The sequence below is a fragment of the Miscanthus floridulus genome, chromosome 8 (assembly GCF_019320115.1).
Source record: "Miscanthus floridulus cultivar M001 chromosome 8, ASM1932011v1, whole genome shotgun sequence".
Lineage (NCBI taxonomy): Eukaryota > Viridiplantae > Streptophyta > Magnoliopsida > Poales > Poaceae > Miscanthus > Miscanthus floridulus.
This window is the reverse complement of record NC_089587.1, coordinates 3,409,819-3,553,997: the sequence shown is the minus strand read 5'-3', so window position 1 is coordinate 3,553,997 and position 144,179 is coordinate 3,409,819. Positions and strand designations below refer to the sequence as shown.

Sequence of the window (144,179 nt, the reverse complement as noted above, 5' to 3'; positions counted from 1 at the left end):
TACTTCTTGTTTAACTCATCTTGCAATTCTTTTGGACCCATTTCAAGGTTATCTCGCAGTAAGTACACATTGTTGCTCACATATAGCACGGCGAGCACAATTATGTACCATGCTTAAGTTACTACAATATATAGTTACTTTTAGTATCCAAATAAATTAACTCAAGTGCCGACATATATGTACCATGCTTAAGTTAGCAAGTCTAAATTTTTTTATATATTTGCAACCAAGATGAGTGGTTTGAATAAATTTGCGTTCATCTGAACCATTATTAAAACTAGTTGTTTTTTAAAGAAATGAATGAACTTTTGGTTGATATTTGAAGAAAAATACATTAAGTTAATACAATCATCTTGAAAATACTCTCCACCCTAGATATATCATGCACACAAGCACGGTAAATGGATAATAACCTGTAAATAAAGGAGATGAAATTTTTTCTTTTCGATACTAAATCATTCCTGCAAAGCAACAAGCAACAAGCAAGTAGTAGCTGCCGCTCCCAATAGGACTAGCAGTTTCAGACTCTACTAATTGCAAGCATGATAGCGAGATGAGCACGAACACAAGCACGGTGAGGAGATCGAGGACGACGAGCGTGGAGGATGACGAGCGCATGGAGCTAGCCAGGATGAGGCATGCGTGCGCATAGAGCCAGTCGTCGGGGACGAAGGACGAGCTCGAGGCGCGGTGCTAGCCGAAGGTGATCTCTCGATGACGAGGATGAGCGCGCGGCGACGGGGACGACGACGAGCGCTCTAACAAAGGGGACGACGATGAGCGCTCCGGTGCTCCGGTGAAGGAGACAACGAGGATGAGCACGCGGCGATGACGAGGACGAGGATGAGGATCGATGACTGTGATGAGGGCATGGCAGATCCAAATCAGATCTGGGTGAGGGCGAGGACGATGGCAATGGATCCGGGTTTAGAAGCCGTGCATGAATAGGAGAGGCGCAAGTCGGGCCGCCAGTGGAGACAGCGAGAGATGGGAGAGGCGCGTGGAGGCAGTTGGAGCCGATGAGGAGCGACGGCGGCGTGGTGGCTCTCGGACGATGGATAAAGATGATGGAGGCAGAGAAGAAGACGAGGCAATATATATTTAGGGGATCTTTAGTCCCGGGTGAAGCCATGGCCAGGGACTAAAGGACCTTTAGTCCCGGGTGCATCCATGATTCAGGACTAAAGTTATTTTTTTGGCGGGCCACGAAAACGTAGCCCACCTTTAGTCCTGGGTGGTTGATCCATCCAGGAGTAAGGTGGGATGCAGTTGGCTTTCTGAAAGTTTCCAAAAGTTTTTCCTTTTTTTATATATTTCTTTTATATAAATATGTAGAGAGTTATGAATTGCCTAATAAATAAAATATTATCCAAAAAATTATAAAAAATTCCTAGACTTGGTTTTGCATTATTATACACAACAAAAATTTATAACCTAAACTCTTTTGTTTTACTATATAAATATTTAACATAGTGTAAATAATAATTACAATTTGCACCATGCAAAAATATACTACTTGATTAAAATCATTAAAACTATTGCTTTTCGATAGGAAATTAGTTTTCACATCTTATTAATGTTGATCATTTGGTTTTTCATCACACATTCTCCATGGGAAATCCACCATCAAGCAGAAAATTCATTTAAACCGTAGAAAATATGAAAACACGATAAAAATATGAAGTCATAATTATTACATAATAGGTCTAATACATCACCATATCAAGCCGGGACTAAAACAATTTTTTCACTATTTTTTTCACATCAGATGCATTGCTTTTGTTTTTTTGTTTTGTGCGACATGGAAATCCCACCATCAAACACAAATTTAATCTGAACATAGAAAAAAGGAAACACCTAATAAACATCTCTGAATTAACAATTATTACATAATACCTCTAATACACACTATTAAACATCACTATATATATCAAGCGGGCACAGTAGTGAACTTCTTCTTAACGTATATCCCTTGGTTATGATCACGCCGTAACCATAGAGTGTCCTCATCATTTAGCTAGATACTTGGATCTTTGTTCACTGTGAGGGTGGAATTTGATCATCATTTTCATAATCTTATGATATGTCTGACTTGTCTTCAATTCCGACGTTATTTCTTCTCCCTGAAAGAACTATGTGGCGCTTTGGCTTATTGATTGGGTCATTGTTGTTTTTCCCTCTTTTCGGTTTTGTAGACATGTCCTTGACATAGAACACCTGATTCACATCCTTGGCAAGGATGAACAGTTTGTCTTTGTATCCAATATTGTTGAGGTGCACGGTTGTCATTCTATACTGGTTGTCGACTGCTACCCCGCCTCCAGTCGCCTTTACCCATTGGCACTTGAACAAAGGTACCTTAAAAGTAGGTGCATAGTTTAGTTCACATATCTCCTCTATGTGGCCATAATATGTTTGCTTATTTCCATTAGGGTCGGTGGCATCGATGCGGACACCATTGTTTTGGTTGGTGCTCCTTTTATCTTGGGCTACTGTGTAAAATGTATTCCTATTTATCTCGTACCCTTTGTATGTGAGGATATGCCACGATGGCTGTCTAGCCAACAAATACAATTGCTCATCAATACTCTCATTACCCTGACATTCTTTTCACAACCAGTCGCTAAAAGTTTCCATGTGCTGACGCGTAATCCAAGCTTCAGACTTCCCTTGAAACTCAGATCGGAGCAACTCTTTATGTGTCTCGATATACGGATCCACCAAAGAGAAGTTTTACAGAACTATGTAGTATGCTTTATTAAAATAATTGTCCTGCATACCAATATATGGTTTCTTCCCTAGTGTCCACTTTTCACTTAGTCTCCCCTCGTGTCGTGATTCAGGAACACCAATCGGGTCAAGATCGGGAATAAAGTCAACACAAAACTCAATGACCTCCTCTGTTCCATAGCCCTTAACGATGCTTCCTTCTGGTCGAGCATGGTTGTGAACATATTTCTTTAGGGCTCCCATAAACCTCTCAAAGGGGAACATGTTATGCAGGAACACAGGACCGAGAATGCTAATCTCCTTGACCAAGTGAACTAGGAGGCGTGTCATGATATTAAAGAAGGAAGGAGGGAACACTAACTCAAAGCTGACAAGATATTAAACCACATCATTCTATAGTTTAGCTAGATCCATTAGATCGATTGCTTTCTGAGAAATTGTATTTAGGAATGCACATAGCTTCACAGTGGCTAGACGTACATTTGGAGGTAGAATTCCTCTTAATGCAACGGGAAGCAATTGTGTAATGAGCACGTGGCAGTCATGGGATTTTAAGTTTAGGAATTTCTTCTCTGGCATATTTATTATACCCTTTATATTCAAGGAGAATCTAGATAGTACCTTGATGCTTGCTAGGCATTCAAACATGCTTTCCTTCTCTTCTTTGCTAAGAGTGTAGCTGGAAGGATTTAAGTAATGACGTCCATCATCTGACTTCTCTGGATGCAGGTTGTCTCATTCTTTCAAATACCGTAGGTCCTATCGTGCTTCAAGTATGTCCTTAGGCTTCCCATACACACCCATAAAGCCTAGCAGGTTCACACAAAGATTCTTCGTTAGGTGCATCACGTCGATCGCGCTATGGACCTCTAGGACTTACCAATAGGGTAGCTCCCAAAATATGGACTTCTTCTTCCACATGGGTGCATGACCGTCGACATCGTTCAGAATAGGTTCACTACCATGTGCCTTTCCAAATACTACTTTCACATCCTTGACTATATTGAGTACATCCTCACCAGTTCGGTTGCCCGGGTTGGTCTGGTGGTCTGCCTTACCTTTAAAATGCTCGCCTTTCTTTCTTAGGGGGTGATTCGTAGAAAAAAATCGACGATGGCCAAGGTACACGACCTTTCATCATTTTTTCAAGAATATACCTTTAATGCCATCGAAACAATGCGTGCATGCATTATATCCCTTGTTTGATTGTCCTGAAAGATTACTTAGAGCAGGCCAATCATTAATTGTTACGAACAACAATGCTCGCAGGTCAAAGTGCTTCTGTTTGTGCTCATCCCACACACGTACACCTGGTCTGTTCCACAAAAGTAGAAGTTCTTCAACTAGTGGCCTCAGGTACACATTGATATCGTTGCCAGGTTGCCTTGGGCCTTGGATGAGCACTAGCATCATAATAAACTTACGCTTCATGTATAACCAGGGAGGAAGGTTGTAGATACATAGAGTAATAGGCCAAGTGCTATGACTACTGCTTTGCTCCCTAAAAGGATTCATACCATCTATACTTAAAGCAAACCTTAAGTTTCTTGCGTTATTTACAAACTCCAGGAATTCTCTATCGATTGCTCTCTACTAGGACCCATCAGCAGGGTGTCTCAACATATTATCTACCTTACTGTCTTCTTTGTGCCATCGCAACAACTTTGCATGGTCTTTATTTCTGAACATACATTTTAAGCATGGTATTATAGGAGCATACCATATAATCTTGGTAGAGATTTTCTTCGTGGGACGTTCGCGCTCAACATCACCAGGGTCATCTCGTCTGATCTTATACCACGATGCATGACATACCGGGCATGCATCTAACTTCTCGTACTCCTCACCATGGTAGAGGATGCAGTCATTAGGACATGCATGTATCTTCTAGATTTCTAATCCCAAAGGGCAGATTACCTGTTTTGCTTCGTACGTAGTGGCGGGCAATTCATTATCCTTCGGAAGCATCTTCTTTTGGATTTTCAGTAACTCCCCAAATCCCTTGTAAGATACACCATTCTTTACCTTCATTACAGCAATTCTAGTGTGGTACCCAACTTTTTCTGCCCCGCATCATAAGTTGGGTATAGCAATTTCTTATGATCCTCTAGCATGCGCTCGAACTTGATCTTCTCCTTTTCACTTTCGTATTCTCTTCATGTGTCACAAATGGCCTGACCAAGATCATCAACAGGCTCATCTTTTGCCTATACCTCTTCTTCAGCTTCTCCCATTGCAGTATCATTGAAGGCACCATATTCAGCAATAATGTCATCATCGTCCCATTGTTCTTCTTCACCTTCTTCCATTATAACCCTGGTTTCTCCGTGCTTCGTCCAACAAATATAGTTTGGCATGAAACCCGACTTCAACAAGTGTGAATGAAGACTCCTTGAGCTAGCATATTCTTTCAAATTCTTACATATGGCACATGGGCGGCATATGAAACCATCGCGTTTGTTTGCCTCGACCACACGTAAGAAAGAATGCACGCCCTCAATGAACTCTTAGGAGCGGCGATCAGCATTGTACATCTAATGCCAGCTCATCTGCATTACATGACATACATACCATATTAAAACCTAGAACATAATTAGTTAATTATATGACATGCATACCACCACACAAGGTATTAATTTATGAAAGTCTCGCTATAATGTAGATAATCCCAACTACCACTAAAAAACTAAAGCTAAAATGCACTTCAGCAGCATAAGGATTTCGCGACCAATCCCAACTAAAACAGAAAGATCATGCATTTGTTCAACATCTATGGGCTTCTTCCGCAGGATCACTGCCTCATCAGCCGCCGTAGCCGCCTGTGCAAGAGAGTTTTGCACGTGTTCAACATACTCTTCCTCCCAGTACCAGCCTGAACATCCAGTGCCATCCCACTGAAATTAAAATAAAAAATTAGAACTTTAATCACAATCATCATGAAAATAAGTATAAATTAACCATAATCATCAAATGCGACAAAATAACTCACATTGCGATCCGAACACTTGTAGAAGATACGGCCCTTGTTGAGACACTCCTTCCTCACCCGGTACTCTATCACAATCTTCTCCTCACACTTGCCGTATGCAATGAGAGGGAGGTCCGATGTCAATCGCTTTGGAACCCGATGAGAGGCCGAGGACCCGGAAGCAGTTGCCATCTACTCTCTATACTCATTTTTAATATAATATAAATTTATCATTTTATAAACAAATAAAATTAAAAAAACTCTAAAATTCTCTATATCTCTAAACCATGAAGTGTACTATGCATGCAAGAAATGAAAGCTGAATACTAGTTTTGAATAACTACTTTAACCTTCCTTCATCTAAATATGTAAACTTTAAAGTGATTTTGAGCTTAAATGGCTTACAAATAAAAAAAAACCACCATAAAAAACCACATATATCTAGTCCACAAAATGAGATATGCTACCGATGAAACATGAGAGTATAAAGTTGGTAACCTTTAGAACTGAAGAATCGATGAAGGAATCGAAGAAATCTTGTGATTACCGGTGATGATGAAGAAGAGAGGCCGGCGATATGAAGCAAGAACACTAAGCTCGAAGTGGCTCGGACTCGGGAAGGAAGAAGGGGTATATAGGAGGGGACCTTTAGTTCCGGTTGGAGACAGAAATCGGGACTAAAGGTCCCTTTCTAGTCTCGGACAGAGCCTCCAGCCGGGAGTAGACTTTTACTCCCGGTTGGAGAGACCAACCTGGAGTAAAAGTTAACCTTTAGTCCCGGTTGGTAGCTCCAACCGGAACTAAAGGTTCCCTGCAGCAAAAGTTTACCGCAGTAGCCGTTGGGCAGGGACCTTTAGTCCCGGTTAGAGCTACCAACCGTGACTAAATGTTTCTCTAATCCCGGACGTGAAAAATACCGGGACTAAAATCAAATTTCGAAGTGGATCAAAAGTCGTTTCTCTACTAGTGATATATATATATATATATATATATATATATATATATATAATTCAAAGATGCATATGATCTGATGAACGGCCAACCAATTTGATGAATTTTGTTGATACGTTCATCCTAATATATATCTTCGCATGCAAAGGAAAAGAAAAACCATTCAGCCTAGATACTGTATAAATTAATTAAAGCATCCTGTTGATTTGGGTTCGAAAGTAAATAAATTCCCTGTAGGGGCTGCGGCCCCTCCAGTTTCGTCAATAAAAAAAAGTAAATAAATTCCTGACTGTAATCTGTTTGGTTCCTAGTTATTAATTAACGCCCGGCCGGATCAGAGATTGGGAGTGATCACTAGCTACTACGTGTATAAATAAATAAATAAATCGTAAGACCAGAAGGTTCGTTCTAACTACTGATAATATAATTACTAACAACCAAGTTGCAAGCGCTTAGTCAAGTATGCAAAACCAATTAATACTTGTGTCGAGTCTGTAATGTCTAATATGACTGATGACAGCCCTGCTCTCTTTCTCTGCCTGCTGACTACTCAATGAGTCGATCAATGGCACGTTTGGCAGCACGCCAGCCTGCCGGCCGCCGGCAACCACTGCACGGTGCACTCCATGCAAAACCGTACGCCAAGTCAAATTGATGCCCAGAGGCAACAAGCTAACAGTGGCCTACAGTACTACTGGAGACAAGGATTTCCCTGTGATTTCCCTGTCGGTTGTTTCTAAATTCCTCGGTTGGCTTCGTGGCCCGACGGAAAAATCCACAATTTTGCTGTCGGTTTATCTTAAACCGACGAGACGATTCGAGTTTCTTGCCGGTGGGCGGGGCGGTGGTACATAATTAACGAACTAGCTAGAACCTTACCACCTCGACTTGATGATAAGCTAAGAGAGTTGACCCTCCTCGCCCAGCAAGGGCGCCGTGATTTGATCTGATGATAAGTATGTGGAGCTAGAGCACAGGCAAGAGTTGACATTTAACGCGGGGATTTGAAGTTGTGATTGATGGTTGTGCATGGTCCCCGCACGATCAATAAGGTCCTTTCCTTTCTGACTTTTGCCGCCTCCTTCGTCATCTTGCATGCATGCAAAGACGCACTAATACAGAGATGGGCTTTACTCCCGGTGAGGAACCCACTCTAGTCCCGGTTCCCCACCCGGGAGTAAGCATCCGGGACTGAAGGGTCTACCTTTAATCCCGGGTCAGAAACCGGGACTAAAGGGGACCTTTAGTCCCGGTGCGTAACATCAACCGGGACTAAAGGTCCTCTCAGCTTTAAAAAAATAATGCTTCCCACTATTGCGTCCCGTGAGATTCGAACCCAAGACCTCATGCATTGCCTCGCGCGTAGCTGACCACCCCACCTACACAACACATTTAACAATGGATGGGATGCTTCCCTTTTGAACTAACCCATCAGGGGACCTTTAGTCCCGGTGCGTAACACCAACCAGGACTAAAAGTCCTTTAGTCCGGGTTGGTGTTACCAACCGGGACTAAAGGGTCTACCTTTAGTCCCGGTTGGTGTTACCAACCGGGACTAAAGGTTTGAGGACTTTTAGCCGTTGGGCAGGGACCTTTAGTCCCGGTTGGAGACACCAACCGGGACTAAAGGTCTCTCTACTCCCGGACGCAAAAAATGCCGGGACTAGAGCCCATTTTTGCCTCGGATAAAAGGTCTGTTTTCTACTAGTGACGACGTTTCACGTGGGGCTAAACCGCTAAAATGCAGACAAAACGAGGCCGTCGCTTCCGTTGCATATGCATGTTTGGACTTTGCATGCGTGTGCTCTCTTATCATTTGAATATAAGATGGGCAGACGCATATTGTTTGTTTTATTTATTGATGTAACCTTAGTTTCTTGAAAGATAGAAACCATGTGTATTCAAAGGATAAACTTCATGTGTGTAAACTATATATATATATATATATATATATATATATATATATATATATATATATATATATATATATATATATGATTTGTTCTGTACAAGCTTTATGTTTTTCACATTTTCCAGGAGTACGTACTTCCTGATTTAATTCCTCGATGGAATGGAAGAAGATAAGTTATCTTGGGGGCTCACCCTATCATGATTCATGCACGATAAGCTATCGTCAAGATAGAAAAGCACATGGGGTGACTTGTACGTATAGAATACCCTCAGCTTTTCTTGATTCGATGCTTCAGTTTCAAAATATTCAAAAGCCCGAATATTCGTTGGCACCAAATAATAAGCCCTTGTTTAGTTCGCGAAATTTGGATTTTGGGGCTACTGTAGCACGTTCGTTTTTATTTGACAAATAGTGTTCAAACATTGAATAATTAGGCTCAAAACGTTCGTCTCGCAATTTCCCACCAAACTGTGCAATTAGTTTTTATTTTTGTCTATATTTAATGCTCCATGCATGACCGCAAACATTCGATGTGACAGGTACTGTAGTAATTTTTTGGAAGTTAAGGTGAAACTAAACAGGGCGTAAGCTATTGTTGGTTGTATTTGTAAATGTTGAGCCTCTTTGACTTGAGCAGACCAATAAATGCGTCTGATAAAAGTCGCCTTCCGGCAGTCAGCTGGCGAAGCCGTACGGCAGCCGTACAAGGGCCATCATTAAAAAAAGAACTTCTTGTATGCTCTTCTCTTTGGCCAGACAATTGTTGTTTAGGACAGTGATAGCATCATGAAGCAAGCAGACAGCGCTGTTTTCAAACCTTCAATTTGAAACACCGATGATCCCAAAAGCTAATTAGTTTTGGAGACAATTTTAGTCATGTATTACTTTCAAAAGTTCATTCGAAATTTTAGAAAAAAAATTCATGAAAGCATAATACTCCGTATAACTCTAACCAAATAACCAATCAACACAGGATCGGAATATTTAAAAAAAAGTGAAACATACTAGGAAATATATATTGCAACAGTTGACGCATTGACGGCATGAATCAGGAGCTCTATCGGCATCTCGCCAACTAGTGCTGATGGGCGTGTAAACGTTTTATTTAAACTTCTCTTATGGCCCGTTCGGTTAGGTAGATTCCTGGCCATGATTCGTTTCACTTATTCACGGTTATATAAATTTGATTGTCATTCCCGGTAGGAACGGTTCCGTGGCACTGTTTCTCCGTAACCGAACCCTGCCTTAATGAATTGGCACGTTCCTGAAAAAAATCAGGGGCTCTATACTGCAAACAGTTATCTATCGAAATTTTTGAAAATATATTGCACAAATTTAAACGCTGATGATTAGAGGGATGTGGGCCGAATGCAGAACAGGGGCCGGGAGCAACACAAAACAAAATGTGTGGTTGGGACGTTGGCTGTCATGCATGTGGCGGCCGGGGACCAGTATGTGCTCTTATTAGAAGCCGGCCCTGGCCCAGCAGACCCAAAACGAAATTTCGACGACGCACGTGAAACACCAACGCGGCGATGGAACGCGTTCTTGTCTCTCCGCCGGACCCTGGCCGGGGTACCAACAAAGAGCGAGGCCGTGTCCACTATCTTTCACTTCGTCCCTCCTTGTTCAGGGGTCGCTAGATGTACATGTATCCCTTTTAATGTATACGTGTTAAAGTGAATTGAGGTAGAATTTAAACTAAATTTCACTTCAGTTTACTCCCGCACATATGGATTGATATATATATGTTTAAATTTCACTTCAACTCACTTCAACGTGTTAGATTGATCTCTCAGTTAAAAAGCCCAACGGCCTATTGGGCCTTGGTCACGCGCCCTGATCGGGGGCGCCCAACCCTACATGGTTGGTGGGCCCCCGTCGCACTGCGCTATATAAAGTGGTGAGGGCCGGCGACTCGAGGTACGAGGTTCACCGTGAGCCGCAAACCCCACCGACAAACCCTAGACCGATCTGAGAGGGCGCGCAGCCAGCGACGGGAAGCTCCACTGACTTCGCCGTCGTCACTGCCACACCGTCCGTCTGCACTGCATCGACGTCTGTGCCACCTCTACTCCACCCGTCGCTGCCCGTGCGCAGACCTTCATCACCAAACCTGAGATGGCCGGCTCCAGTTCATCCGCGACTCCCTCCGAGGGCTCAGGTTCAACACCAACACCTCTCGCCTATCTCCCCCTCTGTTCATCCCGTATTCAAAAGAAAAAACCCCTAAGATCTACTGCTGGACGATCTAGAGAGTCTCACATTGGTATCAGAGCCAAACTCTAGATCGGGTTTGGGAAAAGAAAAGAAAAGATACATCCAAACCCTAGATCGGGTTTTGGGTCAATAACATGTTTTCAACTGAAAACCAAACTTCAAACCCGTCAAGAAATCAATTCGGGAAAAGACAACAGTGGCCATCCCAAAATCGAAACCCTAACCCTCGCATGAACAGAGAAAGGATGGAGGGGAAGGGATCCTACCCGGGTCCTCTCCCCGCCGTCGTCGCCGCCATGGTGCGGGAAGGGGACCGCGCCGCCTCTACGCTGGCACGCGGGAAGAAGACGAACCGCTGCTCAGCGCACGGTCGCCGACGGACGCGCTCAGGGCACCAACGCGAGGCCGCTCGACGGCGGCGCGCTCACCCAAAGGGGAGCGCGCGCACCGACGAGGGGGCCCGCGGTGGCGCCGTACTCTCATTTCTCCATCCGCCATGGACGGCTGACGCTGGTGCTCAGTCACTCGGATGCGGCGTGGAGAGAGAAAGGCAGGGAGTCAAATGAGGCTAGGGTTTTGAGAGGATGAACGCGTCGCGGTTTTGATGCGCGCGACATCGTTGGCCAGCCATCCGATGAAGATCAACGGCTGGCAGTGGCCAGGCCAAAAGCGGCCCAGGCGGGCAGCTGTTTTCCCGGCCTAGGCCCACGTTGCGACCTGGGCGCGGGAGCGCTGGCGCGCGCGCGTGAAGCGGGTCGTGGGCCGCCGCTGTATAGAGATGCAATTTTTTTTCTAGAAGCAAATTTTGATGCATATTTGAATGATTTGAATTGATTTTTGATGATAATTTTTGTACAAAATTTATCCAACGATATTTTTGTTCAGTAAATAGTAAAGTTGCTTCTGGAAAATATTATCATTCAAAGTTTCCGTTGCGTACTTAAAGATGTTAATTTCATTATTAAATTCGAACTAACGGGAGAATTTAATTTTGAAAATGGATATGTTTTAAATTGATTATAATGTTGTTATTATTCTGACCAACATGTAGTACGTTCGGTCTTGGCATATACGTGACCGGTGACCTGCTTAGCTTCTGCTAGCTACGACTGTGGAGTTATCAAAGTCATCGCCATTTTCACAGAATCACAGCGGGACGGGTGAGAATTTGCGGCCGGCCAACCCATTTTGACAAGATGAAGTCAATTATGTATAAATGAAGACATATACATCACCACAGTTGTCCGATATAAGTCTGGCCAAATTCAAAAACATTTAATTTAGCCCAAATTTAGAATGATATTTTTTCGGACAGAGACGGTGGATTTTGCACCACAGTAATATACTCCACATGTCCCTAAATAATTGCACGTCTTATTTATCGAGAAGTCAAATGTTGTGAAATTTAACTACATATATAGAAAATTGTATCAATAATATATGTATCTTTAAATAAGTTTGTTGTAAAAGTATATGATGCAATCAATCTCATCGTACTTACTACGCATCGTAATATTAGTATTATTTTATATATTTGATTCCTCTAGAAATATGTGTTACTAATTACGACAAAAGGAATCACATATCCATCTATTCACGAAGACAATTATTATTATTTTGGTCAGAGTACATGCATATGGTGCCTCTAAGCAACTCCTAGATAGGAGGCATCGGCAGGGGTTGCGGTGTCGGAGGGGTTTTGAGGCATCGGAGGCGGTTGGGGCGTCGGGGGTACCGTTTTGATGTTATGCATGCTCAGACATGCACTGATTAGGCGACCGTCCCTCCAACGGACATCGAATGAAGCTAGAGGGCTGTGGGGGCTCAAGCCCTCCCCCCTTCCCGCTAGAGCTACATATAGTTAATAGAGAGGGAGGAGATCGAGAGGTAAGCTCCACGTGTTGCCACTACTCCTACACTTGCTGCAGAAAGCAGTCTACCAGTAGTGGCGGTAGGTCCTCCATCTCTACCAGCGGTGGGTCCTCCACCAACAGCAACGAAAGCAATGCACCCGATGGGATGTTAAGGCCCCTCCCCTGCATGCGAGCAGAGCATTCTGACTGATTAGATCTTTGTGGAGGCACTGATGTTTGCGTAACGCCACCAAGGTTCAAGTGTCTGTGGCCTATGTCGGTATATCACCTTCGTGGGCACCGACGAGGCATCCAATAACGTCTTTATCATCAAGAACGACGTCAACATCATCGTCCACCGCGGCCTCGCCGGCTAAGGCATTAACAATCTACCTCCTATAAAACAGAAAAATAGTTGGCTATAGAGACAGGTAAGCTACGGTTCAATTGTACATTAGAACAAATAGCTAGATCATTCTCAAACAGTTATTGCCGGAGATAGTGGCAGCTATAACGGAAGATTTAGAATCTTTAGAATTATCATGAAGAAATGAGATTGAATCACATGGAATTGATAGGTAATTCTATTTTGTTGGCTTCTCAACCACGATGTTTAAATTTTAGAGCATATCCAGGAGTTTAGTATAATTTACTTGTTAAACTAATAGACGTAGCAAGTTGACACCGGAAAATAGCAACATTACTGGCGACGACGTACGTCCGACGAGGAAGGGAACGGAAGTGGAGCGCAGGAATCGAGAGATCACAGTGCGTTTTCCGTCCGTCGGCGGCGGCGCCCAGCCTGAATTTGTTTTGGAAGGAGGCGACCGCGCGGCGGCGGTATGTTGGACACGGAGCAGAGTAGTCCGAGCAGTGCGTGCACCAACGGCCCAAGTAAGTTAACGACCCGTTTTTGACGGCCCAAGATCTGGATGCAATTTCGGCGGCTCTTGGCCCAGGCAATTCATGGGATTTATATAAAATAAAAAAACTTTTATTGTAAGAGTTTTATCTACCATTTCATTTTATTTTTTATTATTATCTATTTTTGTACACCAAAATCTGCTCTCTCCTTATGCCACATCGCCAGTTCCTTTGGACCACGCGATCCTATCCCCTGCCATCCAACACTTCTCTTCCCGCCGCTATCCGCTTGCCTGCTGCCATGCGACCAACGCCCCGAGAAAAAAGTTTTATACTAGGAACTTTTTTTAGCATAGTTTTATATTAGGAGCTGAGAGCTAAATAAGGGCTTGTTTGGCAGGGCTTCTCTCCAGCTCCGGCTCTGGCTCCTCCGGAGGAGCTCTGCTAAACGTTTTCCTGAAGAAGTCGTTTTCACTAAAAAGCAAAGGAGACGGAGCCGTTTTGGAGGAGCCACAAATTGTGGCTCTTCCAAAACAGCTCCTGCTCCTCCGGAGAAGCCCCTCAGGAAGAGCCGTGCCAAACACCCCCTAAACCCGCTTATCCTATTCCCTATTATATTTAAGTGGGGATCAGCAGAGAATCAATTCTCATCAGCTCCCGACTCCGCTCCCTCGAAAGAATCTAATGAAATCACTCTGTCAGAGAATCAAGGAGCAGAGCTGAAGAAGAGCTCTCGTAAACGGGCCCTCATAAATGCATGTGTTGTTGGGCTTTAGTTATATGTGATATTGGACTGTTGAGGTGGACAGCTTGCATATCAAGATAGATTTGCCAATGGAGCCTAGAATTATAAGAGATGTAGATATAGATTAGTCCCTAGTTGCAGAGAGGTTTTATGCTCCACGAAAAAGAAATTTGTGAATACAAACATAATGGCAGTGTTGGTGTGGGGGGCCACAGAGGGAGGGACAGCTAATGTGTTTGGTGCCACCCAACCAGCCCACGTGGATTGTGGCTTAGGCTTTCAGAACTCTAGTCAATAAACCACCTTGCGTATGGAAGCATACTTATTTATCAGTTTAAATATATTACTCATTTCAAAATATTTTAAATCTTACCACGTGACAAAAATTTCAAACAAACCCATATATTTTATGTATTATTTATAATATCATCACAGTAGTATATAAAAAAACATGACCACATACTCTATGCATACTTACACATACAACATAGTACTACTTCCGGTGATCTAATATGATCATATACTCAATATACATACATTTTATTGGGTCATATACACTCTAGATCTTGAGATACACATGTATGAGAATAGCTACTTGTTGCTTCTCCTGTAGTCAAGGCCAGGTGCCCGGACCTGGAGCATTCCATCTCCTTTGTCCTCGATGAGGAAGGGCATGTACGTCCCAAAAATCCTGTCCCACACCACGAAGAAGAGCTGAGAGTAGTTGTACTTACCACCACGCAGTTGGTGGTGCACGTCGTGGTACGCCGCGCTGTTCCAGAAGCTCAGGCTATCCCGGTTGGGCAGCAGAGACAGGCCGCAGTGGTTGTCAATGACCTTGACGGTGCAGAGCGAGAAGAAGAAGATGGAAGCCCTCGGCGACATGCCGGACACCACGAAGGCGGCCGTGCCACCGATGGTGTCAGCGACAAAGCCCTCGACTGGGTGTCCGTACAAGGCTCCGAAGGAGTAGGGCACCACGAGGCGGTGGTGCCACGAGTGGAGGTTCCGATAGAGGAACCTGCTGGTGTGCATGATCCGGTGGCATGCATACTGCCACACGTCGAACCAGACCATGGCCACCGCGATTTGGCAGGCTAACTTCAGATAGGAGGTCTTCGTACTGATGGCGCTCTCTTCTTTGACCTGTTGTATCACAATTAAATTCAACAAAAATAGCTTGCTCGTTATCATTGTCACAAGCACCGCATACGTCCCGTTGCAACATATTATATGTAGCAAGGAACCATGCCAAAAAGAGCCATATAATCAAGCATGCTGGCCCGCGCAATGCAATAATAAATTAATAATGATCTTAAGCATGCATATATACTACGCACGCACCTTGAACATCATCACCATGGCCACCATGGCAACCTGCACGAGCTGCTGCTTGAGGACGTTGCTGATAACCTGTCGCTTGGACACACGGTTCTTGCTATCTTCATGGCTGCTTGGGTGCAGCCTGTATTTGTCCATGTACATGGACTGGCCAAGCGTTGCATGCAGGCCACAATACGCCCAATACACCACGATGGGCACAAGGACGGCCAAAACTTCGTCAGAGAGTAGTAGCTCCATTTGTGAATTTATTTGCTTGCCGTGTTCGATCGATCGACGTACGTACATGTGCTATGCAGGTACTGATGATGTGTGTCGATCTTGCTACCGGAACGTCTCTATATATACTCTTGCTCTCTTGACTTCTATACGCATGCCAGCGAGGACTGACGACAAGTATTTAACGACGACTGGGTCCGTATATCTCACTACTTTTTTTTTGTATACATGCATGCGTTCCAAACTAGGTAGGTAAGGTGTGTCGTGATGTGGTGAGACAGGGACTTGGCTCACTTACTTTTATGCGTACCAGGTTGGACTAACAATTTGGAGCCATGCAAAAGCTTGGTCCGTATATACATGCGTGTACACTTATTAGGCCCCCGGTTAATTTAGCAACTAAACACGTTTCTGATTCTTGCGAGATTAGAATCCCAGCCAAACAGGTCAGGTAAGAAACGTTTCCCCTCGAGAATCACTAGAAACATTTCTCGTTTTTATGCCTAGTAAGGAGAAACAGTACTAGATACCCGATGGTTTCGCGTAATTCTAATTCTTGCCCTCCTTCTAATATTAGCTACCATAATTTTTTAGTTAATTATTTTCAAGCGAAATAAGTTAAAAATAGGTTGTATTTAAGTTGTTCTTTGGCCACAAAAAGTTCTAAAATTTTTCAAAGAATATTTTTATTTTATTATGATCTTTTTATGGTTCCGATTCGCTACCAGCCAATCAGTTTCACGAAATGATTCCGATTCGTTACCGGAAACATTTCTTGAGAGACTCTGGATCCGAAAGATTTTTATGAGAGTCTGGATCTCTATCAAACACTTGTTTAAGAAGATCCGTGTAGACTAACATACCTGGCTGGACTTGACAATGCACCCGTTTGGATACACATGACGTTACTAGTTGGGTTAAGGTTGGCTAGCTAGCTGGTTGAAAACTTGGTTAAAAAGTTGCTCATTTATTAGTCCTCCTGTTTAGATGCACTAGAGCTAATTTGAACTAAAATTAGCTAGCTAATAATTAGCTCATGGTATCCAAACATGCTCTTTTTCGATCACAACTAAAGGTGACAGCAGGTCGGCTAATGTACTGGTTGAGTAAATACTGTTCACAAAATGTTTTTAATAGGTCAAATTTCATACTGTTCTGTATCGACGGGTAAAATTTTACATCTGTATTCACGGGTAACATTACGCTTGTATCCTTATCTATCGGGTATGATACCTGTAGGTTATCTACATTTAGATTGTCACTAGAATAAATAAAATCTTTTGTGTTTTTTTTATCGGCCGGTATTATTGTATACATACTATATCTATGGGTAAAATCTTTTGTGACCTGCTGGGAGCTTAGCTTATTCTGCTAGCTACGACTGTGAAGTTATCAAGTCATGGCCATTTTCACAGCGGGACAGGTGAAACATTTTCGGCCGGGCCAACCCATTTTGACGAGACGAAGTCAATTATGTACGATCACATTTCCGGATGTGATAGTAGTTTATTTACCTACCATCTCCTGTCCTACTCCTAGAAGAAGACGAAATATAGAAAGCCTGCCAAAGGGAATCTTAATGAATGGCTGCTAAGGCAACCTGCTTTAATGATCGAATGGCTGCTAAGGCAACAGGTGCACAGTTAGCGCCCTACGTCTTCCTAACTCATTGCCCAGCGGCGGCGACTGGGGTTGACGGGGACTTGCCGGGGGAGTCCACCTTCCCCACGTCAGAGGGAGACCTTCCTCTTTCCTATTAGGCCCCTAGATAGCGGGGTCTTCTTCGGCCGTCTGTTTGATGATTTTTGTTGTGGTTTTCTCGCTCTGTTTGTTTGAACTTATCAGCCATGGTATAATATTTTTCTCTCACAACAAATCAGCTTCAGCCGGTTTATCAGCCCCAAAACCATCAGGCGGACAGCTTCTGATCATTGCAGACTCATCTAGGGTTTTGAGGTCAAGGGGGGTGATCAGGGCATCCCTAGCGATCTTTCCCACCTAAAGTTGTTTGTGCCGTCGATCTCACAATCCCGTCTGTGGCGATGGAGATTGCAGAGGGTTCGTCTCTCAACTTGACGGGTCCTCACGGCGAGGCCCGTCAGGAGCTATAATCTTTTAAGGTATAACTACCGAGGGCTGGGACTCTCGGGACTCTCTCGAACAGTTCAAGAGTAGGAGCAAAAAGTCTCCGCTTGGTCTTCTTATCTGAAACAAGAATGTCAGGCGATCGTGCTATGAATTTGAGGTGGAGATTGGGGCTCAAACATGCTGTTGCCGTTGATAGTACTAATACAGGTGGTGGTTTTGGCTTTATTTTGGCATGAGTCGGTTGATGTTCACTTGATTGAAAAACATAGACGTTTCATTGATGTGCATGTTCGTGAATCGGAACTTTGCCTCTTTCGAATCACCTTTGTTTATGGTGAACCTAGGACTGAAGATAGACACCTTATGTGGGAATTGATGAGAATGTTGCGTGGGGCGCCATTTGAGCCGTGACTGCTGATTGGTGATTTTAATGAAGCTATGTGGAGCTATGAACATTCTTCAGCTTATCAGCATATCCAGAAAGACAGATGGCTGCGTTCCGGGATGTGCTCGTTGATTGTGGACCGACAGACCTTGGCTTTGTGGGCTTGCCTTTCACGTATGATAATGGCAGGGACGGCAACGCCAATGTAAAGGTTCGATTGGATAGGGCGGTGGACGATTCAAATTAGCGAGACATGTTCAGTGTGGCTACTCTGCACCATCTAGTTTCATGATAAGTTCCATTGTAAGCAACATTTCAGTGGACTTTGGCATTTTTTAAAGAAATGTTCAACTAAAGAACCCTAAGCCTATACTATCGGCTACACATGCATGCTAAATTTCTAACATACATTTCACAAATAAAATACCAAACCAACCATGCACCCCTAGTTTAGGGTTCTAACCCTATCACACCAATATAATCAAATCTGACCGAATGAAATGCAAGAGAAGAGGCAGGATTACCACGGTGGAGTGATACCACATGAGATCAGGGCTCCTTAGGGCCAGATTTGGAAGCTATAGTTCATGGGGAGTGAATGGGAGAGAAAGAAGAGGTGGCGCACCGCAAGAGAGGAGGAGGAAGAAGAAGGAGCCGACACGTTTTAGGTGCCTAGACTTCGATGTGAGCTAACTAAACACCGAGGCACGAGGGTCAGCGCTAAATGACCTCATCAAGGCTTGGTGAGGCCATGCCATGTTGGCGCTAATGTGGCAGGCTTCAGTGCAACTTGACATAACACCGATGCGAATACCTCGACATTGTGTTATTTAACGCTAGGCTTTGAAAAGTTTCTAGAAGGATATAGTTGTTAATATAGTTTTTAGAAAGGGCTAAAATGCAAAATTGAACATCGTGTGACAACAACCGTTGCTGTTGGGGCCCCAATCCACCGGGTGGTCGAAAGCCTATGTAAGAAGGTTAGGGCAAATACTCCCGCTCGGCCCATTTACGGACCAAAAGCCCAGTGACCAGTGCCGCGTGCGTCGGCCGCTATAAAGTGCTAGGGTTTTATGCCTCTCCGCCCCCACACCGCCAATTCTCCCAACCCGACCACGCCGCGCCTCCGCCTCCACCTCCGCCTCGAACCCTAGCCAAGCGGAGCAAGGAAGGAAATGGTACGTGCATGCCGCTGCTGCCGCCACAGCCTCCCCCTACGCCTCCATCCATCCGTCCGCTAACGTGGTGTTGTTGCTATGGCTCGCAGGGGAAGGGTACGGGCAGCTTTGGCAAACGTCGAAACAAGACGCACACGCTCTACATCCGTTGCGGCCGCCACAGCTTCCACCTCTAGAAGAGCACCTGCTCCTCCTGCGGCTACCCCGCTGCCCGCATCCGCAAGTGTAAGATCCGCCTCCTCGCTTCCTGTCTTCTTCCGTTTCCCCAGCTTCTAGATCTAGCCAATTTTGTCCTATGATGTTGCTCCGTGTTGCCATGTATCTAGATGGTCAAACAGTGTTATTTGGTAGGTTTTATTATGATCTTAAAAACTGCATGAGCTTTTGAACATTGTCACGTATGTAGTAGGGTTTGTGCTAGTAACTTTCTGTTCATTATTATGCTACCGGCTTATGTGCTTTCTACTTAATGTGATGCTAAATTCGTTTCTGCGGGAAATGATGAATAAAACATTGGTCTGTGTTTCTGATTATACTTGATTGACAACAATGTTTTTCCAAACTGATCCCATTGTGCCAATTTCTGATTTTGTGGTACTTTATAACAATTGATTCGTATGAACCATATTGTATCGTGCTGCTGTTCACTCCTTGTATGTTTGAGCATTACCCTCATTTACAAACCTCACTGTACAACAACAACAACAACAAAGCCTTTAAGTCCCAAACAAGTTGGGGTAGGCTAGAGTTGAAACCCAACAGAAACAATCAAGGTTCAGGCATGTGAATAGTGTTTTCCAAGCACTCCTATCTAAGGCTAAGTCTTTGGGTATATTCTATCCCTTCAAGTCTCCTTTTATTGCCTCTGCCCAAGTCAACTTTGGTCTTCCTCTACCTCTCTTCACGTTACTATCCTGGCTTAGGATTCCACTATGCACCGGTGCCTCTGGAGGTCTCCGTTGAACATGTCCAAACCATCTCAACCGGTGTTGCACAAGCTTTTCTTCAATTGGTGCTACCCCTAATCTATCATGTATATCATTGTTCCAAACTCGATCCCTTCTTGTATGACCGCAAATCCAACGCAACATACGTGTTTCCGTGACACTTATCTATTGAACATGTTGTCTTTTTGTAGGCCAACATTCTACACCATACAACATAGCAGGTCTAATTGCCCTTCTATAAAACTTGCCTTTTAGCTTTTATGGCACCCTTTTGTCACATAGGACACCAGATGCTTGGCGCCACTTCATCCACCCTACTTTGATTCTATGGCTAATATCTTTATCAATATCCCTCTCTCTGTAGCATTGATCCTAAATATCAAAAGGTATCCTTCCTAGGCACTACTTGACCTTCCAAAGTAATTTCTTCCTCCTCCAGAGTAGTAGTACTGAAGTCATATCTCATATACTCAGTTTTAGTTTTACTGAGTCTAAAACCTTTGGACTCTAAAGTCTCCCGCCATAACTTTAGTTTCTGATTCACTCATGTCGGGCTTTCATCAACTAGCACTACATCGTCCGTGAAAAGCATACACCAAGGGATGTCCCCTTGTATGTCCCTTAAGACCTCATCCATTACTAAGGCAAACAGATAAGGGCTCAAAGCTGACCCTTGATGTAGTCCTATCTTAATCAGGAAGTCATCCATGTCTCCATCACTTGTTCGAACACTAGTCACAACATTGTTGCACATGTCCTTAATGAGCCCGACATACTTCGTTGGGACTTTGTATTTATCCAAAGCCCACCACAGAACATTCCTTGGTATTTTATCATAAGGCTTCTCCAAATCAATAAAAACTATGTGTAGGTCCTTCTTCTCCCTATACCGCTTCATAACTTATCTTATTAAGAAAATGGCTTCCATGGTTGACCTTCCGGGCATGAAACCAAATTGGTTCATAGAGGCCCGTGTTATTGCTCTCAAGAGGTGCTTGATAACTCTCTCCCATAGCTTCATAGTATGGCTCATCAACTTAATTCTCCAGTAATTAGTACAACTTTGAATATCCCCTTTATTATTGTAGATTGGTACCAATATACTTCTCCTCCACTTGTCAGGCATCTTGTTCGATCGAAAAATATGGTTGAACAGCTTGGTTAGCCATACTATAGCTATGTCCCTAAGGCATCTCTACATCTCGATTGGGACACCATCCGGTCCCATCGCCTTACCTCATTTCATTCTTTTTAACACCTCTCTGACCTTAGATTCTTAGATTCTCTGTACAAAGCACCTATTAGTGTCATCAAAAGAGTCATCCAACTGAAAGGTTGTGTTCGCATTCTCACCATTAAATAATTGGTCAAAATACTCTTGCCATCGATGTCGGATCTCATCCTCCTTCACCAAGAGATGCTCCCTTTTATCTTTAATGCACTTAACTTGGTTGAAATTCCTTGTCTTTCTCTCACGAACCCTAGCCATCCTATAAATGTCCTTCTCTCCTTCCTTCATACTCAAATGTTGGTAAAGATCCTCGTACGCTCTACCCTTTGCCACATTTATAGCTCGCTTTGCAGTCTTCTTTGCCACCTTGTACTTCTCTATATTGTCCACACTCCTATCATGGTACAAGCGTCTATAGCATTCTTTCTTCTCCTTAATAGCCCTTTGGACTTCCTCATTCCACCACCAAGTATCTTTAGCCTCGCCTCCACTTCCTTTGGTTACTCCACTCACCTCTGAGGCCACCTTCCGAATGTTGGTTGCCATCTTCTCCCACATGTTGTTTATGTCCTCTTCTTCCTTCTAAGAGCCCTCTTTGATAACCCTTTCCCTGAATACCTCTGACTTCTCCCCTTTTAGTTTCCACCACTTTGTTCTTTTAATCTTAGCTTGTTTATCCCTACGGGCATGCACCTAAAAATGAAAGTTTGCCACTAAAAGCTTATGTTGAGAAACAACACACTCCCCTGGTATCACCTTGCAACCCAGCATGCTCATTTGTTCAGCTGAGAAACACCTTGCAACCCAACAGTAATGGTCATGTTTTGAATGGGGAGTATAAGTACTTCTCCTACTCGTCCAACTTAGCTCTCTTGCCCATTTGTTCAGCTGAGAAACACCTTCGGAGTGCTAGGGAGTGCAAGAGCCTAGTGGGGTGATTGAGATTTAAGAATCCAAGATTAATGACCTTATTAGTTCATAGGGAGTAGCAAGTGTGCATCCACCTTTCTCATTAGGCTTGTCTTGGTCAAGTGAGAGTTTGTGCTTGTTACTCTTGGTGATCGCCATCACCTAGATGTCTTAGTGGTGATTGGAAGCTTGGTTATAATCTAGCGGAGCTTGTGGATGACCCAAGTCATCTTGTGAGCGGTTGTGGGTGATTCATCATGACGGAGTATCAAAGAATCAGCCCATAGAGAGCACTTGATCCTTGCGCGGATCAAGGGAGAGCTACACCCTTGCGCAGGTGCTCCAACAAGGACTAGTGGGAAGTGACGACTCTCCAATACCTTAGAAAAACATCACCGCATTCCTCTCCCTCTCTTTACTTTGAGCATTTATATTTGAGCAATTCAATTCATGTCTTTACATTCTTAGAATTGCCATGCTAGAGTAGGATTGGAACCTAGGGTGCAAAACTTTTGTGTGGTACAATAATAGAAATACTTCTAGGTGCAAGGGGGTGAAATGGGCTAAGTGTAGGGCTTAATTATTGCAAGAAATTTAGAATTAGCCCAATTCACCCCCCTCTTGGGTATCTTGATCATTTCAATTGGTATCAGAGCCTCGTGCTCTTTAAATTAGGCTTAACCACCTAGAGCAAGATGTCCCATGAGGATAGACCCCCTCTCATGTTTGAGGAAGATGATTTTTCTTATTGGAAAATCTGCATGGAGGCATACCTAGATGCTTTAGATGTTGGAGTGCTTAGAGCCGCCTCACAAGGCTTTTCAAAACCTAAGGATCCCATCAACCTTCAAGGTGATGAGGTTCACTATGAGAAGTGGAATACAAATGCTAGAAACACTCTTTTTAGAGGCCTTTGCAAGTATGTCTTTAACCGTATGCGGAACCACAAATACGCCCATTCACTATGGTTGGACATTTGTGTGCTCCATGAGGGAACCAAGAGTGAGCATGAGGAACATTATCATCTTGTGATGAAGAAGTTTAATTCATTTGAAATGCTTCCTAGTGAAAGTGCTAATGAAATGTATTCTCACTTGAATATTCTTGTAGAGGAGGTCAATAGGCTTGGACTCACTCAAATGCAACCATTCAATGTTGTCAGAAAGATCTTGAGTGTTCTCCCCATTGATAAGTATGTGCATATTGTGATGGTGCTTCATTAAGGTGATCTTTCCACCACTATGCCAACTCAAACATTGGGGAAGATCAATACATATGAGATGTATATGCACATCACTCTACAAGATGGCTCTTCTTCCATCAAGAAGAAAGATTTGGCATTCAAAGCTAGCCAAGAAAAGAGGGGCAAAGCTAAAGTTGATCATGATAGCTCAAGTGATGATGAGATCGATGATGCAAGCCTTGCTCTCATGGTGAGAAGAACCACCAAGATGCTCAAAAAGCTCAACAAGAATGGTGTCAAGTTTGATGGAAAGAAGAAATTCTTCACTAGGAAGCCCATCTCCAAAATGGATTGCTACAATTGTGGACAACTTGGTCATCTAGCTTATCAATGCTATAAGTCCAAGAAAGATAAGTACAAGAAGAAGTACAAAGGCAAGAAAGATAACTCAAGTGATGATGATGATAAGAAGAAAAATAAGCCATACAAGAAGAAGGATGGCAAGAAGAAAGAATATCACAACAATAAGAATGGCAAGGCTTACATCATTGGTGATTGGCTCACAGACATTGAATCATCAAGTTGCTCATCTGGTGATGAAAGTGATAATGAGAAGGAGAAGGTGGCCGCTCTTGTGATTAGGTCTTCACTACCACCACCACCATCTTCGGTGTCATCCTCTACACACCTATGCCTCATGGCCAAGGGTGAACAAAAGGTACAAAGTGATGATAATAGTAGTGGTGATGACAATGCTAGTGATGATGAGAATGGTAGTGATAGTGATGAAGAATTTGAATCACCTTCTTATGATGATATTGTCAAATTACTAAACCAATACACTAAAATCATAAGAAAGACAAGATCTAAAAATAAAAAGCTAAAACTTGAGAATGAGTCTCTTTTAGCAAAATATGACAAAGCCAAAAAAAGCTAGTGATGAGCTTAGAGAAGAAAATGAAATTGTGTCATCCAAGCTCAATGGGCTCAAAACTTCTAAAAGGGAGCTTAGAGAAAAATATGATAAACTTGAGGGGATACACAATGAGCTCACCACTAGATACAACTTGCAAAAAGAAGAATACACCACTCTCAAAGTTAATCATGATAATCTTGTGCTTTCTCATGAGTATTTATCCAATGAACCACATGATGCTACTAACCAAGTTGTTAAGATTGATATAGCCACATTATGTGATGACTTGAATGTTGAGAGCATTGAGCAAGGTTCTAGTAGCAAAGGCAAGATAGTGGTTGAGTTCAACAACTATGATAATTATATCAAGGTCAAGAATGAGAAGCTTAAGAAAGATCTTGAGAAGCTAGCAACCACCAACACAATTGTCTTGGAGACACTTGACAATGATCATCACATGGCTCTTGAGAATGAGATGCTTAGAGAAGAGAACAAGAGGCTCAAGATGGTGAAGAATCTTGAGAGGCTATCAACTCATGATGAACTTAGAGAAGAAAATAAGAAACTCAAGTTAGAGAAAGAGCATCTCAAGACCAGTTTGAACAAGTTCACTAGAGGCCAATATCTTCAAAGTGAGCTACTTATGAACACCGTGATCAAGATGGATAGAAGTGGTATTGGGTTCTTGGCAAATCAAGAGAATAAAGCTAAAGCTCAACATCAATAATACAAGTCAAAGCCTAAGCCAAAGAGATGCTTTGAGTGTGGACAAGAAGGTCACTTTGCTCATGAGTGTGAAACTCTACCACCACAACCCTTGCCCAAGCATGCTAGACCCTTTGCTTTCAATGTTCACTACATGATTAGAGAGGATTCTAGTGGAAAGATGAAAGTCATATTCTTAGGTCCACCAAACAAGAATAGGCCTAAGCAAGTTTGGGTTGCTAAGTCACTAGTTGAGAAAGTCAAGGGCCCTCATCAAGTTTGGGTCCCTAAACATCAAGCTTGATCTCTTGTCTGTGTAGGTGAACTACAAGACTGGTGAAAGTCATTGGGTTATTGATAGTGGTTGCACTCAACATATGATCGGTGATCCTCATATGTTCACCTCACTAGATGAAGATATGGATGATCAAGAAAGAATTACTTTTGGTGACAATTCAAAGGGCAAAGTATAAGGGTTGGGCAAAGTTGCAATATCAAATGATCACTCAATATCAAATGTGCTATATGTTGCTTCATTGAGCTTCAACTTGCTATCCGTTGGTCAATTATGTGATCTTGGCTTTCAATGCTTATTCACCGAAAAGGAAGTAGTTGTGTCAAAGAGATATGATGATCAAGTTATATTCAAGGGCTTTAGATACAACAACCTATATCTAGTGGATTTCACCTCCGAAGATGCTAACTTGAAGACATGCTTATTCACCAAAACTTCACTTGGGTGGCTTTGGCATAGAAGACTTGCACATGTTGGGATGAGTTCACTCAAGAAGCTAATGAAGAATGAGTTGGTGAGAGGTTTGAAGGATGTGAAGTTTTAGAAGGACAAGCTTTGTAGTGCATGTCAAGTAGGCAAGCAAGTTGCTAACACCCATCCAACCAAAGCTTACATGTCAACAACATGAGTGCTAGAGCTTCTCCACATGGATCTATTTGGACCAACAACTTATAAGAGTTTGGGAGACAACCTCTATTGTCTTGTGATAGTTGATGACTACTCTAGATACACTTAGGTGTTCTTCCTTGATGACAAAACCAAAGTTGCGGCATGTTTCAAGAAGTTTGCCAAGAGAGCACAAAATAAATTTGAAGTAAAGTTCAAGAAGATAAGAAGTGACAATGGAAAAAAATTTGACAACACAAACATTGAAGCATATTGTGATGAAGTTGGGATCAAGCATAAGGTCTCCACAACCTACACTCCTCAATAAAATGGTGTAGTAGAGAGAAAGAACCAGACACTAATCACCTTTGCAAGAACAATGCTTGATGAGTACAACACACCACAATATTTATGGGCAGAAGCTATCAACACTACATGCTATGCATCCAACCGCCTATTTCTTCAAAAGTTTCTTTGCAAGACCCCTTATGAGTTACTCGATGGGAAGAAGCCAGACGTCTCATTCTTCTAGGTGTTTGGTTGTAAATGCTACATCTATAAGAAGCGGCAACACCTAGGGAAGTTCCAAAGACGTTGTGATATTGGTTTTCTTGTTGGTTACTCATCAAAGTTCAAAGCATATTGAGTATTTAATCATGCCACCGGCTTGGTTGAAGAAACATATGATGTGGAATTTGATGAATCTAATGGCTCCCAAGGAGCACATAAGAATCTTGATGATGTAGGTGATGAACCATTATGAAAGGTCATAAAGAACTTTCTGGTTGGAGACATCAAGCCCAAAGATGATGAAGATGATGTACAAGTGATTGATCCACCCTCTTCATTAAATGTGCCACAAGATGATGATAAAGATGGGAGAGTAGAAAATAAAGACACTCATGTCTTCCATGACCAAATGGTGGCATAAGCTCAAGATGTTGATGCTCCACAACCTCCTCCTCAAGTGGTTGATAGAAGAAATTTGCCTCTACTTCAAGTACATTCACAAGATCTCATCATAGGGAGTCCTTCAAAGGGTGTAATGACTCGCTCTTAAAAACTTGCTTCATTTATTAAACATCACTCATTTGTTTCTTGCATTGGGCCTAAGAATGTAGAAGAAGCTCTTCAAGATCCGGATTGGATAAATACCATACATGAAGAATTGAACAACTTCACTCGCAATGAAGTTTGAACACTTGAAGAGCGACCACAAGATGCAAGAGTCATTGGAACCAAGTGGGTGTTTCGTAACAAGCAAGATGATCAAGGTATTATTGTGAGGAACAAGGCAAGGCTAGTTATAAAGAGGTTCTCTCAAGTTGAAGGTTTAGATTTTGGATAGACCTTTGCACCGGTTGCAAGACTTGAAGCCATTCGTATCCTCCTTGCATATGCATCTCATCATGAAATGAAACTATATCAAATGAATGTTAAAAGTGCATTTTTAAATGGCTTCATAAATGAACTAGTCTATGTTGATCAACCTCCTGGGTTTAAGACCCTAGATATCCTAATCATGTTTATATGTTGTCCAAGGCACTATATGGGCTAAAGAAAGCCCCAAGAGCTTGGTATGAGCGTCTTTGGGATTTCTTCATTGAGAAGGGCTTTACCATTGGGAAGGTCAACACCACACTATTTATCAAGAAGCTTGATGGAGAGATCTTTATTTGTCAAGTATATGTTGATGATATCATATTTGGCTAAATAAATGAAGACTATTGCAAAGAGTTTGGTAAATTGATGTCGAAGGAGTTTGAGATGCATATGATTGGAGAGCTTACATTCTTTTTTGGTTTTCAAGTCAAGTAAATGAGAGAATGGATTTTCATCGCTCAAGAAAAATATACCAAGGATCTTCTCAAGAGGTTTAAAATGGATGAATGTAAGCCAATCAAGACACCAATGCCATCTAATGGACATCTCGATCTAGATGAGGGAGGTAAATCGGTTGATCAAACTCTCTACCGTTCTATGATTAGTAGCTTATTATACTTGACCGCTTATAGGCCTGACATCATGTTTAGTGTGTGTATGTGTGCTAGATTTCAAGCTAGTCCTAAGGAAGCTCACTTAGTTGCCGTTAAGAGAATCCTTAGGTACCTTAAGCACACATCAAGTATTGGCCTTTGGTATCTCAAATGAGCTAGATTCCAACTAGTTGGCTATTCCGATTTGGATTATGCCAGTTACAAAATTGATAGAAAAAGCACATCCGGAGGATACCATTTGCTTGGTAGATCACTAGTGTCTTGGACCTCCAAGAAGCAAAATAGTGTGGCCTTGTCCACCACCGAGGCGGAGTACATTGCCGTGGGTGCTTATTGTGCACAAACCCTTTACATGATGCAAACCCTTCTAGACTATGGTGTGGTTCTAGAAAAGATACCTCTTTTGTGTGACAACGAGAGCATGGTAAAACTTACTGATAACCCGGTTCAACACTCTCGCATCAAGCACATTGATATCCGTCATCACTTTCTTAGAGATCATGTTGCTAAAAATTATATATCACTAGAAGGTGTAAGGACCGAGGATCAATTAGCGGATATCTTTACTAAACCACTAGATGAGGCTACCTTTTGTAGATTGAGGAATGAGCCCAATGTGCTTGACCTAAGTAACTTCACTAAAAAATGAGCTTGTGTTGTCCTTTGCATTACATTGTAATATAAAACATGTTTAATTTTTAGTAATGCACTTAGGGCTTGTCTAACATGGTTAACATAACTGCCGAAAAGCATGTGAAAAAGCTTAACCTTGGATCAAACTTGACAAGCAACTAGATTTACCTTTCTTGTATTGCATTGCATATGCATGTGTGTTGCTTTGTCGTTTCTTTTCGGTTATCTTTTGAGCATCCGCTGTGTTCGTCCACAAATAGGGAGAGCATTTGAAGCTCCTATTGGTTATAAACCCTATTGCATGGCCACAAGGTGCTCCTCGCCCCATTTGTTGCCTATTTTCCTAAAAAGAATTATAGCCAAAGGCAAATTATTTTGAAAATCTCGATGGTTTGAGAGAGGTCTCTCATATCTGTCCCAATTGGTGTTTATTTGGGTCTTATTGAAGTTGGGACTTGATTGGGAGAAAGCGTCATGAAGAAAGGAGGAGAAATAACAACTAAAAAGGGACTGGACACATGGACCGGACTCACCTATTGCCACGTCCGGTCAGTAATAATGGGGAGCTGATGATGAACAATGTTCCATCTGTATCAGGTGTAAATCTCAACGGGTCCGGTCATCACAAGGAGGAGCACAGGAATGGACCTAACTCTGATCTGCGTCCATTCATAGGGTCTCGGACATGTCCGGTCATGATTTGAGGTTTTCGGGACCTCTCTGTTATCGATCAGACTCCAAGGGCACAGCGTCAAGTCATTTTCATCGGTGCGTCCGATCGTTGCAGTCATGCCGGAATAAGATTCAAAATCAAATCTGACACATGGGGCCCGCACCTCTCCTTCTTGTTATGGCAACCGTCCTTGTGCTCACTCCCTTCTATTAGCTGGGGCCCGTATCTTTCTTCCTTTCCCTGTTCAGCAACCGCCCGCGCCCATGCCTCTCTCCATATGCCGGCGCCACGCAAACCCAAACTGCCGTGACTCCGCTTCTCAGAACGTCATGCCACTGCACAACCACTCATGCCCTCACCACCATGGTAGCCCATGACTAGTAGCACTCCTACTTGCCATGGGTAACCACCACCGCTGATGGGATTCTTCACCGTGCCAACTCATCGACGTCTCCTGTCACTCTGGCGACCCCACGCGCATTCTCTTGGCGGTCTAAGCCACTGCTCCGATGTTCCCTTGGCTAGCTTAACCTTCACCCTGGGTGAGTTCCCTGGATGCCCACCAGGTGCTCATCATATTGTCTCAACCAAATCCAGTGCACTGTCTTGATCCTCTTCTTCATTGATTCTATTGCAGTGCCCTAGTTTGACATCCAGCAGCCGTGCTTTGGCATTTCCCTAACTGCAGCAGCTATTCTTAGGGTGAGCCTCCATCTTGCTCGCTATGTGTCTGATCTTTTGCCTATACCAGCACTACATCTCTGTTTAATCCCTTGTGTCGGTGTTTCTATGCGCAGTGGCTTTGTCTTGACATTGTGGTGCCCCATCGTGGTCAGCGACTTATCTCTTCATAGGGTTCGTCTCATTCTAAGGTAGCAAGCCTTTCCACCACTTCTTACCCAATTTCTTGCTTTTGCCTAGGTCAATCTTATCTCTAGAATATAATGTTACTTATGTATACTTTCTATTCCATATATGCAGCGAGTTTGGGCAGTGAGGCAGTAGTAGTTGGGCAGTGACAGATAAACTCAGGGCCAAGCCCGTGAGTATGGATTGAGGCCAAGCCTCACAAGTGTCAATGGACAGTGATGGCTTAGTCAAGGCGAGTTTCTAATTGTCAGTAGATCACTCTTGTCGGTGGCAGTATGTCAGGGGGAGTTCTTGCTTGAGTGTCTGATTTGATAGTTAATCTTGTTCAGTGGCAGTTGTTCTCTCAGTTGTCAGTCATGGCTAGGTGCAAGAACATTGGGGGTGGCCCCGATGATGATGAGAGGCGTCTGCCTCATCTAACAGTAAAGGAAAAGGACAAAGGTCCCATAAGTTGACAACCAAGAAGAAGCACAAGTGTGTTGACATAGAGGCAGAGAAGGCGGCAGCAGTACCAGCAATAGCAAAGCGTGTCGAGAGAGGTGGCAGAGGCAGTGATGTCTGAAACAACCTTGAATTCCATGAAGGAAAATCCACAGAGTCGATGTGTAATAAGACCGTTGTAGATCATATTACCCAAATTCTAGTCGATTATCACATCCATACAATGATAAATTCAGAGTTCAAATAGTACGGAAGTACATAAATTATTACATCGCCGCATTGGCGGAATCAAAAGTAGCATTCATTTAGAACAGCTTGAAGATAAGATCGCCAACTCGAGCGTAGGCACGAACCCCTCAACCATCAAACTCCTTGGAGCTATACTCCTTGGTAGAACCTGTGTACCAAAATTTATCAGTACGATTTGTACTGGCCACTCTCATCCTATGAGCATTGCTTTGTGGAAATTGAATGCAAGTTGGATATAATCAAAAGGAACCTATAGGGCCAGGGTTTCCTATGCATTAGCATATCAAGTATATAATAATAGTTGGTCAAGTTTTAACACCATTCCCACACCCATTCCACCCCATTCTTTTTTTCCAGAGCCAGGTTTCGATCCTGGGATCGATATACCACCATCTCCACTCCATCACCAAACCATCGCTCAGTCGATAGGCCAACTCCCTCTCGGCACTGTCTAAAGGCCCGTAGCCCCTGGCTACGACCGACACTCTCTCATAGGGGAAGAAGAGAATGACTCATCTCTCTATCTAGTTTAAGCGAAACCCAGGAAAGGTCCATAGCCGACAAGTCGGCATATGTATCAATCGATCAACCATACACTCTGCAAAGGTTTTACATAACCACAAGATCTGCCTTCTTCACTGACCGTTGTCAACTGGGCTGATTCCGGCCGCTTGCTAGCCTAGGATAATGCCACTCTACCATTCAGCCTTGGTACACCCCAAGTCTAGTCTGGGGTGGCTGAAACTGTGAGTCATGAGCTGGATCCACAAGGTCTCCATGAAGTCTCAGAAGGGTGTGAGGGAAATCCTCTGCGCCCCGTACCTCCTTACATTGTCCGCTATCAACCTAGCAGTAGTGGCAATATCTTACCAAGTAGTCCGGCCGTCCCACACCATATAGGGCGAGTGGTACATAAGACTTTCCGGTGAATCTAAGTACTAGTAAGTCTTTAGGGTTGACCAAGCCAGAATGTCTCCATTAGGGTATCCATTTACTGTGCCACCACAGCACCTCCATCCCGGACTCCTCCCATCATAGGTTCACACCCAGGACCACCTCATATACCATTTTACCCATCATAGGTATCCATTCTAGGGGTGCCCAGGTAGCACCCCATGGCAAGACTTGCCCCAGGCTCGTCGTATACTCCAACTTGGTCGACACAACCCTCACCCTCCACACACCCAAATCACACACGCATCACTCTCCCCATAGTCTAGATAACACCAGTTTCCACCATGCCTGTGGTATAAGTATAGTAGAAGTATAAGTAATGAAATACATAGCAGTAAGCGTGTGTCTATCCTAATAGCAGGGTGTGCAGGGGTAAGGTTGCGTCAAGGTAAAGGCCATCAAGTAAGCATACTACCATGCAAGTCCTATCATTGTATGATTATAACAGTTAAGTAAAGCAATAGCAGTTCTATATTAGCTGTGCATAGTAGGTGCTACGAGATTGGGTGGGATGTGGCACCTTCAGTGTAGTCGTCTCTGTACTCCTCACGGTACTCATGATCCTCGTCTGTCTGGTCCTTCTCTGAGTCTGCAACGATCGTATTATAGTCTCGTTAGCGACGTCTATAGAATAGCACAAAGAAGCAATGAAAATTCAAAAGAGCCAAATGCACTCAAACATGGGTTCATTGCGTAGAGCTTGATTTTAGATGAATTTTGGTCCTGGTTTCGTATTTTTCTGAGGTCGTATGAATTAGTTATGAATTTCCGAAGTTTAAATCATTTTAAAAATGGAAAAGGCCAAATTAATCCTGAGCTGACATGTGTCACGCTATGACTGGTCCACGGGGCATGCTGACGTCAGCATGACGTCATCATCTCGGTTCTGAGCTGACAGGTGGGGTCCAGCTGACGTCAGCATGACGTCAGCAACGCCATCAGTTCCGACAGGTGGGTCCAGGGACTCTTGTGCCACTGACATGTGGGGCCAGGTCAATGTTGACCGGTCAATGGTCAACTCGAACTGGGTCTCAAACGGGCTCTGGTGGGCTTAGGTTGGGCCGGTCTGGGCTGGATTTGGGCCGGGCCGGCCCGAACACGTGGCATGCTGTGGCGCTGCCACGTCACGTCCTTGGGCCTATACTGGGCTTTGTTTCCAGGCGGTGGGCGTGAACATGGCTCACGGTGGACCGAGAGGCGCTGGTCTATAGACCTAAGGTAGGGTGCATGGTGGACCAAGTCCACCTCTCTTTCCTCGGGCATGGTCTACGAGCACCGGTTTCATGCGTGGGTGGCCGGCGAGGGAGAATCCTCTGTTTCCTCCCCGGCGTGCTCCCGCTGGTGACGTGCTCTACGATGAGCTCCCGCAACAGCTCAGGCATCCAATTGAGGTGGGGAAAAGCCTTCCCGTGCCATGGCGACTGCAACAGTGGGGTCGAGGCGACGGATAGGGCTTCCTAGGTCATTGGCCATGGCGAACGGTGGCTCGAGCACAACCGGCATGCGGGGGTGGCGTGGGTGCAGCGGCTTAGGCTGGGTCTATGGTGCGCGTGAGCGTCACGATGCTCCAGCGGGCATGTCGGGCAGGTCAAAGGGCCTTCTAGAGCCCCCAGTGGCTTTGGCCATGATGGCGGCTTGACCCAGCCATGGCAGAGGTCTGGTGGTGGTCTGGTGCTCGTGGCCAAGGCATTGCGGCCGACTATCGATGACTCGGTCTATGCGGCTATTCTCCCGATGTCACGGCGAAGCTACGACTATGTCTTAGTCCGGTGAGGCGGCTGGGTGCGCGAGTGGTGGTGCACGGCATGGCAGCGACATCGTGAGCATGGCGTGCACGCGCTCGATTACAGCGTCCAAGGGCTCGGAGGTGGTCACGGGTGTGTGCGTGAGTGGGCTGTGCTTGTGTACCTAGAGGCCAGAGATGGCCTTGGCCTACGCGCTCACGGTATGGAGCGCCATGGCCGGAGTAGCAAAGTCTGGCGGCAAGCAGGGGAGAGTTAGGTGCTCACCATAGGTGTCGTGGAAGATTGGATGGTGACACAGTGGCGAGTTGTGGCCGTGTAGCTCCGGAAGCCGTGCAGTGCCGACCTACGTCCGTGATGATGACGACGGCATCGCCCTCGGCTCCGGTGACTTCGGCAGCATGCGGGCGGCTCCAATCCTCCTTTCCCAAACTCCATCTTGGCCCTCTACTCTCAGTGTGGTGCGGCTGCTGGGCCACCAAGCGGCGGCGATGGCTGAGGTTGAGGCTAAGGCACCGGGCGTGGCTTTATAGCTGAGCACCATGCCTCCAATGGCGTCCGGTATCGTGTGGTGGAGAGGCGTGGGGCGCATCCGACGGTGGCGCGAGGTTGTGTGACCGCGGCGCATGGGGGAGCAAGGCCATGCCCCGGGTGTGACCCCCTGGCCCACCCCTGCCAACGTTGTCAGCCCCCGATCGCGTGGGTGGTTACGGCGTGGGCGTAGAGAAGACGACACTATGGACGGGGTGGCTGACGTGCGGGGCCCATGTGGCAGCGGCTGCAGGCGAGGTGAGAGTGGCGTGTGGGCGTGGGCAGTGTGCAGGCTGGCTGCGTGGGTCACGAGCGCTAGCAGGCCAGCGAGGCCGGGAGGGTGAGCTAGGCCAGCCGTTGGGAGCGCGCGGGGTCTGAGGGTGAGCTAGGCCAACTTGGTTGCTCAGGCTGGCTGGGCCACGAAGACGAGTAGGCCTAGCTGCTGTGAAGCTTCTTCTTCTTTTCTTTTTCCTTTTTCTATTTTCTTTTTCTTCTTCCTTGATTTGAATTCAAATTTGGTTTGAAATTTGAATTCCAAATTGGTGTACCTTTTAGATATGATGCCCATATCATTTATATATATATATATATAAGGAATTTATTTAGCTATTTTGTATAACAAAAATAGGTGTAGTTTTGTTATACACAAATGGAAATGGTTTTCTTTTTAACATTTATTCTTTGGTTCGAGTAATACTTACTTTTATGGTGTGTTTCTTTAAAGAAGTTGTTGAGCATAACATAAAGCAAATGAAAATCAAAATCACCATGGGAGTTGACAATATATGCTAGGTTTCATTTGTTAGTATTTAATTATACATGATTAACAATGGCATGCCATGCTTGTGTGATAACCTAGGTTGGGGTTAGACTTAATGCATCTCTTAGGTTGGGTTTCTATACATGACACTCATCATCACATGGGAGTTTTTAAGAAAAATTTTGTAGTTGGTATTTTTAGTGTATGGATTTTTGGGTTGTTATAGTCCTACCCCCTTAACAGAATCTTGTCCCCGAGATCAAAGCGTAACGTACTCTTCGAAAAGATAAGGATATCGTAGCCGGAGGTCAGACTCTTTCTCCCATGTTGCCTCTCTCTCCGTGTGATTGCTCCATTGGATCTTGCACATAGGAATGGTCTTGCTGCGGGTCTCTTTGGTATCTCTGCCTAGAATTCTGATAGGATGTTCTTTATACTCAAGTGTATCTTGAATGTCAAGCATATCAGTTGGAACTACTTCATCGGGCACTCTCAAACACTGGCGTAGCTATGAGACATGGAATACGGGATGTACACCCATCAATTCCTCAGGTAGCTCAAGTTTGTAGGCGAGCTTTTCAATCCTCTTGCAAATCTTGTATGGGCCAACAAATCTAGGGGCAAGCTTCCCTTTCATGTGGAATCTGACAGTTCCATGTAGCAGGGATACCTTGAGATAGACGAAGTCTCCTACATCAAACTCAAGTTCTCTTCTTCTTTTATCAGCGTAGCTCTTGTATCAACTTTGAGCAATTCTCAAATTCTCCTTCACTTGAGCAACTCCTTCTTCGGCATCTTGAATCTTAGCGGAGTCAAAGAACGCTCTTTCTCCCAGTTGGGACCACATCAAAGGTGTCTTACAAGGTCTGCCATACAAAGCTTCAAATGGCGACATCTTGATACTGGCTTGCTAGCTGTTGTTGTAAGAGAACTCTGCATAGGGTAAGCATTTCTCCCAATCAGAGCCATAATTTAGTACACTAGCACGAAGCATGTCTTCTAAAATCTGATTTACTCGTTATGTCTGTCCATCTGTCTGTGGGTGGTAAGCGGTACTAAAATCAAGTTTGGTTCCAATAGACTTGTGCAGAGCTTCCTATAACCAGGTTACAAACTGAGGACCACAATCAGATACGATACTAGAGAGAGCTCCATGCAGTTTGAGAATATGCTCAACATATAGATCTGCTAATTTTTCGACATTGGTCTTGGTCTTAACTGGTACAAAGTGAGCAATCTTGGTCAAACGATCAACAATCACCCAGATGGAATCATTGCCTTTCTATGAACGGGGCAATCCAACTATGAAATCCATGGATATGCTCTCCCATTTCCACTCAGGAACATCAAGAGGCTTTAGCAATCCTACAGGACTTTGATATTCAGCCTTGACTCTATTATAGGTGTCACACTGTGCCACATGTCCTATAATGTCTGTCTTCATGCCTTTCCACCAAAAGTGTTTCTTCAAGTCTTGATACATCTTTGAATTTCCAAGGTGAATACAGTACTTAGAATCATGGGCTTCTGACATAATTTCCTCCTATAGTACTAGGTCAGATAGAACATAGATTCTGTTCTTGAACCATATGGTTCCTTGTTCATCTTCTTGATGGTTGGTCTTGTAGCCTAGTTTTATCAGACCACAGAGATATTCGATCTCCTCACAACTTTTCTGAGCTTGACGGATACGATCTGTAAGATCATACTATATGCGGAGCTCATTTAACAAGCCATGCGGTAGTATCTCAAGTTGGAAATCATCAATCTCTTCCTTGAGCTCTGGTGGTACAGATTCAGTGATCAAAGTGTGGCAGTAACTCTTGCGACTGAGAGCAACTGTGACTACATTAGCTTTTCCCAGATGATAGTGAATTTCTAGGTCCTAGTCCTTGATTAACTCAAGCCATCAGCGTTGCCTCATATTCAAATCTTCTTGAGTGAAAAAGTACTTCAAGCTCTTGTGATCGATGTAGATATCACACTTGTTGCCTATCAAGTAGTGTCTCTAGATCTTCAAGGCATTCACAACTGCTGCTAACTCAAGATCATGAGTAGGGTAATGGTTCTTGTGTTCTTTCAACTGTCGAGACGCATATGCTATTACTCTTCCATCTTGCATCAGTACACAACCAAGTCCTTGACGGGATGCATCACAATAGACTATGAAATCTTTGCTGATATCAGGCAACGCTAGCACAGGAGTTGTGGTAAGCTTCTGTTTCAATTCTTAGAAGCTTTGTTCGCACTCGGGCGTCCATTCAAACTCCTTAGTCTTCTTCAGAAGGTTGGTTATTGGATGGGCTACCTTGGAGAAGTTTTCAATGAATCGGCGATAATAACCAGCCAATCCTAAGAAACTTCTAACTTCTGTCACATTACGGGGTTGATCCCATCCTTTCACAGCTTCAATCTTAGCTGGGTCAACTATGACACCTTCAGCTAATAGTACATGGCCTAAGAAAGCAACTTCCTATAGCCAAAATTCGCATTTACTGAACTTTGCGTAGAGCTAATGTTGGGCTAGTTTCTCAAGCACCGTTCTCAGATGATGTTCATGTTCTTCAGCGGTGGATGAATAGACAAGGATGTCATCAATGAATACTACCACGAACTTATCTAGTTCATTCATGAAAACCTTATTCATCATGTTCATGAAGTATGCGGGAGCATTTGTGAGTCCAAAGGACACCACGGTGAACTCAAACTGCCCATACCTAGTCACAAAAGCTGTCTTCGGGACGTCACTCTCTCGAATCTTCATCTGATGATAGCCGGATCTGAGATCAATCTTGGAGAAATACTTAGCACCTTGAAGCTGATCAAGCAGATTATCAATCCTTGGCAGGGGATACTTGTTCTTGATGGTGACTGCGTTCAAGTTCCGATAATCAGTGCACATTCTCATTGAGCCATCCTTTTTTCTTAACAAACAGAACAGGGGATCCCCAGGGTGAAGCACTAGGTCTGATATATCCATTCGAGATGAGCTCATCAAGCTATTTCTTGAGCTCGGCCAGTTCAATCAACTGACATGCGATAGGGTCTCTTGGCAATAGGTCCTGTTCCTGGCAAAAGATCAATGATGAACTCTACATCACAGTCTGGTGGCATACCTGGTAATTCTTCAGGGAATACATCGGGATAGTATCTGACCATAGGCACATCATGAACTATCTTCTCCTCTTTCTGTGATTCTAAACTCGCTTTAAGGGCATACAAGATAGAGGTGGACTTTCTGGACTGTGGTTCACATCTAATGACTTGGCCTGATGGGTGGGTCACTTGGACGTGCCTAGGTGAACATGATATGATACCTCGGTGAATGGTTAGCCAATCCATGCCTAAGATGACATCTAGGTTAGTGGAAGGTAGCAGGGTTAGGTCAGCTTTAAAGATAAGACCCTCAATGGTAAGACTCACTCCCTTACAGATGTGTGTGCACTTTAGGTCTCCTAAAGGTGAACTGGTGATGATAGGCTTTCCACGTGGGGTCACAGGCAGGTCATGCTCTCATGCAAACTTGGATGATATGTAAGAACAAGTTGCTCCAGAGTCAAATAGAACTGATGCAGTATTGCCATTAACTAAAAACACACCATACACAACGTCAGGGGCAGCCTGTGCTTCTTCGGCGTCCAGATGGTTGAGACATCCATGGAAAGTAGATCCCTTGAACTGAGACTTCTGAGCAGCTGAGTTCTATGGGCACTCAGCGGCTTTGTGACCTAGTTGGCCACAAGCAAAGTAGGTGAAAGGCGTACCGCCTGTAGGGGTTGGCGCGGGTACCTTCTAGTTTCCAGTGCTTGGTGCGGAGCGGTTCTGTGCTGGGCGTTCATTCACAGAGCGGGAACAGTTGAAACGGTCCTGAGTGTTGCGGCCCTGAGCATAATGGTCCCAGGGGTAACAATCTTGAGCAGGGCGAGAGTATTTGGCGGTGTAGCCTCCACTACCCCTACTCGACCCAGGGTTGTCATCCCTATTGTGGTGGGAGCGATCCCTGGATGGTGCATCTCTGCAGAACCTCTTGCGATCACATCCATGGAAGGACTCCTAAGGCTTACGCTTCCTCTCCCTGTACTCCTCTCTAGCTTCAGCATGATCCTTCTTGATCTAGATGCAGCGATCCACCAGAGCGCGCAACGTGTTACTCTCAATACCGCCAAACTTCAGCTTGATGTGCGGGTTAAGTCCTTTGCGATAATAGTATAGCTTTTCCTTCTTAGAGTTCACAACATAGAAAGGGGCATAGCGTAGAAGGTTGGTGAAACGAGTAGTGTACTCAGTCACCCTATCCTTTCCCATCTTGATGTTGCGGAACTCCTTAGCTTTGGCCTCCATGATACCCTTAGGAATGTGATACTCTGTGAATGCTTTAGCGAACTCATCCCATGAGATGTTGGTAGGGTCTTCATAGGAATCACTGAAACTATCCCACCAGGCACGTGATGCACCTATGAGCTAGTGTGTGGCTGCTCCAACACACTCATCGTCGGTGAAAGTAGTGAGGTCAAGCTTCTTCTCCATCTCCTTGAGCCAGTCATCGGCTACAAGCGGGTCAGGGTCGGTGCCATCATAGGTAGGTGGCCTTAGCTTCAGGAATCCTTCTAGCTTCCTTTGGAAGTCATTTTGCTGACCTCCCTGATGATGGTTTGCTCCATTAACAAGGCCTGCCAGAAGTTGAGTCTGTTGTGCCATTACTTCTGCCAGGTTTGGTGGTGGTGGTGGAGGAAGATTATCCTCAGGTGGTGGGGTATTCTCTAGGTTGAAGGGTATCCCTCCACGTCCATGGCCATGACCACAACCACGGTTGTTGCCACCATGCCCCTCATTTGGTTCGATTGGTTTGGGGGTGGGCGCATGTCCACGGTTCATTAGACGATTTGATCAGCGGTTCGGCATCTGCAACATGGATCATAGAGAACTTTAGTGTTTGTGCCATAAGTGCTTATATTTCAATATGATTACATGATTTTTGACGATTTTAAGAAAAACATTTATACTATCCAACACTCATTACAAAGAAGCATTAAGGTCCATAAGATGCAATAAGATCCAAAACATTCATTACATGGGTTTTATTACATAGCATCATCTCTAGTAGCTACACTTGAAGACGTGCGAGAATCGTACTACGCATAGTGTCTCATAATACATCTCATAAGGGGTACATCATGGGGTACATCTTATGGAAGCTACTGTCATGACTCATGACCATGCAGGGTCATTCTACTCTAACTCGTATACCGCAGCTGGGATACGACTGTTCTCGATCTCGATCTCCTCGTTAGGCTTGTGAAGTCGGGACATGTACTTCAAGGCCTCGGCGAGCTCCTTAGTAGGCTTGGCTCTAGGTAGGGTAGGGCAGGCATCTAGGTTGAGGCGAGTCGGGGCTAACTCAAACTCCTCTATCCTAGGCTTCGTCTTGCTGCGAATCTCCTTGGGTAGCTGATCCCACATACCCTTCATCTCCCTGAGGCGCTTCTTGTCAGACTTTTGCCAAGCCTGCCAAGTCCTCTCACACTTGTCATGTAGGTACTCGGTCTACCTGAGTGCCTCGATTAGGTGACCCTAGTTGTGAATGGCCTTCTTCTTGAACTTCTCTAGCTCCTGGGTCATTGTCTTGTTTCGAGATTGGATTTTTAGCATATCAATCCCCTTGGACCTCTCTCTGTCTCCTCTGTGGTTGAACTCGGCCTTTTTGTCATCTAACTCTCTCTGCAACTCCAAGATCTTGCTATTAAGGTAGCAGTTCCTGTTGCCTAGGTTGGCTGCTTTGTCCTATAAGTCAGTGACCTCGGCTCTATGGACCTCTTCACGACGGCTGAGCTTGTCCTGTAGCTTGGCAACTGTCTCAAGTAGACTAGCTCGCTCCTGTGCTCCTTGTGAGTCTCGCTCCTGGTACTCCCACAGAAGGGCCTGGTCCTATCGTCTCCTCTGCTCCAGCTGGGTCATGTACCTATCCTGCTCTAGTAGGTGGATAGCTGAGACACGAAGGCATCTGTCCTCCTCGGTAAAGATAACTCTGCTAGCTATGAAGCTCTGCTCACTAGGGGTAAGGCTGAGGTCAAGGGCCTGGGGAAGTAGACAGAACTCTATCGTCTTCAGGTGCTTGTAGTGGTCCCTCATCACCCTACGAAGTGCCTTATGTGAGATAGCTTGCAGTCCCTCCTCGATGGTGTCCTCTATAGTCAACTCGGTGAAAGCTAGGACAGAAGGTAAGGTAGTGCTAGCTAGGAACTCAATTGAGGTGACAATCGGTCCTTCAATTCCTCCTTCTTGAGCTGGCTTCCCGGTGTAGGTGACCTTGACAAACTCGTTGGGGACACCTAACGTGACGAGAACTCGGCTGAGGGTCTGTGCAAAGCCCCCGAGCTCACGATGGTCGAAGGTAAGCTTGGCGTGGTCCAGAGGTAGCGGTCCTAGAGGCGGCCAGTTGATGTTCGTTGCCATCTGTAGGTTTTAAGGAAATAGGTGTTAGCAGGTCAATAATAGATAAGCCTTGCATAAAAGTAAATGCAGGGTCGGTATATAACCGAAAGAAGGGCTGTTCACGTCCTATTCTATCGTCCATTTCTAAGGGTTTCATCCTATGGTCAAGTATGGCTCTGATACCAACTGAAACAACCTTGAATTCCACAAAGGGAAATCCACAGAGTCAATATATAATAAGACCATTGTAGATCATATTACCCAAATTCCAGTCGATTATCATATCCATACAACGATAAATTCAGAGTTCAAATAGTGCGGAAGTACATAAATTATTACATCGCCGCATTGACGGAATCAAAAGTAGCATTCATTCATAACAGCTTGAAGATAAGATCGCTAACTCGAGCATAGGCACGAACCCCTCAACCGTCAAACTCCTTGGAGCTATACTCCTCGGCAGAACCTGTGTGCCAAAATTTATCAGTACGATTTGTACTGGCCACTCCCATCCTATGAGCATTGCTTTGTGGAAATTGAATGCAAGTTGGATATAATCAAAAGGAACCGATAGTGCTGGGGTTTCCTATGCATTAGCATATCAAGTATATAATAATAGTTGGTCAAGTTTTAACACCATTCCCACACCCATTCCACCCCATTCTTTTTTTTCTAGAGCCAGGTTTCGATCCTGAGATCGATATACCACCATCTCCACTCCATCACCAAACCATCGCTTAGTCGACAGGCCAACTCCCTCTCGGCACTGTCTCAAGGCCCATAGCCCCTGGCTACGACTGACACTCTCTCATAGGGGAAGAAGAGAAGGACTCATCTCTCTATCTAGTTTAAGCGAAACCCAGGAAAGGTCCATAGCCGACAAGTCGGCATATGTATCGATCGATCAACCATACACTCTGCAGAGGTTTTACATAACCACAAGATCTGCCTTCTTTGCTGACCGTCGTCAACTGGGCTGATTTCGGTCGCTTGCTAGCCTAGGATAATGCCACTCTACCATTCAGCCCTGGTACACCCCAAGTCTAGTCTGGGGTGGCTGAAACTGTGAGTCATGAGCCAGATCCACAAGGTCTCTATGAAGTCTCGAAAGACTGTAGGGGAAATCCTCCACGCCCCATACCTCCTTACACTGTCTGCTATTAACCTAGCAGTAGTGGCAATATTCTACCAAGTAGTCTGGCCGTCCCGCACCATACAGGGTGAGTGGTACGTAAGGCTTCTCGGTGAATCTGAGTACTAGTAAGTCCTTAGGGTTGACCAAGCCAGAATGTCTCCATCAGGATTTCCATTTACTGTGCCACCACAGCACCTCCATCCTGAGCTCCTCCCATCACAGGTTCATACCCAGGACCATCTCATATACCATTTTACCCACCACATGTATCTATTCCAGGGGTGCCTAGGTAGCACCCCATGGCAAGACTTGCCCCAGGCTCGTCGTATACTCCAACTTGGTTGACACAACCCTCACCCTCCACACACCCAAGTCACACACGCAGCACTCTCCCCATAGTCCAGATAACACTAGTTTCCACCACGCCTGTGGTATAAGCGTAGTAGAAGTATAAGTAATGAAATACATAGCAGTAAGCGTGTGTCTATCCTAATAGCAGGGTGTGCAGGGGTAAGGTTGCGTCAAGGTAAAGGCCATCAAGTAAGCATACTACCATGCAAGTCCTATCATTGTATGATTATAACAGTTAAGTAAAGCAATAGCAGTTCTATATTAGCCGTGCGTAGTAGGTGCTACGAGATTGGGTGGGATGTGGCACCTTCAATGTAGTCGTCTCCGTACTCCTCATGGTACTCACGATCCTTATTCGTCTGGTCCTCCTCCGAGTCTACAATGATTGTATTATAGTCGCGTTAGCGACGTCTATAGAATAGCACAAAGAAGCAATAAAAATTCAAAAGAGCCGAATGCACTCAAACATAGGTTCATTGCATAGAGCTTGATTTTAGATGAATTTTTGTCCTAGTTTCGTATTTTTCTGAGGTCGTATGAATTAGTTATGAATTTCCGAAGTTTAAATCATTTCTGAAAATGGAAAAGGCCAAATTAATCCTGAGCTGACACGTGTCACGCTGTGACTGGTCCACGGGGCATGCTGACATCAGCATGATGTCAGCATGATGTCATCATCTCAGTTCCGAGCTGACAGGTGGGGTCCAGCTGACGTCAGCAACGTCATCAGTTCCGATAGGTGGGTCTAGGGACTCTTGGGTCACTGACATGTGGGTCCGGTCAAAGCCAATGTCAGTCAACAGGCGAGTCAACGGTCAATGGTCAATGGTTAGGGTCACTGACGTGTGGGGCCAGGGCTGCTAACGTCAGCAGCTGGTGTCATCATGATGTCAGCATGATGTCACCCCGGCTGTGTTGGCTTCTGACGTGTGGGTCCCGTGTGACGTCAACATCTGACATGTGGGTCCAGAGTGTCTGTGCCACTGACATGTGGGGCCAGGTCAATGGTCAACATTGACCGATCAATGGTCAACTTCGACAGGGTCTCAAACAGGCTTTGGTGGGCTCGGGTTGGGTCGGTCTAGGCTGGATTTGGGCCGGTCTGGCCCGGACACGTGGCATGCTATGGCGCTACCATGTCATGTCCTTGGGCCTATACTGGGCTTTGTTTCCAGGCGGTGGGTGTGAATGTGGCTCACGGTGGACCGAGAGGCGCTGGTCTATAGACCTAAGGCAGGGTGCATGGTGGACCAAGTCCACCTCTCTTTCCTCGGGCATGGTCTATGAGCACCGGTTTCATGCGTGGGTGGCTAGGGAGGGAGAATCCTCTATTTCCTCCTCGGCGTGCTCCCGCTGGTGACGTGCTCTCCGGCGAGCTCCCGCAACGGCCCAGGCGTCCAATCAAGGTGGGGAAAAGCCTTCCCATGCCATGGCGACTGCAACGGTGGGGTCGGGGCGACAGATAGGGCTTCCTAGGTCATTGGCCATGGTGAATGGCGGCTCGAGCACAACCGGTGTGTGGGGGTGGCGCGGGTGCAGCGGCTTAGGCTGGGTCTGTGGTGCGCGTGAGCGTCACGATGCTCCAGCGGGCATGTCGAGCAGGTCGAAGGGCCTTCTGGAGCCCCTAGTGGCTTTGGCCATGATGGCGGCTTGACCTGGCCATGGTGGAGGTCTGGTGCTCGTGGCCAAGGCACTGCGGCCGGCTATCGATGACTCGGTCTACGTGGCTGTTCTCCTGACGTCACGGCGATGCTACGACTACGTCTTAGTCCAGCGAGGTGGCTGGGTGCGCGAGTGGTGGTGCACGGCATGGTGGCGGCATCATGAGCGTGGCATGCACACGCTTGGCTACGGCATCCAAGGGCTCGGAGGTGGTCGCAGGTGTGCGCGTGAGTGGGCTGTGCTTGTGTACCTAGAGGCCGGAGATGGCCTTGGCCTACACGCTCATGGTATGGAGCGCCATGGCCAGAGTAGCAAAGTCCGGCGGCAAGTAGGGGAGAGTTGGGCGCTCACCGTAGGTGTCGTGGAAGATTGGATGGTGACACAGTGGCAAGTTGCGGCCATGTAGCTCCGAAAGCCGTGCAATGCTGACCTACGTCCATGATGATGACGACGGTGTCGCCCTCGGCTCCGGCGACTTCGACAGCACACGGGTGGCTCCGATCCTCCTTTCCTGAACTCCTTCTCAGCCCTCTACTCTCAGTGTGGTGTGGCTGCTGGGCCACCAAGCGGCGGCGGTGGCTGAGGGAGAGGCTAAGGCACCAGGCGTGGCTTTATAGCCGAGCACCATGCCTCCAATGGCGTCCGATATCGTGCGGTGGAGAGGTGTGGGGCGCATCCGATGGTGGCGCAAGGTTGCGTGACCGCAGCGCATGGGGGATCAAGGCCATGCCCCGAGCGTGACCCCCTGGCCCGCCCCTACCAACATTGTCGGCCCCTAGTCGCGCGGGTGGTTATGGCGTGGGCGTGGAGAAGACGACACTATGGATGGGGTGGCTGACGTGCGGGGCCCGTGTGGCAGCGACTACAGGTGAGGTGAGAGCGGCGTGTGGGCGTGGGCGGCGTGTGGGCTGGCTACGTGGGTCGCGAGCGCTAGCAGGCCAGCGAGGCTGGGAGGGCGAGGTGGGCCAGCCGTTGGGAGCGCGCGGGGTCTGAGGGCGAGCTGGGCCAACTTGGTTGCTCAGGCTGGCTGGGCCGCGAAGCCGAGCAGGCCTGGCTGCTGTGAAGCTTCTTCTTCTTTTCTTTTTCCTTTTTCTATTTTCTTTTTCTTCTTCCTTGATTTGAATTCAAATTTAGTTTGAAATTTGAATTCCAAATTGGTGTACCTTTTAGATATGATGCCCATATCATTTATATATATATATATTAGGAATTTATTTAGCTATTTTGTATAACAAAAATAGGTGTAGTTTTGTTATACACAAATGGAAATGGTTTTCTTTTTAACATTTATTCTTTGGTTCGAGTAATACTTACTTTTATGGTGTGTTTCTTTAAAGAAGTTGTTGAGCATAACATAAAGCAAATGAAAATCCAAATCACCATGGGAGTTGACAATATATGCTAGGTTTCATTTGTTAGTATTTAATTATACATGATTAACAATGGCATGCCATGCTTGTGTGATAACCTAGGTTGGGGTTAGACCTAATGCATCTCTTAGGTTGGGTTTCTATACATGACACTCATCATCACATGGGAGTTTTTAAGAAAAATTTTGTAGTTGGTATTTTCAGTGTATGGATTTTTGGGTTGTTACAATGTCCACATTAGAGAGGTCCTGTTTTACCTAGAAATCCAAGAGTTAGGCACTGAAGGGACGGCAGAGGAGCCTACACCATAGACAGAGGAGTAGGAGGAGCAGGCAGAGCAGCCCTGGCTTTGGCAATCCACTCGTTCCCACACTCAGGTGTCATCGAGGCCAGAGACATAGAGACATGGCTCATGTCTACCACCTAGACCATAGGGTCCACGGCCAGTGGTGCACTTAGACTTGAGGGCAGCCACAACAATGTAGGTTCAGTAGCTTCATTTTATCAAGTTTGAGGAGTGGTTTCCACCGAGGCAGGATGAGAGAGCTTCAGAGTAGTTCTACACCATGTTGCAGGAGGACTTCTACAATGCCTACCTCAATAGTGGTGTGGCATTCATGTCTCAGAGGGTGTGCTCCTTAGAGGCTATAGTTGCAGTTGCAGGAGAGCAAATCCATCCTCACCTCAGTTACCTACCAGGATTGATAAATCTCTTAGGACGGACTGGTTAGTATGTTCCATCATGGGTCAGAGAGTTCTATGCCTTCTTGTGGATTGGCCTGAGGCACAGGTACATTCACTTTGCTTTTAGAGGCTGTGACTATAGGCTATAGAGCTCGAGGGCTAGAGAGATACTGAGGATTCTGGAGTCTTCTACTCGGATTCACGAGATCTGCTATGGAGAGACAGAGCCACCGAGACATCATCACAGTGGACGGGTACCACCGATAGACTTAGTCAGAGCTTGCTTCATTGAGCCATTTGGAGAGGGATCAAGCCGCACACCACCTGACCTTACACCTATAGCTCATATCCTTGACTCCGTCATGAGGAGGACTTTGCTCCCGAGGGGTGGCTACCATGAGGGATTGACACGTATACAAGTTTGGTTAGTCCATCACTTGATCTCTCAGATTGCGTTTAATATTTGGGATGTGATGCTCTTAGATATGGAGGACACCCTAGCAGAGGGTTCCAAGGGTCATTATCAGCTGCCATATGCTCACTGGATTACCTTTCTTATTTGGAAGGCAGTTATGCGGATGTGCCCAAAGACAGTGGCTGAGTGGAGTGGTGCTACTATAGAGTTTCCGAAGTACGACATGAGCCAGCTATTGCATCATAGTTGTGGGAGGACTTCTAGCCAGTCGAGCCGTAGACCAAAGGTGCCAGAGACTGTAGCTGAGCAGGACGAGGCCATTAGGGCCATTGTAGAGACTGAGCTAGAGCAGTTAGAGGCATAGCAAGAGGACATGGTCAAGAGCGACCTGATTGATAGTTTAGATGAGGACTATCTACCTATCCCACATATGCCACCATGTGCACATGATAGAGAGGCTGGTGGCTCAAGCTTAGCTCCACCACAGCTACCCAGACTAACACTACGTTGATTGCTATACTTGAGAGGATGCAGCAGGACCAGGCACGATAGGCATAGGCTACTGCAGCTACTATTGCTCAGATGCAGGCATGTTAGGATTAGTTCTAGCAGCAGTAGCTAGACACTCAGTAGTGGCTTCTCGGTTTTATGCAGCATGTCCTTATAGCTATAGGGATTGCTCCTTACCGGCCCGCGTTGCAGCTTAGTTTGACTATTACCTCTACCCTAGTGACTCCAGCATTATAGCCTAGTGGGCCTCAGAGTCAGAGACATCTAGCTACATAGTTTGCCTCGCCTACCAAGTAGGTTTTGTAGTGCTTTGCTACACTAGGGACACAGACTCAGGGCTTCACTCCGATCATCACCAGATTCACCCCTACTCAGTCTGAGTCAATGTTAATGATAGACACACTGATCTACAGGAGCTTAGCTACCACCTTCAGTGAGATCATAGGTCACCCACACCTCCAGAGCTTTGGGTGCCTATTACTACTATAACAGCTCTGGTCATAGGGACGACCGAGACCCTTCCATCTTTTGTTGCTTTGTTAGAACCGCCTCCAATAGTCACTCCTACACCTGAGGCTTCAGCAACAGAGACAAAGGCACTTGTGGCTCCACTTCGTACAGAGATAGCTTTAGAGCCATAGGGTCTGGCTACAGTTTCAGCTACCACTTCACAGCTAGCTGACCTAGTTATCGAGACCACAGAGCAGACCCAGACTGCTTCACTTACTGTTACAAAGTCAGAGGGTTAGCCATCGTTAGCTCTAGCTAGTCTAAAAGTTATGAGTCCAGAGTCAGATGATGATGCTACTCAGTTTTAGATCTCTTACCGTACCTCTGTGCCTGACTCGTCTGCTCCAACCCCACTGTCCAATCCTTAGGTTTTGGTGCTTGACGCCAAAGGGGGAGAGGGAGCGAGTATGTTAGACTTAGGGGGAGCATGTGCGATGGACTCATTCTTTTGTGTGTGATACTTCATGCATTCACGTTTACTTTCATGCATTATGTGATATATGTGTGTGATTGTGAGACTTATGTGACATGTGTGCTCTCTACCTTGTTATATATGTCATGTCACTTGGTTATGCTCATTTACTTTGCTTCCATGATACTCTGATTCAAATGATCTTTATTTGTGTACTCATGCTTATTTCATATCTTGTGAGTACATTATGTTGGCTTCGGTAATATAAGCATGCCTAACCCCTTTGCTCTTATTGTCATTTGCTTATATGAACCAAGCATGTTGAAAACCTCACTCATCTCTTATGCACATACTCGAGGTAGTGTTGTCATCAATCACCAAAAAAGGGGGAGATTAAAAGCATCTAGGCCCCTAGTTGGGTTTCGGTGATTATTGACGACATAAGATTACTGTGACTAACGTGTGTTTTGCAGAGGCAATTTGAGTTAGGTCAGGGTAATGATGTTTATTTGGGCAATTATGGTTTTTATGCCCCTATCGATGGAAATCATTTTGGTTTTCAAAGGATGGACGACAAGGTTAAGGACAGACTAGTTCTAAGGGTCGTTTGGCGTTGGAGAGACACTTAGAGTAGCTTAGGACTTTATTTTTCCTTTGGCCATACTATTAAGGGGGGGGGGTATGAACTAGTAGCTTGACCTAGGTGAGTCTAATAGTTTAGGTGTGGTGCACATCTATCAAACTTAGCACTAGGTAGCTCAGGAATAGCCCAAAGATCAAGTGGGTCAACTTCATTCACAAAGGATTTCAAATTAAAAGTGAATGGAGGGTCAAAATGTTGACCAGATGCTGGTTTGGTCATGATCGGACTCATAGGTGCTGCATCTAGTCAGTGATCAACGTGCATAGTAGAAGCTGAGGAGCGACCGGATGCTGCATAGTGATTGGAACTAGACGCACCTCTAGTCGTATATGTAGCAGTGGTGCCTCGCTGTCAGGGAGGATCGGACACTGAACAGTAAACGATCGGACTCTGAGTTTGCAGCGTTAGGTCAACATCAGAGAGGGTCCAGAGACCAAAATTCTTGACCAGACATGTTCAGTGAATGATGACCGGACGCTGGTCAGCGTCAGGTCACTCCAACGGCTCTCTCTGACAAGTAGGCCAATTGCAGCTATGGTGTACTGATCTGCGTGTCCGGTCACCTCATGTTTTGCTGAGTTGGACAGTAACAGTCATGTTTTGAATAGGGTAGTATAAATACTTCTACTCATCCAATTTAGCTCTCTTGCCCATTTGTTCAGCTAAGAAACACCTTTAGAGTGCAAGGGAGTGCAAGGGCCTAGTGGGGTGATTGATATTTGAGAATCCAAAATTAAGGACCTCATTAGTGCTTAGGGAGTAGTAAGTGTGCATCCACCTTTCTCATTAGGCTTGTCTTGGTCAAGTGAGAGTTTGTGCTTGTTACTCTTGGTGATCGCCATCATCTAGATAGCTCGGTGGTGATTGGAATCTTGGTGATCATCCGACGGAGCTTATAGATGTCTCAAGTCATCTTGTGAGCGGTTGTGGGTAATTCACCGTGATGTAGTGTCAAAGAATCAGTCTGTAGAGAGCACTTGATCTTTGCACGGATCAAGAGAGAGCTACACCCTTACGCAGGTGCTCCAACAAGGACTTGTGGGGAGTGACGACTCTCTGATACCTTAGAAAAACATCGTCATGTTCCTCTCCCTCTCTTTACTTTGAGCATTTACATTTGAGCAATTTAATTCTTGTCTTTACATTCTTAGAATTGCCATGCTAGAGTAGGATTAGAACCTAGGGTGCAAAACTTTTGTGTGATAGAACAATAGAAACACTTCTAGGCATAAGGGGGTGAAATGGGCTAAGTATAGGGCTTAATTATTGCAAGAAATTTAGAATTAGCCCAATTCAACCCCCCTCTCTTAGGCATCTTGATCCTTCCAAGATGCAACACCTGATCTGCTTACTTTTCAAACATCTAGACGCAACACTTGTGACATACGTTTGAAGGAAGATGAAACACTTGAAACATACATCTGAAACACTTACAAAAACACTTGAAAACCATTGTAAAACATACGCAACATCTAGATAAAATATTTACAACATATGTGTGAAACATATGCAACATCCAAATAAACACACTTGCAACATACGTATAGAAAACATATAAACCATTAGGAACAGAAGCTTGAAAGATCCGTGTACAACCATTGCAACATATGCAACATCCAAATCTACTTTTGCAACTTTCGCGTGAAACACTTGCAATATACCTTTAAAACATCTAAAACACTAGAAACATATGCTTGCAACATATGTTTTTGACACTCCTTCATCCCTACGACGCAGCGCGGAGCGGGGGATGGGTAGGCGAAGGGCAGCGCCATCGACGCGCCCCTTCTAGAGGCAAGCAGAGGGGGCGGTGGGGATAGGCTTCTGGCAAGCTTTGACTACGCTGCGGGCTACCACCATCATAGGCGGGCGAAGAGGGAGGCGAGGATAGGCCAACAATGAGTGCAAGCCATCGAGGGCTCTAGCCGGGAGGAAGGGGATGGCCATAGGCTCAGGCAGCTGCCAGCAAGCTCTGGCCGGGCGAGGATGGGAAGAAGGGGCCGGTGGGGAGCTCCGGCCAGGCAAGGGATGGGAAGAAGGGGTCGGCGGTGGGCGCTGGCTAGTGGAGGTGCCGCTGGGGATGGTGCAGGATGGAGGTGCCACAGGAGTGGGACGAGTGGATGGCCACATGTGGGGAGTTTTTTTAGAGCATGTGTGTTACTAATTACAACAAAAGGATCATTACACATTATGAAAAATAAAAGGAGAATCATATATCCATCTATTCATGCAGAAAGTGAGTATTATTTTGCTTGGAGTACATGCATATAGAGGCACCATCGGTGGTCCCGCTAAGCAACTCTTAGAAAGGAGGCATCGGCGGGGGTTGCGGTGTAGGAGGGGTTTTGAGGCATCGAAGGCGGTTGCAGTGGCGGTGGGTTTTTGGTGTTATGATTGCTCACACATGCACTGATTAGGTGACATGGTGACCGTCCCTCTAGCAAACGTCGAATGGGGCTAGAGGGTTGTGGGGGCTCAAGCCCTCCCCCTTCCTGTTAGAGCTACATATAGATAGAGAGGGGGGAGAGAGGTAAGCTCCATGTGTTGTCTGTGCTCCAACACCTGCTGCAAAAAAGCCCTCTACCAGCAGCAGCGGTAGGTCCTCTGCCTCTGCCAGTGGTGCATCCTCCACCAACAGTAGCAAAAGCAATGCACCCGATGGGGTGTTAGGGCCCCTCCCCTGCACGCGGGAAGAGCATTATGACATATTAGATCTTTGTGGAGGCACTGATGTCTATGTAACACCACTGAGGTTCAGGTGGCTATGGCCTCTGTTGGCATAGCCACCTTCATGGGAAGCGACAAGGCGTCCAAGAACGTCTTCATCATCAAGAACGATGTTGGTACCATAGCCTCACCGACTAAGGCATTTAACAATCTATCTCCTAAAACATAAAATAGTTGGCTATAGCGGCAGGTAATGGTTTAATTGTACATTGGAACAAATAGCTAGATCCTTCTCAAACACCTATTGCCAGAGATAGTGGTAGCTATAATGATTTTTTTAATTTTAACACTTTTTGTAAACTAATTCTAAATCTAACACTGTCTGTTTTTTATTTTCAAAACTAACACTTTTGGCCACGCCTATTGCCATGGGGCAGCCAAGGGCCTGTGCTGCGCCATGCATGGTGGCGCGGCAAGGGGCTGATGTGGCAACGACCGGACCAGCTGACCGTTGACGTGGCGGGGCCTGCCACGCCACCGATCTTGGCATGGCAGTGCCGCGCCCTGATCCATGGCATGGTAGAACCGTATAAAAACCCCACGGCCAGTCCCGTCTACCCGAGCAGCCTGCCCGCCCGCTCGCACTAGGCCGCCGCACCCGCATCCCGCTCGGTCCTCCGTTGCCGCCTCCCTCACTTCCCTTCCATTCCCCGGCCGCCTCCCTCCCTCCTCGTCCTTGTTTAAGGTAATGACTCACTTTTTATTTTTGTTTGAATGGTGGATAGGAATATTATGAATGAGAGTTAAGGTTAGGAGGAAAATTATGTTTGGAAAATATGGGCTACGGTTTGAAGGTTAATTATTTAGTTAGAGGTATGTTTAGCATGTATATTTTTGTTGCTATAAGTGTTGGTTATATTATTTTAGTTGAAATGCAAATGATTATATTTTATATTAATTTGCATTGTTTTGATTGATGTTTAATTTGAACCATTTTATTAGATGGAAGACATGTTTCAGGAGCAGTTGTGGCGAAAATAGGGTCATCCTAGAGAATTATACCCCGACGAGTCTAGCAAAGATGCCCCCGTCCCTCTTGAACTCCCTATCCCTAACTGTGACTATGGTCGTCCGGCCGACGTGTTTCAATTGAGACATCTGGACACAGCGGCTCGTTGCTTCTACACATGCAGTCGTTTTAATGTAAGTAATTGTTTCCGTATGTATTTTTTATTTATTTGTATTACTAGGTTACTAATATTTTGTTGGAATTTTGTTGTGTAGGCCCATGAGAGGTGCTTTTTCTTTCAGTGGATCGACGATGCAGACAAGTTTGACCCTAGGTACCTCCTTTTCGACGATTGATGGAGAGGGCGACATCCACGAGAGCACTTCGAGCGGTGGATTCCACCTCCCCCTAACCACCCTCTAATGATGGCTAAGGAGAAGCACTTAGCAACAGTTAGATGACTCAAGGAACGTCCTCTATGTGATTGCAGAGATCGAGCTGTGATAAACCCTGAGAATACGTTGGAGTTTGTGTCCAAACAAGCATGAAGTAAGTGCAAAATGTATGTGTTGAAATGTTGAGCTATATGTGTTCATATACTAATGTCACCTTATTTAGATGTATTCAATGGTGAAGTGTCATTTCAAGGAGTGGTTGTATGGTCCTAAGAACCAATGGCCAGAAGAACCTCCAAAGGCAAAGCAAAAGAAGAAAGAAAGGTTAATTTACAAATCACCTCCAGTCAAGTGCGAATGTGGTGTTAAATCCAACTACGGTCTAGTCCCTTCGGAGCTTGGAATAGGCCATTATTGCGGCCATATGGTTGACTATAATGAGGTTGGTTATTTTTGTGGTAACCATGAAATCGTATTTTGTTTCTTTTGCTAAGACATATATGATATAATTTTTTGTTTGAATAGAGCACTAGGAAATATAGGTGGGAATGTTATGATGGTCAAGCTAAGTTCTTGGATGAACTAAAGGGGAAGAAAGTAATTGCATGAAAGAGGGGATATGGACCTAACTACGTCAACCTATTCGTTAAACATCATAAAGACAAGATGGGTGAGTTTGCTAGACAACGCGGTATTTGTAACTCGATCGATGTTGGGCTTGACAAATGGGGATTGGAGAGACGGATGACGTTAGAGGAGAAGAGAGCAAGGAAGGAGGCAAGGGAGGAGACAAGAGTACAGATGCGGGTCTTGAACGAGCATGTCGTTGCATTATGTGCCAGTGAGTGCTTGAAAGCCCTTTTTCGTTGAAGGGATTGGATGCAGCGAGGAACATGTTGCAGAGGTGGCTCATGCAATGTACGAGGAAAAGAAATTAGATGAGCATAGAAAGTGAGTTGGTCGCACTGTTGAATCACCGATTATGTTGTCTGATGAGGGAGACGAGGATGAGGACGACACTGCTAGACTCAGCGAGTTCATTGCTCTAGTAGAGGTAGGGTTGCAGGCGGAGGAGGCTAAGGATGACACAAGTAGACTAAGTGAGCTCATCGCTCTAGCAGAGGCGGGCTTGCAGGTGGAGGAGGCTGAGGACGACACTGGCAGACTGAGCGAGCTCATCGCTCTAGCAGAGGCGGGCTTGTAGGTGGAGGAGGATGACAACGCGTTCTTCACTCAGACCATAGAGGTCGTAGATGAAGCGGAGGTCGCTTACTATAGGAGAAAGGTAGATCAGGGCCTAGCCACAACAACAGGGTTATGGTTGAGGATTGGTACTCGGACAATGAGTTGCTTACTCAATATGTTTCTGACTAAGGGATTTTGATTGCGCCGTCTTTTAGTTCCATGCGTTATTAATGATCAATGTAGCCATGTACTAGAAATTCTATTGTGTTGTCTTATATTCCATTTGAACTATTGATGTATTGTACCCATGTATCATGCACTCGGATTACCCATGGTCGATCTTAAGTGATCCCATCTGTTTGTATCATGCGTTGAGAATTTCTAAAATGAACATAATCGAGTGAAATTATCTTGAATACAACGCCATAGCCCACTAGTTCTGTCATGCCATAGACCAGGTTCTGCCACGCCATAGTCCATGGTGCGGCAGTGATACGCCATAGCCCACGACGTGGTAGTGATGCGGATAGAAACCGACCAGCCTCAATTGAGCTGCTGTCGGTGCCGTAAACAACTACAAGTGCTGCCGCGACCGTGCGTAAGTTGAAACGAATATGAAGTAAAGAAATGGACAACAAGTTGCCACATAACATTTTCATTGGTTTATAAGTCTGCAAGTTTCAGATGACAATATTTGTTCGACATAAGTTCGACGTAACGAACTAAGTCCTAGTAATGTAAGGATCCCTTGAACACCTCTTGGAAACCTCATCATCCGGTGGAAGAAGGGGGTAGTCATACTCCACCTCAAGAAGGGGGTACATCTGGTGCGGCATGGGAGGGGCCATCCTGTTACAAATTGATAAACAAAGGGTTAGAGTATTCAAATTAACAATATTCAAATTAACATTATGTATCATTGCAAAATTTGAACTACTTGTTATGCAATAAGAACACAATATGAAAGCACCTACTGCCCTCGTATTCTATGCCTGCTAGCCTTGTGACTAGATTCTTTACAAACGGCAAAGATTCCTACCACGGGTCTCGTTGAAGTCTCCCCCGCCATACATGTCTTCGCCGTACCCTCTCATAGCGTCCATGTTCCCCTTGAGTCACTTCTTCTTCCTCCTACCCTTCCCTACCTTCATTAGATCTAGATGCGGCATGTAGTCATAACCATTATAAGGTGGCCACTATGTCGAGTCAAGGTATGGCTCGAAGCTCATCTCCCAAATACTAACGGTGTTTGAACGGAGATACAAGGGTGACATATATGACAGATCCTCATAGTTGTACCCGCGAACCTTGTAGGTCGTGATCATATGAGAGCAAGGGGCATGCATGATCTGAGGGACATTGCAACTGCACTCTACCTTTTCAAGATCAACACGGTAGTTTCATCCACCATAACGTTCACCGTCCAAGCTTGTGCCACCCTTGCCCCGTACACTAAAGATATGGCGGCAGGGTCCATACGGCTCGGCGGTGTGCTGCTTGGCCAATTCCTCGGCCTCTTTAAATGTTCAGCTCCGACCTTTCCAAAATGCCCCTGCTCAGCTATATTCCTCTGTGCAAGTTCTCACCTCTTCATAAAATATTAGTTGCACTTATGAAAGGAGAACTCAACAATTCCAGACACAGGCAACGATCGAACTTCGGTGAATACATGGTTGAAGGACTCCAAGGAGTTAGTGGTCATGATGCCATACCTGAAACCCCCCTCATCATATGCTAACGCCTACTAAGCCTTCTGTTCCATCTATGCCTCTAACCAGGCCTTTTTCGCTTCATTTACCATCTTGTCTAGTTCTCTCTTTGTCTCCTTGAATTGGTACTCTGTACATACACAACATAGAGCCTTTACCTTGTCACATACCTCCTGCTTCTGCTGACGGCACCAAAAATTAGCGGTAAAGTGTCTCATGCACCATCTATGCACTAGAGGTGGGAACCCATATATATGCTCAGCTACAGCATTAAGAAGCCCTGCGTGATGGTCCGAGATCAAATATATAGTGCGAGATGGGCCAAGCACTTGTACACGTAGAAGTCGTATGAACCATGACCACGATTCATTGTTCTCTCCCTCTACCAAAGCAAAAGCCATGGGTACTATCTGGTCCTTAGGATCAACAGCAGCAGCCATCATCAAGATGCCCCTGTACTTTCCTATTAGGAAAGTGCCATCAACAAGTACGACTTACCAACAAAACTAGAATGCATGTTCCGTTTGCGCGAACGACCAGAACACACAATAGAGGACATGCCTCAATGGGTCCCGAAAACACATCCCTCTGGTGTCCACAAACCATTTCAAGCCAAGGTTGTAGTAATGCATTGTACATAAGATGTGGGGTACCCTGTTGTACGCTTCCTCCCAACTACCCTATCAAATCGCCAGGGCAATTTGCTTAGCACGCCAAGCCTTTCCATACTTCACATCGTACTTAACAAAGTCAGATATGGACTGTTGTAAAGAAGACACCGAAATGTCGTTATTATCACCAACAAGCCCTAATATACGACGAGCAAGGTAACGTGCAGTGAGCTGCTGATGATTTTCCTTCCCCCTATTGTCTAGGCAAGTGTGGGGTCCGACAACTTTAGTTATCCTCCACTTATCATCACTCTATCTCTTTCGTGCATTTAACCTCCACATACAACCGTTTTTGCATATCACTTGGTATCTCAACTCCTGGTCTGAATAAGTGATGGTGTACGGCCTATGGTGATACACAGCATAGTCCTGAAGGAAGAGCTTCATCTCTGATATTGTATTGAATATCATCCCCTTCCAAAGGGTTTCTTTCTCATGGTCATACAATGATTTCCTACACATCTGAAGACCGGTGTCACAAATTGCCATATCCGTCATGCTAACATCCCTATAGTTCGGAACGCCCCTGAAAGGTACATTCATCGACCTTAGTTGCTCAAGCTCAGTCGCTGTGTAAGGTGGCGGTGGAACATACTGCTGCGCTTCGCTAATTCTGGCCCATGAATCATAGGGGGTATCATCTACTGCCAAATCTGTGACTAGTCTACCTTGAGCTTGGACACCATGTAAAACCTCAGTTGGTACTGATAATGGTATAGTATGAACCGGTATTGGCATGTCATCAGCTAGTGTTGGCATAGCATCTGTACCTCCTTGGTCATCATCAAAATCGTCTGAATCATTGCTAACTACATCACCGATCCTGTCCTCCTCCTCCTGCTCCTCCTCTTCCCGTTCGAACTCATTCACATCGAAGTCATTGCTTATACAGCCTACTATAGTTAAATGAAATTGCTCCTGCGTCAACTGACCGTCCAAATCCATATTATCCTGAGTTGCTTCCCCTTCGACCCCTAATTCTTATTCATTGCCTCCAAAACCATCAATAGACGGGCCATCCTGAACACCCTGCATCCTGTACCTATTCTCCACCACCACCTCAGCCATGGGCACATTAGAACCTTGGAGCACCCTAGTGTAGCGGGACCAGTGAGCAGGGTCGCGCAAAGGCATGAGGACATAGTGTGCCCTAGTCTTTCCAATATCAAACCTCCTCTTCAGTGTGAAATCACCGCCAAACTTTGCATTCAAACGGACACAAAGGTCGTCGAAGCTAGGAGGTTTATCAAACTATTCCAATTCTTCTTCCACATCCTCAAATATACCATCTTCTCTCCTAACACTTCCTCCGTATAAAACTCTAACACAACAATCCATCTGCAAACGCATTTTCAGAAACTTCATCAAGTCATCGAAATCGTCGTACGTAATGTCCATAGTAATATTAATACATATTCTAACTATAACTATACTAACTAATCTAATATTAGCATCTATACAAGGCTAACTATAGCAACTAATTAGACTAAATCCAATATATAACTAGACTCATTAAATGTACTAACTAAACTACCTAACTTTACTATCTATACTAACTTACTATATTACCTATACTAACTAAACTAACTAACTATACTAACTATACTTTACTAATTATACTAACTTTATTAACTATACTAACTACACTAGGGGAGTACCTCGCGGCAGCGGCGTTCGTCCTCGTGGCGGTGGCGCGCTAGACTGGGCCAGGAGGCGCGGGCGCTGGCCTCGGCGGGCGCGGCGAGCAGCCGCCGTGCGTGGCCGGAGACGGTGGCGCGGCAGCGTGCAGGTGCGGCGGCCGCACCGGGTGGTCGACGGCCGTGCCGTGCAGGCGTTCGTGGCGCGGCGGCCGGCGTGCTCGGCGGCGGGCTGGCGCGGGCGAGGCTGCCAGGCGCGGCCGGGCGGGCAGGCTGTTCGGATAGGCGGGGCTGGCCGCAGGGTTTTTATACGGCTCTGCCGCGCCACGGATCAGGGCGCGGCATTGCCGCGCCAAGATCGGTGGCGCGGCAGGCCCCGCCACGTCAACGGTTAGCCGGTCCGGTCGTTGCCACGTCAGCCCCCTGCTACGCCACCATGCATGACGCGGCATAGGCATTTGGCCACGCCATGGCAATAGGCGCACGCGGCCAAAAGTGTTAGTTTTGAAAATAAAAACAAACCGTGTTAGATTTAGAATTAGTTTACAAAAAGTGTTAAAATTAAAAAAAATCGCTATAACGGAAGATTTAGAATCTTTAGAATTGTTGTGAAGAAATGAGATTGAATCACTTGGAATTGACAGGTAATTCTATTTTGTTGACTTCTCAGCCACTATGTTTTTAAAGCATCTCCAGGAGTTTAGTATAATTTACTTGTTAAACTAATAGATCTAGCAAGTTAACAGAAAAAATAGCACCTTTAAATTTTGTCCTCTCCAACAGTCTCTTGTAGTAGCTTTCTAAATGATTTTCAGCAATGGATCAGAGTCTACTACTCCAAACATAGGTCTTTATGGGAGGCATTTGGAGCAGGGCACATGGCAAGCGAGGAATGGTTGGGATCGAGTTGTTGGTGCTATGTTTACTAGTACTGCTTTATTATAAAAATAGAGTTTGTGCGTGTTGAGCTTCCAATAGTGAGCTGTGTGTAAATAAGTTTATTGTAAAAGTATATGATGCGATCAGTCGTGTCATACTATACATCGTAATATTAGCATTTTTTATATATCTAGTCAAATTTAAAATGATTTGACTCCTCGACAAGTGTGCACCTACGACCAGAGGATCATCACACAGAGGGAAAATTAAAAGGAGAATCACAAATCCATGTATTCTTGCAGACACCGATCATTATTTTGCTTGGAGTACATGCATATAGCAGAGGCACGAGCGGGTGTATGTACGGGTTGGATTTGTCAAGTGGTGCAGCAGTAGCAGCCACCCCCCATGCACTTGCTGCTGACGAAGCCTGCTTTCTTGCAGCACTTGTTGCAGAGGCCCGGCCGTATTATGCACCTATAAAGGCATTTGATCTCTGGATTGTTGTCATCGCCGCAAGAAAACAATTCAGTTTCAGTGCCCACCCCAATTCTGGCCGCCTCATCTGCATCATTTTATATATATCATGTATGATCATCCATGTCCATGATCCATTACAAATTGATTTTATACCTAAAAAACCACAATGACTTATAATTTAAACCAACTTTTGTGCTGGGGATGAAAGCAGTGGGGTCTTTTTAAATTGCAGACCTTGTCTTGGGTTGAGAGTTTTGGAAGCCTAGACATTTCATGCCTACATGCATGGACTACAGCTTTTTACTGAGGCTAATAAGCTTGTTAGCCTTCGTTGGTGAATCCCTTATGCGAGAATCAGGTAAAAAGCTGATTTGTGAAAAAAGACTGCTAAAAACTAAGTGGATTCAGACAGGACCTATGTAACTTACGCGAGGCGATGAGGACGACTAGCAGCAAGAACATCAACGTTATCTTCCTCGTGCTGCCCATCGTCTTCACCATGATCTCCCTGTGATGAGCCAGAGAGCAACTATGCAACTTGATATTTATCTCCTACAACTAAAAAGAACAAAGTGTGGATATTTTTTTGTGCGATATTTGTTTTGGTTCGTCAGTCTGCCCACGCTTGCGATCCCACGACAACTCTTTGATATGGCTAAACTAGGAAGTATGTCATTCTCCTTGATTGAATATTGCCTTTCATGTGATAGAGGAATCACGGCAAAAATAAAAAGTAGAAAATTATTGTGCTATTCATATACACATTGCATGTTTACATGCACTAGCATACATGGCAACGAGCAAAAGGAAAGAGAATTAACACAGAAGGAAAGAGAATTAAGACAAAATGAACCTCTTTGCATTTCTGAGAACCTTGCCAAATTTACCTACATTTAATTACTTCCCCTCTTTGCATTTGCAAAAGGGACAACTTTTTTCTCCATTCATTTGGTTTCACGCTCACGTGTTCCATCGCCCTCGCTTGTTGTTTCTTGCGTGACCCATAGTTGATGTTATCTGTCTTCCATGGCTCAGCCTCCCAATCCCAAGAGAAGGTCCCTACCTCTCCCTGACTAGAGATCCGGCCTGCCAGAGGATCTCCTCGAGTCCATCGGGCAGCGTCTCGCGTCAGGCCACGACGCAGCGTCCTTCCGATCCGCTTGCTCCCCATGGCGCGCCGCCGTCCCGTTCGCAACCTTCGGGCCACTCCTGCTGCTCCCGTTCGACCCCGACTCGGACCGCGTCGACTTCTACTACATCTTGGAGAAGAAGGTCTTGTCCAAGACGCTGCCCGACGTGCGTGGCAAGGTGGCGTGCGGCTCCTCGTGTGGGTGGCTGGCGCTCATGGACGAAGCGGCGTCCATGACGCTGCTGAATCCATTCACCGGTGCCTGTGCCCCCCGCGTTGAGCTCCCGCCAGTAGGCGAACACGTCGCGGCGGCGTCCTCATCGGAATACGTGTCTAGGGTCCACGGTCGATGGGTCCTTCATCCCACCAATGGCTACGGGGACTCGGATGCCGCAGACATAGCCATCAAGCTAGAAGACATGAGGGATGTGTTCTTCCATGAGATTATGCTCTCGGCGTCGCCTAACGCCGCCGACCGTGAGTGCGTGGCCATGGCCATGCTTGGGTGCTCCATGGAGGTTGCATTCTACCGGGTTGGAGTCAACAGCGCATGGACGCTGCTTGACACCAAACTAGAGTTCTCCGTGGGGTCCATCGTCCACTGCCAAGATAAGTTCTTGACGATCGACTGCACTAGAGAAATCTCCGTCTGCAGCAACAACGTCGCCGACGCTACTCCAACCGCGACGTTGCTGCCATCGCTGTCGCCACCTGCGGGGCTCTACCACCGCAGCTATCTGGAATCAAACGGTGAGCTACACATTATGGGTGCCATGGTGAGCACATTCCATGAGACATAGAGCTTCACCTACAGCAGCGCGATCTACAAGTGCAACCTCCACGACCGTACACTGGAGTGGCTTAGGGTGAGGGACATCGATGATCAAACATTGTTCGTGTCTAAACATTTCAATGAAAGCTTCAGTGGAACAAGTGTATCCAAGGACAAGGAGAACAAAATCTACATGTCTGAGCCATTGTATGGGGATCCATACGACTTGGTCCATTGACTGGAGATCATTGATATTGCTACCGGCGCATCCGAAGTGAAGCCCGTCCAGGAAAAGATGCAGGATTCCATGGCTCTAGGTTGAATTCGACCCAATCTCTGGAAGCTCTAGAGTTTGTGAGCTTGTGACGCCGCGCACTCCGTGACTGTGTTAAATTCATAAACTTTGCTTTTTGGATTAAATGTTACTTTAACATTGGTATTTAATTTAACAGTATTGTTATCTTATCGTGCGATCCGTGTGTTTTTAATATAAATTGTTAGTTATCTCGTAGCAACGCACGGGCACGCTACCTAGTATATTACAATGTTGTCCCCAATTATTTTGCTCCGAGTGAATCACTAGGCAGTGATGATTTCCTTCCTTACATAGCTCCTTAATATAATTGTCATCTTATTATTATCTACCTATTCTCTTCTCTCTCTTTTGTCTTCTCTACCTGTATTTAATATATCTATATCTATCACAAATATTATGAGGGGCTAGCTAGGGAAAATGCCCGTGCTTTGCTAAATCGATAATACTTGGCCATGGTTGCCCGTTCCGTCTGGACGTGGCTCCTCCACTCATCCGGTCTGCCACACTCTCTCTCTCTCTCTCAAATAAAAAATCTTTTGTGCTTATCCCTTCTGCTCCTCCACTCATCGATCCGCTCTAGCGCTATCTCTCTCTAAAAAAACTCCACTACGCTTATCTCTTCCGCCCAAATCCATGCCATCCTCTTCCTCATTAGATTCCTCACCTCCAAGGTCCATTTATTTCTTCCCCGCCCCGGCACCATTGCCCGTCTTAGGCCCAGGCCCAGTGGCACCTTGCTACTCGCGACGGCTTCTCCAGCCAGTCCTTGATGCGGATGCGGCGGCGCTCCATCTCGTCATCGAGCCACTGCTGCTCAGTCCCCATGCCCCCTCCTGGTCCTAGTAGTGGGCACCGCCTCCGGCTCCGCGTCCTGACGGTCGTGGTGCGAGGACACGTGACAGCGCTTGCGATTGAGGTTGGGGTCATCATCCTCATTCTCCAAAGCTTGCTGGCTACCGCAGTCCCCCACCAGGTAGGCCATGGCCGCCGACGATGCCGTGTTTCAAGTGTTTCAGACGTTTCAGACTCAAATTTCAAGTGTTTCATTTGAATATTGCAGAAATCGATCTAGGATGTTGCAATGGCAATATATACATGTTGCAAGCCTATGTTTCATGTGTTTCAGACGTTTGTTTCAACTGTTTCATCTGGATATTTCAAAAGTTGATCTGGTGTTGCAATGGCTATACACACATGTTTTCAGTGTTTCATCTGTCTATAAATGTATATTGCATATGTTTTATCTGGATGTTTAAAAAGTAGATCGGGTGTTGCATGGCACCGGTGGCTGGCAAAGAGCGATATGTCGCAAGGCTTCGACTTCTACCTTGCGCCTTCCTCGCGCGGCGCACCTTGCCCTCTCCTCTCGTCTCCTCTCGCTCCCTTCCCTTCTCTTCTCTCCAACTCGCCGTGGTAGTTCGAGCTCGACCTGAGCGAGGTGGGCATGGGGCACAAGCGCGGGAGCTCCGTCTGGATGGACGCCACCTCCGGAGCGGGATGGACGCGGGCGGAGGGAGCTGGGTGCGTCGCGGTAGGGAACGGGGTGCAGGCGCAGACGCCATCCGGACGTTCGGACGCTAGCACTACCATTGCTAAATATATTGCTAGTAATGAGGAACTACCGGACCGAATGAAACTGATGCAGTGATTTTTTTTTTTTTTGTAGTTTTGTTGGTGTATGGTTTCTATCTCAACATTTAAAAATTTTCTACAGAAAAAAGCTGTTCCTTATCTTCTAATTAGCCCATCCTCGCCTCCCTCGTCATTTTAATTGATGATTTGCCATTTAAAGGCTCAGCAGGTAGGGACGTAAAGAAGCAGAAAATAATTGCGCTGGGCCAAGAAGCGATCGGAGCCCACTAGGCCAGCTTTAGCGAGGCCCTAACGAATTTGAGTCCTATCGTAAGCGTGCGTGCGGCGTCTGTGGGCTGTGGCAGGCCGAGTTCACTGGGCTGCTAGGTGAACGAACTACGTACCATTGTAACTGGACTGTGAGCTCAAGAGAATTTGGACCAGTTTTGATTGTCTAGACTAGATTTTTTATTAGCTATATATATTTCAAATTCCTCTAAAAAAAGCTATATATATTTCAAATAAAAACTCAAAAAAATTAGGACCATAGATTATTTCAAATAAAAAAGTTCTCAACTAAAATGTTTATATTTTTTCGAAATCTATAACTTTGATTTTGGTCGTTTCTCCATTCAAGGTCATTTAAAAAACTCAAAAAAAATGAATTTTAAAATGTCATAACTTCAAACAGAATCTGTGGTATTTAAGTGATTTCAAATGAAAAGTTGTCGACTACAAATTTGTAGATAGATATAACTTTAGTAAAAAGTTTGTCTTCATGCAACTTTGTTTGAAAAAGCTATGATTTTTTTAGAGAAGAAGAGCTATTATTTTTACTGTGTTCCATCTATTTTTGGAAAAGGTAGTAGATCGAGCCTCCTCTGAAGATAGGAGCATTTTCCAACCCGCCTCTAAAAATCATTTTGTTGAGGGGGGCGGCTTGGGAACCATTTTTAGAGGCGACTTTTGATTGAATCGCCTCTACTAAAAAAGGTTTTTTTTTTGCTCAGGGTGTCAATAAATTTCTTAGCGATGGGTGGGTGGGTGGGTAGCACCCCCTGGTTCCACCGTTGCACACAAGGAAGAATAGAGAGTAGTTACGTCAGCCGTTGCGTAGGTAGTGCACCCCCTTTCACACCATGAAGAAGAGAGAGGAGTAGTTACATCGGCTGTCGCGCAGCTAGTGGTACTCGTCGCACGCACCCACGCCCTAAAGAAATGATGAGTTAACAGCCAATGGTTATGCATGGAAGTTGTTTATGGGCACGAAACACCCCAAAAAATGGGTTGTGTGCTATGAAGCTATTGCGACCCAAACTCAAGAAAAATACGTGAATTTGAACATATTTTTGTGACATATGGTATGACTGTGCGTTGTGATTGTGTATGCCTTGCAATCTGGTTGATGACTATCCTGTATCGTGGGGTATCTCTGTCACGTCTCAAAGGCTACTTCCTTGTCCTAGATTAAATGCACATCTGGTTTTATGATGAGTCAAAGTTTTTTAAGCGTGTGAAAAGATATATTCAAAAAGATACTAATATATGTGTGATAAATTATCATTAGATTGATATCGAAATATATGTTCATAATATATAGATACAAATGTTGATACTATTTTATATATTTTTCTCAAATACGTAAAATATTTGCGCATTTTTGTATTAAGATCGATAAATAGTGAAAATTACAACGACGCGTCATGGACATGACACACTAGGATGGGGGGGGTGTTAGTATTATACAATCGGCTCTGTCCCTCCCTAGCGTAAGAAGATCATGGGCTATTACTCGCTAATCATACTACGTAGCCATCATCAGCGATCAGACACGCTGGCGTGCGCAGTGCCTCGGTCGCTCTCCTTTTGGGTATAGGAAGAGTTGTTGCATTGCCTCAGCATGCGAGGGGTTGAGCTAGGTCGACGAAGATGCTACCATAGGCGTCCTTGGACGCCGTGGAAGGCCTCGTCTGCCCGTCGAGGTAGCCCATCCACTTCATCACCAGCACCTCTCCCCGCTTCGAAGCCAGGGACGGGTGAAAAACGCCTGAGCGGCAATCCTCCTACTGCGAGTCGGCCAACTTTGGTTGTGTCTCCACATCTAGGCAGCAGTGGCGACGACACCTTACGTAGGATCTTTGCGGTGAACCGCTTTAACCTTGTGGTGGCAGAGCTCCCGCGTTCCTCGATAGGTGTGGTCGTGTCCGCGGCTAGGGGGATGGCACTGAGGCTTTGTGGGCGCACCTCGTCATCCACGATGGCGGGCTACCCCCTCGCGGTGGCAGGGTAGGGGTGGCCATGTCCTCGCCTAGGGATTTGTCGGAGCACGCCTCGGCCTCCACGGCGTGTCCCACCCGCTGTGGCGTGGCTAGTGGCTGCCCCTGCTCCGACGACAGCAGAGGCGAGCCTGTCGTCCAAGCCTTCGCCGGAGAACTGGTGTCCACTAGCGATGCTTCCTCATCCTGAGGAGCAGACGTCGTGGCAGGCGGACACCCAGGCGCTGGTGCTTCTGGTGGCCAGCTGACGACGCGGGAGCGGCAAACTCCTCCAGCATTGGGTAAACCCACACGTGTGGTCCGGTGCTCATGCACAGCTCCAGCACCAGCGGATCTGGCTCGTGGAGGTAGTGTGCAGCGGCAGAGGTGGTAGCATTGTCGATGGAGGCGACGGGTGCTTCCATGCTAATGTCGCTCACCGGCTTGCTTTGGCGCCGCCAGCGTCGTCGCCGTCTTCTGCCGGCGCCCCCCGCGGCCTTGACCGAACTCGGCGGGCCACCATGGGGCGTGTGCTGGGTGGCCGGTGGCTCATCTCCATGAGCAATGCCACCCTTCGCCTTCGTCGTTGAGGTAGACATGATCCGCTTGTAGTCCCTGACGAGGTGGTCGAAGCCGTGGCAACGTAGACAACGTTGTGGCAACCGGCAAGTCTCTACTCTGTGCGAGTAGGATAGGTAGTTGAAACATCTGCCGCGAAGCTCTGCGGGGATCCTCCAGGCCGGCAGGAGCTGCTCTTGGCGAGGCTCAACCGAGGGGTCCGCAGGTCACGTCTCTGGCCGGGAGAGGATCTTCCGCCACCCATCAGCATTGGGAGCGGAGACCTATCCACGCCGGCCGAGGCATAGGCAGGCAGGGACGTGTCCCTCCACTGGCCAAGTAGGTAGGCCGTGCCTCTGCGATTCCACCGGCGTCGCCCATGTCCCTGTCGTCCGACGTCCGCTCCGCCACGTCCTAGAACCACAATTGAATGAATCTGGGTGCGTGGCGGGGACACAATTGGACGATGGACAGCATCGAGGTAGGTTGTGGGGTGATCGTCGTCAGACTCCTCGCCGTCATCGTCCACCCACCAACGACGGTTCGTACGTCCTCCCGAAGGTGGGTAGAACGGAGCCGCGGTCGGTGAGAGCGTGGATCCCGGCGTCGGCGGCGTTTGGGACGGGGAGGGGGTCTGCGGAGACACTCCCACATAAGCGGGGTCGACACTGATGTTGGCCGCGGCAGCGAGGGCCGGTGTCGTCGCCGGCGGGGGACGGGGCGGTGGCGGAGCCCGGCCTCGGCGTTGGCTGCAGCGTGGATGGCCGCAGAGGGGCTGTAGCTCCGGATCCCATGGGGACGGCCACGGGACTGCTGCTGCAGACGCTGTCACGGGCGGTCAAATTTTAAAAAGTTTTACTCTTTGAGAAACAAGATGTGTACAGCGCACTTATTTTAGAATGGAGCGAGTATAGCATGTCCTCTAAATGGAATGGGTCAATCGACCACACAATTTGTTTGAAATCAGGATAGTAAATTTCGGCTGTTTCCTTGCATGCAGTGGAGCCATGGAGGGTGAGATTGTTCATTGGTACCGTGTGGTGGATCATATATGGACTGCTGAATTGCAGGGTAAGCTCTGAAATCTGACGATGTTGCTTAAGCCTGGGGGAGCAAATTAATTGTGCCTGAGTTTCAAGCCGTCGTACGTGCTCCATGTTTGTTTCGTCGCCATGGCGTGTGTTTTTAGTTGCAGTTGCGTGTTTGCAGATTCTTGCATGCGCATGTTGCCGCCAAAGCGCCAACTGCCGCGGTGCCGCCGATGACTGACTGATTTATTGTTTCGTTGGGCTCCAGCTCGATCCAACTCCCAAAATGTACGATCCAGAAGGGGGTATGTTGAAGTAGAAGCCTGCCTCACAATGCCAATGGCACCCATGCATATCCACATGCCTCTCACCAAACGCCTCACTAAGAAACTAACCATGCATATAAAAGAAGAAATAAAGATGATAGAGCACATTTATTATACTATATATGTTAGATTCGTTTGTGAGGAATATATATTGGGATCGTTTGCATGATTAAATCTTGAGCTGGATCCATCAGCCGGGCCATGTTAACTCACAGGGGCAAGTTCATGCTTGATAATGGTGTGAGGCTCATCTCCATTATATTACATTCTAGGATATACACAAACATATCCAAACTCACTGACATGCCGGGCCCGGTCCAGTTGGCCCCACATGGAAGAGGTAGACATCCATGCCTGTGAGGTACGTACTGGGACTAATAATATATTATACAGTATAATAATCCTATTGCTGCGCGTAAATAAAATAAAAGGATATGATTAGAGAAAGGTGAAGGAGAGAGAAAAATGGAGCAGCTATCTAGTTTGGAAGGTGCTCAGCAAGAGGGTTTCACATGGCCAGCCTCAGTTTATCGTTTGATGTTGGTGCCTGCCTATCCATGGCTCGCATGTGCGCATGTGGCTTAGCTAGCCAGTAGCCACCAACTAGTAGCTAGCTAGCGACGGTGGTGAGGCTGTTAAGCCAGCCAACTGAATATTATTCCCCCATCTCTCCATGATTAATCTCCATGTTTCTCTACATGATTGCTTACTTGTGCATGTTAATTGATTCTGGTTTTGTTTCAACTTTATTCTGCAATAATAGCTAAAGGCCTAGAGCCCCCTAATTGATTTCACATGTAAATTCGTTCCCTGTGCTCAAATAAATCTGTACTTTCCATTGCCAATAGTAATAAGTAAACTCTGCTAAGTTTTAGTCAGATTCTATTTGGGCAAGCCAGTTATAATATATCGCACAATTTGGGGATACATATATGTTTCTTTGAAATAAATTAAGCGTGCAATCTGAAAAATTTCATATACTCGGTTTTGATTCTATATATGACAGGTACTAGTAAGTAGTACTCATCACAATTTTGTTCATTTTAGAAAAAAAACAAAGAAAATGCACTACATGCATGGGTGAGCTCATATGTTTCTCCCATAAAAATCTACAATACAATGCAATGTTTTAAGATTATGATATACAATACATCTTTGTCAAAAAAAATGCTATACAGGACCTACTTTTTGTTATTCATGTTCAACTTTTTGTTATGTTCATGTACCCAAATTTCAATTAACTTTTTCAGACAGGGAACCTGAACGGACCTACCAACTAAAGCAGACAGACACCGAAGATGAGATGTACATGATGTTCCATGCAACTAGCTAGTCTTGCAACCCTTGTGAATGCATGCATGGCTGCATCCTGCTGCACTGGAGAATTGGAGATGGAGCAGCAACAAACATAACATGGGAAGAAGAAACAGATTCCCGCGGCAAGGCAAGGGTGGCAAACTGCCACTAATGAAAGTGATCACCCGTTGGCAACATGCATATGCAGCCCAACTAATGATCAATAATTCATCAAATCAAGATCATATCTTTTTTTAATTATATTGCCGTACGGTTGCTTTATATTAGGTCGCCGAACCACTCTTTTGATACTGTTTCTGGATGATTGGTGAGAGATTAGATAGTTAAGAAGAAGAGGTAGTAGTCGAAACCAGCAGGGAGTGGAAGTTCAGGGAATTCTATGGGTTTTGACTTTTTATATCAAAAGATGATAGGACAGGAGTCATGGATGGTGTGGTAGCTTTGTGCTGTGTGGAAAACTCCTCTCGAGCTGCGCGCGCTAAAGACAGTGAGTGACATCTCCTTGACATTGTTTAATTTATCGCCGTCTTGTCGGGTAACCATGTATATATTTATCCAAGATACAAGAGCTTGCAACACAGTTTATCGTGCCACGTAGTGTTTCCAAGACAATTACGATACAACTCATTCTATGCATATATTGTATCATGGTGCTGTTTGTTAAGGGACTTTAAACAATTATTAGTTATTGTATATGTTCTATCTATGGCAATGGACCTAAAGATATATTGTACATGGCTTCTAACCTTATTAGCTCTATGCCACGTAAGCAGAAAGTTCAACGTACCATCTACTTAATGAGTATGCTACTGCTTTCACCACTGGAACTAGCCTTAAGCTTAAGCTGATCTCTTATGTTAAATTCGCACTAGCTTGCTTTACCTACAGCAAAATGCTACTGATGCAGTGCAAAACTGCAAACATACACATTAGCAAGCGTACACGTATACGTAGTCGCACACAATGACAACTTACATTAGTCACCTTTATCTATGTTTCTGCTGCAACACGACATGACTAACAAGTTAACAACTCGATCATATATAGCCTAAACATGAAGCTTAACTGAAATGATTCCACAGGAAGATGCTGGCCGGTGGTGCAAAAATGATTGAATTGCTATTGCTATGCATGGGTTACAGGCAAGCAAAGAAGCTTACGGGCTAATGATGAGAGAAAGCCTGCCAAAAAAATGATGAGAGAATGTCACAGGCTAGCATGGCTAACTTTGGTGATTTAATTTTCTTTTTCTTACTAAGTAGTACTACTTTTCCTCCAACACCAAACTCATGGCTGCATGATTAAGTTTGGTTGGTATGCCTACAACAAGCAGTTGCTTAAATAGCACCGCACGCCATTGCATTCTATGTATGTATGATCCCATCATCTTAGAGTACACATTAGCCTGCACTGCACCTCTAGCTCTAGCTGCATATCCTGCTCCTTCATGCAAAGTTTGCTAGTAGCTAGCAGTGCAAAAGCTAGCACCTTGATTTGCTAGGGTTGTCCCTCATTAGGCCCTATGATTATATATGAACTCCTTTGGTTTGTGTTCCACTGTTCCCTAGCTAATTAGGCTTTTCTATCAGTATTATTGCCACCACAAATTCACAATTACACTTTGTTTGATGGATCAAGATGTGTTTCTAGCCGTTTTGCTGTGTCGTGGCACATTTTTTTGGAGAATATTGTCATTCTGATCTGTGCCACATACATCAAACTGGACTAGATACACAAATTCATATACCCTCGCGGTGCACGTATTGCTCCTTATGTACCTTCTCATTTGTTTTATGGATCGGAGAGCATGGCAATTGATCTCTGCATTCTTCAATGGTGAAAACTCAGATTAGTCTTTCCAAGCTACTGTTCAAAATCGGTGTATTTAAAGGTATGGATGAATGTATAAATTATTGCTGAATCAGGAGGTTATTACTTATGAGGCCTAGGTAGCTGTCTTATTTAGTTTAATTTTGTCATTAAAAAGGCAAGTAAATAAGGGGACCTAGCTATGCAAGAATAGTGTAGTTAAATAAGGACCAGTGCATAGTGTTTTTCACTCTTACTTGATCTTACTTGACAACATTTCTAGTTTAACTTATTAGTTCTTAAATGTTTTATGCACCCTGTTCCTTTCTGCCTAGTTTTTTCTTAAACTTCAAAAATGCCAACAACACAGCAAGGATTTCAAAATATGCTCATAGAGTTGACATCCTAGGGTGTATATACATAGCCCCAAGAAAAAGCCGCTTGCAGCTAAGATTGACATTTTTTTTTCACATGGTTTTCTGTTGTTCATTGGGTGAACTGTTCATTTCCCTATTGCAATAATTTGATGCAGTTGTTATTCTAGATGCAGTATATATTTCTGTCCCTTGCTATTACTGTTATTGCTTGATCAGATATTCATTCAGATCATCAGATACGGAAGAAGTGCATATAGCAGCCTTGCAGGCCAATTTAACAATTTCACTAATCACTTGTTATTCTTTCTCTGACTGTGTTTCAGCAGCCTTTCAAACTGTGTCAACTCACTTGCTAATTAACCCATTTAATTACATTGCTAGTACTACTTCTGTTCCCTTTTCATCTGATGCATGTAGGACAGGTGACGTTCTACTGGGGACATGTGCCAAGCAATGCTCAAAGGATCCCCTTGTCAGACAAGAGCAGTAACAGCAGCAGCAGCAGCTACGGCATGCATGCCCGCTGTCAGGAATGATTAGCGCAGGTTTTATTTTAACAAGGTCAACTTGGGCAGACTCAACACATGCAGTGCACCACTGCACATATGCTTAGGCAGGGTAAACTTTCTTTAGTTGTTTATATAGGTTGCATCAGGACAACACCAAGAACATACCCCTCCACCCTCTTGTCTCCCTTTGGGTAAAATCTTTTCTTTTAGAGCCTGCAATGGAAGCATCCTGTTCTACTGACTGGTAACTGACATAGGATTAGTATTGTTTGTTTTGCTCAAATTACTGTAGCTATTGTTGCCCCGATAGCCTATCTGTACCACAGAGAGTAGGAGCTAGCTTCTGCATGGTACTAGTAGATCAGGATCAGTTGAAATCTTAGGCTTTCATCTACACAAAATGCAGGAGTAGATCTGTTTCAGAACTTGATAACAGAAGCTTCCAAAAGAACAGGCCGTACGAACACCTAATTTACAGCAGGTCTGTTGGTCTCTGATTAGTACTCCTTAGTAATCAATCAGGTTCAGAAAGCTAGAGCAGAGCTAATCTTCTACTGTCTGCAATGACAGGGAATGTAAACTGAAGATGCAAATGCAATTAATCTACTCTGGTCTGATGGGGGCTGCCACAAAGTAGAAGATTAAAGAATGCCAACATTGCCCAAAAGCAGGCTGCAAAAGCCATGGCTTTGAAACACATTCCCTCCATGTTCCATGTTCTCATGCCCCCTCTCCAAAACCCAGCTCACATTCGTTCGCAGGGTGAGGTGTCCAGGCACTAAACAAACAGCATGGTGGCATGTTAAGAAATGCCAAGAAGATCCATTATCTTATTACATGCTTTAACCGATCTTCGGACTAGTGAGAGTGATGATTTAAAGCCTTTTCTGCCATCTTCTTCTTCTTCCACCTAGCTGCAGCCTCTGCCATTCCTGCAGATGCAGTAGTGTCAACAAACAAACTAGTAGGCAAGCCAGACAGTGCCTCTGACATGGCGCAGCACTAGAAGCAGCAGAGGCACCTGCTGCAGCTAGAAGCTGATAGATTTCAGCTCCCAAAAGTGCTTTCTAGGAAAGTGGCAGAGGATTCTAATGGAGGCCAGAGTGACAGCACTGGTTCTGCTAGTGACAGTGTCCTCCATCTTGTACACCGGAGCTGGCGCCGCCGGCGGCGGCGGCGACGAGCGGGCAGCGCTGCTCGCTCTCATGGCGGGCTTCGTTGACTCGTTGGGCGCGCTCGCCAACTGGACGGATGGCGCCAAGGCCTCGCCGCATTGCAGATGGACGGGCGTCCGGTGCAATGCCGCCGGCCTCGTCGACGCGCTCGACCTCTCCGGGAAGAACCTGAGCGGCAAGGTCACGGACGACGTGCTCCGGCTGCCGTCACTCACCGTCCTCAACCTGTCCTCCAACGCGTTCGCCACCACGCTGCCCAAGTCCCTGGCGCCACTGTCCAACCTCCAGGTGTTCGACGTGAGCCAGAACTCCTTCGAGGGCGCGTTCCCGGCCGGCCTCGGCTCCTGCGCTGACCTCGCCACCGTCAACGCCTCCGGCAACAACTTCGTCGGCGCGCTCCCCGCCGACCTCGCCAACGCCACGTCCCTCGAGACCGTCGACCTGAGGGGCAGCTTCTTCGGCGGTGACATCCCGGCGGCGTACCGGAGCCTCACCAAGCTCAAGTTCCTGGGCCTCTCCGGCAACAACATCACCGGCAAGATCCCAGCGGAGCTCGGCGAACTCGAGTCGCTCGAGAGCCTCATCATCGGGTACAATGTGCTGGAGGGAAGCATCCCGCCGGAGCTCGGCAGCCTCGCCAACCTCCAGTACCTCGACCTCGCCGTCGGACACCTCGACGGGTCCATACCAGCGGAGCTCGGCAAGCTTCCAGCGCTCACCGCGCTTTACCTGTACCAGAACAACCTCGAAGGCAAGATACCGCCGGAGCTCGGCAACATCTCGACGCTCGTCTTCCTTGACCTGTCCGACAACTCGCTCACGGGCCCGATCCCCGACGAGGTCGCGCAGCTGAGCCACCTCCGGCTGCTCAACCTCATGTGCAACCACCTCGACGGCACCGTGCCCGCGACCATCGGGGCCATGCCGAGCCTGGAGGTGCTCGAGCTGTGGAACAACTCCTTGACGGGGCAGCTTCCCGCGTCGCTCGGCAGGAGCTCGCCGCTGCAGTGGGTGGACGTGTCGTCGAACTCCTTCACCGGCCCCGTGCCCGCTGGGATCTGCAACGGTAAGGCGCTCGCGAAGCTGATCATGTTCAACAACGGCTTCACCGGCGGGATCCCGGCCGGGCTCGCGTCGTGCGCGTCGCTGGTGCGCGTGCGCATGCAGAGCAACCGGCTCACCGGCACGATCCCCGTCGGGTTCGGCAAGCTGCCGTCGCTGCAGCGGCTCGAGCTCGCAGGCAACGACCTGTCCGGAGAGATCCCCGGCGACCTCGCGTCGTCGACGTCGCTGTCGTTCATCGACCTATCTCACAACCACCTCCAATACTCGCTGCCGTCGAGCCTCTTCACGATCCCGACTCTGCAGAGCTTCTTGGCGTCAGACAACATCATCTCCGGCGAGCTCCCAGACCAGTTCCAGGACTGCCCGGCACTGGCGGCGCTGGACCTGTCGAACAACCGACTCGCAGGCGCGATTCCGTCCAGCCTCGCGTCGTGCCAGAGGCTGGTCAAGCTGAACCTCAGGCACAACCGGCTCACCGGCGAGATACCCAAGGCGCTCTCCATGATGCCCGCGATGGCCATCCTTGATCTGTCGAGCAACGCCTTGACCGGCGGCATACCGGAGAACTTCGGGAGCTCGCCGGCGCTGGAGACGCTCAACCTCTCGTACAACAACCTCACGGGTCCCGTGCCCGGGAACGGCGTCCTGCGTTCCATCAACCCCGACGAGCTGGTGGGCAACGCCGGGCTGTGCGGCGGCGTGCTCCCGCCGTGCTTCGGGAGCCGCGACACGGGCGTGGCGTCGCGCGCTGCCCGCGGCAGCGCGCGCCTCAGGCGCGTCGCGGTGGGCTGGCTCGCAGCGATGCTCGCCGTCGTCGCCGCGTTCACGGCGCTGGTTGGCGGGCGGTACGCGTACCGGCGGTGGTACGCGGGGGGTTGCTGCGACGACGACGAGAGCCTCGGCGCGGAGTCGGGCGCGTGGCCGTGGCGGCTGACGGCGTTCCAGCGGCTCGGGTTCACGAGCGCCGACGTGGTGGCGTGCGTGAAGGAGGCGAACGTGGTGGGCATGGGCGCGACCGGGGTGGTGTACAGGGCGGAGCTCCCGCGCGCGCGCGCCGTGATCGCCGTGAAGAAGCTGTGGCGGCCAGCGCCGATGGACGGCGACGCCTCGGCGAGCGAGGTGACCGCGGACGTGCTCAAGGAGGTGGCGCTCCTGGGGCGGCTCCGGCACCGGAACATCGTGCGGCTGCTCGGGTACGTGCACAACGACGCGGACGCGATGATGCTGTACGAGTTCATGCCCAACGGCAGCCTGTGGGAGGCGCTGCACGGCCCGCCAGAGAAGCGCGCGCTGCTGGACTGGGTGTCCCGCTACGACGTCGCCGCCGGCGTGGCGCAGGGGCTGGCGTACCTCCACCACGACTGCCACCCGCCGGTGATCCACCGCGACATCAAGTCCAACAACATCCTCCTCGACGCCGACATGGAGGCCCGCATCGCCGACTTCGGCCTCGCCCGCGCACTGGCGCGCACCAACGAGTCCGTCTCCGTCATCGCTGGCTCCTACGGCTACATCGCGCCAGGTTGCTATCATCGCTGATCCATCCATCCATGAATCGATCTGAAGCGATTGTATGTTCTGACGCGTACGATCTGAATGGGAATGTTTGCAGAGTACGGGTACACGCTGAAGGTGGACCAGAAGAGCGACATCTACAGCTACGGCGTGGTGCTGATGGAGCTCATCACGGGTCGCCGCGCGGTGGAGGCGGAGTTCGGCGAGGGGCAGGACATCGTGGGGTGGGTGCGGGACAAGATCCGGAGCAACACGGTGGAGGAGCACCTGGACCCGCACGTCGGCGGCCGGTGCGCGCACGTCCGGGAGGAGATGCTGCTGGTGCTGCGCATCGCCGTGCTCTGCACGGCCAGGGCGCCGCGGGACCGACCGTCCATGCGCGACGTGATCACTATGCTCGGCGAGGCCAAGCCACGGCGCAAGAGCGGGAGCAGCGGCGCCGCCAGGCGCCAGCGCCGCCGCCGTAGCGCCCGCCGTGGTGGTGGACAAGGACAGGCCGGTGTTCAGCACCACGCCGGATTCAGACTACGCCTAGTCCGGCGCCACGATACAACTACTTTTGCCTCGTGTTCAGTGCCTGTCAATGATTTGCTCATGTACCTAGATTTTGCTTTGCTGCAGGATCTTGAGCCTGTATGTAGCCAAATGTTTGCTGTGAAGATTAACTAGCTTCTAGATTCTGTAGATTAATGTAAGCAGCTGAATAAGCTTTGAAATTTCCTTAATTATACAAGCACCCCAAAGAGAACGAAGAAATCAAATCAAGCCAATCAATTGATCAAAGCTCGCTGTCATCTGTTCTCAAACTGAATACGTCCAACACTTTTTATACCTACTTACCTAGGATTCTATCTAATCTCTACCCTAATAGTATATATAAATCTATACTTACAAGGAATTAGTTGGCTGCCCAGACCCAGTCAGCCACCATATATGGCTACCGAAACCTCTACAGTACTAATTACAAAGCTACAGGAGCCAGACGCAGTAGGAGAGCGCAGCAACGAGACTAGCGGCTGGTTTCTTCATCTCCGCCATTGTTGAGCCATCTTTGTATGAGCATGCATCCTATCAGCATACATCGGGAGGAGCGTTATCTCATCAATCTCTTCGAGAAGCTTTTCCTTGGTAATGTTGTTATCTGTGATACTCCTCATCACCTGCAGATCATGCAAATAAAATGTAACAGTACTGCAGTTGTTCGCTTTCCCACCCAAATACGGAGTACTTGTTTAGACATGGGCAAAATATGATGCTCAACAACCCACAAAAAAACAATGATGATCAACCACCCGCAAAGAAAAATGATGCTAAACTACTTACAGTTGTAACTGACTTTGAGAATTGCTGAAGTGAACGTCTTAGAAAGCAGGATCACAAAAGATTCTGAAGGCAGAAAATGGAACGATCGTAAGGAGAGCTACCCATGCAAACAGAAATACTATGATCCAATGTGACAGACCTACTGTGTTTTGGAAAATGATTTTGCCCTAACAGCAAAAATATTTCAAATGAGTACATTGAAATTTTCCAGCAAAGATCAAGATGAGATTTACATGCAGCAATATTCTTAAGAAAATAAAACGAAGGAAGTAAAACAGAAAATGACAACTAGCCTTCCGGTATGTGTTGATGTCGTTTGGAGTTGATTTATCAGATCTAATACGCATACAGGCCCAACACTTCTCTTCCTTATTCCAGGAACACTCAACAATCCTCCCAGCGACAGAGGATGGATCCACATCGTCTGTATAAGTTTCAAAACAACAATAAATATAAAACAAATAGGATAGGATACTTTTACAAAAAATAAAAGAAAAAAATTTAAAATATATACCGTTATGAGATAATACTCCAATAAATAAATATGTTTTAAATTTGTTAAAAGAATATTAGTTCAGCACTTAAAGAGACAAATAAGCTGACTACACAACGAACAAGGTCATCATGATAATTGAAATACATGTTACCAGTAAATGCTATCCGAGCAGCATCCATAAGTTTCTTTTTTCCTCTCTCATAAAGGAAGACCAGTTGACGATTATCATTTGTAAGCTGCATTAATCAGGCATAACAAAATCACCAATATCAAAAAAAAATCTTCACTATGACTAAACCATTTAAAACAAATAGTTAAAATTGGTGACCTCAAACAGAAAGTCCACATAATTCATCTCAGGGTACTTCCATTTTAGAAGACCTTCATGAGTACGAGTTACATATGGATCATCCCAGCCCTGCAAGAACAATTGACGCATATCAGCCAAATAAAACCAAAATGTACTAGTAAATAACCACAGAATACATAGTTACAATGGATGTTCAAGGTCACAGAAGGGACAGCAGTTCCATATCTAGCACTGTTCAAAATTTGGTCCAGGATTCTACACATCCACAACAAAATTTTCTAAGCTATATACAAGTCTTAACAAGTGAAGGGCGGGCCTGGTGCAAGCGGTAGAGTCTTACCGCCTGTGACCGGAAGGTCCTAGGTTCAAGTCGCGGTCTCCTCGCATTACACAGGCGAGGATAAGGCTTGCCATTGATACCCTTCCCAGACCCCGCATAGAGCAGGAGCTTTCTGCACTGGGTACGCCTTTTTATATACAAGTCTTAACAAGTAGGCAACAACTCCATGAGTGAACACGTACACACCAAAAAAAAAAACAAAGAACTCAAACTACTTGTAAACAGACGCATAACATCTACACGTGAAAAGTAAAAATGGAAAACAAAGTATCTGTGAATTATCAAGTGACCAGCAAGAAGTAAAGTGTACAAAGGTTTTAGCTTGCTGCAAACACCTCACATGACCCATAAGAACGCCCCCCAACCCACCAACAGAAACAGAAAACTGATTTCAAACAGGAAATGGCCATGGTCATAACTCAGAAATAGAAATGTCTCGTTACAAAGTAAGCCCAACAAAGACGAAAGACACACTAATAACAAATAAGTATGTGTATATTTTACATATCATAGCACCGCACATTGGAAATACAAACAGCACTAAGAAAATATGACCATTATCAGGCTCATTCCTACAATAAAATAAGCTATTCCCAAATCATGCAATTTGTCCTGTTGAGTCCCGGTTGCACACAAAAACCAAGTAGACCAGAATCATCACATTTGCTAGTTAGATTGCAGCCAAATAAAGATAGATCAATCTTTATGGAAGAACTCGATAAATGATCCATATAAAGCAAACAACATGCCTTACCATCCTCATATCATAATAAACAAACAGAAAACAAATCTTACCTGAAATATAAGGCCATCAGCATCATGGCGAATAAACTCCTTAAGCAACCTTTTCACTGTGGAGAGCACCCAAAAATCCTCTCCTAACCTGGTAATGTCATATAATCAACAAAAAGAAAAAGAAAAGTGGCTTTGCAGAACTCATGAATTGAACATCATAATTCAGAAGTGCTAAAATCCAATACCGAAAATAATTCCATGTCATATTTGTACAGCGGATTGCTCTTAGCACCACTCTCAAATGGCTTTTTCTCATGATAACGTGGTCTTATTATTTCATCTTCCAGAATTTTCCATCTTTCAGAAAACGGCAACTGCATACACAAATTTCCATAGTTAAAGATAATCTCAAGACATAATAATCAGTGTTTCTATCGCCTTAGAGTTTTTTTCAGCATATCAACCACTAGTAGAGAACAGACCTTTGATCCTCGGCCAAAATGGGCTGTAGTCCCGGAATTTTTTGCCCCCGGGACTAGAAATACCTTTAGTCCCAGTTGGAGGCTCCAACCGGGACTAAAGGTCCCTGCCCAACGGCTACTGCGCCAGACAGAGGTGGCAGGGACCTTTAGTCCCGGTTGGAGCCTCCAACCGGGACTAAAGGTATACTTTTACTCCCGGTTGGTGGATCCAACCGGGAGTAAAGTTCTACTCCCGGGCCATGGCTGCACCCGGGGTTGGAAAGTTACCTTTAGTCCCGGTTGGATCCACCAACCGGGACTAAAGGCCCCCCCTTTATATATCGGCCGTCTCCTTCTTCCTCCCCGAGCCCGAGCTCAGCGTATTTTGAAGCTCACTGCAGTAGTGTTCTTGCTTCCTCCCTCCCTCCATTGTTCCTCCATCTATTCTTCGATTCCTCCGTCGATTTCTTTGATTTCTCCGTCGATTCTTCAGTTGTAAAGGTTACCAATCTCATACTCTCATTTTTCACCATTGTCTTATCTCATTTTGTTCACTATATATATATATGGTTCTTTATTATGGTTTTTTTCATTTGTAAGCAATTTGAGCTCAAAATCACTTCAAGCTTGCATATTTACATGAAAGAAGGTTAAAGTAGCTAGTTGAACTTGCGGACCGTGTTCATCTCGGCGACCATGTTCTCTGCCGAGCGGTAACGGACGTCAAGGAGGAGCTTTGATTCTACGAGGGAGAGCGGCAACGGTCGTGGAAGACCGTGTTCCCTTCCTTGTAGAATCGGAGCTCTTCCTTGACCAAGTACGGTGCCGTCCGGTGGAGAAATGCTCGTCGAGATGATCACGTAAGCAAGTTCAACTAGTACGGATGGTTATTTATTCACATATCCCGATATCGTCGCAGTAGTTTGTCAATCACCGTACTTTTTATTTTAACTTTTTATGAAATGAAAAACTTAGAAAATTATAGAAAATCCGTACTAGTTGAACTTGCGGACCGTGTTTATCTCGGCGAGCATGTTCTCTGTCGAGCGGTAACGGACGTCAAGGAGGAGCTTTGATTCTACGAGGGAGAGCGGCAACGGTCGTGGAAGACTGTGTTCCCTTCCTCGTAGAATCAGAGCTCTTCCTTGACCAAGTACGGTGCCGTCCGGTGGAGAAATGCTCGCCGAGATGATCACGTAAGCAAGGTCAACTAGTACGGATGGTTATTTATTCACACGTCCCGATATCGTCGCAGTAGTCTGTTATGTGTGTACACTCCCATTCTTCTGTTAATTTATGGAAATATCATGTGAATTACTTACCTGCCGCAGTAAAAGACGAGAACACAATGACCATTAAAAATATCATTGTTTAGAGATCTAGATAATTTTATAGTTTGTTAATTTTATTTGTTTATAAAAGGATAAATTTATAGTGTATTAAAAAATGAGTATAGAGAGTAGATGGCAACTGCTTCCGGGTCCTCGGCCTCTCATGGGTTTCCAAAGCGACTTAGGCTGGGCCTTCCTCTCATTCCATGCGGCAAGTGTCGTGATGAGACGAAGATTGTGATGGAGTACCGAGTGAAGAAGGAGGGTCCCAACAAGGATCATATCTTCTACAAGTGTCCGGATCGCAATGTGAGTTATTTTATCGTATTTAATGATTATGGTTAGTTTATACCTATTTTCATGATGGTTGTGATTAAAGTTCTAATTTTTTGTTTTAATTTCAGTGGGATGGCAGTGGACGATGTTCAGGCTTCTACTGGGAGGAAGAGTATGTTGAACTCGTGCAAAAATATCTTGCACAACAGGCAGATACGACGGCTAATGAGGCAGTGATCCAGCTGAAGAAGCCTAAAGATGTTGCACAATCGGGGGATCTGTCTGTTTTAGTTGAGATTGGTCGCGAAATCCTTGTGCTCCTGAAATGTATTTTAGCTTTAGTTCTTTTAGTGGTAGTTGGGATTGTCTACATTGTAGCGATGCTTTCATAAATTTGTATCTTTTGTGGTGGCACGCATGTTGTATAAATAATTAATTATGATCTAGGTTTTAATATAATATTTATGTCATGTAATGCAGATGAGCCGTCATTGGATGTATAATGCTGATCGCCGCTCCCAAGAGTTCATTGACGGCGTGCATTCTTTGTTACGTGCGGCCGAGGCAAACAAACGCCACGGTTTCATGTGCTGCCCATGTGCCATATGTAAGAATACGGTGGAATATCCTTACTCAAGGACTCTTCATTCACACTTGTTCAAGTCGGGTTTCATGCCAAACTATATTTGTTGGACAAAGCACGGAGAAACCGGTGTTGTAATGGAAGAAGGTGAAGAAGAACAATAGGACGACAATGATATTATTCTTGATGGTGCATGCTTCAATGATACTACAATGGGAGAAGCTGAAGAAGAGGTAGCCGCAGAAGATGAGCCGGCTGATGATCTTTTCCAGGTCATTCGGGACGCACAAAGAGAATATGAAAGTGAAAAGGAGAAGATCAAGTTCGAGCGGATGCTAAAAGATCACAAGAAATTGTTGTACCCAACTTGTGATGCAGGGCAGAAAAAGTTGGGAACCACATTAGAATTGCTGCAATGGAAGGCAAAGGATGGTGTATCTGACAAGGGATTTGGAGAGTTACTAAAAATCCAAAAGAAGATGCTTCCGAAGTACAATGAATTGCCCGCCACTACCTACGAAGCAAAACAAGTTGTCTGTCCTATGGGGCTAGAAATAGAGAAGATACATGCATGTCCTAATGACTGCATCCTGTACCATGGCAAAGAGTATGAGAAATTGGATGCATGCCCGTTATGCCATGCGTCGCGGTATAAGATCAGGCGAGATGACCCTGGTGATGTTGAGGGCGAACGTCCACGTAAGAAAATCTCTGCCAAGGTTATGTGGTATGCTCCTATAATACCACGCTTGAAACGTCTGTTCAGAAACAAAGAACATGCAAAATTGTTACGATGGCACAAAGAAGACCGTAAGGTAGACAATATGTTGAGACACCCTGCTGATGGGTCCCAGTGGAGAGCAATCGACAGAGAATTCCCGGAGTTTGCAAATGACGCAAGAAACTTAAGGTTTGCTTTAAGTACAGATGGTATCAATCCTTTTGGAGAGCAGAACAGTAGTCATAGCACTTGGCCTGTTACTCTAAGTATCTACAACATTCCTCCTTGGTTATGCATGAAGCGGAAGTTCATTATGATGCCTATGCTCATCCAAGGCCCGAAGCAACCTGGCAATGACATCGATGTGTACCCGAGACCACTTATTGACGAACTTCTCATTTTGTGGAATAAAGAAGGTGTACGTGTGTGGGATGAGTACAAACAGGAACACTTTGATCTGCGAGCATTGTTGTTCGTAACAATCAATGATTGGCCTGCTCTAAGTAATCTTTTAGGATAGTCAAACAAGGGATATAATGCATGCACACACTGCTTCGGTGATATTAGAGGTGTATTCTTGAAAAAATGTCGAAAGGTCGTGTACCTTGGCCATTGTCGATTTCTTCCTGCAAATCACCCCGTAAGAAAGAAAGGCAAGCATTTTAAAGGGAAGGCAGACCACCTGACCAAGCCTCGCAACCGAACCGGTGAGGATGTACTCGATATGGTCAATGATGTGAAAGTCGTCTTTGGAAAAGGACATGGAAGCCAACCTATTCCAAAAGACGCTAACGGTCACGCACCCATGTGGAAGAAGAAGTCCATATTTTGGGACCTACCCTATTGGCAAGTCCTGGAGGTCCGTAGCTCGATCGATGTGATGCACCTGATGAAGAATCTTTGTGTGAACCTGCTAGGCTTTATGGGTGTGTATGGAAAGCCTAAGGACACATTTGAAGCACGACAGGACCTGCGTTGTTTGAGAGAAAGAGACAACCTGCATCCAGAGAAGACAGATGATGGACACCATTACTTACGTCCTGCTAGCTACACTCTAAGCAAAGAGGAGAAGGAAATCATGTTTGAATGCTTAAACAACATCAAGGTACCATCTGGATTCTCCTCGAATATAAAGGGTATTATAAATGTGCCAGAGAAGAAATTCTGTGACTTAAAGTCCCATGACTGTTACGTTCTCATGACGCAATTACTTCCAGTTGCATTAAGAGGAATTCTACCTCCAAATATACGTCTAGCCACCGTGAAGCTATGTGCATTCCTCAATGCAATTTCTTAGAAGGCAATTGATCCAACTGATCTAGCTAAACTACAGAATGATGTGGTTCAATGTCTCGTCAGCTTTGAGTTGGTGTTCCCTCCTTCCTTCTTTGATATTATGACACACCTCCTAGTTCACCTAGTTAAGGAGATTTTCACTCTCGGTCCTGTGTTCCTACACAACATGTTCCCCTTAGAGAGATTCATGGGAGTCCTAAAGAAATATGTTCACAACCGTGCTCGCCCAGAAGGAAGCATCGCCAAGGGCTATGGAACAGAAGAGGTCATTGAGTTATGTGTTGACTTTATTCCCGACCTTGACTCGATTGGTGTTCCTGAATCGAGACATGAGGGGAGACTAAGCGGAAAGGGGACACTAGGGAGGAAAACATATATTGGTACGGATGATGATTATTTCAATAAAGCGCACTACACAGTTCTACAGAACTCCTCTTTGGTAGATCCGTATATTGAGACACACAAGGATCTCTTACGATCTGAGTTTCTAGGGAAGACTGAAGCTTGGATTATGCATAAGCACATGGAAACTTTCGGCGGTTGGTTGCGAAAAAAATGTCAAGGTGATGAGAGCATCCATGAGCAACTGTATTTATTGGCTATGCAACCATCATGGCATATCATCACATACAAAGGGTACGAGATAAATGGGAACATATTCTACACAGTAGCCCAAGATAAAAGGAGTACCAACCAAAACAGTGGTGTCCGCATAAATGCCACAGACCCGAATGGGAATAAGCAGACATATTATGGACGCATAGATGAAATATGGGAACTAGAATATGCACCTACTTTGAAGATCCCATTGTTCAAGTGCCAATGGGTCAAGGTGACCGGAGGCGGGGTAACAGTAGACAACGAGTATGGAATGACAACAGTAGACCTTAGTAATATTGGGTACAAAGACGAACCATTCGTCCTTGCCAAGGATGTGAATCAGGTGTTCTATGTCAATGATATGTCTACCAAACCAAAAAGAGGGAAAAACGATAATGACTCAACCAAAGAGCCAAAGCACCACATAGTTCTTTCAGGGAAAAGAGTCATCATGGGAATTGAGGACAAGTCGGACATGTCAGAAGAATATGAAAAGGATGACCGAATTCCGCCCTTCAAAGTGAACAAAGACCCTAGCATCTTGGTAAATGATGAGGACACTCCATGGTTACGAAGCGATCATAACCAAGGGACATACGTAAAGAAGAAGTTCACTGCTGTGCCCACTTGATGATATAGTGATTTAATATAGTGTGTGTTTGAGATATTATGTAATAATTATGAATTCAGATGTTTATTATGTCATGTTTCAAATTAAATCAATGTTTGATTTGGTGGGATTTCTCTCTCAAAAAGGTAAATTAGGATACTGAGTGATGAAAAATTAAAATATTAACGTTAAAATGATGTGAAAACAAATTTCCTGTCCAAAACCAATAGTTTTAATAATTTTAATTAAACACTACATTTTTGCATTAACGAAATAATAAATATTAGTTACATTATATTTATAATTCTAACAAAAAATAAAAAAGTTAGGTTATAGATTTTTCCTATGTGCAATAAACAAAAAGAAAATTCATATTTTTAACAAAATAATTTTATGCCTTTTATTTAATTTACTATATATTTAACAAAAACTATTGCATTTCTATTATATTTAACAAGACAATTGCTTAAAACAGGCGGGAAACGAAACTGCAGGCCACCTTTACTCCCGGGTGGGAAGCCCACCCGGGAGTAAAGGTGGGCTGCAGTTTTGTGGCCCGCCAAAAATATCCTTTACTCCCGGTGCGTGTTACCAACCGGGAGTAAAGGTATACCTTTACTCCCGGTTAAGAACATGCACCAGGAGTAAAGGTACCTTTACTCCCAGTTGGTAATACGCACCGGGAGTAAAGGGTTTTTACTCCCGGTTGGTGGCTGGCACCGGGAGTAATTCTCTCTGATATATAACCTCCAGCGCCTGGCGCAGATCGATCCGCTCGTCTTCTTCCTCGTCGAACACCGCCGCCCTCTTCTTCCTCGCGCCGCCTCCACCGTGTCCGTTCGCCTTCCGTGACACCGGCACCGCCCTCTTCTTCCTCGTGCGGCCTCCACTGCGCGCGCCCATGCCCCTCCTCCGCGCGACCCGTGGCCCTCCACCGCGCCCTCCTCCGCGCCCGAGGCCCCTCCACCGCGCCCGTGGCCCCACCGCGCCCGAGGCCCTCCACTGCCGAGCTCGAGGTGATATGTTCGTCGATCTCTTTGTACATTCGCCCGAGCCCTCCACTGCCGAGTTATAGATCATGTCGAAAACTACAACTTTGGTGGAAGCCATGTCAACGCTCGAGGTCGATTGAAAATTCCAAATTTTGAATCACAAAATCTAGGAACTGAAAATGAATATTTGGAACTCTATATATGCAGCAAGCGAGGCCAAAGAGAGAAAGATGGAGTTGTCAAGCTCACATCTCAAAACCATATCTTAACGCAAGTTTTGAATATTTGGATATTATATGGATAAATTAGCAAGTTTAGAGTGTCAAAAACTGTATTTTATGGTACTAAAATACATTTTAAGATCACTGGGACCTGAACTCATGACAAGTTTAATTAAGGACCACCAATAAAATTACTTTAGAAATTAATTAGATCGATGTAAATCCATGGCTTGTATAATAAACACGATATATATTATTTGGAAACCATTATCGTTGTCACTAAAGCTGAAAATGATCCAGCTAATCAACCGCCATATATTCATCACTATATGATATGCCATTATTCCAAGATGCAGTTTCAATAGAAGAATTTTTTCTATCTTCATAGATCAATGTTTGTTAACGAAATTTTATCCAAATATATTCATGTAGGGTCTTTTTTTTGAAGGATTTGTTGTAGGATATATAATGGTCAAATAGGAACTCAATTTTGATACCCAGTTTGTAAACTAAGCGTTTTTTAGTTTATAAAAAATATCACATGTGATGATGTAAGCAGTTTTGGTTGGACTTGCATGCATGGCTACAGACAAATGAAGGAAAACTTCAACGTTTCTTCATTTGTGAACTTTGAATATACAGATATAATATATTAATGTTGCTAAAGTAATATGATGAATGACACATATACTTACATTTCATAATGACTCATACTTACATTATCAACATAGAATTTTCTCATATGATGAATGACTACATGGTTCACATGGTACATAGGATCACAACATCACGCACCGACACCGCCCTAGCCCGCCTCACGTCGTTGTCGTCGTCAGCACGCCGGCCCGCCTCACGTCGTCGTTGTCAGCACACCGGCCACCACGCCGACACGTATATATACGTCATTTGTATTCATATGCATGTATATATACGTCGCAGAGCACCGCCGCCCTCGTTCGTCCATGCGTTTCTATGTATATGGCGGAGCACCACCGCCCTCGTTCACCCATGTGTACAGACATATATACGGCGGAGTGGAGCACCACCACTCTTGTCACACCGCCCTTTCTCGTGGCCTAGTTGATCAACATTCGTATTATCGTTATCGTTAATGCTAAACAATCACACCAGGGCGAACCGCGCTGTTGATGTACTATATATTGGTTTTGTTTTTTGAAGCTAGATGGCCGACCCGAGAAACATGGATGAGGAGTTGATGATGAATTTGATCAACACTGGCACTCAAGTTGCCGGCGATGATGGTGCTAAAAATAACGTGCAAGAGGATGCAGATGACGGGAGTCAGTACTTAGCTCTTGAACAAAATGAGCAACAACAGATTGGCTAAGTATATATTTTTTATTATTAGCTATATATATTATCATATGTCTTATGTGTGCTCATGACATTAAAAATAATGTTTATGTTTTGTAGCCCTCTGGATCGACATCAACAACTACAACGACGAGTAAAAATGTTCGAGGTCCCAAAAAGCCATCGGAGGGCCGCTTCATCATCTCGGAGTTCAATGTGGATACAGGAGAACCGGGGGGCCGAATAAAATGAAATTTGTGCACCACTGTGGTTACCTTGTACGGGACCGGCTCCCGATTAGTACCCGTGAATGGAAGAAGAAGACCAATGCTCCTCATATCAGTTTTGTCTCCGATCGTGACAAGGCGTTAATTTGGAATGATGTCTTGGTACATTTCACGCTCCAAACAGATGGTTATGATGATATAATAGATGGTGATGAATTGAAGGAGCGAGTTAGGGATTGGGCAATGAAAAAGCTGGCCACCCAGTTTCATACTTGGAAGAAACACCTATACACGACGTATGTCAAGAAGAACATAGCACCAGATTTTACTGTCCCAGGCCCGATCTCAAAGCAGAGGCCCTATTGGGATGAGTTTGTACAGTACAAGACTTTGGAAGAGGGTGTGAGTCGGGTGATAAAGAACCAACGTAATGCCCAACAGAAGACATACCACCATACCTTGGGATCAGGTGGCTACCTGACTGCCATTAAGAAGTGGAACAAAATGGAAGCAGACCTTCTTACCAAGGGTATCAGACTAGAATCACTCGAGTGGGGAGAACGTGCAAAGAATTGGTTTTTCGGTCATGGGGGAACACTAGACCAGGAGACAGGGAAGTGCGTTTATGGCGCAAGACTGCAAGAAGCAGCAGAAAGATTGTTTTATGCTCAGAGAGCTACTGCTAGTGGTGCGTTCAGGCCCAACAGAGAGAAGGATGAGCTGACATACGCCATCGGGACTATTGAACATGGTGGCCGAACTAGAGGCAAAGGAAGTGTCTCGTGGGAGCATGGATTCCCTCAGGACAGACCTTCTTATAGAAGTCACCAGAGAAAGAAGGAAGAAGAGGCACAGCGGCTCTAGAGATTGGAGGAAGCGGTGCGTGAAGCACAGGAGCGGGAAAAAACCTTGAAGCGAGAATGCAGGAGGAAATCAGAAGGCAAGTGCAAATAGCAGTGAGTGCAAGTAAGCAAGCATCAGAGCCAGGAATCAATATTAGCCAATCTATTCAGTTGAAAAGCAGCTGCGCTTCCACGGAGATACCAAATCAAGGGGACACAGGACTGCGCTTCCCTGTGGATGACGTCACTGAACCTTGTACAACGTGTGAGCTACACATTCCGAAGGAGAATTCTACAATCAAGGTGGCTATCGGTCTTATTAATCCTATCGACCGAACCAAGACACCAAGGATTCATGGGAATATAATCCAAGAAGGATATGCTACCATCTCGGTAGATAAAGCTGAAAAAGGTTTTAGTGATTTGCCTCTTGACATTCCTGAAGGTGATGGCGAGAAGACTCTAGGAGAAGCGGAGAAGACATTCATTCTATGGCGCAAGCGCTACATCATCATTCCAGGGATGTCGGCTCCACCTCCTCCTGAACTACCTCACCATAGGTACGTGCGGATGAAAACACTACATCATTAATTTGTATTGGCTTAAATAATTAACAGTCTGCTCATAATAATATATCATTCCTTTTTTTGTAGCAGATCCTCCCCCAACCTAAATCCAATTGTTCAATCGCCAGATCACCATAGTGCTCTGTACGATGACATTATGTTGGAAGACGAGGCTGCATCTACACCATCTCCAAGGAGGTCTCCAACACCGCAGCCGCCACCTCCAAGGAGGTCTCCAACGCCGCTGCCAACACCTCCAAGGAGGTCTCCAACGCCTCCCCCGCCCCCGCCTACCAAGAAGCCTAGCAAGAGGCCAGCCCCTCAAACGAAGAACCAGTCCCCGCCTGCAAAGAAAGCCACCGTGAAACCAAGGGCTATTCCCAAAATAATATCTGAAGAGAAGGAAGAAGGAACTGATGCATATAAAAAAGACATGTCTAGATTCTATGACAAACTTAAAATGAATCAAGAAGCAAGGAGAAACCCGGAGAAACCGTACTTCTTCGTAGCTCCAGATATTCTAAGAAAAAAGGTGACTTCTTACCAGCAACAACAGCGGGAATCTCGTAAGCCGTCCAAATCAACGTTATTAGACTATGACCGCACTCTCACCAAGTCAATTGAGGCGGCACAGAAAAAGAAGCGGGCAGGGAAAGGCATTGCCCAACTCGGACAACAAGCGCACCAATCAATCACCCGCTAGTTGTTGGTAATGAATATGGTTCGAATTTAGGATTAATGCATCAGATAAACATACCTCCGGATGTCGATTTGGATCACCTTGGTGAATTTCTTGATGAGACTAGTCTCGACCTTTACCAGATGTTTGGTGATGGAAACATTGAGAGTGCGGCGGAGGTTGATATTTGGAAGAAAAAATTTGTACTAGGCCAGAGTCTATACAACCCTCAAGCCTTATCTGATCTGGGGACGCAAATGTACCTGCTAAACAAGTGGTACATGCAGGCGTCTACCAGTGGAGACTTCTACATTGGTGTCAGAATTAGAGACGAACATTGGTTCCGTGGCGATGATGTTATGTATGTTGACTTTGCAGAATTTCATCAACTATGCCACCTGACCTCTCTGAACAAAGTTATCATTAGCTGCTATTGCCTGTAAGTAATAATTCTTTCGATCTATTATTAAACTCATCATATGTGTGTATATGCATATAAATTATCCTAACAAATACTATATATATGCAGATTTACAATAACAGAGCTCAGAAAGGAAGGCTGCAATGAAATTGGTTTTGTTGATCCCCATATAGTATTCAAAGACCCAATTACTCCAAAGACTAATTGAAAGTCTGAGTCAGAGAGTAACCTCATGAACTTCTTAGTGAACCAACGCCACAAGAAGGATATACTCTTTCTCTATAACTTCAAGTGAGTGTTAATCATGTCGATCATATCCTTAATGGCTCATATGTTGATTCTAGTTAATTAATGAGTGTTATGCGTTATATCTTATAAACACATGCAGCAATCACTGGATATTGATGGACATCGATCTGATGAAAAGTCACTTGATAATCTATGACTCAATGAGAAAACCACAACAAGACTACCAAGATATGATAGATATTATCCAGAGGTAATTCGGGATCTCTAGCAACTATATATACACACAAACATGATGATTAACTATATCTGATGACGTGGCAAATTTTTTATTGGACAGTGTTTGGAAAACCTTTATTGAGAAGCAACACATGGAAAAATGCAAAGCGCCACTGAATGTAATCCCTTTGAAAGTAAGTCCCCTGAATCGCATCATCTTTATTAATTAAACATATAGCTTTCACCGGATCACCAGATTGGATGACAAATCTTTTTCTCGTAAAGTGGTGTCTAAGGCAGGAACAGGGGAACAACTACTGTGGTTACTATGTTTGCAAGTTTATCAAGGTGCTCTCCCAAAGAACTTCTACAGAGAGACTCAAAGTACGTTAAAAATACACTATATATTCATTTAATTATTATTATTGATTGTGTTACTATGTCTTTATATATATATGTACATATATTAATTTATTTTTCTTTAATTCAAACCTGTAGACTCGATGGTTGGAGGAAAAGGTCATACGGCAAGACCAAATCAAAGCAATTCAAGAGTCTATAGCCGAATTTTTTAATGAGCAGGTCATCGATTCCAAGGGTGAGTTCTACTTCGACCCAACACTGCCATTGAAGCCAAGCTAGAGGATGAGAGGAAACTTGTTATGTCACAACAACTGTAATGCAATCTTTTGTAATATATGCACATGAAATAATATAATGTAAAATACACATATGCATGCATGCATGCATATATTTCTATGCTTGAATTGTGTGATTTAATACGTTCATTGTGCTTGAACCGAAACATACTATATGCGCGTATAAATGTATAATTAGCAGCGTACAATACGACTTCGAAAACCTATTTTGAAAAGAAAACAAAAAAATGAAAAGAAAAGAAAAAAGAAAAAAAACCTTTAGTCCCGGTTCGTATTACCAACCAGGACTAAAGGTGCCGGCCATCGTGGCATGTCAGGAGGCACCTTTAGTCCCGATTGGTGTTACCCACCGGGACTAAAGGTCCTCCTTTAGTCCCGGTTCCTGACCCGGGACTAAAGGACCCCCTTTAGTCCCGGATGCTTGCTCCCGGATGGGGAACCGGGACTAGAGGGGGTTTCCCACCGGGAGTAAAGCTCGGTTCTCTACCAGTGAACCTACAGTAAATAGAGCTCGCGTACATAAGTTACAGTAGAAAAAAAATAATTTACACCCTTGATTACAGTCTATGAATCGTGTGGCAACATGAATTTTGTAGGCCCAGCTGCTAATCATATGGAAGAAAAAGGTGAGTAAGCAAACATGATTGTGGAGAAGATAAGAGCAAAACATTGATGGTGTGGAGATAGAGGGCGGCCGCCAAGAAATAATTCAGAAAGGTTGCTTATTACATCTCTTTTCATTATTACAAGGACACCAAAGTTTCATAGATAAAAGAAGAAATCAGAAATAAGTAAATAACAAAATTCTATATATCAAGGTCATATATCATGCATAAGATCATATTACCTTGGTTTTGGGCTCTGCGTCAAGCGCCATAAGATCATATGCCAAGTACCTTCTCTTCAAGCCTGAATCTGGTACCGTGTCTATAATCATCTCTCCATCAATCAAGGTCATATCATGCAGGCCCTTTATAGCAAAAGAAATAAGGTTAAAAGTTTTGCATCAAAAGTCATGTTCTATGATTTTACTCCAGCACAATTGGAACCTTACTTCGAGGCTTCTATGGGGAAAGCGCATTTGGACCCTTCTAAAGCAAAAATTCTGATCAATTAAGAAACAGCCATATCTCATAATAAGCATCATATATCTGTTCCATCAGGTTTCCATGTAGCAAAGTAGTATCGCTGTCTAAGTAGTTGCAGATTATCACTGAACAAAGTAAAATGAATGCATTAGATAAAAAAGAATATACAACTTAGGAATAAAGAATACCAGAATGCAAAAAAATGATGTAAGAGAAATTTGAGTTACCGTTAATGTTACTCGCCTGTTAAGCGAAACTGGATGTGATCCAGGAAATTGTGGACCTCTTCCCTATATACAAATAAAGATTATCAGAGTACCTAAATAAAAAGGCACTACTTGTTTGAGAGCAACACATGCAGAAATTGAGTTACAAAACACAAACCAACTCAAATAGAATGGATAGAAAACATGATAGATCTACACACTGAAACAAGTCTAATCACGACCAAATTCTATTAGTTCCCAGCATTTCCAAAATACCATTTCTGAGCCTTAACTTGTAAGATTCCAGACGGACCATGTCGAAAACACATTGTCTTGTAATCTAGTATGAAAATATTTTGCCAACAAAGCATGCCAAACTGTGTAACATTTTCAGCCCGCATTGCATGACATGAAATATTCATGCATCTGCTCAATGCTAACTTTTAACCAATGCTCCCAGAAATGAAATAGTTGCCGAAGAAGGGATTGGTGGTATTAGAACTATATTGTATATTCTACAAATGGTTATCATAGTCCATGTTATCATTGTAAAGCATATACAACAATACCATTATGAAGAGCTGGAAATTAATTACATAATATATTGGGTAGAAGTAGAAATAGCATACTTACAATGGGCATTTCAAGCAACGGATAACATATGTCACACAAAGCTTTTTGCTGGTCATAGGGCGCGGGGACCCCTAACACATCGTCATTGATGATGACTTTATCCTCTGACTCATTCTGCAAACATATTGTGGTGTCGAGATATTAAGAAACAATGCAATCGACACTGCTTAGCAAGAAAACCATACCATGAGGTAATATCAAGGACACAAGCAATATTTAAGTCTATCCCTTCAACTTGAGAAGTAGAACTGATATTCCATATAAGTTTTGAAGAAAACACATACATGCGGTCGTTTAAGATAAGCATTGTCATCATCATCATCAGCCTGCTTAGCTTCTCCATTTAAATCAAGATCATCTGGTCTCTTCCATTCTGGTGTTGGAGGGCATGCAATCATCATATTCTCAGGGACCTCATGGTAAAATGAATACAGTGCTTCAATGTAGTCCCTCTTGTATATGCCACACTACTGGAAACCGGCAATTTGCCGAGTGCCTGCGGCACTCGGCAAAGCCCGAAATACACTCGGTAAAGGCTTTGCCGAGTGCCGCACTTGACAAAGAGCAGTCGGCAAAAAACCCGTCGGCAAAGGTTTCTTTGCCGAGTGCCACATATCGGACACTCGGTAAAGCCTTTGTCGAGTGTCACGTCAGCACTCGACAAAAAAAACCGACGTCAACTTTGACAGCCTCTTTGCCGAGTGCCACCTCAGCGGCACTCGGCAAAGAATTTTTTTCTTTTTTTTTGAAAATTCTTTACCGAGTACCATACTTTTGCACTCGGCAAAGAATTTTTTTCTTTTAAAAAAAAATCTTTGCCGAGAAAGCTGGGAAATTGGGTCTCTGCTTCCCAGCTTTTGCCGAGTGCCATGGTCACGGCACTCGGCAAAGCCCTCTTTGCTGAGTATGGCACTCGGCAAAGAGGGGGAAAATGCTATTTTTTTGTTTTTTGCTTTCCATCAGCGCAAACAAAGAAATCACATATATATCAACACACAGCACAGGATATATCACATACACATCCATATTCCATCACATACACATCCATAACCCATCACATACACATCCACCATCCATAATACATCACATATAAATTCATTGTCCATAATTCATCATACATTCGCATCATCCATGACAATATCCATCATAATATATATATGTCTATAGTAGTAGTCTAACACAAGTCTATGCAACATGAAAAGAAACAAATAAACGGTACCTACTGCCAGCCTCCTCACCCGGAGTGTGAACTGCCACCTTGAGGAGGGTCAGTTGTCCACCCGGCCTGTGGAGAAAGGCCACCTTGAGGAGTCGGGTTCGAACCCGCCGACTGTTGCTGCACAAAGGAGAAGCGAATTCATGAGTATCTATAGGAGGGCCGCACAAGCTAAAGGAATAAACAACCATATATACTCACCGGAGTCCCTACAGGAGGAGGAGGAGCCACAACTGTAGCGAGCAGCGACTGGGGCACGACCACACCTGGCAAGGTCTGAAGGCTCGCCATGAAGCTGAACATGTCCTGCAGCCTCTGCGTCTCGGCCACCCTCTGGGCTTGTATAGCCTCCATCTCCGGCCGATGGGCCTCCGCCTGGGCCGCCAACCTCCGCAAGTCGGCCTGCAACATTCCACCCGCAATGTTTAAACAATGCAAAGGCAAGGTAGATGTGTAAAAGCAATGAACGACGAATAAAACAGTACTAACCTGGAGTTCCGCCATCTGCTGCTGTGAGCTCTGCTGCCGAGAGCGTATGGGGAGGGAGGAGCTCGTGCTCCTTGCTCGAATCTCGGCGAGGTTGGGAACAGAGGCGGAGTCGACTGTGCTGTCCGCCATCCAGTACCGGCCGTGCTGCTTCCCTCCTCCCAGCCTCATCAGGAGGTCTGTGTCCAAGGGCTGGGTGGCCGGATCGAAGTCCTCTCCATGGCGCTCGCGGGCCGCCGAGGTGTACTCGCTAAGCTTGCTGTGGACGCTCGTGCTGGTGTACGCCTCGGGCCCGTCCACCAGGTTGTAGGTGACTTCCGGGGCCGTCGCCTTGCCCTTGTGTGCCACGGCGTACGCCATGAACTCGTTGCATTTCTGGCCTTGGTGCGCCTGGGACTGCGAGGAAAACACAAAGATGATTACAAGTAATGAGAATTGAGCGTTAGAATAAATAAATAAAGATGAAAACACAAATAAGACAGAGGAATGGAAGGAGAAATAGCACTGTAGGACGAAGACAGGGGAATGGAAGGAGGACGTCACTACAGGAAACCGGGACTTTGCCCAGTGTTGGAATCTTTGCCGAGTGCCAAATATCGGGCACTCGGCAAAGGCCACCATTGCCGAGTGCCGCACTCGGCGAAACTTGGCACTCGGCAAATAGGTCTTTGCCGAGTGTCTGGCACTCGGCAAAATACGGCACTCGGCAAAGCCAAACTTTGCCCAGTGCCAGACACTCGGCAAAGTTGGGCACTCGGCAAAGAGGCGCCCGGGATAACGGTGCCCGACGCCGGCCGCTTTGCCGAGTGCCTTCTGTTTGGCACTCGGCAAAATATTGGCTTTGCCGAGTGCCTAGGGCTAGCACTCGGCAAAATATTCACTTTGCCGAGTGCCAAACCTTAGCACTCGGCAAAATAATTTTTTTTTTGTTTTTTGCCACCAACTTTTTTTATTAGATTTTTATTTGTACCATGAACAACATGTTCAAATTTGACACAATTTCATTGCTGTTTGCTATATTTCTTCACTTTATTTCGTTTTCTTGCAATTATCCGGAAAATGTAGGTTTGAACTGCAGGTGCATCGAATAATAGTTTTGATCCATTCCAAAAATGTTATTCTTGTTTGTTAGTGTCACTTTATGCTAAATCAAGGAACTGTCTCCAAATTTCGATCAACGTGCTCACGGGGCAACGTCGCGAACTTGCGTGCGAGTGGTTATTTAATTCTATAAAATTCAAACGAATCCCGAAAATCATGAAACTTGGCGAGATGTCGTGATATCACATGCATATGCGGTGGTAAAAATTTGAAAACGTTTGGAGGGCGTCATCACGTATGGTGTTCACAAACCAGGATGGTACCACTCGGCAAAGACTATTTTTAAAAAGATTTTTTTAAAAAAATTGTTTCTTTGCCGAGTGCTCAGCCCTGGCTCTCGGCAAACATTCAAATTTTGTCGAGTGCCAGTCCCTAGGCACTCGGCAAAGCCGGCGTTAAATGTTGACGGCAGTTATTTTTTTGCCGAGTGCGGGCTTGGCACTCGGCAAAGACTTTGCCGAGTGTCGATTTTTGGCACTCGGCAAAGAAATTTTTGCCGACAAAGTCTTTGCCGAGAGGCCTTTGCCGAGTGCGGCACTCGGCAAAGCCTTTGCCGAGTGCTTGCCTGGCTTTGCCGAGTGCCCCCAGCACTCGGCAAAGAGGGCGTCTGCAGTTGTGCGTGCTGTGTAGTGTGCACTGCTGGCATGAGAAGACACAAGGGAAGACAAAAAATAATAGAAGGCAGTTGCAAATTGCTCCAAAAAAGGTGGGTTCCTAACATACCCTTTGCGGCGCCAGATAACTAAGAACCGCCCTCCTATCTAGCATATATCACCATCTAACCCACCAAGTGCTCATTAGGAAATACATGACACCTAGCACCTACTTTTTAGAACATTAGGGTTATACACAAGAAAAGAAACTCATTCCTAGGGGCAGCCTGATTTCAATGAACCAAATTTCTGTATACAACAAATGTTACTACCTTCACATAATGATTAGGATAATAATAGGAGGGACTACAGTGTGATCTGCAGGAACAAGCAAGCAATACTTACTTCACGACCAGCTTTTCTTTGTTTGTTAACTAGTTGCTTCGAGGAGTATCGCTTCCCGGGAGGCACCGACTGATTGAATGTTTCATCAAGAGGAACTTTGGATGGTATGATTTTATCTATTGGCTCCCCAAATGCAGGACAGTCCAACCAGCCTGAAATCGCACCAAGATACATTACATTACTTATATAAAATCTACATGGGAAAAATGACAGTGGAAAAAAAAGAATAACGAATAAGCAGGGGGGGACAGAAGGTGAAATGTATCAGTTAAAATAGCCCAATACTTGGTACCCTGAGGTGTCTCTTTAATGCGACTATGTTTTTTGGGTTGAGGAACATAATCATTCCTAATCTGCTGGGAATGTAGCCTTGAACCATCATCCTGCTGCTCTCGCTTTAGTCTCTTGCGTCTCTCTTCACGCTCCTGTCAAGAATAGCAAGATCACATAGAAGGTATGGTTAACATTAATAAACCAAGCTTGCAGGCTCAATACGAAAAGGAAACTAAAATGAACGGTTTAAAGAGCCACAAGGCCTTTGTGGCACATACATAAACAATGCATGCATACCAGCATGTATGCAAAATAAAGGCAGTCAAAGTAAATCACTCACCAAACAAGAAAAACATATTGAACATCAAAATCATCTTTCTACAACAAATCCAATGCATAATCCACAGATCCACTATATATGCTCGTGATGCACAGACAACAAGTTTAAGTGTATTGATGAAGACTACTGTGCTGTGCACATAATAATTAACAGGTTCCCTTCCTTTGTGGAAGCCATTTTCTTCTGCTAATAATGTCAACCAAGCAAAGGTACACACGGGTACTGATCGGAAATCATTAGTAAGATCCAATAACAATATGTCAAGGGCACGGTACATGGGATGAACATCATCAGCACCATTAAACATAGTTGCGTACGTACCCGGCGCATTGTTGCGACAGCAGACTCAACAACAGGTTCCTTGTGAGGATACTCAACCTCAACCTGCTCATCATCATAAGGCTGATGCTCATCATCGTCGGGCAACGGCGATGCGTTCAAATCCATAGAGAAGGTCATTCAACGCCCGCCCGCTACTTCACCTGATAGCAGAAAGAAAGAAAGCGTGTTGGGGTATGGTGTACTCATCAGACATTTGTATGTGGAAAACGAAAGCGTCGGAGATGTCCCAAACCATCAGAAGCAAATAAAATGGCAGCCAGGCATTCAAAGAATTAGTGCTACGACGAGAGCACGTGGTGGGCACCCCACCCTTGCGTGAATGCACGCCGCAAGAATGGAGGCGTTCCAGGAATCATTAGAAGCGAATAGAGAAGAGAAAGAAGCACCATTCAAGGAATTAGCCGAAACCCAATTCCCCACACCCGTGCTCTTCCAGAGCCGCTCGGCGTGCCGAGCGAGCGAAACCACCTCTCCCCGGGGGAAAAACACGGCAGGGCGGGACGGTTCGGGACCTTACCTGTCGACAAAAGATGCTCGGCAGTCTACCGAAAGGTATCCCACGATGGTACGTAGAGGTGAGCGAGATGGTAATACAAGCACCAAGACATAAGATTTAGACAGGTTCGGCCGTCAGTATGACGTAATACCTACATCCTGTGTTCTGATGTATTGCATTGAGATGTATGGATCTGTCCACTAGGAGACCCATACCTCTCCTTATATACTCTGGAGGGGTAGGATTACAAGGTAAGTATTCTATTTGGTACTATATAATGTCTTGCGATGCACGCCGAGCAGCGCCGTGCACGTCTTGATCTTGTGGGTTGGGCCACCTCTGATGGTGCGGCCCATGTCTTGTCTTGAGTATACCGGGGGCATACCCCCACAGCTAGTCCCCGAGCCTAACAGTAGGTGATGTAGTCACGTGGTGCCAAGGTCAGAAAGTAGAAGACCAGCCGAGCAGACAGCCAGTCCCCGGGCGTAGCCTCGAGATGAGAAAAGCGCACATTCACCGTAATGTGAAGTGTGCCCACTTAGTCCCCGAGCCTGCTGGAAGATGAAGAATAAATCTTGTAGCAGGGTCAAAGAAAAAGAAGTTTGAAAGCTTTGCCGACGTCATCCGACATGCGCATATCAAGACCCCAGATGTGCTGCCCAAGATCAGCACTCTGATCTGAACAGCATGGAGCAGCTTGATAGCACACCGATGAGTCGTAGCAAGATTCGAGGAGCGAGGTGTCCTCGGCGTCGCTGGCGATGTCCGAGCGCCGAGGAGCGAGGAGTCCCCGGCGTCGCTGGCGATGTCCGAGCACCGAGGAGCGAGGAGTCCCCAGCGTCGCTGGCGATGTCCGAGCACCGAGGAGCAAGGAGTCCCCGGCATCGCTGGCGATGTCCGAGCACTGAGGACTCCCCAGCGTAGGCGGCGATGTCTGAGCACCGAGGAGTTCTCGGCGTAGCTGGCGATGTCCGAGCATCGAGGAGTCCCCGGCGTAGGCGGCGATGTTCGAGCACCGAGGAGTTCCCGGCGCAGCTAGCGACGTCCGAGCAGCGAGGAGTTCCCGGCGTAGGTGGCGATGTCTGAGCACCGAGGAGTCCCCGGCATAGGCGGCGATGTTCGAGCATCGAGGAGTTCCCAGCACAGCTGGCAACGTTCGAGAAACGAGGAGTTCCCGGCGCAGCTGGCGACGTCCAAGCAGTGAGGAGTTCCCGGCGTAGGTGGCGATGTCTGAGCACCGAGGAGTTCTCAGTGTAGGCGGCGATGTCTGAGCACCGAGGAGTCCCCGGCGTAGGCGGTGATGTCCGAGCGCCGAGAAGTTCCCGGCATAGCTGGCGACGTCCGAGCAACAAGAAGTTCCCGACGTAGCTAGCGATGTCCGAGCACCGAGGAGTCCCCGGCGTAGCTGGCGATATCCGAGCACCGAGGAGTTCCCGGCGTAGCTAATGATGTCCGAGCACCGAGGAGTCCCCGGTGTAGGCGGCGATGTCCGAGCACCGAGGAGTTCCCGGCGTAGCTGGCGACGTTCGAGCAGCGAGGAGTTCTCGGCGTAGGTGGCGATGTCTGAGCACCGAGGAGTCCCCGACGTTGGCGGCGATGTCCGAGCACCGAGGAGTTCCCGGCGCAGCTAGCGATGTCCAAGCAACGAGGAGTTCCCGGCGTAGGCGGCGATGTCCGAGCACTGAGGAGTTCCCGGCGCAGCTGGCGACGTCTGAGCAACGTGGAGTTTTCAGCGTAGCGGGCGATGTCCGAGCACCGAGGAGTCCCCGGCGTAGCTAGCGATATCCGAGCACCGAGGAGTCCCCCGCGTAGGCGGCGATGTTCGAGCACCAAGGAGTTCTCGGCGCAGCTGGCGACGTCCGTGCAGCGAGGAGTTCCCGACGTAGGTGGCGATGTCCGAACACCGAAGAGTTCCCGGCGAAGCTGGCGAGGTCCGAGCACCGGCGTAGCTGGCGACGTCCGTGCGGTAGTCCTCGAGCATGAAGAATCCGAGCGTCGAGGAGTAACCGGCATAGCTGGCGATGAAGCACGAGCGATGAACAGTCTGGTCAACTGGTCGGCGGCAAAGTGAGCATTGAGTAGAAGCGACCGGCGAACAGTCCGATCAACTGGTCGGCGACGGAGTCCATGAACCGAACGGTCCGACCAGTTGATCGGTGGAGAAGCCCGAGCACCAGGTGATTCGATCACCTGGACGATGATCCTGTAATACAAACATGTAGAACGGGTAGTACATGATGTAAAGATATATGAACTCCGTAGAAAAAATAGTGTATGTAGCTTGGCGATCAGTTGGAGCGAAGATGTATTTAATATAAATCATCCGAACAGTTAGTGTGTAGCTGAGTCTGCGGCCCTAGCTAGCCTGTTAACCATAACGCGGAGCGCGGAGCCCGTGCACGTGTAGGAGGAACAAGCGTCACTAAGGAGCCGCTGCCGACCACCCATAATGCAGAAGGCAGACGCTCGTGCACATGTAGGGAGGAGCCGGAGACAGGGCCGTCTCTAGAGGCGTCTGAGCATCAACAGGACTGTTCGGGGGTTCGGAAAATCGTTTGGAGAGCAAACATGGAGAAAACAGCTCGGAGAAACATCATGGCGATATACAGAGATTGGAGAATATTTAGAAGAATATTAAAACGTGACTTAGCTTTAGACAGAAAGTCTGGTCGGCGGCGTATGGCGCTATCTGGTCGGTGAGAGGATGGACATCTTCAACCTGGTCGGCGAATCTGCCCGTCAGGGCATGTTGGTAAGTGGCGGCGGCGTTGGTGAACCCAAAGGGTAGGGCCGTAACCCCTGGAGTTTCCCGAGCAGCCTCTGATAGATCTAGATCGGAGGGCGGTCGGCGCTGAACCAGAGTGTCCAGAGCTGATTCGGCGATGGAGAGGCAATCGGCGAGCTTCAGACCGACCCGATCGATGGATACAATCAGATCGTCGTTGTTGATCTGCCTCCTCTGGTAGCGAGGAAGCGGGCGGCAAGTTGTTGATGAAGGCAACCTCGGAGGTGGTTCCGAGATCGGATCTGCAGTCACGGGGGCAGATGTAACCAGCGATGAATCGTCGTCGTCGACCGGCATGGATCTCCACGAGATTGATGACGAGAACGCGCTGTTGATTTGAGGTCCATCTGGCTCGCCATGGATCAAGCGCACACCCCTACCTGGCACGCCAACTGTCGACAAAAGATGCTCGGCAGTCCACCGAGGGGTATCCCACGATGGTAGATTTGTCGTAGAGGTGAGCGAGATCAGGAGCGAGATGGTAATACAAGCACCAAGACACAAGATTTAGATAGGTTCGGCCGTCAGTATGACGTAATACCTACATCCTGTGTTCTGATTTATTGCATTGAGATGTATGAATCTGTCCACTAAGAGACCCCTGCCTCTCCTTATATACTCTAGAGGGGTAGGGTTACAAGGTAAGTATCCTATTTGGTACTACACAATGTCTTGCGGTGCACGCCGAGCAGCGCCGTGCACGCCTTGATCTTGTGGGCTGGGCCACCTTTGATGGTGCGGCCCATGTCTTGTCTTGAGGATACCGAGGGCCACACCCCCACATTACCCTACCTCGCGCGGCAGGCGGAGGCGCGAATCGAAATCGGGCCGAGGGGGAGAGCAGTCGCCAATAAGGGGGAACCTGGCGCACCACGTGCGCCCTCCACGTGGCCAGGGGAACCGCAGGCGGCGCGGGCGAGCGTACCTGGCGCGGCTGGCGCCGGATTCGGTGGAGCTGCCTACGAGCTCGGAGCAGGCGGTGGGATCCGAGTGACAGGCCGGAGGAGGCGCGGGCGGGACGACCTCCTGCGCGGGCCGAGCTCAGAGCTCCTCGAACTGCTGGCCTGGTCCCTGGTGGCACGAATTTGGATTGAAGCCCCCACGCGAGATGTCCTGTGGGCCGACCTCCTCACCTCAGGCTCCAGCACCGGCTCTTGCTCCCTTCTTCTTTTTCCTTTTTTTATATATTTAATAATTTATTTAATACTCTCTCGTTTTAATATTTTTTTTGTACATCGAATTTGTTATATACTCACTCTGTTGTAAAATAAGTCTCCATTTCGGATTTTAAAGGTTCAACTAATCTCAAATTTAGCTATTAGATTTAAAGGAAATAAAATTAACATTTATATGTCCAAATAGATTTATATACTATGAAAATATATGATGTGGTTAATCTAATTGTGGCCTTATTTTCCTTAATGCATCTTTTTGGTTTTTTTTTCTATATCTCTATCTATTTAGGTATGTATAAGTTTGTCCAAACTCTCGATATCGCCTTACCTACATAGTATTTTATTTTATTTATTAATAAAGGTAGTGGCGACTAGTTTGGGTCCTTTGTCCTCCTTTACATGGTAATACCTTGAGATAGATAGGTCTAAATATTTTTCCGGTTTCTTCTAAGGAATTTAGCACAAGACACAACCAGGGTTTTGAGCCTGTAGCCAAATGTTTGCTGTGAAGATTAACTAGCTCATAGATTCTGTAGATTAATGTAAGCAGCTGAATAAGCTTTGAAATTTTTTTAATTATACAAGCACCCCCAAAGAGAATGAAGAAAACAATGCTTTTACCGTCTGTTCTGAAACTGAAGCTGAAACTTGAAATATGTCAGCAAAATATCAAGTTTTGTTAGCTTTTCTCTCTCTACGTGGCATGAAGAGTTGTTAGCTAGTTCTCACTAATATTTTGTAGCAACTAGTACCTGATGACGATTTGTTCATGTATGGAGTTTTTCTTCACGTACTCCCTCCGTCCCTCAAAAAAATACAAGACAATTCTCATTTACCGATGAGTCAAAATAGTTAATTTTGACTAAATTTATCTATAAAAAATACCAACAATTATGATACCAAATAAGTAGCATTACATCGATTATGGAATATATTTTCATAGCAAATCTAATTGGGGTGATATTATTATTTCCTATAAACTTAATTAAATAAATTTAGAAAAAATGAAACCTAAAATTATATTCTTTTTGGGATAGACGGAGGAAGTATAAAGAAAGAAAAGGAAGTTTTCCACTTGTGTGATGAATGGATGCTGAAAGTCTGAAACTCTCTCCAAATTCTCTATTTTCTGTGCCTGCCTATTTGTGGATGCTCTAAACATGGTTTGAACTCAACTAGCAGTAATTAGCCATGGCCATTTGTGGTCAGGATTCACAAGCACACCTACCGCTTCCCTCTCTCTCGACACTCAAAATCAGCCCGACACTTGTCAATGCTGCAGCATCTCCAAGATTGTCTATATAAACCAGTCAGAGCGCCTGATTGTCCATCAAACAATATCGTCGTTCGCTCCTGAAGTGATCTTGAGAAGTTACAAGCAGAGATCATCGGCAATGTCGAACACTGAGCAATCCTTCCAGGCCGGCAAGGCGCAGGCCGAGGGCGAGGTGAGCAGCTCCGACATCCTCCTTCCAATCCAAGCAGATCACATCACATCACATTCATATGATCTAGCAATGGAATTCACTTCACCACGGTGTACTATGCAGCGCGCGGCGCAGTGCGTCAAGGGCGCCGCCGGCGCCACCGCCTGCGCCGTGGGCGACACCGCCGGAGCGGCGGCCGACAGCGCGCAGCTGCAGCAGCACCGCGCCGCCGGCGCCGTTCAGCAGGTACGAATGGCTGGTATCTCTCTCCTCGCCGCCGAGTAACTGCGTGACCGTGCTTGCTAACTGCGTCCGTTCGTGCGCGTGCCAAGGTTGCCGAGCAGGTGGCGCAGACGACCCAGGGCGCGGCGGCGGCCGTCAAGGCCACGGCAGCGGGCGGCCACTGATCGACCCAACGCATGAACCGTCGTACAACAATGTTGCATGGCCAAGGATTGAATGAGGGTTAAGGCCAAAGATGGCTAAATTTTACCCCTTTCCTTATGTTTTTTATTTTAACATGTTTCATTCACCCATCTTATTGTGATTGTGATCGCCTACGATAAGAAGGCCATCTTTACTATGGTATGTTTCCAGTTGCACTTACACTGAGCATTGTTTGCTCATGCAACTAAAGGAACAGCAATACAACATGTGTTCCTTACTGTCAATGTTTTCTCAACCAACTTACTGTCGATGTTTATCATCCCTTCCAGATAGTATGCATTGGTCTTTGACAAAAGATTTACCTTCCATCCTTTCCAAATACAATCATCTTAAACAACTTGATGTCGATGTTTTTTAAAGGAAATTTACTGCCAATGTTTATCATGGAAGTGATCGTGGCAAAAGATTTGCCTTTCATCGTTTTCGAATGCAATCATTTACAAAAGATTCGTATAATACTTCTAGCAAATTAGAGTGTGCTTTCAAATTACCAAAGATATTATAGGCCCCCAGAACATTATGTTTTCAGTACTATGATCAGCATTATGTAGTCACCATCTTATTGTGATCGCCTGCGACAAGAAGACACATATTTACTATGATCAGATTGTTAGATAATCTATTGTTTCCTTGTACAGCTTCCTGCTGCCGGACTATAGCCACATGCAGGGGCATGCGTCAGAGTCAGCCCTGCTGTGTTATCTAGTCGCTGTTGCAGCATGGCAGCTATGCTAAGACTAGATGGGTAGAGTTGTATATATAGTTTGCCACTGCAACTCAACAAAGAGAGTTCATATTTATCATCTCCTATACAGGGCTCCGACCAACGCTGGTGCTTATACTGTGTGTATGTTGTTCTCCCTCTTCTTCTACCTCTAGCCATAGTGTGTGGTCGGACAGTCTCTGTCGTGCTCGGCTGTGGTCGGTAAGACTGGTGAGTGGTCGACTCACTTGAGTCGGTGATCCTGTGGGCTAACAAGTGGTATCGGAGCCGTACAAGCGCCGTCGTCGGACTAACCGCTGGCGATGACGAAATGGTTCGGAAATGGGCAACAGCAGTGGCACTGCTGTGGCTGCCCAACCACGACAGGAGGTCGTTGTTCGCACGGTGCGGGAAGTCAGCGGCACCAGTTGACCGACGCTGACTCGCACCAACTATGGAGAGTGGTCGGTGACCATGAAGGTCAAGCTCAGAGCCCGACGGCTCTGGAATGTTGTTGACAAGGGCACCGAAATTGAGGAAGATGGCATGTCAGCGTTGGAGGCTATCATCGCTGCTGTACCGACGGAGTACAGGGAGTCGTTGGGGGCGAAGAGCTCTGCTAAGGAGGCGTGGGAGGCTATTGCGGCGATGCACGTCGATTCCGACTGCGCAAAGAAGGCGACGGCCTAGCTTCTGAAGCAGGAGTACGCCAACCTCAAGTTCAAGGATGGTGAAACGGGGGAGGATTTTTCCCTCCGTCTATAGACGCTCATCAGCAAGCTAAAGAGTCACGGCGTCACCATCGACGAAGAGGAGGCGGTCTCCAAGTACCTCCACTCCATGTTGGCAAAGTACATTCAGATCGCTCTCTCCATAGAGACGATGCTGGACTTGTCCACCCTCACCATCGAGGATGTGACAGGCCGTCTGCGGGCGATGGATGAGCGCCTGGAGCAGGCGACAGCAATGAAGGACAACGGCAAACTGCTGCTGACAGAGGAAAAACTCCGGGGTACCCTCCTCGAGCCGCGGTGGCGATGGCAAGCGTCGCGGCAAGGCTTCTTCGGAGAAGAAGAAGCAGGTCGACCCCAATGCCTATCGGCGCTGCGGGAAGATGGGCCATTGGGCACGGGAGTGCCCAAATCGCAAGTAGGAAAAGAAGGTTGAGGCTCATCTGGCGTAAGCTGATGATGATGATGAAGTCACTATCCTGATGGCGACGTTCTGTGCACTGCACGACGTCGAGGCCGAGGAAAAGGAAGAGATGACGACGGTGGAAGGACCTAGGAAGGCCCTGAAGGCTGTCAACCTCGACGAACCGCACGCCCAAGTACACCTCGGACTTGTGGGCACCGACCAGGAGCAGCGGTGGTATCTAGACTCTGGTGCCAGCATCCACATAACGGGCTCTAAGGCAGCCTTCTCCGAGCTCGACGACGATGTTACCGGTACGGTGAAGTTTAGTGATGGCTAAATGGTGGCAATCCAAGGGCGCGGCACCATCATCTTCAGGTGCTGGAACAGGGAGCACCGCGCGCTAACAGATGTATATTACATCCCGCAGCTACGTTCAAGCATCATCAGCATTGGTTAGCTGGATGAGCGCGGTAGCAAGGTACTGATCAAGGATGGAGTCCTTAGGATTAGGGACCAAGAGCAGCGACTTCTCACCAAAGTGAAGAGGTCCTAGAACCGATTGTACCTGCTCGACCTGAAGGTAGAGCAGCCGGTGTGCCTAGCGGCAAGGCACACTGAGGAACCGTGGCTGTGGCATGCCCGGTTCGGACATCTCAGCTTCAACGCGCTTGATCGGCTAGAGAAGATGGTCTAATGGCTACTCCATATTGAGCACAGAGGCGAGCCGTGTGACAGCTGCCTGGCCGAGAAGCAGAGGAGGCTACTGTTCTCAAAGGCGACCAAGTATCATGCGACGGACGCTCTCGAGCTCATCCACGGCGACCTCTACGGGCCGATCACGCCAGCCACAAACGGTGGTCGGCGGTACTTCCTCCTGCTCATGGATGATTACAGTCGCTACATGTGGCTGCAACTCCTGACGAGCAAGGACGAAGCGACGGCGACGATCAAGAAGTTCAAAATGCGCGCGGAGGCCAAGAGCGGCAAGAAGCTCCACGTGCTGAGGACTGATCGTGGCGGTGAATTCACTTTGGTGGAGTTCGTTGTATATTGTGTGGATCAGGGTGTGGTGCGGGACCACACCGCGCCATACTCGCCACAACAGAATGGCGTGGTGGAGCGACAAAACTAGACGGTGGTCGGCATTGCTCGATCTATGATGAAGGCCAAAGGCATGCCAGTAAGGTTCTAGGGGGAGGCGATGACCACGGCGGTGTTCATCCTCAATCGTGCTCCCACCAAAGCCCTAAAGGGCAAGACGCCGTTCGAGGCTTGGTATGGACGTAAGCCGAGTGTGTCCTTCCTCCGGACATTCGGCTGCATCGGCCACGTCAGGAAGACGAAGCCGGTCCTCACCAAGCTGGAGGACAGGAGCACACCGATGGTGTTCCTGGGCTATACATGTAACAACCCAAAGATCCACACACTAAAAATACCAACAACAAAATTTTTCTTAGAACTCCCATGTGATGATGAGTGTCATGTATAGTAACCCAACCTAAGAGATGCATTAGGTTTAACCCCAACCCAAGTTAACACATAAGCATGGCATGTCATTTGTTAATTGTGTTTATTTAAATGATAACAAATAAAGTATCGCATACATTGTTAAATCAAATTATGATCTGGAATTCTATTTGCTTTATGTTATGCTTATCAACTCCTTTGAAGTAATAAACCATGAAGCAACTAATTAATCAAAGCAAGGAATAAAAGATTGAAAAGAGAATTATTTATATTTTTGTATAACAAAACTACACCTGTTTTTGTTATACAAAATAGCTAAATAAAATCTCCTAAAACTCCAATAAATTAGGTGCACCAATTTGGAATTCAAGTTCTAGCACCAAATTCGAATTCAAACAAAAGAGAAGAAATGAAAAACAAAATAGAAAAAGGAGAGAAAGGATGTAGGCCTCGCAAGCCGCCTCGGCCTGCTCGGCCCGCGCCAGCCAGCCAGCCCAACCGGCCTGCCAACCCTTCCTGTCTTCCCAGCGCGCGCGCGGCCCACGAGCCGGCCCAGCGCGTCGCCCACGCCCGCGCACCCGTCTGCCTCGCTCGTAGCCACTGCCCGCTGGACCCCGCATGTCAGCCACCCCCGTCTACAGTGTCGTCTTCCTCACCCACGCCTCAACCGCCTACACGACCGGCGCCCGACAGCGGTGGTAGGGGCGGGCCAGGGGGTCACGCCCGGGGCATGGCCTTGTCCCCTTGGCGCCGTGCCCACGCAACCATGCACGGCCGTTGGATGAGATGCACGCCTCCGATCCTCCTCAATCTCCAGCCGTCGAACGCCGGGCTCCATGGCCGAGCTCGGCTATAAGAGCCCCCGATCCCGGTTGCCCTAGCGCTCGTCCCATCGCCCTGCCGCCACTTGGTGGCCAACCACTTCACATCGAGAATAGAAGGCTGAGGAGGAGTTCGAGAGAGGAGAACGGAGCCACTGCCGGGAGGAGGACCGGGAGCACGCCGGAGTTCAGAGCACTGCCGCGGATCAAGCCGGAGCGGACGACACTGCACGGCACTGCTTCTAGAGCTACATGGCCGCAACTCGTCACTGCACCGCCATCCTCTCTTCCACAGCACCCACGGTGAGCCCCCGATTCTTCCCCTGCTCGCCGCCGGACCTTGCTACTCTGGCCATGGCGCTCCATACCGTGAGCGCGTAGGCCAAGGCCGTCCCCGGTCTCTAGGCACACAAGCACAGCACACCCACGCACAGCACAAATCGTACTGATAAATTTTGACACACAGGTTCTGCTGAGGAGTATAGCTCCGAGGAGTTTGACAGATGAGGGGTTCGTGCCTACGCTCGAGTTTGACGATCTTATCTTCAAGCTGTTCTAAATGAATGCTACTTTTGATTCCGCCAATGCGGCGATGTAATAAATTATGTAATTCCGCACTATTTGTACTCTGATATTATCGTTGTATGGTATGTGATGATACGGAGATGGTGGTATATCGATCCTAGGATCGAAACCTGGCTCGGAAAAGGGAATGGGGTGGAATGTGTGTGTGAATGGTGTTAAAACTTGACAAACTATTATTATTTACTTGATATGCTAATGCATAGGAAACCCCAGCTTTATAGGTTCCTTTGACTATGTCCAACTTGCATCCAATTTCCACAAAGCAATGCTCATAGGGATGGGAGTGGCCAGTACAAATCGTACTAATAAATTTTGGCACACATGTTCTGCTGAGGAGTATAGCTCTGAGGAGTTTGATGGATGAGGGGTTCATGCCTACGCTCGAGTTTAGCGATCTTATCTTCAAGCTATTCTAAATGAATGCTACTTTTGATTCCGTCAATGCGGCGATGTAATAAATTATGTAATTCTGCACTATTTGTACTCTGATATTATCGTTGTATGGATGTGATATTCGACTGGAATCTGGGTAATATGATCTTCAATAGTCTTATTACACTTCGACGCTGTGGATTTCCCTTCGCGGAAATCGGGGTTGTTTCAATACAGAGGGTACCAAGGTGTACTGGCTCTATGACCCACGCGGAGACAAGGTGCTTGTCTCACGCGATATCGTGTTCGATGAGAAGGTGGCTTGGGACTAGAACAATCCGAGCATGAGGAAGTTGTCGGCTTCACCAGCACCTTCGTCGCTGAGCACTTGGTCATCCACGGTGGTGGAGACGCTGGGGAGGAGGTGCCGAGCACTCCAGCGGTAGAGCTGAGCACTCCTGGGGCAGTGCTGAGCACTTTGGGAGGGATGTCGAGCACTCCGAGAGAAGTGTCGAGCACTCTTGGAGGGATGTTGAGCACGCCAGGAGTGGTGCCAGGAGGTTCTGCAGTGGTAGCGACCACTCTAGGATGGGTGCCGAGCACTCCCGATGCAGAGCCAAGAGGTCTTACAGTGGTGTCGATCACTCCAAGACTGAGGCTGAGCACTCCTATAGTGTGTCGAGCACTGCAGGAGTAGTGACGAGCTGTCTAAAAGTAGTGTCAAGCACTGCAACTAGGGTGTTGAGCACTCTAGGTGCTATGCCGAGCACTCCGGTGGAACATAGAACTCCATCTATGCCGATCGAGTTCGTCTCACCTCCAAGTGACATCACTGAGTTCATGGATGCCTTTCACGAAGGTGAGGAGGTGCGGTTCCGCAGGCTAGATGACATCGGCGGCGGCATAGGGCCCTCAGGACTGGCTGGTCGGTTGCTCAATGACCAAGAGCTACTGCTTGTCAGTGCAGAGGAACCACCCACATTCGTGCTGGTGGAGCGCGATGGAAACTGGTGACGGGTGATGCTAGAGGAGATGAAGGCGATAGAGGAAAACAAGACTTAGGAGCTCGCCGATCCACCTCTAGGATGCCATCCGATCAGTCTAAAGTGGGTGTGCAAGGTCAAGCGGGACGAGCTCGGCGCCATTATCAAGCACAAGGCGTGCCTCGTCGCCCGAGGCTTTATTCAGCACGAGGGCATCGACTTTGAGGAAGTCTTTGCGCCAGTAGCGCGCATAGAGTCTGTTCGTTTGCTACTAGCTTTGGCAGCAGCAAAGGACTGGCGCATCCATCACTTGGACGTTAAATCGGCCTTTCACAATGGCGAGCTGGCGGAGGCGGTCTTCCTTAGGCAACCTCTAGGTTTCACCATCAAGGGAGCAGAGCACAAGGTGCTCCGACTGCGCAAGGCGCTCTACGGGCTGCGGCAGGCCCCATGAGCATGGAACGCCAAGCTTGATGCCATGCTGGGCGAGCTTGGGTTTCAGCGGTACGCAACCGAGCTCGCACTCTACATGCGGTGACAGGGGAAAGATGAGCTCATCGTCGGCATGTATGTGGACGACTTGATCATCACCGATGCGCGCACGGAGGACATCAACAACTTCAAGCGTGAGATGACGGCTCATTTTCGATTGAGCGACCTCGGCGCGCTCTCCTACTACCTTGGCATCGAGGTGAGACAGGGAAAGGAGAAACTCACGCTCGGTCAGAGCACGTATGCCTCGAACTCACGCTCGGTCAAAGCACGTATGCCTCGAAGCTGTTGGAGCGGAGCGGTATGGCTGAGTGCAAGCCATGTGTCACTCCATTGGAGGAGCGGCTGAAGCTGACGAAGGCTAGCATCGCGGCGAAGGTGGATGCAACACTCTATCTGAGCATCGTCGGCGGTCTACGCTACCTAGTCCACATGAGGCCGGACATTGCGTTCGCCATGGGCTATGTCAGTCGCTTCATGGAAGATCCCAGAGAGGATCACTAGGCTGTGGTGAAGCGGCTACTGCGCTACGTCATGGGGAAGGTGAATTAGGGGATCATCTTTCCAATGACCGACGGGAGTAGGCTGCAGCTCACTATGTTCAGCGATGTAGACATGGCGGGGGACATCGACGGACGACAGAGCACCTCTGGCGTGCTTGTCTTCCTCGGGTCGGCTCCAATTTTATGGCTGACGCTGAAACAGAAGGTGGTGGCGCTATCTACATGCGAGGCAGAGTACGTAGCGGCGGCCACAGTGGCGTGCCAAATTATGTGGCTACGCCGGCTACTGGGCGAGCTGACCAGTGCGGAAGCTCACCCACCAGCACTGATGGTGCACAACCAGCCCGCGATCGCCCCTCGTGAAGAATCCGGTTCTCCACGACCAGAGCAAGCACATCGACGTGAAGTTCCACTTCCTCAGGGACTGTGTCGATGAAGGGCAAATCGTCATTGAGTTCGTTGAAACTGGTCGGCAACTTGCGGATGTACTCACCAAGCCGCTCGGACGTCTTCGACTTACGGAGCAGAAGGAGATGATCGGCATGGAGAGGGTACAAGGGATAGCAGTAGGATTAGGGAAAGAATTGTTAGATAATATACTGTTTCCTTGTGTGAATACACAGTAAGGGAAGGCGGCGCCTCCCTGCTGTGGTACTATAGCCGCTGTAGAGGCAGGCGCTGAATGGCTCACCTATCGGACTATAGCCACATGTAGGGACAGGCGCCAGAGTCAGCCCTGCTGTGTTATCTAGTCACTGTTGTAGCATGGCAGCTGTATTAGGACTAGATGTGTAGAGTTGTATATATAATTTGCCACTGCAACTCAACAAAATAAGTTCAGATTTGCCATCTCCTATACAGGGTTCCGGCCAACGCTGATGGTTGTACTATTGTGTATGCTCTGTTCTCTCTCTTCTTCTACCTCTAACCATAGTGTGTGGTTGGACAGCCTCTGTCGTGCTCGGCTGTGGTCGGCAAGACTGATGAGTGGTCGATTTCCAGTTGCACTTACACTGACATTGTTACCTGATGCAGCTGAAGGAACAGCAGTACAACGTGTTTCTCTTACTGTCAGCGTTTTTTTTAACGAACTTGCTGTCAAGTGGCTATGTTCATCGCGGAAGTGCTAGCGACAAAAGATTTACCTTTCACCGTTTCCGGATAAAATCGTCTTAAACAAATTACTGTCAATGTTTATCATGGAAGCGATCATGAGTTACAAGCACGGACCAATGTTTTATTCATCATTTCCCGCAGAAACGAATTCAGCAGCACATTAAGTAGAAAGCACATAAGCCGGTAGCATAATAATGAACAGAAAGTTACAAGCACGAACCCTACTACATACGTGACAACGTTCAAAAGTTCATGCAGTTTTTAAGATCATAATAAAACATACCAAATCACACTGTTTGACCATCTAGATACATGGCAACACGGAGCAACATCACAGGACAAAACTGGCTAGATCTAGAAGCGGGGGAAACGGAAGAAGAGAGGAAGCGAGGAGGCGGATCTTACACTTGCGGATGCGGGCGGCAGGGTACCCGCAGGAGGAGCAGGTGCTCTTCTAGGATCTTACACTTGCGGATGCGGGCGGCAGGGTACCCGCAGGAGGAGCAGGTGCTCTTCTAGAGGTGGAAGCTGCGGCGGCTGCAGCGGATGCAGAGCATGTGCGTCTTGTTCCAGCGCTTGCCAAAGCAGTGGTGGACCTAGGATTTCACGACTGGGTATTTCAAGTATAAAAAAAATTCGATGCATATGCAATAGTAATAAGGGACAAAACCAGTACAAAATTGATCGTGGTGCACAGCTCAGCTCAAGTAGTATATATATAATTTTCTTAAAATATATGCTAGGTAAATTATTTTTTTACCCTAGTAACAAGGCACCAGGCAAAGTGAACCGGTGTCACCCCTGGTAATAATCAAAGTATAAATTCTTTATCTACGTTACAAGAAAAACAATGCAACATTTCTTTCAAAAAAAGAACACAATGCAACAAAAAATAGAAAACGAAACCTTCAATTCTTACTCTGAAGAATCAAGAATGGATCTGGGGTTTTTTTGTGTTTGTCGTGTTGTTGCTTCAAGCCGCAGATGAGAGAGGTGCTAAGGGGGAGGGTCAGACACCAGGACGCCGGAGCCGAGAGGGAGCCTGCAAAGACCACTGACCGCCGCCGCTAGAGGAGTTCCAGGCACAAGGCGCTGCCGCGTCCCGACTGCCAGAGGGCCGATGGGTGAGGGGCCAACCGGGCAAGGGCTGAATGGACGAGGGGGAGAGCCGGCCTACCGTGCCGCTGCCCACCGGTGCAGCCGCCGCCCTTCCGATCGATGCGAGCAACAGACGGGAGCAGGAGATAGGGACAGGAGTACGGTCGATGGGTTTCTGTCTTTTTGAGTTCGTGGGTTGCTGCTACTAGTTGTTCTATTGGGCTTATGGGCTACATATTTGCAACATTCAACAAACTAACATGTTGTATCATTATACATGTATACATATATTTGTGTTTGTCACATAAATCATGGGTATTCCATGGAATACATGGGCATACCCCTGGCGCCGCCCATGTGCCAAAGCTGCCCGTACCCTTCCCCTGCGAGCCACAACAACAACACCATGTTAGCGGACAGACGGACAGAGGCGTAGGGGGAGGCCGCGGCGGCAGCAGCGGCTCACACGTACCATTTCCTTCCTTGCTCCGCTCGCCTAGGGTTCGAGGCGAAGGCGGAGGCATGGCGTGGTCGGGTTGGGAGAAGTGGCGGCAGAGAGGCGTAAAACCCTAGTGCTTTATAGCGGCCGACGCACGCGGCACTGGTCACTGGGCTTTTGTTCTGTAAATGGGCCGAGCAGGAGTATTTGCCCTAACCTTCTTACATAGGCTTTCGACCACCCGGTGGATTGGGCCCCCAACAGCGACGGTTGTTGTCACACAGTGTTCAATTTTGCATTTTAGCCCTTTCTAAAAACTATATTAACAACTATATCCTTCTAGAAACTTTTCAAAGCCCAACGTTAAATAACACAATGTCGAGGTCTTCACATCGATGTTATGTCAAGTTGCACCGAAGTCTGCCACATTAGCGCCAACATGGCATGGCCTCACCAAGCCTCGGTGAGGTCATTTAGTGCTGACCCTCGTGCCTCGGTGTTTAGTCAGCTCACATCGAAGTCTAGGCACCTAAAACGTGTCAGACCCTTCTTCTTCCTCCTCCTCTCTTGCGGTGCGCCACCTCTTCTTTCTCTCCCATTCACTCCACATGAACCGTAGCTTCACTCCCATTCACTCCCCATGAACTGTAGCTTCCAAATCTGACCCTAAGGAGCCCTGATCTCACGTGGTATCACTTCCCCGTGCTAATCCTGCCTCTTCTCTTGCATTTCATTCGGCCAGATTTGATTATATTGGTGTGATAGGGTTAGAACCCTAAACTAGGGGTGTATGGTTGGTTTGGTATTTTATCTGTGAAATGTATGTTAGAAATTTAGCATGCATGTGTAGCTATAGGCTTAGGGTTCTTTAGTTGAACATTTTTTTAAAAAAAATGCCAAAGTCCACTGAAATGTTGCTTACAATGGAACTTATCATGAAACTAGATGGTGCAGAGTAGCCACACTGAGCATGTCTCGCAAATTTGAACCGTCCACCGCCCTATCCAATCGAACCTTTACATTGGCGTTGTCATCCCTGCCATTATCATACGTGAAAGGCAAGCCCACGAAGCCAAGGTCTGTCGGTCCACAATCAGCGAGCACATCCCGAAACGCAGCCATCTGTCTTTCCGGATGCTGATAAGCTAAAAAATGTTCATAGCTCCACATAGCTTCATTAAAATCACCAATCAGCAGCCACGGCTCAAACGCCCCACGCAACATTCTCATCAATTCCCACATAAGGTGTCTATCTTCAGTCCTGGGTTCACCATAAACAAAGGTGATTCGAAAGAGGCAAAGTACCCGATTCACGAACATGCACATCAATGAAACATCTATGTTTTTCAATCAAGTGAACATCAACCGACTCATGCCAAAATAAAGCCAAAACCACCACCTGTATTAGTACTATCAATGGCAACAGCATGTTTGAGCCCCAATCTCCACCTCAAATTCATAGCACGATCGCCTGACATTCTTGTTTCAGATAAGAAGACCAAGCGGGGACTTTTTTCTCCTACTCTTGAACTGTCCGAGAGAGTCCTGAGAGTCCAGCCCTCAGTAGTTATACCTTAAAAGATTCATTGCTCCTGACGGGCCTCGCCGTGAGGACCCGTCAAGTTGAGAGACAAATCCTCTGCAATCTCCATCGCCACAGACGGGATTGTGAGATCGACGACACAAACAACTTTAGGTGGGAAAGATCGCTAGGGATCCCCTTATCACCCCCCTTGACCTCAAAACCCTAGATGAGTCTGCAATGACCAGAAGTTGTTCGGCTGATGGTTTTGGGGTTGATAAATCAGCTGAAGCTGATTTGTTGTGAAAGAAAAACATTGTACCATGGCTGATAAGTTCAAGCGAACATAGCGAGAAAACCATGGCAAAAATCATCAAACAGACGACCGAAGAAGACCCCGGTATCTAGAGGCCTAGTAGGAGAGAGGAAGGACTCCCTCTGACGCGGGGAAGGTGGACTCCCCCGGCAAGTCCCCGTCAACCCCAGTTGCCGCCGCTGGGCAATGAGTTAGGAAGACGTAGGGCGTTAACTGTGCACCTGCTGCCTTAGCAGCCATTCGTTTATTTGTCCTGTTCGCTTGGCTGATAAGTCATGGCTGAAAGTACTGTGAGCTGATTTGTTGTGAGAGAAAAATACTATTCGTTGACTGAAAAGTATGACTTATAAACCAAGTGAACAGGGCGATTAAGCAGTTGCCTTAGCAGCCATTCATTAATATTTCCTTTGGCAAGCTTTCTATATTTCGTCTTCTTCTAGGAGTAGGACAGGAGATGGTAGGTAAATAAACTACTATCACATCGGGAAATGTGATCGTGCATAATTGACTTCGTCTCGTCAAAATGGGTTGGCCCGGCCGAAAATGTTTCACCTGTCCCGCTGTGAAAATGTCCATGACTTGACAACTTCACAGTCGTAGCTAGCAGAATAAGCTAAGCTCCCAGAAGGTCACCGGTCACGTATGCCAAGACCGAACGTCTACTACATGCCACACAAGATTCACGGACCAGCTTTCCTTCGTCGTATATGCACGCTAGCTGCAACCAAAATGTACATTGTAACCAGGGACGGCAATTGTATCTGTGGGTATTGCACCCGATCGGTATAGGAAAAACGGATACAAAAAATTTACCCACAGATATAGTATGTATACAATAATACCGGCCGATAAAAAAACACAAAAGATTTTATTTATTCTAGTGACAATCTAAATGTAGATAACCTACAGGTATCATACCCGATAGATAAGGATCCAAGCGTAATGTTACCCGTGAATACAGATGTAAAATTTTACCCGTCGATACAAAACAGTATGAAATTTGACCTATTAAAAACAATTTGTGAATAGTATTTACTCAACCAGTATATTAGCCGATCTGCTGTCACCTTTAGTTGTGATCGAAAAAGGGCATGTTTGATACCACGAGCTAATTATTAGGTAGCTATTTTTAGTTTAAATTAGTTCTAGTGTATCTAAACAGGAGGGCTAATAAATGAGCAACTTTTTAGCTAAATTTTTAACTAGTTGTTTGCCAGCTAGTTAGCCAACCTTAACCCAACTAGTAACTAGTCATGTGTATCCAAACGGATGCATTGTCAAGTCCAGCCAGGTAAGTTAGTCTACACGGATCTTCTTAAACATGTGTTTGATAGGGATCCAGATTCTCATAGAAACGTTTCGGATCCAGAGTCTCTCAAGAAATGTCTGTGGTAACGAATCGGAATCATTTCGTGAAACTGATGGGCTAGTAGTGAATTGGAACCATAAAAATATCATAATAAAATAAAAATATTCTTTGAAAAAATTTAGAACTTTTTGTGGCCAAAGAACAACTTAAATACAACTTATTTTTAACTTATTTCACTTGAAAATAATTAACTAAAAATTATGGTTGCTAATATAGAAGGAGGGCAAGAATTAGAATTATGCGAAACCATCGGGTATCTAGTACTGTTTCTCCTTACTAGGCATAAAAACGAGAAATGTTTCTAGTGATTCTCGAGGAGAAACGTTTCTTACCTGACCTGTTTGGCTGGGATTCTAATCTCGCAAGAATCAGAAACGTGTTTCGTTGTTAAGTTAACCGGGGGCCTAATAAGTGTACACGCATGTATATACGGACCAAGCTTTTGCATGGCTCCAAATTGTTAGTCCAACCCTGGTACGCATAAAAGTAAGTGAGCAAAGTCCCTGGTCTCACAACATCACGACACAGGTAGGCAACAACAACGCACCTGTACCTACCTAGTTTGGAACGCATGCATGTATACAAAAAAAAAAGTAGTGATATATACGGACCCAGTCGTCGTCAAATAATTGTTGTCAGTCCTCCCTGGCATGCGTATAGAAGTCAAGAGAGCAAGAGTATATATAGAGACGTTCCGGTAGTAAGATCGACACACATCATCAGTACCTGCATAGCACATGTACGTACGTCGATCGATCGAACACGGCAAGCAAATAAACTCACAAATGGAGCTACTACTCTCTGACGAAGTTTTGGCCGTCCTTGTGCCCATCGTGGTGTATTGGGCGTATTGTGGCCTGCATGCAACGCTTGGCCAGTCCATGTACATGGACAAATACAGGCTGCACCCAAGCAGCCATGAAGACATCAAGAACCGTGTGTCGAAGCGACAGGTTATCAGCAACGTCCTCAAGCAGCAGCTCGTGCAGGTTGCCATGGTGGCCATGGTGATGATGTTCAAGGTGCGTGCGTAGTATATATGCATGCTTAAGATCATTATTAATTTATTATTGCATTGCGCGGGCCAGCATGCTTGATTATATGGCTCTTTTTGGCATGGTTCCTTGCTACATATAATATGTTGCAACGGGACGTATAGTTTATTATGCGGTGCTTGTGACAATGACAATAAGCAAGCTATTTTTGTTGAATTTAATTGGGATACAACAGGTCAAAGAAGAGAGCGTCATCAGTACGAAGACCTCCTATCTGAAGTTAGCCTGCCAAATCGCGGTGGCCATGGTCTGGTTCGACGTGTGGCAGTATGCATGCCACCGGATCATGCACACCAGCAGGTTCCTCTATCGGAACCTCCACTCGTGGCATCACCGTCTCGTGGTGCCCTACTCCTTCGGAGCCTTGTACGGACACCCCGTCGAGGGCTTTGTCGCTGACACCATCGGTGGCACGGCCGCCTTCCTGGTGTCCGGCATGTCGCCGAGGGCTTCCATCTTCTTCTTCTCGCTCTGCACCATCAAGGTCATTGACAACCACTGCGGCCTGTCTCTGCTGCCCAACTGGGATCGCCTGAGCTTCTGGAACAGCGCGGCGTACCACGACGTGCACCACCAACTACGTGGTGGCAAGTACAACTACTCTCAGCTCTTCTTCGTGGTGTGGGATAGGATTTTTGGGACGTACATGCCCTTCCTCATCGAGGACAAAGGAGAAGGAATGCTCCAGGTCCGGGCACCTGGCCTTGACTACAGGAGAATCAACAAGTAGCTATTCTCATACATGCATGTGTATCTCTAGATTTAGAATGTATAAGACCCAATAAAGTGTACGCATACGGAGTATATGATCATACAAGATCACCTGAGGTAGTATTATGCTAAGTATGTAAGTATATGCAGAGTATGTGGTTATATTTATTTTATGTACTACTATAATGATATTATAATAATATAATAAAATATATGGGGTTGTTTGAAAAAAAATTCACGTAGTAAGATTTGAAATTTCTCAAAATGAGTAACACCACTTTGAGTGTCTTGGTGTGTGCTGATATGTTTGACTACTGTTACATATTCCAAAATGAAAAAAAAATCAATACCGAATTACAACAAGTTGACTAAATAAATAGGATACATGCATTGATGGAAAAAAAGAATCTGAAGATCAGGTCTTGGTAGGTGCCAAGATCATATCATGTGCTCCAAAGAAAAGGGAAAGAGTGATCCAAAGAACATAAAGACTTTCTCAAAAGAGAATGTCGAATTGCACAGGTATCTAGCTCCAATTCACCATACCATAGTATCATACCAAACATCTAAGCATATATCATCTATTCTCAAAGAAAAAGGAAGGCATCTAAAATGCCTAAAAATGGACATATGAAAATATATGAAAGTCACCTTTCGGGAATATAGGGATGTACTAGTATAGGCGCGCGCCCCCGCGCGGGTCGATGGGCATAGCAAAAAAAATTCGTGGGATTGATCATCAGTTATTGGCCATTTTTTTATTACAGCTTAGCTATTGGCATAAGTATCTGTAGGAGCACGTGGGTTTAGAAAGATAGTATGAACCTATGTACAAAGCATGCTAGAAAAGCCAGAGAATTCAGCACCGTACTGCTAGGGAGTCCCATTGAAACGCGGAACATAAACTCATATAGTGTAGTTTCTATGATTTGGTTTTTCAAGTAGTATAGTTTTATCAAGAAACCGGAAAAAGATAAGTGTAGATAAGTAAGGAGAGGCCCTTAGTGAGTGTGTATAGGTTTCTGAGTCCGAAGATTGGTGAATAGTTCAGCCTTCTTCCTGTGAACCTTTTTTTAGGGGCCGTTTGAGAGAGCTCCAACTTCAGCTTCTCCAAAGAGAATCGCTCCCAACCAGCCAAACGCTCAAAATGCTAAGTGATTTAGGTGGGCATCAGCAGAGAATCACTTCTCCATTTACACTATGAGCTGAGAGCTAAAAACCCTGCTTCACCCTGCTTCTTGTTATATTCTGGTGGGGATCAGCAGAGAATCAATTCTTATCAACTCCCCACCCTGCTCCCACTATGCCAATAAGGCTCTGTTGGGGCGGCTTAAGAGCTTCTGTAGGGGCGGCTGCGCCAGCCGCTCCCCCTAGGGGTTCCTACAAATAGGACCTTTGTAGGGGCGGCTCCCTAACCGCCCCTACAAATACCTCTGTAGGGGCGGCTGGTGTTTCTAGCCGCCCCTACAAATGGATTTGTAGGAGCGGCTGGTGTTTTCAGCCGCCCCTACAGAGGTTATTTATAGGGGCGGCTGGAAGCACCAGCAGCCCCTACAGTTGTTATTTGTAGAGGCGGTTCAATCTAGAACCGCCCCTACAGTGCATTTTTTAGTAAAAAAATAATTAAAAAAATTAAATCTGTCTACAGCATATATACATCCACAGTTTATACATATATACATCCACAGAATATATAATTCAAATTCAGATCTGAACCACCACATTTATACATATATACATCCACAAGTTCAAATCACAAGTCATAATTCACAAGTCTATCATTACATAGTCCAATCTACAAGTTCAAAATCACAAGTCCATCAAATTGTTATCATCGGCCTAGAGCTAGCCTTTCAAGCTCACGAAGGTGTTGATATGTAGGATTACTACCTAAGTCGGACAGTACATCATGGTAATCGCCTTTGACATTCACAATTTGGTCTAATATGAAGTTGCAAAGGTCGCCGACTAGCTCTAAGAGTTCGTCATCCTTGTACATGTCCCTTCTATGGTGCTTCTCTTCTCTCCACTACAAGAGAACAAGTTTAGGCCTAGTACTTCATAACATGAGCTATACTACGTATGGGCAAAGTGGTTCAAACTTACCAGACTAGGGTGTCTCCAGTAGGCAGTTGTATTACTCATCATAGCATATACGTAGTATCCACAATGTAGACTCCCAGGCCTCTGTTTGGGGCACTGTGTGTTTTGCATATCGAAATGTTAAGTAATGCCATTGAAAGCCATGTAATGAAGTACCAAAGTTAGTTACACTTACCGCACACATAGTTTTGACAACCAACTTTTCCTTCCTTTCTGGATGATGCCTCCCTCCATGGAATGTGACATAGTGCCTGAATGCCCTGTCCGAATGATGTTAGCATATGCAACTTGTTAGTATCCAAATGTGAAAGTTACTAGTATATATACACATATAAAAGCTAATGAGGATTGTTGATATGTATACGTCTTGACAATCGCTACGAAATCCTTATATGTCGCCCATTCAAAATCTGCTGAATCAAAGACCCATGCCATGCTCCACCCGACATCGACGCCTATACAAATCCAGTGGTCGCTGCATGAATTTAGTCAAAGAACAAACACATAAGCTCTTTTGCATCGAACAAAATATATGGAACACAGGTTTAGGTCTAGAGTCGAACTAACCAGAAGTTGTATGGTAGCCATATCATCTGGTTATGCTGGAGGTTTTTAAAAGATTGTGCAATGAATGCCGCAACCTTAATGGATTCAGTCCTTATCTGCTTTTGCCGGATCTGCTCTTTCTCCGCAACCGTCTTCCCAGCAGCCAGCTCTTTACCATCCAGTTTCTAGTTTTTGGGGTAATTAAAAGTTGTTGCTGCTATAGATTGAGGGTCTACATACCCGGAGCTCAGACTTGGCATTTGTTTCACAATGTGTGTTTGCATTCTATAGATCACAGGGTGGGTTAGTTACAACAAAATCCAAACATTAGATTCATATCATATCTAGAGGGTGAGGACTTATAGGGCGTAGGTGTGAATTAGATTCATTTCCATTTTTCCAAGGTGAAAGCATGTCTGGACATCGTTGAAGTCAAAGACAATTAGCCCGGACGGGCTTCCAAATGTGCCAGCAGGGACGTATGCTTGTATGATTTCTAGTTTCATTGGGACAACATGCAAGTACTAATCATGGAACCTTCTCATTCCATGTGGCAGGCGCTGGATGACACGGTTTGGTAGAAAGAGCTTGCCTCTTTCATATTTTTCCGGGTAATCCTTGGACCATTTTATGGTATCAACTTCTGGATATCTCTTTGCCGTTTGGTGGAGTTTGCTAGTGACGTCCTTCTTAGAAGCATGCCCTTTCACTTGTTTAATTTGGTTCTCAGGCTTGAACTGGTCATGGGCATACCACTTGCTGGCTGAAGTGACATCTTTCATCAGAGTATATACTGGCCTTATGTGAATGGGATGCTTCTTTCAGAGTTCCCATTCAGGCAAGTCCTCATCTTGCTCTTGTGCCATCTGCTCATTCATTTGCTCGGCATGAGCTGGAGAAGTCCTTGGCATCTCATCATGCCCTTGGTCAATACGAGCTGGAGAAGGATGTGGCATCTCATCATGCCTCTGCTCAATACGAGCTGGAGACGGATGTGGCATCTCTAGTTGGCCTTGCTCAACACGAGCTGGAGAAGGTTGTGATGTGCCAGGCACGTGCTCATCAGGATCCTTATGAGTCGAGGAAGATTGAGGCATGTCTGTGCTGTGGTGGTCATGAGATGGTGAATAGACATCCTTGTCCTCAACACCTCGCTGCACATGTACATCAGACGGAGTTGGCAAAGAAGCAGTCAATACAATGTCCCATTTGTACCAGAGGATGAATTGCTTCATGACATCTCCGAGTAACACTAGCCCCTCGGGTGTTGGGTGGTCTATCTTCCATGACATGTACTCGGGCTTCACGGTATGCACCTCGACCCTAGTGTAGTCTTGTGGGATGTCCTTATTGTGCCACTTGCCTCTTGGAGGATGTGCCACACTAGTTGCCACCTCAACCATAGACTGGTGCCTGCCAAACGGAATAAGCAAGCTGCAGCTAGTTGGCTCCCGTATGCGATCAACGGCGGTAGTGGTTGTAGTGGAACCTTGGCTGCTGGGAACATCTGGAGGGCTGCCAACTAAAGCCAGTTCTCCTGGTGGCCCCATTAGTGTTCCTAGCTCCATAGATAGACCTTTCTCCTACAACACATGATCAATCAGAGCCTTCACTTGTAGCGCAAGATTAGACTCTTTGTCTCTGCCATGTTTCTTGTACATGTCAATGTCCTCTTCGAGTCCTTTCTTCCAGGTAGTCAATTTCCCTAGCCCCCTAGTGTGGCCCATCTGCTCAGGATTTCCCAAGGCAAGGCTAAGCTCATCCCTCTCTCTGGAAGGAGTGAATATGCCCTTCTCCTTATCTTCAGAATATTTCAATATCCTTGATACTACCTCTTCGATCTCCGGATTAGGAAACTTTAGACTACTGCCGGATGAATCCGTACTCCTTCCATATATCCATTGCTTGAGACGTGGCCTCCACTTCTTCACTTTTGTATTCCTAGAAGCTTCGGCCTCTTCATCCATCTTCCTAAACACCTCTCGCTTGCCCTCGTAGCCACTAGGGCCAAGACGAGGGGGGTGTTTGTTCTGCTTCGCCTGCTCGCTATTACGCTTACTAAGGGCCAACGCTTCGGGTGAAGTCTTCTCGGCCACTAGAGTCTCCCATTGACTCTGAGTTATTTTGCCAAACTCGTGGAATGGAGTTAACCTCTTTTGGATATACTTCGTGTTCAGGTCCAACCTCCAACATCGGAATGCATGCCCCATTATCTTGAAAGCATGACTTTTGACCAGTTCACTCTTGCCCTCTGGAAACCTGAAGTTGATCGCCACCTTCGTATCCCAAAGCTCCTTCTTTTTCAACTCAGGTACACTATTCCAATTAGGGATTGCTGGGTTGAGATTATCTCTTACTAGATAACCGAGCGCATTATGGAATCGGCTTCTATACTTCTCTAGCTTGATGATCTGCCCTTCAGGCCCGACCTCTCTTATCACATATAATGTCCCCTCGCTTCCTCTTTGGTTCGGTACCCGAGGCTATGGATGTGCCTTGAGGTTATGGAGCAGAGACCTCATTGTCAGTCTCTACTGGTCTTGCCTCTGCACTCCTTTCCCCTACTCCATCTTGTACGACAAAACATGCTGGACGCCGACCTCGTCTTTTTGGAGGTTTTATAGGGACCTGTATAAATGACAGGTCAATGTGTTAGCAGAGGTAACACTGCTAAAGTGTTAGCCAAATTTTCAAGGTAATAATGCATCATCCCTACCTCGTCATCCAGGTTAAAATCCTTGTCCAATTCGTCCTCCGTTGGCCTTCGTCTGGGTTCAGTTGGAGGGAAATCAGGACTTGAATATCCCCCTTCCGCATCCTCGGCATCACCCTCATCATCATCCTCTTCTTTGCCTTCATCAGTCTCTCCTTCTCTTCCTTCTCTTCCCTCTGGTCCCCCTTCCTCCTCACAAAGCTCCTCCTGAGTAAGCATCACTTCTAAATCCTTTTGTAACTCATCATTGAACTGCTCCTAACTAAGCTGGTCCTCGAGTTCTTGCCCTCTTTTGGGTGGTTGTTCATCATGTTCGATGCTTTGGGCTACACCGTCTGCTATCCGCGACATTTCTAGATTTGTTCCAATATATGCAAGAAATAAAGAGTGCTTTAGATACGCGACAAAGTATAAGAATTGAAAAGGTGAAGAGAGGCCTCAGAAACATGTCAATCATCATTTGATCATGAACTTGGAGCTTCAAGGCATCAGAACATAGAAGAGAGGAGAAGGAAATGTAGGAGCGGCTGGTATGATGCCAAGTTCCTCACAAGTTCTTGTTCATCAGATCATATTCCATATAAGTATGGACTTGGACAAATTCATCATCGGCAATGGTCTTAGGAGAGGAGAGGAGAGGAGAGGAGAGGAGAGGGGAGGGGGTAAAAGAGGAGAGTAGTGGCATAGAGTAGAGAGAGTAGTAGTTTAGTACTAGCAGTAGTGTAGTAGTGTAGACAACCAGATCAGCAAGTAGTAGTAGAGTAGCAGATCAGCTAGTAGTAGTAGTTGTAGTAGTATAGTACTAGTAGTAGTGTAGTAGTATAGACAGCAGCAGGAGTAGTAGAGTAGGCAGTAGTAGTAGTATAAGTAGTAGTGTAGTAGTATAGACAGCAGTAGGAGTAGTAGAGTAGGCAGTAGTAGTATAGACAGCAGCAGGAGTAGTAGAGTAGGCAGTAGTAGTATAAGTAGTAGTGTAGTAGTATAGACAGCAGCATGAGTAGTAGAGTAGGCAGTAGTAGTATAAGTAGTAGTAAGACAATTGAATTCAGAGCATAGCAGCAGCAGTAGTAAGACAATTGAATTCAGAGTATAGCAGCAGCAGTAGGCAATAGAGTGTAGGCAGTAGTAGATCAATAGAACAGCAGCAGCAGCAGCAAGCACATAGTAGTAGACAGTAGTAGTAGATTATTGAATCAGTTACATATTTGGCTCAGATTTGCCCATTATTGTCATCACTGGTTGCTTATATATGAGATACAAGCTATCCTAGTCTAGCAGCACACAAGCATAGGGACATTTCATCATCATCGCCGCTGCCTCAGCATAAAAAGTCTAGACATCATTGCATATGCCACTACCTCAGCAAATTTTTTTAAAGTTTAAAAAATCATCATCGCAAATGCCACAAAGATAAAACAGTGTCAAAACTAGTTCCCAAATCACATATGCATCATAGTACAGCAACAGTAACCACATAGTAGAGTAGCAGTATAGTAGCATCATAGAAATAGGCAGCAAGTGCTTTGTTAACAGGAAGATGTATATTTGGCATTTGCTCAGCAAAAAAATGGCATCACATGTAGCAAGTGCTCAGTTAAATGGCACCCAGTCTCTTATCTCAAATTCATGCAAAATTCATCAAATTTCATCATTGGCAGTGGCATATGCTCAGTTAAAATCTATCCCATTCCATCACAGTGGCATCATAGGCATCATATGCAGCAATCAAACAAATGTAGTATAGTAGTAGTACAGTACCAGCAGAGTACAAAGTGAAGCCAAAATGTTCAGCTACCAAAGTAGAGAGACAATGTAGAGACAAGAGTAGAGTAGAGTGTGGTAGCAGCAAGTAAAATGTGCAGCTAACAAAATTGAATTTGGCTAAATGGCATTGTGCTCAAGTAATTCAAATAGACTAAATGGCATTGTGCTCAGTTAACAGCAATAGCACCCAAAAGGCAGTGGCATTATGCTCAGTTTTCACAAAAAAAGCATCACAGGTAGCATACCAATAAGGAAATAAGTAGTTCATCACAGGCATCATTGGTAGTGGCATCTGCTCAGTTCTCAATTCTCATCACAGGCAACAAAACAAAAGCATCACAGGCAGCAGTTCATCACAGGCATCATAGGGAACAGTTCATCACAGGTACCTTTGGAGGACGAGGAAGGAGAGCGCCTAGGCCAGAGAAGGAGAGGTCGATGGGCTCGCGGAAGGAGAGGCACGAGGTCGTCGGTGGACGGGCACTAGGGGCACCACGATGGTGCACCAGCGAGGTGCACGTGCACCAAGGGCACCATGGCGGCGCACGGGCACCAGCAGGGGCACCATGGCGGCGCACGAGCACCAGGGGCACCACGGCGGCGCACAGGCACCAGCACGGGGGCGGGGTTCCGAGAGAGGATCCCGTGAAGGCGGCATGCCAGAGGTAGGGTTCCGGGATGGGGCACCAGAGGAGGAGGAGGAGGTCACCGTGAAGGTGCTCGGCGGTGGTGTTCCTAGCGGTTCCTGTGGCGGCGGCGTGCCGGAGCTAGGGTTCCGAGGTCGGAGCACCGGAGGAGCACGGGGGCGGGGCGCGGACAAGGAGGAGGACAGGGGCAGGGCGTGGACAAGGAGGAGGAGGACAGGGGCGGGGGTCGCCATGAAGGAGCTCGACGGCGGCGTGGGGAAATTTGGCAGCCTGACGGCGTCGAAATGGAGGAGCGCGCCCAAGACTTAGCCAAATTTTGGCACTGGCGCGCTCCTTCCTATATATAGCTGTGGACATTTGTAGGGGCGGTCCGTTCCCCAGCCGCCCTTAAAAATATTTTTCAAAATCATTTTTTTAAATAGAAAATCAAAGTTTAAACATTGAGACCAGTATTTGAAAGCCAAAATGGTTTCAAATTTAAAAGTAATGAATAACAAGTTTGTAGTACTCATCAAGATCTACAATATTTATTTTGGTCAATTTTCAATTTGACAAAGTTTGAACGATTAAAATTTTGAATTTGAAAAAAGACAACTTTAAACCTATTTTTGAAAACCTAAATGGTTTCAAATTTAAAATTCATGAATAACAAGTTTGTTGTACTCATCCTGATCTACAATGTTTATTTTGATCTTTTTTGCATTTGACAAAGTGTTAATAAACATTAGTTACAAAATGGCATGTATCACAAGTAGTTTTATAAACTATGTGTGAGATTCATGATTTTTTTACTAGTGTTCATTAAAACTCCGATAATTGACACATACATAAATATAGTCTCACACACATACACAAATTGACACATACATAGATGAAGTCTTGCAGACACGCGCACTAGGTAGGCCCCGCCGTGACAACTTTTCTCTTGACACCTTTTCTTTCCCATGGCATTATGTCTTTGGGTAGGTTTTTTTCAATAAGACTGATCTTCTTAGTAAAGTCTATGAATAGCAACATCTCATCGTTGTTATTGTAGGCTTCAGCATCGTCGACACCATCAACTCCAATAATGTGTTGTTTCCCAGGGACAACCACATGCTTAATTCTCTTCTTCGGTGGGTGGGTACTTTCTGGGTCGGGCCTATAGAAAACTTGTGCGACACGTGAAGCGAGCACCCAAGGATCATCATGGTAGCCTACGTTCTGGAGGTCCACAACCCTCAAACCGATGTCATTGAATTGATATTGCTTGATCCAACGGCATCGAAACAAGGCCACCTTTATACCCCTTCCATAGTCAAGTTCCCATATATCTTCAATTATGCCAAAGAAATGGGTCTTTCGCCCCACCTTTATACTCCATGTTGGGATGTTGTACATGGTCAGAATCACTGGCCAAGTGCTATGGTCGCTCATCCTCTCGTTGAAGGGATTCATTCCATCAGTGCTCAAGGCGAACCGTACATTCCTTGGGTCTTCGCTGAACTTTTTGTTGTTCTTATCGAAGTCTTTCCACTGGCTACAATCGGCCGGGTGTGCGATCATATCGTTTGCTACCTTACTCTCATCTTGCCACCATGTCATGAGCGCGGCTTCCTTAGGGTTCAGGAATATACGCCTCAAGCGGTCGGTCACCGGCAGGTACCACATTACTAAGGCAGGAATTCTTCTCTTCTTTGTATCGTTGCCTAATGGAGTGTTCTCTGGTTGCTGAGATTCTTGTACCGCCTTTTTTCCACCCTTCTTATTCCTCTTGTTCCCCGTGGAGGCTTCTCTCCCACTGTAAAGGTCATTGTCTTTGTACCGACTAGCCCCGCACCGAGGACATTTATCTAGATCTTTGAACATGTCACCACGAAAGAGGACACAATGGTTGGGGCATGCATGGATTTTTTCAACGCCCATTGTCAAAGGACTTATAACCTTCTTCGCATAGTATGTGTTGGCGGGAACTGAGTTTGGCTGTGGAAGCAACCATGCTAGGAGACGCAAAAGATCATCAAAACTACAGTTCGACCAGCCGTACTTAGCCTTCAGGATGAGTAGCTCAAGCACAAAACGTAGCAGTGTCCAGTGTGTCAGACAACCCTTCTCTACACCATACACAGTCTCCTTCGATGCTTTTGTCACCCTTTCTAGATTTTGTAGACCTCTCTTCTGTAGCAATATTTCTGGTCCAACGGCCCGAAGCATTTCATCCAAATTATCAGCGTCATCTTTATCCCTCTCATGTGCTCCGCCATTATTGTAGAAATCACCACCTTGTTCATTGCGGATGTCACCACCTTGATCATTGCCTAAGTCATGATCCATTTGTTGAGCAAGCTAGTCTGAGTATTGGGACAAGTACTGCAGGGTTTTGGCATCGTCTTCTAGAACATCGCCATCATCATCAACTGCCATTGTTTCACCATGATGAATCCAAACTGTGTAGTTTCGAACAAATCCTCGCCTGATCAGATGTTCTTTGATGATACTCGAATCTGTAAATGCCACCATGTTCTCGCAATCCTTGCAGGGACAAATAATTGTATCCTTATTATCTGTCAACGTCGTTGCATGCTTCTCTGCAGTTTCAATAAAATTGTCAACCTCTTCATGAAAAGGTGCCTCGAATCTTAATGAATCATACATCCAAGAGTTCCTGTACTCCATCTTTTAAAAATACAACACAACCAAATAAAATATACGAAATGAGTCAAATTAATAATTAATTAATTGAGAATGATTATATAAACTCCATGGTAGAGGATAATTAATCAATTGCCTACTAATATAACGCATAAATATTTGAAATGAAATATAAAATGGTTAATATATACCATCACAAAGAAATGGTCTAAAAACTACCTTTCATGCCACCCAAAATCCAATTTCATTAAAAAAACAAAAAAAACAAAAACCTAGATCTAGAACTAGATCTCATGCATTTGCTTTAATCAAACTAGGGTGTAATCTAGGGTCTAAAATCAAGCAAAATCGACTAATGAAGAGTGTAAGCTTATTTCTCTACCTAATTTACACTAATAGCTTCAAATCTAGGGTCTAATTTGCTACATACAAAGCTCAAGCACCATGGAGGAGAGAGAAAACCAATAATCAAATTACTCACTAACAAACCATTAAAACTTCAATTAAAGAGTTGGAATAGCATTTTCTTACCTTCTACAACCTCCCCACCAAAGTAATTGAGATTAAAACCTCCCCCCTTAGTAGAGCAATTTTTCGGAGGAACCCAAGGCCTCCCAACCTTTTTTTCTCGGGTTAGAGTGAGTGACCCGAGGAGGAAGAAGGTGGTGGCTGCTACGTATACTATACACATTTGTAGGGGTGGCTGGTGATTGAGCCGCCCCTAAAAATCCAACTGTAGGGGCTGCTCAATCACCGGCCGTCCCTACAAATGACCCCCATTTGTAGGAGCGGCTAGAGACACCAGCCGCCCCTACTGTGCCATTTGTAGGGGCGGCTGGTGTCCAGCGCACAGGGTGTGACCTAGCAGCGCCACTGTAGGGGCGGCTAAAGAGCCAGCCGCCCTTACAGTGAAAAGGGCCGCGTCCCTACAAATCTTTTTTCACGTAGTGTCTCTCCTAGGAATCCAATGAAATCACTCCATCGGAGAATCAAGGAGCAGAGCTGAAGAATTAGGGAGCGAAGCTCTCCCAAATAGGGCCTTATATTGTTGACAATCTAAACTTGACTATGCATGGATGCAGAGGGTACTGCAGTGGCGGTCGCGGAGCTTAGCCTGGGCACATCTCTTATCCCTTGGAAGAAGCATAAAAAACTAAGTAGACATAGACCATGTTTGCAGTTTTAGGTCTATCTCCAAATCTGAGTTTACCTACAATTGAAGCAGACATAGAAAACAAAGTTCACCTAACCATGCAAAAAAAATATATAGATCATGCTGGTAAATGGATATAAAATATATTGTGTAAGTTATGGCTTATGAATTATAAGCCACCTACTTCGGTAGGATAATTACAGCTTGACAGGCTGAGATTACTTCAATATCAGAAACAGATAGTAGGCTATATAAAGTAGCAGAAACTACAGAATTACATGTACTGTTAATTTTTGAACCAAACTCGTACCATGTATAAAACTATCCAACATGACATGGGAAGTCGAAATAGAGTGTCAGCAAAGAAATTATTATGATCTCTAGCATGAGCACACTTCAGATGCCCATGAACTCAAGTAGCACGACAAGAGCGAAGCACGATGGCCACATCACAAGGGCAGGAGGTAGGAATTAGGAACTCTTGATTTAGTTCTTTTTTAATCGAAGGAGATTGAATCATACTCTTATGTCATGGAGTACATAATGCTTTAGTTTGCTGCTATAGAAGCATAGATCTGTGCACTTCTTTGTTCCCAAACTATAAAGAAGAGGAATTGCCACGGCAGCAACTAATACATATCCATTATGACCCAGAGTGGATTAATTTATGACATCCTCATAGTATTATTAGCAGGACAGTAGGTGCCTTTCCCAATAAGCAAACATGGAGAAATTGGTGCACGAAGAGTAAGATGTCACACCAAGCAAGCATCCGAATTAGAGTCCCTTCGTCAATCCAAGACCCACTGAAACGACAAGAACTGCAAGGAGTTAGAGTACAAACACATGAATACGTGCAACAGGCAAGAGAAGGACCTCGGAAAGACAGACCTGGTGGAACGAAAGCAACACCTAAGAAACTGAGAGAATGAGAGGAAATTTAGATAACTGCACTGATCACCCGCATCAACAGCAAGAAGTGCCACCGTGGATCTTCAACAGCGAGAAGTGACACCATGAAGCACTGCATTGCTGCGGCAACTTATATAACGGCATAGTAAGTATCAATAATAAGCGAGAATCCAAAATTTGAATCCAAATTGATAAGAAACCTTGAGTTATTTGAGGAAGCACACTAAGGTCAACCTAAAAAAAGGAAATATCTATCTTATTTAATACTTAAAAATATGTAAGGCATCAAAGTAATCAAACTAAATAAATAGGCTGCTATTTTGGAATCTACAGAACAAACATGGTGAACATTTTGAAGGGTGTTGGAGCTAGGGTTGCTGCGTAGATAGGAGTGAGAGATGGAAGGATGAGGCTTGAACGCCCTACAGCGGACTGGCGGCGCCATGCTCGGCGCCTAAGCTAGAGCGATGCGAGCGAGCGAGAGCACAAGGGCTGGAACGCCAGGGAGCGAGAGAGATTAATCTCAATCTCTGGCTGAAACTCTATTCATCTCAAGTGTTCAATAATTATAACAAAATCCCAACAACCATGCTGCTAAGTTTAAGGAATAATCAAACAAATAGAATTATCTCTCCTAATCTCTTGAATCGACTAACAACCGGAGCGAGTCCTGGCGATGCGGTTGGTGTGCTCTCGGCGTGGTGATCGCACACCAGCTTCCCGCGCGGTCCACTCCTTTAGCCACTGGTCTTGGCATGATGGCGGTAGATGTTCCCCACCAGAACATCTCTCCCCTCCTCGAGAAATAGCTCGTCCGTGAGCTAGAAGTCAGGGAAGAGGCCCTTGAACGCATCGATGGGCTCCCATGTCGCCTCCGTCTCAGCCATGTCAGCCCACTGTATGAGCACATGCCACTCACCATGGTGAAGACGAGCACGTAGAGCATGGGCCGAGCGGTGCAGAAGATGCCCGTTGTGCAGCAGAGGCCGAGCCGGTGTCGTGGCCGGCGGCATGCCCCGGAACGACTTGAGGACGTCCACGTGGAAGACGTCGTGGATGCGGGCGTCGTCTGGCAAACGGAGACGATAGGCGATGGGACCGATCTATTCACCACCTGAAACAGCCCCACGGGCTGAGCTTGCCAGGCACCAAGGGACTATGCCGAGCGATGAAGGAGGCACAGCCAGACCCAGTCGTCGATGGCGAACTCTAGCGGTCGATGGTGGTTGTCGAAGTGCTTTTTGGCATAAGCATGAGCTTGGAGCAGCCGGTCACGCATGTTAGCCAGGAACGCGTCCCGGTCCTTAAGGAGGTTGTCCACAGTATCAGTGCGCGCCGATCCTGCAGTATAAGGTAGCAACATGGGCGGCGGGCGCCCGTATACCACCTCGAACGGAGTCATTTGGAGCATGGAGTGGTAGGATGTATTATAGCAATACTCCACCCAAGGGAGCCACTCCAGCCATGCTCGTGATCTGTCACCGGTGATGCACCGCAAATACATCGTGATGGTCTTGTTCATAATCTCCGACTGCCCATCAGTTTGCTGGTGGAACATCGTGCTCATCCGCAGTTGGACACCGGCGAGCTTGAAGAGGTCGCGCCAAACGTGGCCTGTGAAGATGGGGTCACGATCACTCACGATGGAGCTCGGGAACCCATGGAGGTGCACGATGGAGTCAAAAAAGGCACGTGTGACCATGGCCGCCGTGTAGGGGTGGCTCAACAGAATGAAGTGTGCATGCTTGGAAAATTGGTCGACCACCGTGAGTATGACACTCTTGCCATGGACGCGTGGAAGGCCCTCGACAAAGTCCATGGCAATATTGGCCTAGACTTGTGATGGGACGTCGAGGGGTTGGAGGAGGCTGGCGGGATGAAGGGCCTCCGTCTTGTTTCGCTAGCAAGTCGTGCAGGCGCACACGAATTCACGGACGAGGCAGCGATCATGATCAAGCATGAAGTGCTGCCGGAGCCTTTGCAGAGTCTTCTAGATCCCTTCATGCCCCACCGAGTGCACCATCTGGAGAATCACGGGCAGGGTAGCAGAAGTGCGGGGCACGAACACCCGGTTGCCACGCAGCACTAGCCCTTGCCCCATGCACCATGGCGCGCCATGCTCAGCGACCACACTGTCGCGAAACACATGTAGTGTGGCATCCTCCTGGAGTTCCCGGCGAAGATCATCATATAGCTTGAAGGATGGCCCGCTGAGCGCACTAAGGGAGGCATCCTCTTCACCTCAGCGGGACAAGGCATCGGTGACTGTGTTGAGGCGGCCGGGGCGAAACTCGACACTAAAATCATACCTAAATAACTTGCTTACCCATTGGTGTTGAGGAATCATGGAGAGGTGCTGCTCCAGCATAAACTTGAGTGCGTGGTGGTCTGTGCGGACGGTGAAGTGACACCCCCAAAGGTAAGGCCACCAGTGGCGCACGGCCTGAACGAGCCCGATCAACTCATGTTCGTAGGCAGCGAGTTTATGGTGGCGCATCGTGAACGGGCGATTGAAGAACGCAAGGGCACCATCCCCCTGGTGAAGCATCGCCCCGACCCTAGAGCCGGATGTGTCACAGTCCACCAAGAACGGCTTGTCGAAGTCGGGGAGTTGAAGAACCGAAGCGGTGGAGATCGACCGCTTGAGCACTTTGAACACCGTGGTGGCCTCTGGTGACCACACGAAGCCCTCCTTCTTGAGGAGCTGCGTGAGGGGGTGGCAATGGCGCCGTAATCCTAGATAAACCGGTGGTAATAGCCCACCAGTCCTAGGAAGCCATGGAGGCTGCTCACCGAATGCGGCTAAGGCCAGGAAGTCATGACGTCAATCTTGTCACAGTCCATGGCGACGTCATCGGCCGAAATCATGTGACCAAGGTAGGCCACCGACCGCTACACGAAGGAGCACCTGGCGCATTTGAGCCGCAGCTGGTGCTCCTGGATAGCGGTGAGGACGGCGTTGATGTGTTGAAGGTGCGACGACCACGATGGACTATATATGAGTATGTCATAAAAAACCAATACAAACTTACGAAGGAACGACCAGAGCACTATGTTCACCAAGCTTTGAAATGTGGCCGGTGCATTGGTCAGCCTAAAGGGCATAACGAGGAACTTGAAGTGACCCTCATGGGTGCGGAACGCCGTTTTCTCCACATCGTCGGCGTGCATCCACACCTGATGGCACCCCGACTGTAGGTCCAGCTTCATGAAGAAGTGAGCACAATGGAGCTCGTCCAGCAGCTCCTCAACGACGGATATGGGATACTTGTCTTTCACCGTCTATTGGTTCAAGGTGTGGCAGTCTAGGCAAAAGCACCAGGAACCATCGTGTTTCTTGACGAGGAGCACGGGCGCGGAGAAAACCGACATGCTCGGCCGGATGACGCCCTATTCAAGCATGGCAGCGCACTGGGCCTCTAGCTTGTCTTTTTGGAGCTGGGGATAGTGATATGGGTGGACCGCCACCGGTGCCGTGTTGGAAGGAGATGAATCTGGTGATCACAGGGCTAGGCGGGCGGCAACCCCTATGGCGTGGCGAAGACGTCATCGAATGACTGAAGAAGGCGATCGAGCATGGCCGGTTCATTGTGGCAGATGGCGTGGAGGCGGCGCGTGGACTGTACGTCATGGCAGGTCAAGCCGATCCTGCGCTAGAAAATGCGTCGACCTTCGCGCCAGAAAGCCATACAAAGATCATCAAAATCCTAGAGGATCGAGCCCAAGGTGCGCAGGAACGTGACCCCCAACACCATGTCGTATGTGTCAATGGGTATGGAGTAACAGTTGATGTAGAAGATCTCATTGGCGATCCGGATGCCGATGTCACGGGTGAGGCTGCGACACGCGATGCGGTCACCGTTGGCGATGATGACACCCGCGCCCAGGCAAACCTAGAATTAGAGGCCCACACGGCAAGCGATGTCGCCGCGAATGAAGTTGTGAGTGGAGCCAAAGTCGAGGAAGGCGGTGAACTGCTCGTTGCCCATAGTGATGTTGAGCTGCATCGTGTCCTCGGTGCGGATGCCCACGATGGCCACAAGGATGATCATTGGAGTTTTGGGGTCAAATGGTGCGGCGGGTTCAGCGGCATCCTCAGCAGGATCCTTGGGCTCCTTGACAATGTAGTTAGAGACCTCAAGGTAGAAGAGACGGGTGCATTTGTGGCCATGGACGTACAGCTCGTTGTAGTTGTAGCATAATCCTTGCTTGCGATGCTCCACCATCTCGTCTGGTGTGAGCCGCTTGAAGGGGCACGGAGGCGGCGCCGAGGAAGAGGACTGCGACGAGGCTTGAGGCTTGGTGGCTTGTGGAAGCACGGTGAGGCTACTATTGGTGCGGCGGGGCAGTTGGGCCTGTGGAGCCGGCAGGGCCAGCAGGGGTGCTGCGTTCCAGTGTTTGTATGAGCGCGCCAGACTCATAGCGCGTTGGAGGTCTTAGGGGTCATGCATCTCCACGTCGACCTGGATGTGATCGGGCAAGCCATCGGTGAACAGTTGTGCCTGCTGGTAGGGAGATAGCCGGCCGGCATGCGCCATGCGTGCCTAGAAAGCCTCCTGGTACGCCTCAATGAACGTTGTGAAGGGCAGCCGCGTAAGGTCCGCCAGGTGATTGGTACGGAGAGGTTGCCCGAAGTGCTAGTGGCACAGGCGCTTGAACTCTTCCTAGGCGGGTTCACCGACATCGCATTCGAGGACGTAGTACCATTGCTGGGCGGTGCCGGTGAGGTGGTAAGAGGCAAGCCAGACCTTGTCACCATCTGGGGTGCATTGGCCGTGGAAGAATTGGTCATAGTGGTTAAGCTAGCCCAGTGGGTCCTCCTTGCCACTTGTGGAAGCGCGGAGCAGCGGCGCCCAGCAGCGGTAGGGGTTGGTGCGGTAGTGGCGACTGCATGAAGACAACAGCCAACGTTGTTGGGAGGGGAGCATTCATGATGGAGGAGAGTGATGGCACCGGGGATGGTGAATGGGGGAAAGGGATCTACGTGATTGGCATGGGAACGAATGGCTGTGGCGGTGGCGGTGGCGGTGGTGGTGGCGAGGTTGTTGCGGCCAGGGCAGGAATGGCGGGTTGGGCGGTGATCAACTTCGAGATCACCGGACCGGACGTCGGCAGTTGAGGGATGTCACCGTAGCCTGGGAGACCGTAAGGCAGGAGCATCGGTGCGGACATGGTCGGGCGGCTCTCCACCACAGTAATGCATTGAGACAGATCCCCCACTTAGCGCCATAGGCCGTAAATGGCCGCGGTGAGCGCGTTCAGGGCTACGGTGGGAACCAAGGTAGACGGTGGCTGGGAAATGGTGGGAGGCGCGGTGGTGGTTAGGGCAGTGGTGGTGAGCACGGGAAGTGGTGCGGTGGTGGTGGCGGTGGCTGCGGAAACGGTGGTGGAGCTGGCACCTGACATTGATACCAGATTATTGGAGCTAGGGTTGTTGCATAGGAGATAGGAGTGAGAGGTGGAAGGACGAGGCTTGAACGCCCGGCGGCGGACTGGTGGCGCTGTGCTAGGCGCCTAAGCTAGAGCGATGCGAGCGAGCGAGAGCACAAGGGCTAGAACGCCAGGGAGCGATAGAGATTAATCTCAATCTCTGGCTGAAACTCTATTCATCTCAAGTGTTCAATACTTATAACAAAATCCTAACAACCATGCTGCTAAGTTTAAGGAATAATCAAACAAATTGAATTATCTCTCCTAATCTCTTGGATCGACTAACAACCGGAGCGAGTCCTGGCGATGCGGTTGGCGTGCTCTCGGCATGGTGATCGCGCACCAGCTTCTCGTGCGGTCCACTCCTTCAGCCATTGGTCTTGGCACGACGGCGATAGACGTTCCCCACCATAACAAAGGGCATAAATGAGTCTATGGACTACAGTACCAAAAACACTGAATAATGAATTCAGTATAACACAGAAAATAATACTAGTCGCATGCTTACTAATCAAGTAAAGGAGTTATGCAGTGACACATACAAATTTGAGGACCGCTGGTGTTTGCACTGATATTTCTAGGCAGCCCATTAATCCATGCAGTTTAGTTGACGATGGCACCTACAAATTTACCATGCACTTAAGTTATTATACAACTGAAGTTAGGTAGCCAAAAAAGACCTACCTATGTGCAGATAAAGTAGCATGGCTGCAGTCAATACTAATCATGAACTCTCATGTGTCATGTGATACAGGAGAAATGGGTGCTTTCAGATTACTTTCAGAAACAAATGGTTGAATTGACAGAAGTTGTACTTGCAGAGGTTAATATCTTGTTGCCTGGATTTCCATTAAAAAAATGAAATAGCTAAGAAATGACTAATCATCAGCTTTGAGTATGTAAATGATATTTTACGAAACATGTAGAATGACTTTAACCTACCCATTCAATTGGAAACCACATCTACAGCCTGTTCGGTTGGCTGGTTCGTATCGTTGCTGGTTCATGAAGAAGTACTGCTGTCTGGTTTGTGTGAGAGAAAAATACTGTTCCAACAGGAAATTTACGATCGTTTACGACAAGCCACAGCCAAACGAACAGGCTGCTAGTGTACGGACATAGAAATGAGTTTGCATCAGCAGGACAAAGAATGAGCAGAGCAATCTCTTATCATCAAAAGGAAGACAAGATGCAAAGCACCAAACTTTCGTAATGACCATGAAGGATCAATAGCTTAGAAAATGAGCTGGGGCGTTCACTGGAAGATCACCATGCAACTTTATATGAACACACATGTGAAGCATGCAACAGTATTCATGTAATAGATTCATAGAAGCACTGACCTTTCAGAGAAACCCTGCACAAGCAACCTTTTTCTTAAGAAAGGACCCTACAGGCTACAGAAAGGAAACAATTAAGTGTTGTTTGAGACTCTATCATTTGAAGATGACCTAGCACTGTATGCACCATGGCTGAACTATCACTTACTTTGATAAATAGTTTTTTAATGACCAAAACTCATATAGTTATTTTTTTATTTGGCGCACACGCGCATAAGTGTAGTAGCAATGTATCCCGGTCTTATATATTGACAAACAAACAAACCAAAATTCCAAGTATAGAAGAATCATTGTGTCATCACATAATTCAAGGTACAAAAATAAGCTCTGTCCAAGTTTTAATAGGCAAGCATATAATTCAAAGTATTTCTGCCATGAAAATGTGCTCTGATTGACATCGTCGCTTGTCTCTGTAGCAGTAGACCTGCATGTTTTGTCCCTGCTTCAGTCCAGGCCGTGAAAGAATATATTCCAACTATTTCTACCATGAAGTTGTAGAAAAATAGGTGAGTAGAAAACAAAAAAGAATCAATACCCCATCTATCCATGAAATTGGCTCTGGTTGGCATCCTCCCTTCTCTATGCAGCAGTAGACCTGCAATGTTTGTTTCTGCTTTAGTCTAGGCTATGAACGATCAAATCATTTGACACAAATAACACAGTGCATGACTCTTCAGTGATGTATGGCAACATGGCATTAAAATGTATATACCGCAATCTATTTCTTTTTCATTAATATAGTATCCTAATAAAGGATCCATTTCACCTGGTGTGGAAAAATTATAAAATCTCTCACACACCATCAGATCACTGGTAATAATAAGGTGAGCAAGGGGGAGGGGGGCAAGTACACTGCCAGTGCTAAAAAATGACCTTAACCACAACCTCTACTGAAACTCAACATCGAAGGAAAGTACAGTATTCTCAGATGGTGACATTACCATATTCTTTGGATTGACCCGTGCATTCAAGGGGCAACAACAACAACAACAACAACAAAGCCTTTAAGTCCCAAATAGGTTGGGGTAGGCTAGAGTTGAAACCCAGTAGAAGCCATCAAGGTTCAGGCACGTGAATAGCTATTTTCCAAACACTCCTATCTAAGGCTAAGTCTTTGGGTATATTCCATCCTTTCAAGTCTCATTTTATTGCCTCTACCTAAGTCAACTTCGGTCTTCCTCTGCCTCTCTTCATGTTACTATCCTGGCTTAGGATTCCACTACGCACCGGTGCCTCTAGAGGTCTCCGTTGGACATGTCCAAACCATCTCAACCGGTGTTGGACAAGCTTTTCTTCAATTGGTGCTACCCCTAATCTATCATGTATATCATCGTTCCAAACTCGATCCCTTCTTGTATGACCGCAAATCCAACGCAACATACGCATTTCCGTGACACTTATCTGTTGAACATGTCGTCTTTTCGTAGGCCAACATTCTGCACCATACAACATAGCATGTCTAATCGTGGTCCTATAAAACTTGTCTTTTAGCTTCTGTGGTACCCTTTTGTCACATAGGACACCAGATGCTTGGCGCCACTTCATCCACCCTGCTTTGATTCAATGGCTAACATCTTCATCAATATCCCCGTCTCTCTGTAGCATTGATCCTAAATATCAAAAGGTATCCTTCCTAGGTACTACTTGACCTTCCAAACTAATATCTTCCTCCTCCCGAGTAGTAGTGCCGAAGTCACATCTCATATACTCAGTTTTAGTTCTACTAAGTCTAAAACCTTTGGACTCCAAAGTCTCCCGCCATAACTCTAGTTTCTAATTCACTCCTATCCGGCTTTCATCAACTAGCACTACATCATCCGCGAAAAGCATACACGAAGGGATGTCCCCTTAAATGTCCCTTGTGACCTCATCCATCACTAAGGCACACAGATAAGGGCTCAAAGATGACCCTTGATGTAGTCCTATCCTAATCGGGAAGTCATCCGTGTCTCCATCACTTGTTAGAACACTAGTCACAACATTGTTGTACATGTCCTTAATGAGCCCAACGTACTTTGTTGGGACTTTATGTTTGTCCAAAGCCCACCACATAACATTCCTTGGTATTTTATCATAAGCCTTCTCTAAGTTAATAAAAACCATGTGTAGGTCCTTGTTTTTCTCCCTATACCACTCCATAACTTGTCTTATTAAGAAAATGGCTTCCATGGTTGACCTTCCGGGCATGAAACTAAATTGGTTCATAGAGACCCACGTTATTGCTCTCAAGCGATGCTTGATAACTCTCTCCCATAGCTTCATAGTATGGCTCATCAACTTAATTCCCCGATAATTAGTACAACTTTGAATATCCCCTTTATTCTTGTAGATCGGTACCAATATACTTCTCCTCCACTCGTAAGGCATCTTGTTCGATCGAAAAATATGGTTGAACAGCTTGGTTAGCCATACTATAGCTATGTCCCAAGGCATCTCCACACCTCGATTGAGATACCATCTAGTCCCATTGCCTTGCCCTTACCTCCTTTCATCCTTTTCAACGCCTCTCTGGCCTTAGATTCTTGGATTCTCCGCACAAAGCACCTATTGGTGTTATCAAAAGAGTCATCCAACTGAAAGGTTGTGTCTGTATTCTCACCATTGAACAATTTGTCAAAATACTCTTGCCATCGATGTTGGATCTCATCCTCCTTCACCAAGAGATGCTCCCTTTCATCCTTAATGCGCTTAACTTGGTTGAAGTCCCTTGTCTTTCTCTCATGAACCCTAGCCATCCTATAAATGTCCTTCTCTCCTTTCTTCGTACTCAAATGTTGGTAAAAATCCTCATATGCTCTATATTTTACCACACTTATAGCTCGCTTTGCATTCTTCTTTGCCACCTTGTACTTCTCTATGTTGTCCACACTCCTGTCATGGTACAAACGTCTATAGCATTATTTCTTCTCCTTAATAGCCCTCTGGACTTCCTCGTTCCACCACCATGTATCTTTAGCCTCGCCTCCACTTCCTTTGGTTACTCCACACACCTCTGAGGCCACCTTCCGAATGTTGGTTGCCATTTTCTCTCACATGTTGTTTATGTCCTCTTCTTCCTTCCAAGAGCCCTCTTTGATAACCCTTTCCTTGAATACCTCTAACATCTCCCCTTTTAGTTTCCACCACTTTATTCTTTCAATCTTAGCTGGTTTATCCCTACAGGCACGCATCCTGAAAATGAAAGTCTACCACCAAAAGCTTATGTTGAGAAACAACACACTCCCCTAGTATCACCTTGCAACCTAAGCATGCTCGTTTGTCCTTTCTTCTTGCGAGGATAAAGTCAATCTAGCTAGAGTGTTGTCTGCTACTGAAGGTCACTAGATGAGATTCTCTCTTTCTAAAGAAAGTATTGGCTATCATCAGGTCAAAAGCTACCACTGAATTCTAGAACTTCCTCCCCCTCCTGATTCCTACTACCATACCCAAAACCTCCATGAACTGCCTCGAAACCTGCGCTTATAGTACCTACATGACCATTAAGATCTCCTCCTACAAAAAGCTTCTCATTACTAGGTATAGCTCTAATCAGGTCATCTAAGTCTTCCCAAAACTGTCTCTTAGCACTCTCATTGAGGCCTACTTGGGGGACATACGCAGTAATTACGTTCAAGACCATATCACCAATGACAAGCTTGACTAAGATAATCCTATCTCCTTGCCTTCTCACTCCCACCACACCATTCTTGAGGCTCTTATCAATCAAAACTCCTACTCCATTTCTATTCATGAATGTCCCTGTTTACCAAAGCTTGAAACATGTATTGTCCACCTCCTTTGCTTTCTGACCCTTCCATTTAGTCTCTTGAACGCATAATATATTTACACGCGTCCTAGTCACGGTATCAACTAATTCTCTTAACTTACCTGTAAGCGACCCTACATTCCAACTACCTAAATGGATCCTAGTTGGTTCAACTAGCTTCCTTACCCTTCGCACCCGTCGACTCAGATATGAAGACCCTTGCTCATTTTTCACTACACCCGGGCGCCGATGTAGCATGCCACTAAGGAAGCAATGACCTGATCCTTGCTCACTTGACACCATGCCCAGATCATGACACAACGCATCACCAAGGCGGTGCCGACCCGGCCCTTGCCCATTTATCACCATACCCGGGTTCTGATATGGCGCGTTGCTAAGAGGGTTATGCCCCAACAGTTTTCTTTCGGGTTTCATCTCCATTCAAATGGCTAGATTTAACATTAGCTCACCATGCCTATCACAACCCTCCTCCTTTACCAGGACTTGTGACCTGCTATGTTGAGACATCATAGGCGGAGTTTCGTGCATTTTGAGGGCATGGCACAAAAACTTTTACAGAATAGGCTGCATTTAAAAATTTTGAGTAGTGACCATTTGTGGAATAACATATGCTGGTGAAGAATAATGGACTAACATATCCTACAATAACAAAAGTTGGAAAGAGTTACCTGTGGAATTCTTGAACATGTAAGTAAGTTCAGTGGATTGATTTTTTTTGTTCAAGAGAAAAGCTGTAGAAGCTTCCATGTACATGTATGATGTTTTCTGAAATCAACATATATGATGCCGCTTCTTCCAAATCATTTTGCAGTGGGAGAGTAGTTTCTAGATCTTTCAGCGGTCTTTCTGTCTGAGGTAATGGTGGTCACTACATTGCAAAAAACAACAACTTTATCAGCACTGGCAAATCATGTGACAATATGGTATCTAAGTTTAAGCATATCAGGAGACTAAATATTTTGATCTCAGTATGTACACTATGCATTGAAAAGAAACATTCCTAAAAGTGGCTCATCACTGGGTTGTCCCGCGCCACCATTGCACTTGCTGCGTCCATTTGAACGCCTGTCCAAACTGCCCGTTAGTGTGCGGCACAGTAAAGTAGAGTTTTTTAAGGCTTCCATATTTGGAGACTTGGCTCTCAAGATGGAAATGGTTCTTAAATAATTTTGATTCAAATTCAAGTATTTGAGTTCTTGCCAAAACCACAATAACAGAGAACAAGAGCTATGCAGATGGACGCATGATGAACAACTACTTTAGTTATTATACTTTAACAACTGTATTTTTAGCAGTGTAAAACATAGGGATAAGGGACATGCACCTAAATGGCATGAAGATGGTATAAAACAAACTGTAATTTTAGGATCACGAAATAGGATTATTTATTTATGTTGGGCCAATTATAGCACATTACTGAAGCTGTAGTTAACTCAATACCACACTAACCACAGCAAAGACGCATATTGGGAAATTACTATCACATGCTTGGGCTTGGGGCCGCATGCTATTGACACATAGGATAGCATTTTCTAAATAATGATCATTTCAGGAAAATATTGCCTGCCAATAAAAGTTAAAAAATTAGCTACCTCAAATTAAAGCAGGTTGCCGCCACGGCATCACAACCTCAATCTGATTGAAGAACCTGAGTTTTTATTTTCATTCATGGCCTGACCTCATACTCGATTTTGGTGATGTTGGGGAAGAGCTTCTCCTCCCAATATTTAGAGGCACCACCATCACAGTTGTTGTCAAGGCCAACAGGGGAGGTCTGCTGCGCGGCAAGCTGGCTTGGAACGACGGAGCAAGTTAGGCGGAGCAGGCGAGGCTAGATCGTGCTCCATGAGTAGCATAGATCTACCCTAGGGGAGTGGCAAGAGCAGATGAATGCCCATCCCTGGCACCGATGAGGGAAGGGGAGGAGGAAGAAGGGAGAGAGGCCATCACCTGGTTTTCATCGCGCCGCTAACACTACTAGAAATATCCACTTCTATGACAAAAATCTTAATGACAAATCTAAAACCGTCGTAGAAGAGCGCTTTTTATGACGAATATTTCCGTTTTGTCATAGATCAGTGGTGACGATCCTGCAACCCTCCCTTTCTATGACAAAATCAGGTATCGTCACAAAAACATCATAGAAGAGCGAAGGGTTTCGTCATAGATCACTCGCGCGTCTCATCTGTGACGATCTCCTTTAAAACTATGACGAATAGGGCTTCATCATTGAACTAATTACACATCTATGATGAACAATATTCGATCTATAACGAATGGCTTCATCATAGATCTCCACACGGTACTTTATCCATCCGACGTGTACCTATGGGACCTACAATTACTCATCTGTGACGCTTGCAAATCATCATAAAAAGTCTATGCTCGGTCCTTTCTCCATCCGACGTGTACCTATGGGACCCTTCTCC

The 144,179-nt window shown here is 46.2% G+C and overlaps 7 protein-coding genes and 3 pseudogenes across 9 annotated transcripts; 5 read left to right on the top strand and 5 right to left on the bottom strand.

Moving 5' to 3' along the window:
• Positions 1-14,810: 14,810 nt before the first annotated feature.
• On the bottom strand, positions 14,811-15,824 carry LOC136470904 (sphinganine C4-monooxygenase 1-like). Its single transcript, XM_066468634.1, has 2 exons — positions 15,588-15,824; positions 14,811-15,389 (listed from the first exon to the last, which is right to left on the bottom strand). The coding sequence occupies exons 1-2, from the start codon at positions 15,822-15,824 to the stop codon at positions 14,835-14,837; spliced, it is 792 nt and encodes a 263-aa protein (XP_066324731.1). The 3' UTR covers positions 14,811-14,834.
• A 7,958-nt stretch (positions 15,825-23,782) lies between these two features.
• LOC136468432 (tropomyosin-1-like) lies at positions 23,783-25,367 on the top strand. Its single transcript, XM_066467013.1, has 3 exons — positions 23,783-23,974; positions 24,125-24,326; positions 24,658-25,367. The coding sequence occupies exons 1-3, from the start codon at positions 23,783-23,785 to the stop codon at positions 25,365-25,367; spliced, it is 1,104 nt and encodes a 367-aa protein (XP_066323110.1).
• Positions 25,368-72,777: 47,410 nt separating this feature from the next.
• Positions 72,778-76,208, top strand: LOC136475529 (MDIS1-interacting receptor like kinase 1-like; annotated as a pseudogene).
• Positions 76,209-76,334: 126 nt separating this feature from the next.
• LOC136475530 (uncharacterized) lies at positions 76,335-78,922 on the bottom strand. 3 transcript variants are annotated; one of them, XR_010763204.1, is made up of 5 exons: positions 78,840-78,922; positions 77,546-77,812; positions 77,192-77,322; positions 76,899-76,961; positions 76,335-76,735 (listed from the first exon to the last, which is right to left on the bottom strand). XR_010763204.1 is itself a non-coding variant. In XM_066473016.1 (4 exons), exons 2-4 carry the CDS (start codon positions 77,634-77,636, stop codon positions 76,601-76,603), a joined length of 357 nt encoding a protein of 118 aa, XP_066329113.1. In that variant the 5' UTR covers positions 77,637-77,812; positions 78,840-78,922; the 3' UTR covers positions 76,335-76,600. The 3 variants fall into 3 exon arrangements, 1 of the variants encoding a protein (XP_066329113.1); XR_010763205.1 differs by having other exon boundaries at positions 77,192-77,812; XM_066473016.1 differs by lacking the exon at positions 76,899-76,961.
• A 72-nt stretch (positions 78,923-78,994) lies between these two features.
• On the bottom strand, positions 78,995-102,141 carry LOC136468431 (uncharacterized; annotated as a pseudogene).
• A 1,375-nt stretch (positions 102,142-103,516) lies between these two features.
• Positions 103,517-104,280, top strand: LOC136470903 (late embryogenesis abundant protein D-7-like). The gene is made up of 3 exons (XM_066468633.1): positions 103,517-103,630; positions 103,733-103,855; positions 103,942-104,280. Exons 1-3 carry the CDS (start codon positions 103,577-103,579, stop codon positions 104,014-104,016), a joined length of 252 nt encoding a protein of 83 aa, XP_066324730.1. The 5' UTR covers positions 103,517-103,576; the 3' UTR covers positions 104,017-104,280.
• Positions 104,281-105,233: 953 nt separating this feature from the next.
• LOC136468430 (uncharacterized) lies at positions 105,234-106,233 on the top strand. The gene is made up of 3 exons (XM_066467012.1): positions 105,234-105,437; positions 105,525-105,771; positions 105,962-106,233. Exons 1-3 carry the CDS (start codon positions 105,234-105,236, stop codon positions 106,231-106,233), a joined length of 723 nt encoding a protein of 240 aa, XP_066323109.1.
• Positions 106,234-117,764: 11,531 nt separating this feature from the next.
• Positions 117,765-118,764, top strand: LOC136468429 (sphinganine C4-monooxygenase 1-like). The gene is made up of 2 exons (XM_066467011.1): positions 117,765-118,001; positions 118,210-118,764. Exons 1-2 carry the CDS (start codon positions 117,765-117,767, stop codon positions 118,762-118,764), a joined length of 792 nt encoding a protein of 263 aa, XP_066323108.1.
• A 1,812-nt stretch (positions 118,765-120,576) lies between these two features.
• Positions 120,577-122,176, bottom strand: LOC136468428 (uncharacterized; annotated as a pseudogene).
• An 801-nt stretch (positions 122,177-122,977) lies between these two features.
• Positions 122,978-124,326, bottom strand: LOC136468427 (uncharacterized). Its single transcript, XM_066467009.1, has 2 exons — positions 124,111-124,326; positions 122,978-123,877 (listed from the first exon to the last, which is right to left on the bottom strand). The coding sequence occupies exons 1-2, from the start codon at positions 124,324-124,326 to the stop codon at positions 122,978-122,980; spliced, it is 1,116 nt and encodes a 371-aa protein (XP_066323106.1).
• Between the last annotated feature and the right edge of the window lie 19,853 nt (positions 124,327-144,179).

Bases quoted from the DNA above. Each gene is read 5' to 3' on its own strand.
- LOC136468427 (XM_066467009.1), bottom strand. From the start codon at position 124,326: ATGCTTACTCAGGAGGAGCTTTGTGAGGAGGAAGGGGGACCAGAGGGA. The intron at 123,878-124,110 runs GTAGGGATGATG...GCACATCCATAG, and splicing joins ATTTTAACCTGGATGACGAG to CCTCGGGTACCGAACCAAAG.
- LOC136468432 (XM_066467013.1), top strand. From the start codon at position 23,783: ATGCCAACTCAAACATTGGGGAAGATCAATACATATGAGATGTATATG. The intron at 23,975-24,124 runs GTGAGAAGAACC...CAATGCTATAAG, and splicing joins ATGCAAGCCTTGCTCTCATG to TCCAAGAAAGATAAGTACAA. The intron at 24,327-24,657 runs GTGATAATGAGA...AGCCAAAAAAAG, and splicing joins TTGCTCATCTGGTGATGAAA to CTAGTGATGAGCTTAGAGAA.
- LOC136470903 (XM_066468633.1), top strand. From the start codon at position 103,577: ATGTCGAACACTGAGCAATCCTTCCAGGCCGGCAAGGCGCAGGCCGAG. The intron at 103,631-103,732 runs GTGAGCAGCTCC...TGTACTATGCAG, and splicing joins AGGCGCAGGCCGAGGGCGAG to CGCGCGGCGCAGTGCGTCAA. The intron at 103,856-103,941 runs GTACGAATGGCT...GCGCGTGCCAAG, and splicing joins CCGCCGGCGCCGTTCAGCAG to GTTGCCGAGCAGGTGGCGCA.
- LOC136470904 (XM_066468634.1), bottom strand. From the start codon at position 15,824: ATGGAGCTACTACTCTCTGACGAAGTTTTGGCCGTCCTTGTGCCCATC. The intron at 15,390-15,587 runs GTGCGTGCGTAG...GTGATACAACAG, and splicing joins CCATGGTGATGATGTTCAAG to GTCAAAGAAGAGAGCGCCAT.
- LOC136468429 (XM_066467011.1), top strand. From the start codon at position 117,765: ATGGAGCTACTACTCTCTGACGAAGTTTTGGCCGTCCTTGTGCCCATC. The intron at 118,002-118,209 runs GTGCGTGCGTAG...GGGATACAACAG, and splicing joins CCATGGTGATGATGTTCAAG to GTCAAAGAAGAGAGCGTCAT.
- LOC136468430 (XM_066467012.1), top strand. From the start codon at position 105,234: ATGAAGGTCAAGCTCAGAGCCCGACGGCTCTGGAATGTTGTTGACAAG. The intron at 105,438-105,524 runs GCGACGGCCTAG...CTCCGTCTATAG, and splicing joins ATTCCGACTGCGCAAAGAAG to ACGCTCATCAGCAAGCTAAA. The intron at 105,772-105,961 runs GTACCCTCCTCG...ATGATGATGAAG, and splicing joins GACAGAGGAAAAACTCCGGG to TCACTATCCTGATGGCGACG.
- LOC136475530 (XM_066473016.1), bottom strand. From the start codon at position 77,636: ATGCAGCTTACAAATGATAATCGTCAACTGGTCTTCCTTTATGAGAGA. The intron at 77,323-77,545 runs GTAACATGTATT...AAACTTATACAG, and splicing joins TGCTCGGATAGCATTTACTG to ACGATGTGGATCCATCCTCT. The intron at 76,736-77,191 runs GCTAGTTGTCAT...CATGATCTGCAG, and splicing joins ACATCAACACATACCGGAAG to GTGATGAGGAGTATCACAGA.